General features: G+C 39.5%; 1 protein-coding gene and 1 long non-coding RNA gene across 4 annotated transcripts in view; one reads left to right on the top strand and one right to left on the bottom strand.

Moving 5' to 3' along the window:
* Positions 1-8,785, bottom strand: part of LOC128902878 (uncharacterized) — a 9,829-nt gene extending 1,044 nt beyond the window's left edge. Inside the window, exons 1-4 of the long non-coding RNA XR_008463902.1 lie at positions 8,673-8,785; positions 7,385-7,575; positions 7,159-7,247; positions 316-390 (exon numbers count right to left, since the gene is read on the bottom strand). This is a non-coding gene — a long non-coding RNA (uncharacterized LOC128902878). The remainder of the gene's footprint in view (positions 1-315; positions 391-7,158; positions 7,248-7,384; positions 7,576-8,672) is intronic.
* Positions 8,786-30,731: 21,946 nt separating this feature from the next.
* On the top strand, positions 30,732-116,939 carry LOC128902322 (transducin-like enhancer protein 1). 3 transcript variants are annotated; one of them, XM_054185108.1, is made up of 20 exons: positions 30,732-32,122; positions 32,837-32,937; positions 34,608-34,671; positions 34,765-34,809; positions 53,683-53,745; positions 54,679-54,783; positions 74,329-74,533; positions 75,283-75,299; positions 83,520-83,636; positions 86,744-86,797; positions 88,344-88,496; positions 89,326-89,470; positions 90,186-90,376; positions 91,836-91,912; positions 100,352-100,601; positions 102,360-102,607; positions 104,571-104,718; positions 105,104-105,254; positions 105,681-105,757; positions 105,894-116,938. In XM_054185108.1, the coding sequence occupies exons 1-20, from the start codon at positions 32,099-32,101 to the stop codon at positions 105,999-106,001; spliced, it is 2,343 nt and encodes a 780-aa protein (XP_054041083.1). In that variant the 5' UTR covers positions 30,732-32,098; the 3' UTR covers positions 106,002-116,938. The 3 variants fall into 3 exon arrangements, with proteins under 3 accessions (XP_054041083.1, XP_054041081.1, XP_054041082.1); XM_054185106.1 differs by having other exon boundaries at positions 31,161-32,122; positions 54,679-54,753; positions 105,894-116,937; XM_054185107.1 differs by lacking the exon at positions 86,744-86,797 and having other exon boundaries at positions 31,161-32,122; positions 105,894-116,939.
* The last annotated feature ends 27,240 nt before the right edge of the window (positions 116,940-144,179 follow it).

Genomic DNA, 144,179 nt, shown 5'->3' on the forward strand with positions numbered 1-144,179 from the left:
TTTTGGTGTCAATCTATTAATTAAAAAAAAAAAAAAAAAGAAGAAAAAAGAAAAAAGGGAAAAAGTCCAAATTCAAGATAGAAAAAAAGGAAGGCCAGGTAATTCTTTATCCGGATTAGTATTTTTTTAGTGAGTAAATGTGCATCAGCCAAGACACACATGGGATTAAGGGTTACTGTAGTGGGCCCAGAACGTCCTTCCTTTCTGATGAAACTTGGAGGCGGGGATGTAGGAATTATGAGCAGTATAACTGAATAGCTTGTATGAATATATGTGTGTGTGTATATATATATATATATATATGTATACACGCACCTATGTAAGGTTTGGGGAGAATCCATATAGGCTCAAACTCGAGAAAGGAGTCAGGTAATCTTCATGTGCCATGACCTATAACAGAAGTACATTTTATGGTTTCAAAAGACAAACATTTGCTATTTCTCCAATACAAACACGTGCTACTGAGTGCAAGAAAACTGTTTTATAAGCACAACACTGTGATGGGTTGACCCTGGCCAGCAGCCAAGCACCCACACCGCTGCTCACTCACTCCCTGCTGCCTAGCAGGACTGGGGAGACATCAGGAGGAGCAAAAGCAAGAAAACTGATGGGTTGAGAAAAAGTACAGTTTAGTAAATGAAGGAAAGATAAAAAACAAGTGATGCAAAGATAATCAATCACCACTTCCCACAAGCGGACTGATGCTCAGACAGTTTCTGAGCAACAACCACCCTGGAAAACATAAAAACCCCAAACAACGCTTTCTTCTGCAACACCAGCTTTATGACTAAGCATGAGGTTCCATGGTATGGAAAATCCCTTTGGACAATTTGGGTCAGCTGTCCCAGCTGTGTCCATTTCTAATTTCTTGCCCACTCACTGTGAGGTTGGACGGAGTGGGAAAATGAGAAAGTCTTGCCACTGTGCAGGAACTATTTAGTAATAGACAAAACATCGGTGTGCTATCAACACTGTTGTAGTCACAAATCCAAAATACGGGACCATACCGTCTGCTAACAAGAAAGTTAACTCCATCCCAGCCAGACACAGTACAAACATTGAAACAATTAAATACCAGAATATATAACACATTCAAATAATTTCTCTCTATTAGAAGTGTATCCAGTTGCATTGCTTTTATCAGCAAACATTACTATGTGTCGTATGATACACTTCACTCAAAAGAACTCTGGTTTTCTTTCGTGCATTCCAGTTTCTCCATAGCTTCAGTCTCAGAAAAAACTTATCAGAAATACTGCTTTGCGATACACAAGCCTTTTTTCATTCTGGTTGAAGGATTTCTGACAATTACCTAAACTGTAATGAATAAAAGAATGTACTACATTAAGTGCTGTGTCTGTCTTTCCCTGGTCTGCTTCAGAAACACATTAAGACAGTAACTTTGTCCTCATTTGGAGAGGAAACAGACCTCATTATTCACCTCTTTGTAAAATTCCTGTTCCTGGCAGTCAGATAGCTGACCTTCCTATCTAAGCAAGGTGTTAAAATGGTTAACAGATTTGTTGAAAGTGACTGGTAACAGAGAGCCTATGCTTAACATAATCCTCTTCAGAAAGCTATTTGCTGTTCTAGCCATAGTAATCAAGGCTGTTGTGTGAAATCAGGTTCTTGATTATCTTTAAGGCATTATCACAGGTCCAATAACAAAATGAATTTTATTGGACGCTTCATGTCTCCCCCCCTCCAACCTAAAACATGCATGTTTTCTTTTTCTACATTGACTTAACTATTTAGAAATCACAGACGTTGTGGGCGATTATGTTTTCAGTTTGGGAAAGACATAATTAAAGACTGACTGTACTTCTTAAATCACTGTGCTTGATTCCCTAACCAGCTGTTTCAAACTTCTTCTTTTAGGAGTATTCCTACTGAAACCAAGAAGCTTTCATAGGCAAGAATCTGGAAGACCAGGTTTTACTAGGTGAATAGTGTTTACATGCACAGTACTAAGATCTATTAGCAATGCTTCAAAGAGCTACTGGCCAAAACAGACTAATTTTTACAAACATCTATGAAATAAAGACTACTATGCTATTTACTGCCGAGAAGCAGTGCGATCAAGCTGGTTTACTCAAGCTAAATTTAATGATATGGCGGTGAAACTTATACCATCCCCAGCCAGACTATTATGAAAAAAGGCTGGTATAGCATGTTTGGTATGAAAACCCAAAGAAATTTAATAGTAAATCTGAGGAATATCTTTCATGTCTTCCTCAAGAAAAGTGATGAAAAGGCTTGTGGAGAATAGTATAATTTCTGGTGCTGGGAAAAAAATTCCCACAAGAATTTTAAAGTTTTCACTTTGAAATGAGAAATACAAGTTATGTAAAAATTTATGAACTAAAAATCTGAAGAAAAAAGATTCAGATCTGAACCGTTAAAACTTTCAAATTAGACTCAATTTCTCTGGTTCTCCATCCACACGTTTATGTATACCGTGTTTACAATGCTTTCTCGTTGAACGGTCATTTTGAACCCAAAATCAGAATATTTTCTGAGGAAATCTGTGGCCAAGTTTCTATGAAAAATCTTCAGATTCAAGATGAAAATGATACAGTGAGGAGGAACAATTACCTATTTTAATGCAAATCCAATTTTTTTCATCAGAGATTTGCAATGGACATTTCATCAATGGCATGATAAAGGCTGCTGCATTTCACCTGCACCTGCTTGCAACAAGTGAGCATAGATTATAAAAGTTCTTCAGAGTTTAGTAAAATTCATACAGCTGTAAGCATATCTTATTATACTGCAAACCCCATAAACAAAACTTTTGTCTTGTAAGCAGTTTCTGGGATTCAACAATTTAGTCATACACATAGTTTGCACAAGACACACAGAACCTCCATGTAAACTAATACAGCGTATTTTAAAAGTACATAAAAAAAATGACATTTAATTTGAAAACAATCTCTGTAAGTATACGATGCACAGTTAAGTAATGAAGTAAATCGTAGAGCTCTTCAAGGCAGATTCATTAGAAAAACTGATGGACATAACTGGCTGAATGCCTCTGTTTCCAAAACATTACAAGCTACAGACTTCTGTAACTAGTCACTAATTCTATAAACAAGAGTCTATTTTAGACTGACCATGTCAAATGCTGGTTCGCTTTAATCTGTAGAAAATATCATAGCTGAGGTTAAGGATTTGTTTTGCAGTTACCATTTTGAGAAAAAAAAAAAAGTTATTCAGAAAGCAACAAGAATTAATGATTTCCCTATGACCCCGAATGTATATTCTGGCATCTTAAGCTTTTCCTTGCCTTTGCTCACATTCTACCAAAGGAAAAAAAACAGTCTGGAAAAGTTATTTCATTTTATTTGCTGCTTCTCAAAAATCGGAGAGGTAAAGCAATATTGGGAATAAATTAATTTTTCCTGAAGTATACACATGCATTTAGTGACTCTCATGTAGTCCTAGACAACTAGGAAACTAGCAGAAACACTCGTACCTGCTGTCTCCCTTTTATATGTGGATGGGAAAGAATTCAAACAACTTCCAGTAGGAAGAATTCCTTGCACATTTTCCTGCAAACTTCCATCACTCTGTATGGGGTGGTATTGTGATCTAATTCATCATCCGGTCATACCTTCACCATCTCTTGGCGCTATAATCCAAACTTTAAATGACTGTGATACTTCTTCTGATTCCTGAGTGAAGGCAATTATGTGTAAATCAGTCGTCTAAGTAATCCATAGATATTGCAGTGTTTTAAAATCCAGTTCTTGTCCCATTATTCGAATGCAATAACTTCCCTGCTGTTATTTTAAACATTGTAAATAATTTCAGGTCTTTTATAGTAATTGGAAACTTATGCAATTTTGTGGCTTAATATTGCATATGTAAATATAGGTTAATTGAAATTGCCAACTAATAAATGCTCCTAATATAATATTCATAAATCCAGGATATTTCATACAAACATTTGGTTGCATATGAGACATCTGAATTAAATTTTGCTTTGAATTAAATAAAAAATAAAGGTGCTTTCATTTTATTGCATTAGGCTTAAAATGTACTAGACATTGGAAAAGTGAATGAATTTGCACAGCAAGATTAAGGCAACTATGAATATCAGAACATGCATAATAATTTTGCTCTTCTTCGCGCTTATTAACAAATTATATTATAGAAAAAATATCTCTGAGTAAGAAACTGCAATTGTTGGTAGTTAGAGGCAAAACACAACTAAGTTTTTCCTGTCAACTTTCCTAAAAATGTCTCTATTTCAGTTGAAAGTTATGTCCTCAGCTTGCTTGTGGTATATTCTGCTTACAACTTCTAAAAGGCAACAGGTGTGACAAGGGACTAGTAAATTTGCTAGTAAAAATAAGATTTTTTTTTTTGAATAAGAATAAAACCTCATGAAAATGCAAGCTCGCTGCGCTCTTTTTTTTATACTGCATGCTTTGTAAGAAACACTGCTGCACAGCAAACACCAGGAAGCATTACCACTAGGCTAAAAAAGTCACCAGCACTCTAAACACGAAATGTGCACTACCACTTCAGGCAGCCTTTTCACCATGGCCTGCAGGCTGTGTCGGGGGTAACTGCCTGTGCCCTTCTCTGCACTGACAGCCCCAGCTGACAGACCTCAGGCAGATTTCTCCAGAAGTACTAGCTGAAATATCCGGCCTAATAAGACATTGACCAGTCTGCTGAAATGGTGAATTTGAAGGGGGGGATTAAAAAAAAAAGAGAAGTATAAAGTGTAGTAATATTTTTGTCAATAGGGTGCTAACTGTAAAGCAGAATGACAGCTGTGACATAGCCTTGCGTGCTGTTCCCCTACGGTTTCTCACACCACAGCAGACTGCTAATGTATAAAAGGGTGATGGCGTTTGTACAGTATTAATGTAATTATGAAAAAAAATGAAAATTATCTGCTACTGATCACAGATGTGTGTGAACCAAGGGCTCTTGGTTTTATTAAAAATATCGATTTCCTGTGAATGGGTTGCAGTATTTGGTGGGCAGGTACTTTTGGGGAACCAGCCTTTGGTGCCTGCACTTGGGATGTGCAATGTGGTTCTCTGTGAGTTTTGCAATGGCACAATACTACTTCTGTCCATACACCATCTCCTGTCCGTGGCATTTGACAACGCGGCAGAGAAGTTGTATGCAATTTCTGTTTTCACCAAGACACTTTCCATGTCCGAATTCTCTGAATTAGAAGTGTTGCTGGCTCTCAGGCCACAGAGAAAATTAGCCTCACATCTGCACAGACATGAGGGTTGTGTCTGTGTATACAAACCTTTTTCATGTCCGTCTTCCCAAATAACCTGACCTTTTTCTTAATGCACATGGCTTTGAGATGTCAGCAATCTGCCAAAAGCTGAAGACTTGGCGAAGGCAACTTTGGTTAGCAAATTGGTCAGCATGTGTTTCCAATATGTATGCTCGTGGCTTAATTAGGTTTAATTAACAAGTGTTTATGCCTGTTGCAGGGGACAATGGCTATCTAGCGAAGTCTTATTTATTGGCAACATATGGCATTCTAGTGAATGATTGCCAAAATAACTGTCGTGAAGCATTTAAAAGAACTTGTTCAGTTCAGAATCTTGGAATATTAAAAATGTTTTTCAGATGTCTGTGCAGTCCAGGAGGTGCCTTTTAGATCAGTTCATTGAAAATGGACCTGGTGCTCCTTTCAGCACCTTATGACCTAAGGGGATGGGAGGTAGGAAGAAACTGTCATAGTATGAAGTGAATTAAGCAAAAATTTGCACATAAAACAAGAGAGATGCCAGAAAGCATAACTAATAGTATTATTTAAAAAGATTACTAAAATTCCTTCTGTATATCCTAACACTGTTATGCATGCCCTAGACTTTACAGTGATAACCAAAGAAGTAGGATCTCCACTTCAAATGACCCTGAAACTTAGCATTAACTTTAAGTAACTTGTAAAGTAGGTCACAATTAAAAATGCATACTGCTCATGGACTCTATACAACCACAGATACTAACTCTAGTTAAAAAGATCTGCTGCTAAAATTTAACTAAGAAGAAAAATAGGCACATCCCACAAAATAACAGACACTGGTCCAGGCAAATACAGATTTTGTAGTATAATGCTTTTTAATGGGATTGACCAGCAAAAGCACCAAATTCAGAACAATAGTTTGCCATTAAAGTTAATCTTCTGATCCAGGGTCGATGCTGACTGCATTTTTTTCTGGATTTCAGCTAGGAGCTTGTTGGCAGTTTAACTGCCTCAGAATAAAAATCTTTATTATTTCATGGAATTATCTTGAATTTTGCCTGAGACAATGGGAGTGTTAGCCTTCATCAAAGCTCTTTTTTTTTTATTACATCTTTGCATTCTTGCTCTCAGGCCTGTACTTGCAAACCAGCAACGGGAAAAGAGTCACACCAGTTCTAGCACCCCTGTGGCATAAAGTGGCACGCAAACTGAATTTACAGGCTTCTGAGGAGGTTGCCTTATGAACAGAAATTTCCAGGAGCAGTTCTTCATTCTGGCTTAGTCTTCTCACCGTCAGCCATGTCCTTGATATTACTGAGAGGAATCTACACCATGCCCTTCCCCACCAGTCGCAGAAAGAGAGATACACCTCTTGTCCGTAGGCAGCTGCCACAGCTCCTCTCTCCCTGGGTCCCCAAAGTATGTGGTTTGTCGCTGTGGCTTTCAGGCACCGGCAGATTTTTGCATGCAATCCACAGGGTTAGGATCTTTGCCCACCCATGCGCTGCACAGCTAAATTTACTCGTGCTCCTTTTCACAAACTTCTGCAAGCTTCAGCTTAGCCACAGCTTAAGTAAGAGGCCAGGGTCTTTTCCCCTTGAAGATTAAAACTTCCATATATCCTGTTTTTCTAAGGCCACGTTGGCAGTTTTGCACCTCAGCAGAAGGTATCATACTTCCGAGCTTACTCTTAAGAGGTTTAGAGGGAATCTGACCACATCCTCATGTGCACACCCAGGTTTCAAAAACTGCGGTTAAAATGTTGTACAATGAAAATAACTGGTAGCTTATTTCATGCTGGTTGTGCTTCAAACTCTATCACCAAGGTTATTCTTAGCTCTAATTTGAACAGGATTTAATGTGATGGTATTAAATGAAACTGTATCTTCAGATTATATTTTACTATCAATTCACTCTCCTATACTTACAGATATTTCTTGTTTGTCCTCTCGAACAGTTCTTTCAGAGTTGCTCCTTGACTTTGCTTCACAAATAAAGAGTTTTGCATTCATCTTTCCTAGAAATAAATAATAAGTCTTCAAGGAGTTCTTTAACAGAAAAATCTTTGCCCTTCATTAAGACAATGCCATTTTACACATAAAAAGATGCAAGTGGCATAAACACTTGTTGGAATTTAAGAAACCAGATACTTACAAAGATGGTCTTTTGTTGTAAGAGGGAGGAGGATGATTATTGCTCTTCTGCCAGGTTAGCAGTCAGATTCCCTTCCCAGCTGTACTCATTCAGTTGCCTATTATTTTTTCCTCACAGATCAATGTCGGAGTTCCCATGTGTTTTGTACTTACTGCATTGGGCAGCTCCTGTATAGAAAGAGCAGCCTTTACCTGTGGAGTTTAAAAAAGATCCTGGAGTATAAAATAGTAACATGTATGATGAAGCACTTGAGATAACCAGTAAGTATCCCTAGGAGGCACTTAACATTTTGTGGGGGGAAAAAAAGTGCTATATTCTTCAACTTTAATCTCTTTCCTTTCTTTTTACAGAGCATAATATGTGACAATCCTAAACTAGATGAACCTAGTACTAGGGTCTACTTCAAAGTGAATACTTATTTTTTCTGTACCATCTTTAGATTGTTTTTCTACTTTACAGATAATCCCACTAAAACTAGAGCAGCTATTTAAAAATAATAGCTTCATTCAACACAAGGAAGGGTAATGAAACTGACTCAGTATATTTAATTATAGTCTACCATACTGTTATGCCATTGCCAAGAGTTAAACATTATCAAACACTGAAATGTATTTACAAGTGACAAATAAGATACCTCTATTTTAAGGGACTGCATGATTCAGGGGTGTGGCAATAGGACACACGCACCACCAGTTTAAAGATCGTTGGTTCAAGTGTGGACAAAGACAACCACGGGATCAGAAATCCAATGTGATTACTTCTGTGAAAGTATTTTATCAGTATATCATTTAAAAAGAGATCTGACAAAATCTCTAAATCGTTGAAATTTAGCCAAGACTGGCTAAAAACAGATGGCATTTCAGTTTCTTATTCTGAGAAAAGACTGTAAAATACTCAGAGGGGGTAAAAGCTCACAAAACTGATTTTTATAATGTTGGCAATATGCTTTAGAGACGAGAAGGGAGGAACTATTTTCCTCTAATTGAAATGCCATTAATCATACACAGTATGTAGGACAGAGTTGATTTTAAAACTATCACAGTCCTTCAGTGCCTTAGGAGCTAACAATTCATGTGAAGTTTACATATTCAGGGCAAATGCAGCCCTAACACAAACCCACAAAAGCCAGTGACATTATACCTCTTACATGATGTTTGATTTTAGTATGTACTTGCTTGTTTTAATCAGTAGGCCTGCTGCTTGATTGATACTACAGTCATAAAAAAGTAAACAAGCACATTAAGAAAGTTAGAGGATATTTTTTGCGGGAGAGTATTTTTGTCATAACCTTTGTAATTGAGCATCCACAGTTATTATCACTGAAATACTGGAAGACGTGAGGCACCATTTTGTACCCAGAAAATGTGGACATTAGACTAGTTTCGTCACCAAAGTTTTACCTGGAGGGTCAGAACAAAATGCATTTTCAAAATAACAGTTTACTAGTAACGTGGTAGACAGGAACAGTTCAGCAGTTTTTTTACGACAGTTCGTTTGTTTGGTCAGATGCTATGGGAACGAGAAAAGTCCTCTGAAATATATTCTTATTGGTGGAAGGAATGCTTCTTCTGAGGAATGCTGTTATGCTTATGAAATAGCATTTCATGAGAAGATGCAGAAATACTTTGAGAGGTTGATCTGTAACGAGGATGTTTTTTAATCCACTCCAAAGAAGGCAAGGTAAAATAATATACGTATAAAAATTAGACTTGAAAGCAACATTATAGCAACATGAAAGTGGAAATTCTGGTTGTCCAAAAAGTCAAGAAGCTCCAAGCCAGGTTTCTCATTGTACGCATGATAGTGTCCCTCATCACTTCTGCAGTTCATGGACGTTTTCATTATTTATAATTGCCTAACATACACACTGAGTGAATTCTCATAACTTAATGGTTGACAAGGAAAAGAATGTGTTCCTGCCTACCCTACAACTTGCTGAACAATGTGTCACACAGGCCTTTTAAGTACGCTGGAGCAAAGATGGAAACAAGGAAAGTATCCTCACATAAGAATCGCTTTGAATTCTTCAGGCTGAACCCTTTGCTGTGGGAGTACTCTGGCGGCTGGTGCTCAACTGAAACAGGGTGCTATGCTGGGAAAAAGGCAGTGAAATTCACCTTTCTCTCTCCCCTCTATTCCTCCAATGCACTTGAGAGACTCTGCCTGGCCCAGCTGTCAAAAGAAACGGCTAATGCCCTGGGCTGTGGGTGTTGGTACTCTACGTATCCTGCCACAGTCCCAGGCCTAAGCGATGGACTGAGATTGAAATGAAGACATTGTCTGTCCTGAAATTTCCCTACATCCTAGTTCAGGCAGCTCTGTTTTCTATCCAGTGCTCTTATGGGACCTCGTCTTTCACATGCATGGTACCAGTAGCCTGAACGTGTAACACAAAATTGCGCATTCACTGTGGACTTCGAAGGATAAGTGCCTAAAAACAAGGGTTGTCAAAAGTCCTAAATCCCCACATGGACCCAGGGCCTCAGCACATGACTTGAACATATCCCTACCCAAGTCAACAGAGGATCAAGCTGCACTACAAATAAGGCTTCAGTTTTACTTGAAATGGGAGGAAAGTGCAACGAAAAAATATTGGAACAATTTTTTAACCCAGAAGGCTCCTTAAATCATTCTCCTTCCTACATTCTTCAAAATCCCTGATTGTGGCCTTCATCTTAACACCCAGCAAAACATTGCACAGAACCAAGATTAGCCTTGTCATAGTGAAAAATAACCATCTGGCAGTCCTGGTACAGTGTAACAGTGTACTACTTTGAAAAGAAACAGCTCATTTTAATTATGAACAATTAGTCTCATATGTAATACTGTTACTGTGTTTAAAAAGAACTTTGTTGTCACTTTCCCTAGGAGGATCAATGACATTTTTCTATAATAAAGTGGGTGGTGACAAAATTGGAGGGGTGTGTGCAATGAAATTCAAATTTTGTCCCTCTGTTCAAAAGTCTCCTTGCCTGCAGAAAATCATAAAAAATATCTAGTATCTGCCAGAAATTCAGTCCCAGGTGTCAGCTTTCTGCCTCAGAGCAGTATTTCCATTTGCCACTCCACTTCTGAACATGTCACGCAGCACAGCAAGCACTGCTGCTGACATGACCCTGATAGGCTGACATGCAAACAGAAATGAAAATTATGATGTTCAGTCTCACGCTCATTGCCTGAATGCCCTCATAATGATGCTATTCAGAAGGAGTGTTTACTATTGAAAGTGGGTGTTTGCTCTGTGTGTCTTGCATAAGACTACCGTCACATTTTCTGTAATGTAAAGTGACTTTCAAAAGTTGTTTTAAACACTGTAGAAGCAGGATTAAAATTGGGAAACTACTTCCCTTCTATACGCTGACTCAAATCATAGCTAAACAAAAGAAAAAACTCCTTAACAGTCTTAAACTAGTTCTTGTAGGCCAAAAGATGCAAGAGCACACCTGTGCAGATAAAAAGGAGTGATAAAAATAATAATTGAGGGTATTATTCATCAGATAGTATTGTACTCATCAGATGTTTGACTGTATAGGCCTTGAACTTCTGACACAGCATCTGCTACAGTAAAAGCTGGTGTTAAAAAGCAATGACCTTAAGACGGGCAGAGCTTTAATCTCCATGCAGTAGCTGACCAACTTTGTAAAATCAGCAAAAGGCAAAGCCAGAACAGACATAAGAGTAATTCAGAAGCTCTTTTTGTCTCCTACTTCTTTTCCATCAAGAAAAAATTCTAGTCCTCCATAAAGTTTTATAAACATAATCCACTAATTAGATGATGATTACACACTGGTACATTTTGCCACTGGATTTCATAATATTGGTTCATCCAGACATTAACTGTGCTGTCAATTCAATTAAAGAGCTTACCCAGTATTTATTCGTTATACTCATTTCTGAATTGTCCATGACAGCAGGATGCAGAACTTTGGCATGCACTTCTTTTGTGCATTTCATGGAAAGACACTTAAGGAGAGCCCACCTTTCTCTTTTCCTGCATTGCATCCTTCATGATGATTCAGTCTGCAAAGAAGGTATATCGGATTTTGTTTATCTGTTGAAGAGAAGGGGTGAATGTAGAGTCTAATTTCAGATTGTGAGAATCGGAGGCAGGAAGTGTCTTGTTTTTCCTTTGTGTTGTCTGTATCACAAAGGGATCCCAAGCCTCGCCTGGGGTCGCTATCATAAGGAGACATTAATGATTTTCTGTGAAAGGCACATAGAAGCACAATCATATGAGTATAGATTTTGCAGCATAAAATGTCTTTCTTACATGTAAGAACACATTTTTTTTCAGCATTAAACAATTTCTATTTTCAGAAAACAAGAGAAACCAATAGTCCAGGAACATAGTAATGCCTATAAAATTTTCCACAACCTCTGTGAATAAAATATGAATAATTCCAGTATGAATTAATATAGGCAATTGCAAACCCTTGAAAAATGGGTTCTGTGTAATGGAAATGGCAAATGTGATACTCTAGTAATTACCTCCAAACAGAAGCCAAAATTGAGTTGCAATATTTAAAAGAAAAATATTTAAAAGAATATAATTACTAAAAAGTATTTAAGGTAAAAACAAGGCTTATAAGGAATTTTTTAGTTATTAAATTTGTATTCTAAATTGAATCATCTTCCAGTCTCAAAGAATTTCTTTGTAAGTAAATTGAACTTACTTTGAGGATCAATCAAAACTCAATTGTAATATAGCACAATGAAGTCCCATGCTATAGAAGTGATACACAGAACTGAAAGATGCGTGTGGGCTTTTTGTTTTCCTCTCCTCTCCTCTCTTTTCCTCCCCTCTCCTCTCCTCTCCTCCCCTCTCTTCTCCTCTCCCATTCCGTCTTTGGGGTAAGTCTCAGCACAGCTGTTTTCGTGGTGGAGAGCACAGGCAGAGAATAAATGTGCCCTTATTCTTTTGTTCTGGCGGTCTGTTTACTAGCCTGCCAGACAGTCAGACTTTAGGGAAATGTCATTAGCCACCTGCTTTTACACACTCCAGCATAAATATCTATATCTGTATTTTTCAGAAGTAAAAGGTAACATAGATAAAAAGAATATAAGCAGAGACGTGTTATTATTAATAAAAGGCTTTGAACAGTAAGAAAGTTAACTCACTTTCTATGAAGGCAGTTTTTTTAAAAAAACCCAGTGTTTACTCATAGAAGTGGATTACTAGAAATGAGAGACAGGTAATTGTTTCTTTCAGTGGTAAACATGAATTACTATTTTGTCTCCAAAGGAGTTTCACACGCCCTCTAAAAGCTGAATGGCATCTAAGGTGAAATCCAAGATTGGGAAGATAGAAAAGTTGGTTGTTGATTTTAAGCTTAGTGGAGAAGACAAAGAGACAACGGAGCCATGTGTTGGCATCAGACATGCACAACGCAGGAACATTAGTCATGTAAACAAGGGAAACTGAGAGGATTAATAAGATAAATTATACGCTAGTTATCACTACCTGAAAATCTGAAAGAAAATATTCTATTTAAACAGCACATTACACGTTCCACAAACAAAGGATAAAAGGTGATAGTCTAGCTAATAAAACAGATTCTTACAGCTAAGTTACAGGTTAAAAAGGAATGGAGTCCTTGCTCCTGGTTTTGCAGTGGCATACATCTGCCTGCTTGCCTACTGACAGGCATTTCTCTTTTAAGTGAAATATAATCACTTCCCTTGCACTAACCAAGAATTTACGCCAGAATTTTTAGGCACAAAACCTCTGTAGAAGCTATTTTGCAATTTAAACTCACCATGGTATGATTTATTAATTGTTGAAGTCATTGAGACAGGCTATCAGAAATTTGTGCTTGCTTTCTTATCAGTCAAACTAGTGCTGATATATAATATGGAATGTGTTAATGTAAGTCCATAATCTGTACAATTAAAGTTTAATATTTTAAATCTAAATAGCTTATCTGCCAGTGTTTGAAAACTACTTTACATGGACTGTACCTGCTTTAACCTATTGAAGGCCTGATTCCTCATCACTTAGTACAATATTTTGTCATTAACTGTGCCAGACATGGGATTAATCCATACAGGAAAATGGATAGGTTTTCTTTCCATGGAGATGTCTACAAAAGGAGGCTCTAAGAGAAGAAATTCCACTGGAAGCCTTTTGCAGAGATTTTATTAACCATTGACCAAGAGCAATTGGTAGTGAATGGAAAAGATTTTGTTATCACCTCTTTTTGTGTGTTTTAGGAAGCATTTTGTGGAATATTTTGGCACAAAGTGTGCAACACACTTTTGTTTCAAGGGAAAGATGCACCGTGGATGAAGGAATCTTAGCCACAAAATGGAAATTCTGTTATTCACCTAGCTTGAACTTCTGCATAGCGTTTTGCCCCACCCAGTAGTAATCCTGGACTACCTGTCTGCCTGGTATCCACTCAGAGGCAGACATGTTCTCACAGAAGTTTTTTATTTTGCAGAATCAGCATTTTCAGATGAAATACTGTTCCGCTGGAAGTTTTCTGGTGAGCTCTAAAGGCAGTAGCTCTAATCTCACAGATCTACCACAAGAAACCAAGGCTATTTGTCTGCCAGCCATGTGCCTGAGCACAGGCTCTGTGGCTTTACACTGCTCCTAAATATTCCCCAGAAGCATGAGCAGTTTCTCAATTATTTTTTATTTTGATGTTGGACCAGAAATTTTCCTGTTGCATTTCTACTTTTTGAGGCCTGCCCACACAGTCTGTCTTTGGGACTTGCCTGCCCTCTCCGCACAAACCCTTCTAAAGTCCTTTTAAGTGGGTGCTTCCATCTAACAGGCAAGGCCTACAAAAGTGGAAGACATGTGCCTCACCTTGCCTAGCCAGCAGCCAAGTATCTATGGATTTCAGGAATGCATTTTGTATTGCATAGCCCCCTTTCCTGGCATCCACTGCTTTGAAATTCTTACAGGAGTCTGTCTCCCAGGGGGCTGAGACAGGGAAGAGAGTCCTGCAGACTGGGATCTGCAGAAGTAGGATCCTTCATAGGAGCACCCAGATGTTGCTTTAGGTTCTTTGTGGGTGAATAGTTTTACAGCATTTTTTTACGGTCTTCTGGAATCCTATACACATTAGTTCTTTACAGGCAAAATCAACTGTTACAGAAAGAGACCTAACACTGTGGTAAAGTCCCTTCTCCAGTGACTAGAGAGTCTATCAGTACAACAGAAGATGCATTTGGTCACATATTGGAACAAATTGATATTTTCCACTTGCCAAAGTTATAAAACTCACCTTTAAATTTATGAGTCAGACTGAATAAAGCATGCTACAAAAGCAACATGGTGTGTTATCTCATAAATAACTTTCTTTAGTCTTTCTTTTCTAGCTTCTTAATGCTTCACTCCTCTCATAATAAGAAAAAAAAAAAGGCTTTTTTTCAAGCTTAAAGCAAGTGGGTTTTCTTTTCAACTGGAAACCTTGAACAGTGGTAAAAAATCCTTCAAGGAGATATGGAAGATATGGAAGTAACCTCTGCTTTCAAACAAAATATTTATTTCCAGAAAACTTAGCCCATGAAAGGGTATATATCTTTCAACAGTTATTGCCCTTCTTGGGCTGCTGCACACTAAACACCGTGACTTTTCAGTGCTAGTAAGTCCTTCTTGGGTACTTCTACATATTGATGTATAGCAATGATACTTGCAAGCAACGAACAGCAGATGACTCAAGGGAACATCAAAATTTCTGAAAAGTTTACTAGATCATTTTAATAAAAAATTATTTTCCTTTAGGAAAAGCAATATTTTTAAATATAAGTTTTAAATTGTAACTGCTTTTAACCCCATAATGTGCAAATCAGCTGATATAGTGGGATAATGAGGTTACATTACAAGATCCAGAAATTGCATGTCTCTTCTTTCAAGCAATTTGGATGCACCTGCATTTCTATAACAAGCCATTGGTTTTTTATATAACAAGAACTAAAACAGTTGATTTCTGAAGGACAGGGAAGGAAATTTAAGGTAATCACAATAACACGGGAGAAAGTGCAGTCAAGGTCATTGAATACTGAAAGCTGTGCCAACTTGTTGATCGATCTACTAATTCCAGCTGAGAGTACTATGAAAATGTAGGTCTCAGTCCTGAGGAAATATCATCCGTGATTGACAGAGAGGTATTTTTTCCCATTAGGAGTCAGACTTCCTTGGTGACAGACCAGCTCTTTGCTTTTCCGCACTATGCTGGATTTCAGATGTGAGAATCTAAATGAAGAAGGACAGCTGGTAAAGGTTCGAAACAATGTCTTGGTAGATAGAGAATTGTAGAACTGAAGGATAATTGTGTTTGACTTCTACCACGAAACATCAACTCACAGCCATTAGGTTTCCTTCTTATTTAAGCAAGGCTTATCAGTTCCCACTAATCTTGATTCACAGGTTTGGGAAACTTGAGTCAATGCTTGTAAAATGGACAATATGGAAAAAAATATTCCAAAAATTTCCTTTGGTAAATAATGCAGGGCCTGAACAACAGCATAAAGATAATCATACTCATATTAAATGAGCTTTATTATTTCAAACATACATATAAACAGGTAGGAACACCTGTGACACCCTTTATGAGAAAGTTCAACATATTTTTGATGTAAAACTAACGTCGATCGATTTTTTCATACTTCCCGTAATTTTTATCATTTAAGTATACTTAGAAGAGTGCTTTTTAGTATACATAAACCAAACCATGCACTCTATAGTAATATCTGCTTATATTCCCCAAATTGCTATGACTTCCCACAAAAGATTGTCTTAAAGTTCTTTTTGGCTAAAGACTGTGAGAAACTGCACCAGAAAGAAAACATGGCTTAAGACCACACATATTCAATGTAGGATGGGCTTGCTAGCATGAAATCTGCTGATGTGGCTCCTTCCCTTTGCAGTTACTGCAGCTCTATACATCTAGACGTATAAGAGCGCAAAGCTGACATCCATGATTCCTGGAGTTCTTTCTTCCTTTATTGGCTTTGTTGATGTATCTCCGGGTACATCGTCTGCCTTATACTATTTCTTCAGTTGCATCTTGTTCCTATTGTGAATTTTTCTCTCAACTGTCAAAGCAAATATTTGATGAAAACAAACAAATAAAAACCAAAAGGAAAAGAAGTGAGGTATCTTTGTCATCATACCTGTCTATGCACCCAAAATTTTTCAGTAAGTAGAGGGAAATTGTGGCAGTACAGAAGGACCTGCACAGGACCTTTCCACACCAGAAAGCACTATTATGCAGCTATCAAGTCCAAGTATCTGATAATAGCACCCTCTGTGACACAAGGAGAAGGGAACCACAGGAATTGTTCCTCGAAAAGGAAAGGAGATGCTACTCTGTTTTGAAAAAGCAAGCTTCTCCTCTTGCTATTGTACCTACTGGCTACCCTGATATCCTATGGAAAGGTAAGACAGGGTCCAGGATGGCTGCTGTTGCTTCTCTGTCATGTTGGCACATTATCACGCTGGGTTGGTGTCATTATAGTACTTTGAATTAATCAGTAAAGTAGGGTTGCTATTCCTGTATGTCAGCAACGAAAAACGTCACACAAAAAATTCAATGTTTTGACTTGTTTTTTCCAGTGGAGGCCTGAATGTGATCTTTGGAAATTACTTTAATACATTATTTAATACATTTTAAACATTAGCACCCAGTCACATTTCTTCAGTTGTTCAAGGTTGTTTTGCGGTTAATCCAGCCAGTACACCATTGCAATGGGTTGAACTACCCCACCCTTACTCCACAAAGTAAGTCACTGTACTGCAAAACTGCATCCCATCACAAAAGCTTTCTTCCTTGCAGAGAAGCTCCAAGGACAAGTTTCCACCAAACTACCCAGTGCATTGTTGATAATGAGCTCTAAATGAGGTATCACGGACAGTGGAAGTGATCTATTCGTGACTGCTAATTCCAAAGCAGGTTCTGAACTGTGCCTCTTTACTGTATTTTACCATGCTTCCTATTCCGTTTTAAATCTTCTTTTCCACAGCTGCCATGAGCATAGACCCATATATTTTGAAGCAGAATCTTAAACATTGTTTGTGAAGGACAGTTTGGGCACATGAATCTTTGTTTCTGCCCCTTAAAACTCACCTCTGATGACATGAAAGAATAAAATAAACAGTTCTTACAAAGATGACAAAATAATCAGATGATAGACAAAATTAAAACCTAAGCGCTTTGCAAAATACTCCAAAGCAGTTATTAAGAAATACTTTAAAAGAAGTACTTACTCTTTTAGCTGACATTTTTAACATATTCTAGTTGCCAAAGGTATAGCCCTAAATTTAAACTCTATGCGATTTCTTTTTGGTAAAAAGAAAAATCAAAAGGGATAAACTCAATCTTGGTTATGTGATTGCCTCCCTTCAATAACCTTCAACACCTACAGATGTTGTAACTGGAACTGTTGTACTTCATTTCCAAACTACAGACTTCTTCCTTTTGAACTAAAAGGAGAGGTCCTTTAGCAGTGAGCTGTAGCTGAACCTGTAAGTCCTTACTGAACTAAGAACAATCACTAGACACTTAACCAGCCCTATCATAAGCGACCGAAACGCCTCAGTCCTTCAGATACCCATAGATAAAAGGTTTGGTTTACAACAAGCAGGGAAATGACTGGGCCCAACCTACTTGCAACAAAATGATTAATAACTCCACTTGACTAAATCCTTTTTCTTAAATACCTCTGGCACATGGATATTCAGCAGATTTAAGTAAAAGAGAAGTTTTAAGTGGTACCACAACAACAGACTCTTTGATCTAGTCTTTCAAAAACAAAATTTTGAATTAGAATATTTTTAATATAATGAAAAAAAAAGAACTAATTTTTTTCTTGCTTCACAGAAACATTCTCATTTCCCTTTAAAGTAAATGGGTTAGACATAAAGCCAAACATTTTTTCGAATCTGGAATTACAAGACTGGATGAAACAGGGTTTCATAATTGCAGCTGTTTTTATCCTGAAACCTGGGGGTGTTACTTGGCATGTTAAAAAAAAAACCAAAACAACAAAGCAAAACAAAAAACACCAAAAAAACCCTAACCATCTAGTGGTGATTTTGTGGGGCCAAATCAACATGACTATATACATCAAGTGCTGCAGGAATCTCTGAATTGACTAGCTCTAGTGCTCTTTCATAAAACCAGTGGAAGTTGCTGGATTCCCCTAATGAACGGCTGACTCTTTCATTTTGTTGTACAGCAGCTGGAGAGCAGCACGTAGCTTTTGAGAATGTTCCGTTGTAGTGTGCTGCAGCCTTGCAAGACACCTCATTTTCCCCTCTCACCAACAGGCAGCAGGAGTAATGCAAATGGAAAATGATGGTATGTGTGGAACAGAAAAAGTGTCACCTCAGGAAAAGCATCACGTAGTCCAAAAACAGTATCTGAGAGATTCAAATTAACAGAGGAAATATAGACATATCACCATCCCATATGAGGTCTAATATGCCATTCTTCACTATACTGAAATCTCAGTTTGGTACTGAGTATAGCAGTGAGCAAAGTCACCTTGCTCTTGCCTACTGGACCCAGTGTGAACAATATGTAAGCTAGCTACATGGTCTCACAGTTTACCCTTTGTATGCAGATGAAAGGTATGTCTATTCTCATGCTCTCCTTTAACCAGACTCAAGGATGAAGGTAAGTTCACAGCATTTTTTGCTTCCTATCTATAAATGTAAAACACCATGTCAGCCTCCATCTAACAAGGTGTTAGATGGGGTCTAAAGGTCATCTAAAGGTCCAAGGCTACGTATCAGCTAGAATATCCTCTCCACCGGTACACAATCAAATACTTTTTATAATTTCTTCTATTCTGCATAAATTGACCACAAATCCCAGTGGCTTTCCATCTCCACCATCACGAAGCATCTTTTGATTAGTCTTGTATTTGCTCGTGTAAATATACGAGTGTGTGTCAGCGTGCACACATGTGCATATGGAGGGAAAGAAAAAGTTGAACAACACATTCTCGTATTTTAAAATGTGAATGTTAAATCCCATCTGAGTGAAGCATATTGCCCCAGAAAAGGACAGACTGGCTTGAAGAGAAAGTGCAACTATGAAACAAAATAGTCTAAAGCACAACTTTGGATCAGTTAATATAGTAGCACTTTTACAGACAAGTTTGCATTTAACAAAACCAGATTCTTTGCTGAAAAGGGAGGAGTATACCTTATCTTATTTTTGTATAAAAGTTCAGAAATAAAATAAAGAAGAAACAGGAACTCTTAGACTGCAAGAAGAATGTTTCACAATTTTTTATCATATGTTAAAAAGTTACAGTCTTTTCGACTCTAAATTACAGAATTATTTTAAGGAGCTTTTTTTCTTCCTAAACTATCAACAGATATTTATGATTTCACTGAAATTATTCTCCAAGTACTGATTTGGTGATAAAAGCTACATTAATATGTCTGTTTTCACAGATACACACATTCGAAAACAGATGATCTAAATGAAGGTGGTATTCCTTCAGGCTGGCTGTTTGCATTTATCAACATCACTCCAATACTTCCAGTGTGTTTTAACACTTTCTCAGGTGCCAGTTGCAGTTTGCCATTTATACTGAGGAACAGAAGGTATAAAATGGTGAAAGCAGACTACAACAGCATTCCCTGGCATCTGACGCTCTAACAGGGACATTTTTAAGCATTCTGTATTCATTTTGAATCATCATTTTGAACAGAGAAAGGGGGGGAAAAAAAGTGAGGTTACTTTGGTTTGACTTTCAATTAATCATGGCATGAGCTGAAAGTTTTACACCTCTGGACCAGGCTGTCTCTTCCAAACCCTTCGGGTTCACTGAATGCCGTGCTGGGAATTGAACAGATCAGGTGCTACCTCATGCGGTTGTATATGTATACGTGTATGTATACATATATGTATATTACCAATATATTTGTCTGTATGCATAAATAACTTCCCAATTTACTGAAGAACATAGCTGTTTTTTAAAAACAATCAAAAAACACAAAATTACACCCTGTATTGTGCAACCTTTTGTATCATATCTACCATTTCGTATGTACCGCAAATAGTGGCCTAAGTAGTGCCTGTGAGTCTCCTTTTCTTCTTAGACAATGTAAGAGAAAGACAGGAATAACATTTATACATCTCTGCTATTATTTTGTCTGTACAGGATGCTTACAAAATTGTGCTTTTACAGAAAATCTGGGAAAGCATAACACTTTTTCATTCAAGCAACACTTTAAAAGTGATGCATCTTATTCACGAGAGGACAACCAGTAGTCACTCACTAGATAGAAAACAGAGTTCAGTCAGAGGCTTAAGGCAATACAATCTATCTTATATAAAAGAATAATCTTTCTGTCTTGGGCCAGATGCTTGTAGTCTAGCTTCTTCGTAATAGTCTTCCACTCATTAAGAAAATATCTAACTAGGCCCAAGACTTCATGTAATTTCTCAAATGTTTTCAATGAAAAAAATAATAATCCAGCAAAGCAAATATCTGAAGTAGCACTTAAAAATAAATTAAACTTTATTTTCCACTCTGTCATGCTTTTCAAATACTTATTATCCAGATAAATGTGTTATTCGCTTTTACCGGAGATTTACTGCGGAGTTTCAAATTCTTGCAACGATATAACAATGTTCCAAGGGACCTACAATATAATAAGCTGACTGATTTGAAGACTTCTATTTTTAAAGTTCCACTACATTCCCATTAGAAGCTAAAAATTCTGTGGAATAAAAAAAATAATAATAAATAGTAAGTGATAGAAGGCTATCTAGAGAAAGACGTGGTTTTTTTCTGAACTCAACAGCTGCTGATAAAATATTTTCCAATACTGTATTGCAGATAAACTATATACTAGCAGTTCTCTGTGCAAGTAAGTAACAAGTCCCAGATGTCCTTTGCAGGCAAAAGAAGAAGGCATTCATGCAGGGCAGCAAAATTATGAAAGACCTTAAGAGAGAGTGGACAAAGAGGGACAAATATTCCCTGCAGTAAAATTCTGCAAACTACACCCATTTCTGCAGTTGCACAGGTTTCTTCTGAAGAAAGCTATGCTTGGTGATTAGGTTAAGATAGCTGATTAGGGATGGTTGCTTTTATCTCCCCTTCCATATCCCAAGCAGGAAAACTCTCAGTGTATCTTAGGCCATTCAGTGTATTTTACTAGACAGTGTACTAGACAGGTACCTGGGATAAAATCCTACCCAGCTGAAGTGAATGGGACCTGTTGAATGCATAGGGCAAGATACCTCCGTAGCTGGTATTCCTATAGCTAGCCCTGTACCTCATGCATTGAGAGTCTTTCATGTTTTATGACCCAGGAGACAGGGATGCACATCAGCGTGATTTATGATATTAAAGAAGGTAAGGTGATGAGTGGGGCAGAGAAAAGGAGACCAGGTTTCTGGCCATGCTGCAATTGGCAGCCCATATTCAAGGGAAGCCCCTAGAAGACAACCATCCCGGTGCTATAGCCTTTCCTCAGTACATGACCTGTTTCCCTCCTACGGCTTTCTGCGAGGTGTCTCACAGCTTGGGATAGAAGTAAGTCAGGAAATATGCTCCCCATTCCTATTGTTTTCAAACACAGGGGCAAAATATGCCAGGCTTTGTTGAGCAATTTGCTTGTGGGAGTTTTGCTCAATTGAGGATTCAGAAGTTGTCTTGTGGTTTGGCTGGCGAGTTCGGAGAGAACCAACCAATATTGAAAAATTATTTAAAAACATGTGTGACCTTGTCTGCACCATCTGGCCAGTTCAGTGGGAGCCCTGTGTGAACCGCTTAAAGAAAACTGGTTTGGAACACGGCCTTTTCTCTTTCCATAGTATCTCAGCCTATGATAGACCTAAAGTTGAACAATGACCTGTGATTTGCTTTTTCTCTCCACATTTATTTGCGCTTTTTTGTCAATGATAGTACAAGAAAAGAAACTGTACAACCATCTAATTCAAACTGGAGTATGCAATTTCAAAACAAAAATGTCTGCTTACTTAAGTGGCAAATTGTGATAGATGTTCAGATGTCTATCTACATTCAGACATACCACAATTTATAAGAAATGCAGGCAACACCAAGCTCCTAAGAAAACCATGTAAATAAAGACGAAATGGATGAAAGTTCACGAGATTAATTAACTAATGAAATATCTCTACTCTTTTAGAGGAGTCACATTGAAGTAACTGCCCTTCACTGCAGGTAGTACATTTCTCTCGAAAATTAAATGCCATATTTTGAATTGTTCTGCAAGACTACAGAATTTGCCATGCAAAATGCATGTAGAAAATATCTCTAAATGCTTACCCACCTCTTCCTTTTGTTAGACAAATATTCCCCAACTTTGTTGAGCTAGAAGCAAAATTGGGGGAAGCGGGGTGGGGAGTGGAGAGAAAAGAAAAAGTAAAGTATTGTCGGTATGTTGTGAAGCAATAGAATGTTTTCAGAAAAGGTGCCTGACTTCAAAGGACCTCATTATTAATAGTCTATACAACCAGTGGCTTTCTACAAATCCCCAAATACTGTTCTTGTCTTTCAAGGGCACCTCACTTGCAGATGTGAAGAGCACTGGTAGAAGTGCTCTTGTATTGAACCACCTTCAGAAGACTAATCATATATCTCTTTCCTTTAAGTGAAAGATCTTAATTCAAAAGCAAAATACTGATACTTAACTGTTATCTGTCCATATGGGCAAGATAAGAATATTTAATCCAATGTATAATTATGCCACATGGTGTATATGCACATCTGTATGCCTTGTGCTGCTTACTCCCTGCTTTTCATGGTTTGCGTTGGTGAGATTTGCTAACTCTTTTGTTGCAAAACTAATTAAGATATGATGATTTCACTTATGTGATACAGTCTGTTCCCAAAGTACAACCTACTGCCAGTTTTAGGGCCTAGACATTCTCCTGGGTTATGCTCTGGGGTCACGTAACATTGAGATTTTCTCCTGCATGGATGCTACTTAACTCAGACAGTTGAGCACCTGAGTATGCAGAAGTACATTAACAGGCAGTAAAGCTACAGCAGAAAATGTGAGAGGCTGGATAGGAAATAGCTTACTACCAACTGTTGAATTTATAATGGTAAATTATGGGTATGCGCATACTTCTCTGCTTTTGAGCTCAGAGCTCAGGTGTTTAGATGGCAAATAATTCTTGTGCAAACCAAAAAAAAAAGGGAAGGGAAGGGAAGGGAAGGGAAGGGAAGGGAAGGGAAGGGAAGGGAAGGGAAGGGAAGGGAAGGGAAGGGAAGGGAAGGGAAGGGAAGCAAAAACCCAAACTACGATGCAACCATCCCAAGAAATTCAGTGTACAACATCCTATCTGTACTGTACTCATTAGGCCTCTGTTTTCACCAAAAATGTCATTTCCATGACTTTGGATGCTCTCTCTGCAACAACCAGTATTAATCTTAATTCTTCATTGTGCTTTCCAATTGCTAAATATTCAGATATTTGGATTACTGGTACATGGATTACTCTACTGTCTGTGTAATCACATCATATGGTTTTCTGCAGTAGAAGGTTTATTGGTATTTTAGAGGCAGTAATATGTAAGTGGAATTGCATGCGGTGGATCTATTTTTCCTTTTCTTTATACCAATTTTTTAGTGGGTGATGCCACTGATTACAAGCGCACCCATGTATCAGAAAAGATCAACAGTTCCAAGACGTGTCTTTTTGATGGGATGCTTCATTTGAGCATTCACCTGAGGGCTGAGTAGATGATCCATACTAGTGATAGTTCTACACGTATGTCAAACTATGGAATTTACGATTTCATATTTTGGAGGATGGATATACTCTATTACTAATCACAGTTGTCATTACATATTAACCCTCCAGGATATAAACTGAGACACCTTCACTGAAAGAAGTGGAAGGGTAGTAAGTTCAGAATGAGAAGAAAAACAGAGAAGTGGACAGTGATGGATGACTGAGACATTTAATTTTTTTCTTTTTATACTGTGAGCAACTGTAACTATTTACAATCTTGCCTGAAATTCAGTGGTGTTTTTCTAAGGGAATTTCCACTTCTGTTAAGAATTGCATCACATTGGTACTGAAATGTTCCGTCCCTGTGTAATTCCTTTCCCTCTCCCCAGGTTTCCTTCCCATCACTATCCCTGTCCAGCAACTTCTTTATCATAATCTCTCCACTTCCCATTGGGTCCTAAAAGACATATTGCTAATTTCATTCCCTCAAGAAGATGGGAGCCCAGAGCTTTTATGGCATGGGGAAAGTTGGAAACAGACCTTGTGCCTCTGTGCCACCAGTGCTGGAAGAGCGTCCCTGCAGATGTTGCAGCTGCAGCATGCCAGCGCATTACAGCATCCGCATTATGAAGAGACAGCAGGACAGCACAATCTGCTCTCATCTAGACTCCACCAGACTGAAATCTGAGGTCTGGAGTAGAAGGTTGGTATGAAAGCAGCTCATATGGGGTTTATAACTTCAGTGTAGGCAAGAACTCAAATTCTGAAGAATTGAGAGGCAGAAGTACTAGAGACTTCAGCCAACTTTCAGTTGGGCCTAATTCCTATTGGCTGACAGTCATGATTTTGCACACAATATTTCTGTATCACATCTGTACTTAAAAGATTCCTCAAGGCTGTTGCCTGCATACACAGAGAACAGATACGAGGGTAAAGGACAGGGCTTCATGTACCTTTGCAGCAGCAAGCAGCTGTTGTTCCTAACCCTGAACTGCCAGTGCACTCGGAACCATCTCTCCCTCTCACATAATCCCTTTCTTTCCAAGATGAAACTTTCTTTACTCGTTTCATCAAATGTTGTGGAAGCAACATTTCCACCAAACCATTTGTCTCAATGCTATTTCCTCTGTGGTTTTAAGTCTAAGGATCTTTGGTGATCTTTAGACTCTTTCTAAGATGTTACTGACAGCTTAGGAAAAAAAAATATTAAAAATTCTATTAGCGTCAAAAGACAATATACAGGGAACGAAAATGGCTGGAAATGTTTTAGGATTTTGCAAGTCAAGGAAAAATAGTCTACCATGACTGAAGTGAAATGTTTAACTGTACTTCTGTGACACCCTTCCCTTTTAGGTAACTCCCAAAAAAGGCGATAAAACATGGTTTTCTACACTTGTGTAGCCTCATTGGTAAAAACACGTGTTTTGCGCATGTGTGTCACACACAGCCTACGCATCCCGCATGCGCGGCCCTGATCTGGTGAAGTCTGACACAGAGATATCCTTTTTCATGCAAGTATTGCCATCAACATCAAAGGGAATATTTCCAGGAGTAAACTTGGTCATGTGTTGTGACTACCAGGATCAGGGAGCTGGTATGAGCACGTGTCCCCATTTACTGTACCAAATAGACACACATTGCTCCTTTTGCTGTCGCCTCCCACGGCGGAGGCCTCATTCTGCAGCAGACCAAAGTGCGATATACTGGCAGGTGGTCTCTATCAGAAAGGTCACCGACATTGTCAAGCATCTTTTGAAAGGTGACATTGCACCTAGAAGGTTATCGGGCCAGAGCCATGAAGTCCACAACAATTTCTCTGACAATATTGTAAACAGGTAATATGTCTGACCCCTTTTGAGACTGAACAAAACACAGGAGATTAAAGTTCTTCTGCACCTCTTTCACCCCTCCATCATCCATGTATACACTTCCCCTAAGCTTTGTCTTGAAGTACCCTGGAGAAGTAGCGAAGTTGTGAAAGAGCTACTTTAATTATAAGTACCACAGTAATGAATTCAAGTACACTCATTTATCATAAAGGGCTTCCCCATCTGTCTCTAAAGTATGCTCAAAAATGCTGTGTATTTGATAACATGAAGGTTGAGAATTTAACACATTTTAGTTTTAAGCACTCCATTTTGGTTAGCTTTCCGTAAGACTGTACAACTGCATTTTGACTGAAAGAGCAGATTGGGGTGTGTGAGTGCGTGTGTGTGTGTGTGTAGGGGGTGTGTGCATGCACGCACGCCTGCGTGTGTGTGGTCTCTTCCTAATTTATTTGCACTTCAACCCACTGGGATCAAGCGGCAATCCCTGTAGGCAAAAGAAGATTAGGGAAAGCGACTGACTGTTTTTTCCCAGACACAGAAGGGAAAGCGACTTCTCAAGTACCGCAAGTTTTTCTGGCCACTGTACAAATTGTTCCTGAGTATGGAGAGTTTCCAAAAGACCTAATTAGCAACTCGCTGCAAACATTTCTTTGCATTAGCTAATGATCCGGCTACACTTGTAAGCAAACAGTACCAACATATCTAATCAATGCAGAAAAACCAACAGAATGCCTATTAAACATCTGGATGCAATTTTCTAGTTAGACTTCGAACAAAACGAAAACATATGCAGGTTTCTTTGATCTACGCCTCAACAAAGAAATTGTCGATAAAAAAACACACTGGCCAGTCAATGTGTCATTTTCATAAAGCCTGGTCATTTCTCTTCAAATGTTCCCAGTTTAATTTTGTTGGTTTCCTGCAATCTCTAATTTTACCATATTGTGTGAAACCACAAGGGATTCTTTGGATCTGATTTTATTTGAGGTTTTACTGCTGCACGATCTGCTACTGATGTTTTTTTGAATTCAAGTCGGGGAATTCTTAAGGATGAAAGAATGGAGGAAGGGAATACAGACATGATGGTAAAATGACCTAGTGCAACTTTTTGAACATTCTTGCCTACAAGGAAAGCTACTAATTAAAAAGAAATCAAATTACAAAGAGGTTATGCAATGGCTATTAGCCAAAAGATAGCGAATAATTAGAAATGTAATTGCTTTACCCTGCTCACATCATTTGCACTTCATAAATAAATATTTTAAAAGTGATATTGTTTTGCATGCCCCCATAATAATTATCATTCTTGCAGCTGTACAGGCTCACTACTATACCACATGCACTGTACGACACAGATACACTACTTTTTCCTCTAGTCCACCTGTGCTCTCCTGCCATTAAAAAAACACAACAAAACCAGAACAGCCTCCTCCCCCCCCCCCCCCCGCACATACTTTTTAAACATACTGCTCGTTTCTCTGTCAGTTGAAAATCCAATGATCTCTCAATCTACAACTTGGAAAGCATAAAATCTATTGACTTCTATAATTGCATCCTCCACTGATTTGCTCTCACTACATAGGTAGTAGAACAGCCGGATAAATCACAAATTTGCTAAATTGTTTCCCGCCCACCTGCAGCAAACTCCCAGTGATTAACATCATCAACATTTTTATTATATGTGCCAGCTTGTGGGAAGTTAAAAAATATTGCTTGTAAATAGTACTGTTAACAGTAAAGGAAAAAATATAAACAGTATGGTAAACAGAACATCATACAATACGTCATTTCCCAAAAGAACAGATGCTACATCTGAAACCCTTTCAGAACATTCAAGCTACATTTTGGACCCGATACTGCTTTTTTTCAACTCAAGGCTCCAACTGCTTCCAGTGAGATTTCAGTACACAGTCAATGCAGGATTAGACCCTTTGCTAGTACATTAAAATGCTTACAGTGAAAAACAATTGATTTCAAACAGCAGGGTTGAATGGATGGTTAAACAGAATGGTTTGGAGGGGTGTAATAGTGAAGGCAACCTTTTTACTGTGTTTTTAAAACATGAGACAAAGCTTTAATTTTTAATTTTTAATCCAGTTTGAGAATTGAGTAAAGTATGTACAGTACTGTAGCTTAGCTATCTAGTAGAAAATACTACCTTGAGTTGAACACAGCTCTTTACAACACGCTTAGCCCTATTTTGGCCTGTATTTCAGTGGTGTAAATGGTGAGCGTTGCCATGGAATGAGGATGTTCAGCTTGCTGGGATTAATCCAGATTTATACCCATCTGACAAAAAGGAATTTTTTTATGCTCTAACCAGCCAACGATGATGCATTATAAATCAGTTAAATATCAGATCATGCCGGTTATTGTTCATACTACGTCATGTCAGTGGCTCTCATTTGGAAAAAAAAAATATATAAAAATCATCACATTTGATTCTAGTGCTGCTTTTACAGCTCTTCTGTCTCGATTATAATGGAGAAGATTCAAAATGCCCTTAAGTGTCTGATTCCAGAACCTAAGTAGGTTAAAAGCACTTGTTTAAAAAAAAATCAGGAAAACTGAGATTTTCTGTTTCTGTTAAAACATGCCTTGGACATTTTAATGATGACAAATAAAGGTTACAAGACATTTCAACTTTCATGTAGGCAAGCAATTAAAAAAAAAAGCTTTTGTTTATGTTCCAAAACATAGTGTTGTTTTAATGTCATATCTGTTAATATCTCATTAACAACTTGTGCCAGCAGGTTAAGCAAAGTACAACCAAAGTTAGGTAAGTGTTACGTTATTACAGACTCCATAGCTACTAGGTACACACACACAAAGTATATAATGATAGCTTGCACTTTTATGGCATCTTTCATCTGAAGATCTAAGTACTTTATAAGCATTAATTAATTAAGCTTTCTAATGACATGAACAGAACAGTGAGTTGGCTTCTCCAAGCCTACAAGGGAAGAGCTGGGAACAGAATGCAAGATTTTTAGTTTTACTTATGCACGCGGAACACCAGACAAGTTTACATTCCTGTCCTGGGAACCATAGTCTATCAAAGGTCACTATCAAGGGTATTTTGCCTCATGTCCTAAAGAACGTTAATAGTCCTCACATTTATTTATGCATTCACAAAAATGTATGCAGTTATATATATAAAAATATGAACACACACACATATGTATAGGTACAGACACCTACAGACACCGTTACATGGGCACGTGCACACAGACACGCGCACTGAGACACACATGCCTCCGTTTTCAGTCTCAAAAATCTGTAGTCCTGGAATGAACTCCAAACTTCACTACAGAAGACTGAGGAAGTTTCATTTTCTTTTCCTTTGGTTGTTCCTTGGTATTCCTTCTTGGTATTCTTTGGTATTCCGGGAATAATGTAGTATGGAAATTAGCACTTTGGATGAGTAAAGCTGCATCTTGATAATTGCAACATATCAAATTCCATATCAAATTTTAAACATAGACTGCTCTTTCTTCAGGATACAAGATGAAGTGTAGTACACTTCTAAGGAAGTGTAAACATTAATGTGGAATTCTAAGAAGGGGTGTATTACAAAATTACCTTTACTCTGTGATACAACATTTTAAGGCCTCTCTTTAGGTAGCATAGAAGTATACTAAGCATAAACACCCCTTAAGGCATTAAGTCCGAAGGTACCAGCATTTCACACTTTACCGTGCAGTTCTGCTATGAGCAAGGTGGTTGTTAATAGGGGACAGGTTTTGAAGTTTACCTCCCGCTGCGAGCTGTGTCACCATTTGTCCCCTCAGCACTCACACACCCCGAGCCTACGGAATTTGTTTGACCCTCACCTACCTCCAATGGGCCTACAGATGGATATAGCCACATACGTGTTGCATTTACCACAGCAAACTTCTGGGCAGCTTTCCTCTAGCGGACCCCTGTTGTGAAAAAGCCGATTTTCCCCAAAGGGCGGACCAGAGGGTCACCCTGGCCAACGTGGCCGTTGGTGTAGTCGAGTGACGCAAACAAGCCTGAGCTTTTGCCCTTCTTTGCGGTATTTCCGCTGCAGCTGAGCGCACCGTCGCCAGGTGCTACCGCGGGCACCGGTCCCCTCACACACACAAAGGGGGGATGGGGGAAAGACGCCTGCCCGCGCTACGAAGCCGACCCTGGGGACGGGACAGGCTCAGCCTCTCCCCCTGGGCCGGGCCACGGCCTCGCTGCGGGGCTGGGGGGAGGGACTGGCCTCCCTCACACCGCGCTGCCCCCGGCCGCGAACCGGCGGGCCTCTGCGCGCCCGGCACCTCCTCCGCCACGCTCCCCGCCACTGGCGGGGAAACCGCCCCTCTCCGCGGAGCCCCGGCGGAAGGAAACCTGCGGACGGCGCACGACCCCCGCTCCACACCCCTCCGCGCCGCGGAGGACGCCGCCGGCCCCCGCAGGCGGGCGAGAGCGCGCACGCGCCGCGCGCGGGGCTCGCCGGCAGCCCCGCCTCCGCCGCCGCCCCGCCCCCCCCGCGTCCGCCGGACCCACGTTACTTTGATTGACAGCTCAGCCCTCCCCGCTCTCCTTCCCGCCGACCTTCCCCTCCTCCCCGCCGCTCCGCGCGCCGGCCGCCCTCCTATTGGCCGGCTCGCGGCGCTCCCGCCGCTCCGCCAGAAACGGTTCCCAGCGAAAGGCTGCGGGGCGGCGGGGCTGCGGCGGCCGCCATTGGCCCGCCGGGCCGGGGCGCGTCACGGACCCACGTTGGTGCCGGCGCCGGCGATTGGGCGGCGACGGGGGGGAGTGGGGAGGGGGCGCTTTCCCCCGCGCGGCGGGGTGGGCGGGGCCGGGCGGCTGGTTAGCTGGCGGAGTGTGAAACCGCGTGCTAATGTAAGCGGGGCGGGCGCGCGAGTGCGGCGCGTCCCGGCTCGGCCCGTCCCGATCGCGCCCGGCCCCGGCCCCTCAGGAGCGGCGCGGGGAAGGAAAGGGAAAGGAGACCGGCGGCGCTTCCAGCCGCTCGCCCCAGGGTGCGGGGTTTTGTTTGTTTGTTGTTTTGTTCCCCCCCCCCCCCCCCCCCAGTGGGGAGAACTTTACCCCTGGTCGGCGCGGAGCGGTGGGGCGGCGAAGGAGGATGCGGATGAGGATGCTGCTGCTGCTGAGGAGGATGATGATGGTGATGCTGCTGCCGCCGCGATGTTCCGCGCTCGGGGGGCCCTGGTGAGACGCGCCCGCCCGGAGAAGGAGGCTGCAGCGGTGCCGTGGCACGAAGGAGCTTCCCGTCTGATTTAGCCTCGATACGGACGCTTTTATCGTTTTTTTTTTTATCTTTTTATTTTTCCTTTTTTTTTTTTTTCTCCATTCACCCCCCGACGGGGCCGATCGGGCCAGCGGGCGTTTTTGAGGAGTTTTGTTCTTCTTTTGTCCCGGGGAACCTCTCCGCAACGAACGGGGGAGTCTCTGCCGCCTGTGTGGTTCCCCCACCCCCGCCCCGCTCTGCCCTCCGGCCTTCCGTGCTTGTGCTACCGGAGCTGCTCCCACTGGGGCCGGCGGTGCAGAGCCCCCCCCGCCCCCTTCCTCCTCCTCCTCCCGCCTTCCTCCCGTCTTCTCCATCGCTCCGATGACCTGGCCCCTCCGCCGACGCCTAGGAGCAGCGCGGCCCTCCACGGAGACTTTCTCGCTCCCCGCCGGCTTGCGACGGTCCCGCCGCTGACGGACAGACGGACACCGCGTCCCACTTCCTCCGGCTGGATTTTTCTTCCCCCCCTCCCCGCTCTTGGCAAAAAGAGGCAAGAAGTAGGGAGAGAAGTCACCGCCGCTGTCTGGGGCTTTCCGGCCTTACAGTCACATCGGCAACTTGCGAGCCCGAGAAAGGGGGAATCGTTCGCTCCCGCAGAGCGGCGGAGCGGCCGCAGCCACCCCCACCACCCCCCCGACACCCCGGTCCCGTCGGGTCCCGTCCCGCCGGAGGATCGCGGAGCGGCGGTGACCGTCCGGAGCGCGACCCCTCCGCCCCACCCCGGGCACCCCCCAGCGCTCCCCGGAACAGCAGCAACAAAGGACGCGGCGGACGGAGGATGTCCCCGCGGCGGGGGCACTGAGCGCCGCCTCGCCCCGCGGCCGCCGGCTGTCGCCGCTCCTGCCCTCGCGGCTCTCCGGGGCGTGAAGCCGGGGCAGGGCGGGGGGTGGCTCGCCGGGAGAACCGCGCTGCGAGGGAGCCCCGCCGCGGCCGGAGCCATGTTCCCCCAGAGCCGGCACCCCGTAAGTACGGCCGGGGCCGCCCCCCGGCGGGGTGGGGGCGCGGGGGCCGCCCGGGGAGCGGGGCGGGGGCTGCGGGTGCTGGCCCGGGCGGTGGCACCCCCGGATCCCCCCCCACGCCTGGCTTGAAGCGGGGGAGGGCGGGTGCCTTCCTAAGTTTGTCCCCTCCTGGGAGGAGCGGCAGGGCCGGGCATGGAAGGGGGGACACACAGACGGACGCGCCCCCTCCTCCCGACCCCCTTTTGTTTCGCCATCAACTTCTGTGCCTTGGGAACGACGGCAGGGGGTCGCCGTCGGGCCGGGCAGAGCCCCCCTCCCCGCCGAGCGCGGCGCCCGGGCCGGGACCGGCCGTGCCCCCGGCGGCGGGGGTCGGCGGGGAGGAGCCGGCACGCCCCGCTTTTGGGTAGACGGCGGCGGCAAGGAGCGGGTGGGTCGGGGCCGGAGCGGCTCTCCGAGCGCCGTCGGCCTCGCCCCCCCGGCAGATGAGGGACGGGAAGGTGGGTAACAAGTGCGCGGCGCTCCGGGGTCGGGGCGGGCCGGGCTCTCCCTTCTTTCCCTTCCCTATCCCTGCTTCCCTCCATCCCTCCGGCCCGCCGCGGCGGGCAGCGCCGCCACTAGCCCCATCCCTTCCCCCCACCCACCCCATCCCTCCCCCCGGGGCCGCCGCGCCGTGTCTGAACGTGCCTCTCTCTCCCGTGCCGGCTGCCGCCGCGCCAGACCCCGCACCAGGCTGCGGGCCAGCCTTTCAAATTCACCATCCCGGAGTCGCTGGACCGCATCAAGGAGGAGTTCCAGTTCCTCCAGGCGCAGTACCACAGGTGAGCGCCGGCGGGACACCACGGGGTCCGGGGGTCGTTGCCCCGACGCCGGCGGGGTGCGGAAGGGGACGCGGCGGGGGAAGGGGGGGTACTGCACTGAACGGGCGCGTCCAGGCGGTGGCGTGCGGCGTCGCGGCTGAGCCTCGCCGCGGGACCCGGCACCGGCGTCGCGGAGAGTCCCGATCCGGTCCCCGTCGGTGGCGGGACGGGACGGGGGTGTCCGGAGGACGGAGGGGCTTGGGAGGAGACACTCTCGCGCTGTGCGGGTTCTCCTCCCGATGGGCGGCCCCGGCACCCGCGAAAGGGTGTTCGCGTCGGAACTGGAGCGGTTCGGTGCATGTATGCATTAAAATTTAAAAAAAAAAAAACCAAAACCAAAAGTATTTGTTAGGGATCCTTCTGTGGAAGACTTTTTAAAGTATATCGGGAGAAGACCTGCGCTAATTCTGTGTCACAGAGCATTAAGGAGGTTAATTCTCATGTTTGCTCATTTGCGTGTGGTGTTAATGCAAAGATTAATAAAATGCTAACGTGCGGTGCTTAAAGAGCCGAGAAGGACTGTTAAAGCACACAAGTACTGGAGTGCTAACACAAAGTTGACGTGACCCTGCTGGAGCCGTGGCATGCGTTTCTGATTGCCGGGCTGTCCTTCAGGCGTTCTGGTTGGGTTTGCGCTCGCTGCTGAGGTCCCTGCAGAGATTTAGAGTACGGGCTCTTGCATACACAGGGCGTTAAGGGGCACTTACTCTTCTTAATTTTGTCCTTGCGTGCACCTGCAAGACCTGGATAGGAATAAAATCTTTACAGGTTTCACAGTTAGAAACTGCTTGGTTTTGATGAGGTTTCCTCTTTCTTACCTATGACACTGTGGTCATAGCCTTATCTAAAATCATTAACTTGTTTAAGCCATTTATTACTTTATTAATGCCGTGTAAACTATAAACATTCGATAACAGAGCTGTAAGTGAAAAATGCTGGCTTACACACTAACTGTTCCTTTGGATGCTTACTGGTGTCATTAAAAAAAATCAAATCAGTATGCTAGAGAACAAAGGGAATGTTGAGGCATTTGCCCTCAGTGAAACTAGTCAGAATTACAGTGTTGTTAGTGATGAGATATGCAAGTACCAAATGCAACTGCTTTTAATTTATGAAAACAAAACCAGAAAACTTTCTAGGAAATGATAATCAAAAGTTACTGATTTTCAAGCTGTGGGCAAGATAACGTTAGAGAGTACTTAAGGTTAAGAATTATAGACATATTCAAGTTGTAATTGTAAACATGAGTGGTGTTACTTGGCAGTAATTTACTAAATGCCCTATACAAAGAAATATCTCTAGTTTACTACTGAGAAGTAATTTGGGAGAAATTCAGCTCCTGGTATAGCTTGAAAGTTGCAGCACTTAGTAGCAGCTCTTCATCAAAGCGTGAAGATTGGATATGTTTGGGTTCTGGAGACAGTCTGGGTCTCGTACGGCGCCCATGAAATACCTTTTAAATTTCCAGTTCAGCCTTTGTATTTAAAGTATGAATTAAGTCTTTCTGTGTTTGTGTGTTAGTTTACGAGTTTTTTTTTTTAATTAGCTGCTTCTGTGAAAATACAAGTAAAGTGGGTGGATGTCAAAACGAATGACATAACTGTTACATTAAAGTGTGATCTATTTTGTAGCCTTAAATTGGAATGTGAGAAACTGGCAAGCGAAAAGACAGAAATGCAGAGGCACTATGTGATGGTAAGTATATTAGGTTTTTCTCTATTTCAGTAAATACCTCCTAATGCAACGTAAGCCAGCATAAGAAAATAACGTGTGCTCCTTTATTTGCAGTATTATGAAATGTCGTATGGATTAAACATTGAAATGCACAAACAGGTAAGACATTTTGTTTTCTAAACCACAAAATCTGCACTGTGTCTAGTGCATTTAAATGTAGCTGTTCTGTTTATGTTTAGATGACTGTATCATGTGTCTGAATCAATAGGCTGATTTGTAGCTGTGATTCTAAACCTTTGCCTACCTGCTGTCAAATGAGGTATAGATTAGGTTGAACGACAAGGCTTCCTTGGTATTGGTCCTGAAAGATACTGGCAAAAATAGGAAAGGTCTCTTGTATCTGTGGTTTCAAAGATACAATTTGGTGCTTTACGTGGTTTTCTTTTGTTGGTGGTAGAGCCTTGTTATGTAGAACTGGTCTTATGCATCGGTAGCATATTTGTAGCAGTAGTTGCTCAAATCCTTGCCATTTAAAGGTATGAAAAGATTAGTGACTTGGAAAGCTCTAGTTATGACTATGAGTTTGCAAGTTCCCATAAAATTCACACTTATGGCCACTATAATGGTGAATAAAAAGAGTATTGAACTGGAACAAGACACTAAGGACCTCATAAGAGAAGAAAAGCTAAATGATTGCTCAGCCCAGAGGACCCTCAATTGAGTAGTCATTGTCTGCCAAATAAAGCATTAATGGCAGGGTGTAAGTATTCTGTAGATATGCTGACATTCACTTTTTCATCAAGATGCTGGTACAATAAGTCTTTCAGAAATCGATGGCCTCTTAAAAAAAATTATCATTAGATGAAGTTGCACAGTTGGACACATTTCAAAGTGCAACAATACAATTCTTTCGTGATGTGTATGTGCTATTTCATCTAAAACTCTTGTTTCATTAAATTAAAGAGCATGGCTGACCGGCTAGGGCACAGCGAAGAAATTGATTAGTTCAGGCTTCGGATCTTCAGTATATTCAAAGACTTTCATTAAGCAAGTGAATTGCAGAGTTGAATTTTGCTTTTGTAACTCTGAACTCTTTGATTTTTGTCTTGTTTTCCCCTAAAAATAACTATATTTGATAAGGTGGTATTATAATTCTGTGGTAACTTTCTGTCTGCAAGGCTAGGTAGGTATTCTCTTGGTTTTTAGAGGTACACTTGTTTGAATCCAAAATGCCGGTAAAAGAAGAATATTATGACAATCTCTTTTTTTTTTTTTTTTTTTTAAAATAATGCACTGAATATGTAGACAGAACAACTGAAGTAGTGTTTTGCTAGGTTCTGCACTGTAGCTGTGATAGTTGTCTTGCATTTTAGAAGGTCAGTTTTTCTGTGAGGTGACTTTTTCTGGGCTTTGTGATTTGGAGATTTCTTTCTTTCTGGGATTATTTTTTTCCTAAACAAGTTTTTGGCACTCTGTAACCTGTGAGGAAGCCAACATCTGTATAGGAACCTCATTTGGTGTGAAGTGGATGTTGTTTTCAGAACATCTTTGAAGAGAACCTGTGACTTCAGTAAATGTACTAGGAATTAAGTTTAGATAAAATCAATTAAGCCCACAAGATTAAAGAGTGTCAGAACTGAGGTTTCCACTTTGACCTTAACATCTGTGTATTGCAAGGGTTTAATGTTCTGTATGTATGGCAACTATAATTACATAGCCAGTAGGCAGTGATACTTTGGAAGCTTTTAAGATTTATGACGGAGCATTATACATACATACGTTGGTTTTATCTGGGGAGGGTAGAGCACACTTCCTCTGTGTATGCTGTTAAGAAAAGAGTAAGCTTTTTGAAGGCATAAGTACATTTCAGTGGATATGAGTCTCAGATACTATGCTTTTATGTGTTAAGTAATTCTAATTTCTGATAAAAGTAACACCTTCTTGTTAAAGACTCTTGATTTAGATGCCTGTAATGAGGATGCCAAATGGTGTTACAGTTCAGTATGTAGGTGGTCTTAGTTTTTTTTTGTTTCCTGTAATGTACCAATGACATTCTTCTGAATTTCCACCTCTAACGATAAGTTCTGAGGAGGCTTTTGGCAGATAGTAATCATAATTCTTATTAAAACTGGTGACGTCTAGCCCCAAGGGTGTAGCCAGGCTCAAATTGATGCTTTTTGCTGGCTGATCACCAGCGTGGCCTAAGTGCTCATTATGTTGTAGAGAGGGCCTTTGGAGCTCTCATTACGTTTGACAGGAATTCTCTCTAGGGGGAAACTGGGCATTAGCTAGACTCCTGACAGGCTGAAATTATTCCTGCTTTATGGCTTATAACCAAATGCTAGCAAGGCATCATCAGGGGACACGAAAAATTGTCATTTCTGACAACATCTTTGTTACTGAAAAATGCAGTGATGGGGAAACTTTCCGCTGAACAAGCTTTAATGTTTTTAAGGCCTGCCTCCTGTGTGGATACTGCACTCGCTCTGTGTGAAGCCCTTCAGAGTGCTTGGCTGCTGATTGGAGAAAAAAAAAAAAAAAAGACACTGCAGCAGTGTTTCTTTATGCAGTGCGGTGCATAACTCACTGTTAAGGTAGAGTCACTTCCATAAAACAAAATAGTTGCAGTTTGCCTGCGTGTGAAAGGGTTGATTTCTTGTACTGATACAGTTGCATCAGCAGTTCTCTCTTTTGGTAATCTATTACAATTTGACTAAAAAAAAGTTAGTCAGGACTTGAATGTTCCTATAAACAGACTTAATTGAGGTGAACTTTCCATACACAAACAGCTGTACTGCAGACCTTTCCACTTGAATATGTTGCATTTGTGTCTAGAAATGGCCATTTTAAAGCTTCCTTCACAACTTTAGCTTTGGCACTTTTCAGTGTTTAATTGCGTAATTGTGTGCTTAAATCCAGGAACTGCTGCTACATTTCAACCTGCTGGCTGAACAGTGGTCAAGAAGTAATCTTTCTAGCATATTTGTGGCTAGCTTGTGGTTTCTTGTTTCTTTTTTTTTGTGTGTGAATTTTTTTTAAAAAATTTCAAAGGTTAGCTCTTAAGAGGATGTTGTATGTGGACTCTCATACTGTTTTCAGAGATAATTTTAAGGTGAATAGTTACTGACTAAGTTTGCAAACCTGAAACAGAAATAAGCACCTGAGGATTTGTTTAGGATAGATGCACTCGATTCAGATATCGTTATCATATGTGTCAAGAAGACAGAATGAATAAGGGCGTTTTGTGTGGTCTTAAGTTTCTATTCTGTGTTTATACTGTCCAAGTCAGACTTTTCCCACTGTGACATCCGTCGCTGGCAAAGCAGATGCATCAGCTGTTAGTGCCAAGATGTAGAGTTGGTTGGGTGTTAAAAATCACACTGTACTTAAAGGGTTGCTGGCCTTTGCTATTAGGGCAGTGCCTCTTTATTTTCACCAGCTCTTGTCTGTCATCTTCTGTCATAAGTCAGAAGATAAGGCTTCCTGTGCGTTTAATGCCTAGATTGTTTAGGTGCAAGATTAGCCCTTGTTCAGTGGCAGGCAGCCAAAGAAAGAAAAATTCATCACCGCTGAACCAACTGACAGACTATATAAACTACTACAACATGTGGGTTTCTGCTGTCCTAACGGTGACAGCTAGGTTTCCTTTTCTTTGGGTGGATTATTGTGATCTCTGTGACCTGCCTGGAGGCAGATCTGTCATTTGGTACCTTCCCTCATGCAGAAAAGTATGCAAACTCCCAAACTGCATTATGTTAACCAATTGTACAAGAACTAAATGTCTGTTTTAGCCTAGACTGTATTGGGGAATCATTTCTAATGCTCTACGGCAAAGGACAGAATCTTCTACTGATATCTCATTAGAACATCAGTCTTCAGGTGTGGGTTAAATAGAAGAGAATTAAGGAGCTTAGTCAGCTCTCTACAGCTCCTGAGTAGGATGGCTGTGCTATTGAAAGGGATTTAAAGGTAAATTAATTTTTTTCTTTTTTCCTGCTTGCATTTTAATTATTGCAATGAAAAAGTTCATGAGTCCTTAAGGTTGTCGCGGTGTGCAGTGAACGTTTCAAGAGCATTTTACAGTTGTCACTGCCACATGAGACATGCAAAACCTGTTTTTATTTAAAAGAGAAAATGGTAAAGGTTGATGGGGATGTAATCTTTTACACTCAAAAAAATTGCACTTATTCTACAGCTATAGGGTTTCTAAATGAGTACAGTTGTCTCACCAGTGCAGCCATTTCAACCACAACTAGAGTTGCCAGTTTGAATGGAGAGGAAAGATGCGTAATGACCTCAACTTTCTTGACCTGAACTACATTCAAGCTCAAGACCAGTGTTATTGTTAAGAAATTATCGGACAGATTCAGGGCACTATGTGAAATGTGTCTCTATGCAGCTTTTAGATAACCATATTGTCAGATACCATCTATTATGTCAACTCCATATACAGCTTAATCCTAAAGTATGTCATAGTGTAAACACTGTACGTATGTTAAATACTGCCTAATCATCTCACATTTTAGACTTTGTCTACCAGATTTCAGGTTCCTCGCAGAACCGTGGAGGGAGAGAGGAAATGCGTGCCTACCAGCTATGTTGTTAAGTTTCTCTTTCATTGCTGGAATTAAGTTGCCAAAATCTGTTGATGTACTTCATGGATTCTCTCAAGTGGACAAAAAAAAGCTTCCTGGTATTTTTGGGGGCAGGGAGAAGAGTAAGAGGGAAGATGCTTTGTGAACGTGCAGTACACCTTCTGTCACAACAGAAAAGCTTAACTCTTCCTCCTCTTGCTAGTTATACCAAATCAAGCTGAGCATTTGAATTGCCTTTCCTCCCACCCTACTACAGCACTTAAGTGTTTGTAGCAAAGCAGTAGGATTGCATTGTGTCTCTCGTGCAAAATGGAAGATAGGATCTTCTAGGTTTGATAGTAGATCACCATCGGCATACAGTAAAAGCCTTTAAAAACAACTTTAGGTTAACTGGCACTTATCAGAAGAGAGCACGGTACTGTTATTTTAAAATGATAACAGCTTTGAGTAGAACTGATGAGGTTATCTTTCCACTTGAACTAAGATTTAGGGATATCTACTGGCAGTTATGTCAGACACTACTGTTTTCGTCTTTTGCATAACACTTCTTAGTTAGACTCTGGATGTAGCTATTTGAGCAATAGTAGTTGCTCACGTAGTTCCTTTCAGAAGGGGGGAAAAACAGCAGCTGATGGAGAATTCCTGATTTTTCAGCATGTGTTTGTCAGAACAGCTAGTTTAACGGATCAGTCCTTATGATGACTGGTAGCCATGGCTTTTGAAGTACTTGCAAGTTGTTCTCATGTTCAACCTGAACTTGGCAACCTGTGCTTTTGCATATATCAAATTTCCATCTGACGTATTTTATGGAGGTAATCTTCTGTGATATCCCTGGGCAAGACTTTACAATATTCAACCCACCCTCATTGTGAAGAGTTGTTTCCTTCACTAACTGGGGCTTTGCGTCTCTGCACTGGTGGCCATCACCTGCCTTTTGCTTGTTTTGCTGTGCACCTCTGAGAAGAGTCAGGCTTAGTCTTCTCCATAACCACCTATTTGTCAGCAAAGAGATCTCCTCTCCCACTAATCCTCCTCTTCTTGAAACAAACTTCCTGGTACATCGTGTGCTCTGGTTCCCTGGTCATCTGACTGGTGTCACTCAGTGACTTGCTCCAGTTTAGCAACAGCTTCCTTCCTGCCAAACAAGGGGAACAAAAAGGGGAACAATTTACTTTAATCATCCAGCTGGTTACAGTCATACTGTTGTATCCTAACATGAGGTGTGGCCTTCATCAACACAAGCGTGTGGGGCTGATGTGTATTTAACTTGTCCTCCAGGACACTAGTGCCCTCTTCTGCAAAAACTGCTGTCTAGTGTGTTTCTACCCTGGCTGTGCTGTTGTAGGGAGGAGATTGTCCCAGGTGCATGACAAAACTTAACCTTCGTTTGCTTTGAACCTGGTTTCCACTGTCTTTATTTGATGGGCCCTCCAGACAAGTGGTTGATGCCTAGCAGCTTTTTTCAATGCACTCAAAATATAATGTCTCTCTTGTAACCCGTCTGTGTTGACTTCTTTTCAGGTTGGGCAGTCCCAGTCTATGCAGCTGTGTAGCTTTCTTTGACCATCTTCCTTGCTTTTCCCTCAACCTTTTTAATTTTTAACTTAGGCTGTTGAAATGAGGGGAATAGAACTACACGCAGTTCTCAGGGTGCTGGTGAACCAAAGATTTTTATTATAACATAATTCTGTTTTCTGGATATTTTTTTTTTTCTTTACTAAAGTTCCCGATATTGGTTTTCTTTTTTGGCTGCCATGAAATGCTGAACTGCTGGAGTCACCTTTCACATTTGAGTTCTTGCTCATGAATGATGATTGTAAGCTCAGGAGCCATCACTTTACGTTGAGGCTAGGGATGTCCACTCCCAGTGTGTGTGAATTTTGTTTATATACAATTCTTTTCATTGCCCACTTAGACCTGTAAGGTCTCCTTGCAGTTCCTCAGCCATTGCTTTTGCTTTGAGTGAAATCTCTTCTGGAGCAAGCTTTCTTACTCACTGCTTACTGTCTTTTCCAGGCTGCACTGCTGAAAAGATATTCATAAAACAGATTGCAGTAAAGGCCCCTGTGAAACTCCACCAGTGACCTGTTTATGGCATAGTGCTGGAGATGATTGAAGAGTAGATTAAAGCCTGCTGAAATTGAGTTTATTCTTAACTGAACTCTAGTTTAAATCTGACTAGGTTTAAAAATCAATTATTTCCTGAGCTTGTCTCTTTTAAAAGAAGACCTAGTGATGCACTTTTTTTTTTTTTTGGTACTTAAAAAACCAGCCTGCCCTGCTTCCCTGTCAAGATGTAAACAAATGGAAACCAGTTGAATTCCCTACCTTGGAACCATAATCACAGTAGGTTTAAGTGAAATTGGAATAAAAAAGGATTTATAGCTTTTTTTTTTTTTCATAAGGTAGTAGTATTTTAAGTTTGTAAGTGTTGAGGACTATTTTAGTTGTTAGCAAGCCTAGTTGTTACAAAATGTACTTTCAAGTATGGGCAAAGCAGTTCAGGAAATTAATCAATGTGGTAGGTTTCACTGAACTTTTTATAATGATATTAGTATTCTGTGTCTAATGATAAATTGCACAGTGTTAAAGAAGACTAGTATCTAACTGGGGATTGGCTGAATTGCTCTCACCTTTTCTTTATGTTCTTCAGACATGTGAACAAAATAGCGCAGATGATTAAATTACAAATTAAAGTTCTTTGAAGGGTGTTGGGTTAGCTTAGTGTCAGGGCTGCTTATCTGAAAGTATCTTACTTCTCAGGTGATCTGAAGAGCTAACTAGCCTTTTTGGCTACGTGATAACAAAGCAGAAAACTGAGGTTGATTTGTGTTTTGGTGTAGGGTGGGTTGTTTGTTTTTGTTTTTTTGTTTGCCCCCCTCCCCCAGCAGCATGGGTGTTCTTTTTTTCCTGTTCAGTCTTTTTTTTTTTTATTCCTCTTGAAGCTTTTTGATGTTTGTGTAAACAGTCAGTCAAAGCAACTTACTTGTAAGGTGACCAGTCAGTGTATTGACAAGAACAGACACAATAGAAAACTGCATTAGGAGGCAAGCCGTTGGGATTTGCAGTAAATATATTACAGAACACAAGTGAATTGCCGATACTGCTTGTTTAGCAGTTTGCAAGGGCAATGGGAGTATGGATTTTTGAATTAGAAAGGAAGGACTGTTCTTTCTCTGCGCTGGAACATCTAGTTGATGGCTGAGGATAAAATTGATTTAGAGAACGAAGCACTGCTGCCTTTATTTGTGCCATTTTAAAGGTTTCTATGGATTATCAAGCAAAAACAAAAAGATAGCTTTCAGTTTTGGAGATGGGGAGCAAGAATAGCTATGCTTGTTCGGCTACATCTGGATTAGGTATTAAGTCTATGAGGAAACCTGCTTTTGTTAGGTCAAGAAAAGGAAAGGACATCTGAAACAGTGTGGGTTTTATGATCTGTGGAAATCTGCCTCTTTATGAAATTGTTTTAAAGTGTTCTAAACCCCCCAAATTGCTGTGGTCTCTGCTTCATGGTATGATGAGCTCAGTGTTTTTAAATGTAGAAGTTTGAATTAAATCCCTGGGGCTAGGGGATGAAAACCCCTCATTTTCTTAGGGGGTTTGGGGGGGATGACCAAACTAATAGAAAGATCATTCTTTTGCAGTGTTGCCACAAAAGTTTCTGTTTACAACAAAGTCTTTTGTTTGTTTGGTGTGTATTTTTTTTTCTTAAAAAAAAAAAAAGCTGAACCATTTATTGGTGTTCTTCATGTGTGAGTTTGGGTGTAAGGTCATTCTGATTTTCTATTTTTGTACCTGGTTATAAGGCTTCCAGCTGTTACTTTGCAGACAGCTAGCTGTCTGTGGCCTCCAATGATGGATGTAAATTGCCAGTTAAGCAAACACAGAATCTTTAATTAACAAGACCTATGGGAAGCTCTTAGGTTGTTTCTTTAAACTGAAATGTGAACAGTAGAATCATGGCACTAGAAAGGACCTAGTGCCTGCCTGTGTCCTAGCAGGGTCGGCTCTGCCAGTGTCATTCCTGATAGGATGCTTGTCTATCTGTTCGCAAAGACTTAACAGTAGTGGCAACTCACAGGCTCTCTAGGTAGCAGAGTGCTTTTATGTCCTTGCTGTTGAAGTGCTTCTTCAGTTACGACTCAGTCTTTTCTGTTGCGGCTTCAGCTCTTTATTATGCATTTTCTTCACGGTGGACAGGGAGAGCAGATCATTCCCCTGCCTTCCAGAAGTATTTTTTATACCTCTACAGTCTCATGTTCATTCTCTGAATGTTGTTGCCCAGCTGAAGTACAGTGCCCGAAATAAGCATAGTACTCCAGGGGAGGAAATGCCGTGCTGAGTAGCATAGAAGGTTTACTTCGCATATGGCTTACTGTGGTGGCAGCCTTTTTTGCAACAGCATGCTATTGACTTATGTTCAACTTCTGATCCGCTGTGACCGAGAGATTCCTTCCTGGCCCATTATTTCCTTTTCCTTTATGTTTCTGTCTAGGCGTGCTATGGTCCTTTATCCCTATTTATCCCTATCCTTCCTTTTCCTTTGTAGTCCATTTTTCCATTCACTGCAAAGTGAGTTCTGAAGCTATTCTCTGGCATATTCTGTCTTTCTCAGCTTGAAGCTCTCAGCAAATTAAGGATTAGGGCAAATGAAGAGATCTTCATGCTTGTTAGTAGGAAATACTGCGAAATACTGGGCCTATCATGCCTGCGAACCTTAATTTGCAGAAGAGAAGGATGTATTCAAACATAGTTTAATCATCAAGCAGTTTTCTGTTTGTTCCTGTGAAGTTTTAGCTTTGCTGTTCTGTTTGTGTTGCTCCTAAGAGTGTCATGAGGGTCAAATTCTGCCTTTCTTAACCATGATTACTTTACCTCTTTGAACACTGTGTAATTCTGATGTTGTTTACTGCTGAAAAATACCTCTGAGTTGTTATTTATATCCCTGTTTCACATAGATGTTCAGGGGTAAGAGGCTTTTTAGTGCCCCAAACTTAAGGAACAGTAATTAAGCAGGAGTGTCTTTGCTCCTTCATATTTTGTTTTCTGTCTGTTAGGCACTGTCCGTTCATAGTTTCCTATTCACTTGGCATTTGCGGGTTCTGCAAGGTGTCCACTAGCTACTCGGTCTTCACTAATGTGCTCTTTTTATTTCATCAGGCCTAGTCAATTTGAAGATGTTTTACTTGGAACGCTTTGATCTGTTCCTTTCCTGTTTAAGCTGCAGTGTTGACCTTGTATAACTAGTAATTTATATTAATTATGTGGTTGGTAATGGTTCTTGTATAGTTAACAAAGATGCAAAAAAAGTACAGACTTTTTGGCCTTCTTGGTGTCCCCTGACTATATCTTTCCTTTTCTAATTGAGAGGATCAAACCATTTTTTTTGTTCTCTGACTATTCTAACCTGTAGAGCACTAGCTTTTGCTTTAGCTGTTGCTTACTAGTGGCACATAGTTACAAAAATACATGTTTGTGCTATGTTCATACTGCCTCACCCGACCTAGTTTCTTGTTTGTATGAAGGTCAGGTAAGAATTTGGAATTCAGTCTTACGGCACAATTCCATCCCTGCACTTTTTCCTCAGTCCCTTCTTCCATTCTCAGGTGTATTAACTGTCATCCATGTCCTTAATACTGTTTCATAAAGAAAAATCTCAGCTCTTCGTAATGCCATCTTATCTCCCCTCTCAGTAACAGGATGTATAAAGCTGATCTTCCAAGATGGCATGTGCTTTCCTGAAGCCTTACTGTTTTTTTCATTCTTCCTTCCTGTCCCGATGATTGTAAACTCTGTAATGATTATCACTCTCAACCAAATGAGTTTCTAGCCAGACGGTTTCAATCAGTTCTTCTCTATTAAAATGTAATCTTGATGGCATCTTTACTAGTTCTTTCTTTTCTGTGAGCAACAGAATATAAATAAAAAATAATAAAATGGAGAAGAAACTTACTGACGTGTTCCCAAGGTTTTGCTGAAAGATTTACATACCTTTTTCCCATGTAGTGAAAATCTCCATTAGTTTCACCTTCCTTCCAAATCCTGTGTGGTGGATAATTCTGCTAGTTGCTAACGAAAGAGTTGTCAATCTTCTTGTTATTCATTGGTGAATCACTTGATGGCACCTGAAGCATTGATATGAACCCCTTTTGAAGGCCTTAAATTTTATCTCTGACTTCACATATTTTTGAAACTGAACTGTGAATATACGAAGTATTGCAACATGGTGAAATTACATTTAAAATACGAAAATGCATGTGACTTACGTGGTCAGTTTAATTTGGTAGCTATTTCTAAATTCCTGGTGGATGTAGCATGTTGAATTTTTTCCCTATATTTCAGGCCCATGTCTTGATGTCCTGTTTGTTGTCAGGTGGCATGCTTATGGCTCTAGTCAAGTCCAGATTATAGTAGTATATTCTTACTTGAATGGTGATAAGGACTGAGTCCTGACTGGGAGTTTTGTTATTGACTTGCAGGCTGTAAACATACATGCTTAGTTTCAGGAACGTTATGCTCTAATTTTTAGAAGCTGTATGATTCTAGGTACTTCTGCAGCCAAGGAAGAGCTCTGACTTTCTATTGCTATCCCAGTAAAGTGGCTCAGTGTGGCAAGTGCTGTAAGGATGTATGCAGAAATTCAGATGTGGCTTATGGAAGTGACAGCAAAATAGAAGTTAGTTTTCAAATAATGCCCTAAGCTAAAAGAAAAGCCAAAAGGGCTCTTTTCTGATAGGGGTGTAGCAGTTACCAATATACTGCTTTTCTGTGTCTCCTTTCTGTTTCTCTTCTTTTTGCCTCCCCCTTGCTCTTGTATCTAGTGTTGCTCAGTTGTCCAGAGTAAATTAGATTCTTGATGTCCTTAAGGGTAATAATGCAAAGTCCTCTGGGAAGAGGAGCTCATCCAATAGCGTACTGTTCCCCCCCAAAACCTCTGCTGCCAACTCTGTTCTCCTCATACTTCGGGCTGCTCTGCTACCTGATGGATGCCTCCTGTGAGCCTGTTTAACTCATGGATGTAGTGGTCTGCTAAACTGGCCCTTTTCCTCCTCGTGCAGTAATATTTCTGCTTGACTAGTCAGTTGAGATGTTGGGCAAGTCCAAATGTCTCCAGCATGGTTTGAAGAAAGTGTGGCCTTGGAAGCAAAGGTAGCAAGACCTTCTCTTCTGGATGGGAGTCAGCATCTCATGGAATCTAAATGAAAGTGGGAACTGCATGTGCTGGAAAACAACTTGAAAGTAAAATAAAGCTGTGTGCTCACTTAAAGATTTAAATAATTCTGTGTGTATTGAAAGTTAGCTTAGGCATGGAAACTAAGCTGTGGAACTAAAATTTGGATAAACACACCTTTTGTAGCTGTGAGTGCTTGAGCAAGATGGGCTAAGGTTGGATTAAAGGAGAAATGTGATAACTGTCCTGTTTAGTCAAGTTTAAGAAGAGTCTTGACATGGTGGAGATGTGGGAAAGGAGCACTTTAACGTCCTGACAACAGCTTCTTTGTTGCCAGTTGGCTTTGGTTCAACAGGATTTACAGCTGCAAATGGGATGGGCAGTTGTGTACAGTGGTTCATTGAGAGCTACACAGCAGCGTCTCTCTATTATTATAGAAAGCATTGAAATTAGACATCTGAAATATATCCAGTCACTTCACTTTACAGTTGAATGAAGTCCAAACCTGTAGTAGATGTTTGGCAAGTGTAGCTGTTGACTTGTGCATCATAGGTAACTTATGTTTAAATTATCATGACCTCTCTGTAATTTAAACTGACATCTAAGAGGATTCAGATAAATGTAGCTGAGGTACTGAATTAAAAAAAAATTATGCTAATTTTACTTTGGGAACTATCTAGTGTTCTGTGGCTTTATCATTTTGAGTTTTTATTCTGTTAATATTTCTGTTACTTCTTTCTCTCCCCACTCCCACTTGCAATATGGTGATGTTTTGGTTTTTTTTACTAGCTAAAGATTTTTCATGCCAGTCTTCTGGGGTTTTAATATCATCATCTTGTGGGTGGCTGATCTCGCAATTAAAATGAGTAGCACAAATGTGGGGCAGAGGGAAAGCTGTATTTGTTAATGATATGTCATGTTAAACTGACAGCTTACGCCCAAAATACAGAGATTGTTCCTGTCGCTGAAATGAGCGCTACCCATTGCCGCTTGTCAGATTGAATTTCAAGTATCTGTTGAGAATAAACCTTCCCACCCCCTCCTATTGGTGAGAATATTAGTAATGACAGTGTTTATAATTTAAAATAGAGTTTGAAGGCCAGCTTCCACAGTTTGTTGCAGGGTGGTTAATACGGCGGTAAAGGGGAGATGAATGTGGCTACTAGTGCGAGTCTATTACTCAGGAGGCCTGTAAATTTGATTGGCTGCTGCAGTTCTAGCAGAATCATTCGATTTGAGAGCAATAGAAAGATAAGATATCCAATTACCCAAATGATTTGCAGGGTTAGCCAACGTTGTCATGGAGATGCGAGTTGGAACAAATTAAATTTTAAGCAATAAAATAATCTTAAAGCACGTCTGGGAACAAGAAAATTTGGCAGTGGCACTTACCTGAATTGAATCTTAGCTTGACACGCTGTTGTTTGACATTGATATACTATGGGGGCCTAAACTTTTAAATGGCATGTTGCCTTTATTTTTTTTTCCTTTTGCAGCCATTGCCAAAACAGATTGTGTAGTGTATTAGTTCTAAATAAAATGGCATTAAATAATATATGCATATCTCAGTGCTCAACATGGATTCAATAACTCATGAACAGCAAAGTTCACAGAATGCTAGCCTTAATCACTTGAAGCTTTTGAATATTTGAGATTTAATTATGCCTCCAACATCCCCTCAGCCCCTGAATTTTCAGTAACAAATTTTTGGAAGTGCTCGAGTCTTTCTGCAGCAAAGTTCTAACAAAGCATGCAGAGAGCTAAGCACAGTGAAATGTTTCTTTTATGTAATTGCTCTGTGAATATGTGTGCTTTTTGTTGTCTTCAAATATCTCAATCACAAAAAGAATTAAGGCTACATTGTTTAAGTCTACTGCTTGCTTCAGCGATTCTGCTAGAAAAATCCAAATGCTAAATGGGCACTAAACTTTAGCTCAAGACTAAAATATACACATGCAGCTTCTTACCCACGAACTTTTGAAATGTAGTATTTAACTGGTTTCTGGCTTGCAACAGGGATTAAAAAAATGGTCAAGCATGTCCCATAAAGAGGGCTTTTATCCACATGTCTGTTAGACAGATGGAGATGAAAATTGGTCTGAGGTCAAGCCATTTGCAGCATTCTCATAGCCTTCGATTTTCTTCTCATCCCCACCACCGATAATCTCAAATGATTCAGTAATGACCCAAAGTGCAACATTGACCTTTACTCCCTAGTGGATTACTGTGTTACATGCTGTAAATGGCAGGAAGTCCATTTTGTTCTTCCAGGAGTTCAGTGTTGTACTTGGCTTTCTACGTGTTGAAAGCGTAAGTGGAGGCAGAGTAGTTCAGAATTACCTTCTAAAGCTTTTGTGAATGTGATTTGACAGTATATTCTTCTCTGTGCATTAAAGGCTGATTCTCTGATTTTTGCTTTTAAGGAATGGATTAGGACATGCTTTTTTTGGTTACCATCAGAACTTTGCGTTTTCTTGCTTTGCTTTTGTTTTTGCGTGTTGTTACTAATCTGTATTCTTTCCAATTTAATGACAAATGTGATTCTCAAAATTGTGTTGAAATAGCAAAAGTAAATAAAAATTTCATTAATGAGAATATATAAGCCTCTCCTTAAGAAGTGTCGATAGAGTGCTTTCAAATACTGTGATATAGAAAATGTAGTATAAAATACTGTGATATACTGTGTAGTTTGCAAGAAAGAATAACAAGTTTCTGACATACAGTGGACATTTTTAGTTGACAATTTTTTTGAGAGGTAGCTTTGAGGAGTCTCAGCACTAATAATAGAGCAGTTGTCACAATACAACTGATCGTTAAAAATAACATGTTGTAACATTTAATTTTTGCTTTAGATCACCATTTATGTTATAGCTACAGTCACTACTGGGAAATGTATGGTAGGCAAGGATTGGAGCAAACCCAGAATTATTATTGTTGCAACCTCTGAAGCTGAAAGGTGATTAACTAATTCGCCTCAGAGGAAGGTTGCATTTTTCACTCAGAAGTGAGAATGGTGGCTTCAGTAGGCTGAGGCTTCCAGCATTAGTGATAAAATACACATGGGTGTTAGGTGTGGTGAGAAATACAGTTCAGAGTTTGGATACTTGTATTATACTTCCTTCTTTTCATTCCAGTGCAAAAATCTGTAGCCGTTTAAGAAATCATGTTGATTTAAGTATGATATCTTACACGGTGCTTTGGAAAGTACAGGCTGTCGAAATGCAAAATGATCTGGAACAGACAACTGTAGAGGAAAACACTTGAATACTTTTTTTTTTAACAATGCGGAAGGAAAAAAAAAATACATATATAAAAGCTTTTTCTTAACTGCTTAGTAAAATGACCTATTTAAATGGGTATTATATTTAGTATCCAGTCTGGCTGCTTTGTTCTTTGTCATTATGTTAAGAATTCACTTTAGCAAGAGACAAACTTAAGTACAAACACTTGAGTTTGGCAATGGTTAGGTCAAAACATTTAAGTCCTTAATTAGATGGAGCAGAGGCAAAAAAAATACATGAGTGAAGAAAAAAAAAATCTGTCGGCTCAACTTAATTTTACAAAATGCAGCTGAATTCCTTGATGTTAATTTTTAATGATACTTCAGAAAGGAGGGTAGCACTTCAGTCAGGGGTCTGACAAGCTTGTCATTTGCAAATAAATCAAAAGACAATCATTACAACAGCAAGAACCAGTCAATGATGTAGTTTTGTCATTCTTTGATGGTCCCCACACTCAAGTCCTCTATTAAAAATGAATGTATTCAAGAGGCTCTGCATTAAGAACACAAACAATTAAGGGCACTTCAGATGCTTTGCTAAGAGCTGCCACAGAGCTAGGAGGGCTTCTACAGTCTGCTTTACCAAGGAGCCAAAGAACATGGGCAATTAGTTATGTTTGTCTATGCTTGAGCAGCTTTCTGCAAAATTCTCTTTGTTTACTTACTCTTCTGACTGCCCTACATGTCTCAAGATCAGCAGTTGGATAATAGCTATGTCGTATTGGGAGGCCTCTAGAAGTAGCTGGTAAGTATCTTACTTTTAAGACTTTTGGATGCATAAGCTCCAAATCTGGAATATATATAGTTTACTCTAATGCCACCGATTACTGATGGGACTCCTTCAAAAATATTTTTTGCTGTCAAGAATGAATATATGCACACAGGTGCATATATATTCAAAGATAATTCACCTTGAAAGGTGAATGTACATTGCCTTTTGAACAGCTAGACTTATATTTAAAGTAATGAAAGTTCCTTTTACTCAGTTCTGAAAACAGTTCCTCATAGGCAAGATTAGGTGAATCGTGCATTAAAACCTAACTTTGACAAGTTAGGTCTAGGACTAGAGAATAAAAATATTTTTTTAATATGTTTATGAGTAGGAATAGTTTTTACTCAACATTTCAGGGAAGCAAAGGGGACATGTATGAGATCTGGATAAACAATTTTAAGTACTTTATTTAAATGTTTGTGGGAAATAGCCCTAGTAAGGCAAACTGCCTTTTAAATGTAAGCAGGCTTCTGTTATGAAGTGTAGAATAGGCTTTTCAGTTTCCTTTCAATGTAAATCTCTCCTAACTGGCACCTGTAACAGCAGCAAGAAATCTCAAAATAAACTTCTTTATGGCATGTACAGTAAGTTTACCTAGCACTGTGGATGAATATTAAGGATGCTGTTCCTATATAATCATCGATGATGCCCTGCTTTGGTAAAACAAACTCAGAAGGCTACATTTTTTTTTTTCCCCAGCTCTGTTATTACATCAGGTATGATAAGAAATAAGGCAATGATTTTTAAGTAAGATTGACAGGGAAAGGCAAAAAGTTCATTATGTATGCTCCCTTTTTTTTAGAAAAGAAATAAAAATTTTAAAAAAATCTATTTGCACGATGTTGCGTTTTCTTGTCTTATTCTGTACCGTTCTGTATGCTATATAATTACAGTGAAGCCCAGATATTTGGGACCTGTGCAGGAAAACCCAGTAGCATGGACGACTTGGATGTTTTATAGACTCTACTCAAAATAGGTTTTGTTTTTTTTTTTACAGCTACAGTAAGGATACTTGGCTCCATATTACAGAATAGGGAGACTTCGTGTAGGCCATACAGGCCAAAGAACTCTTCATTAGGAACCAAATGAGTTTCTTCTTGTTTCACTCTTTTCTTTCCCCTTTTACCACCTCCTATGATTCATCCTGTTTCTGTTCTGACAATAAAGGTATTCCCATTGGTCTAGGGCAATTAAATTATTGGACCCTAAATATCTTAGCTACACATCAGCCAATGAAGACTGCCACGTAACAGACTTTCTTTCCGTAGCTGACATACCTTGCTTTGTGGAGACACATCCTGGGTATGTGGAGAAATGCCCTTTTAGTACATAAATTCTCACAATCATGTGGGTTGGTTTTTTTTTTTTGTAAATTAACAGACACTGAAATTACCAACAGATTTGGTAATAGTTAAGTCTGATAACTGATAATAGTGAAGTTGGTGACGTCCTTGTATTACCTTTGCTGGTGTTTGTACTGAAGGCCATGTACAGAATAATGATAGAGATTTTATGGTCATGGCTCAAACAAGACGGAAACAGACTGCTGTGGTACTATGTGAAATGGCAGCTGTTTCTGTTGAGAACAGAAATGTGTTCCCCTTGTTGGAGGAGGAGAAAGGTTCGCTGTAAAGCAACTGTTCCTTCACTGCCTGTGTTTAAAGGGAACCTTTTTGTCCTAGGAAGAAACCATCCCCAAACTGCTTTGGACACTCCTGTCTCCACAAAACTTTAACGTGGAAGTGCCAAATGCCAGGCTTTGGTCAGGTGGCATAGTTCAGTTTAGGTCAGAGGCATGGTGTTTTACAAGTCACAGTGCTATCAGCTATTTTCCCTGAGTGTCAAAGGTGAGGAAAGAGGTGTTAAAGCTTGCCAGCTGTTTTTAGATCCTAAATCTACTGTCTTTGCTAAGACACACAAGCCGGGTGTGTCTTTTGTCTCCTAATTACTGCTTGACTGATGTGTGAGGATCAGCACATGGCAGTGTCTTCCTGAGAAACTCTGATGGAAAGGCTTGGCAGATGAGTTAGCAATGTTTTCTGGCTTCTTTGAAAGAGTTTATCTTTGGTGATGTTTATGCATGTCATCTCGTGGAAAGTCTTAACGATTTCCAGCAGGGATGTCTTGTTTCTTGTGTCTTAACCCCAAGAAATATCTACATCGCTTAACGATACAAAAGAGACTGACAAGAGCTGTTCAGAGTGGCTTGTGTATAGGCTGTGTGCACCTCTGTATCCTGATTTTGGTTTTGTGCAGCTGTGCTACAGGAGATGTTTTTAAGGAAAACTGTAGGAGTTGTGCAAGTACATTGAAGACTTGAGGGTTAATTATAATGGTGGTTCTCAATGGTGGGCAGATGTATAGGTCTGAAAAGTGGTAAGCACAGGTAAGACTGAGTGATGAGAGAAAAAGATCCCTATACCCTACCAGAAAGCCTGTGTTCAGGTTGACGTGATGAAAGTGGGAGATACAAAAGCGGGAGATGCATAATGCTGTCAAAAACTGGGACGCAAACACTTCGTCCTGCTGTCGTCTCTGCTGCTTTCAGTGAAGGATTGTTCTGTTCTCTGCTGGTTCCTAGCCTTATTGTTCTCCTGTTACTCATGGTTTCACTAATTTGTTGTTGTTGACTATCACGTTTTCTGATCTGATTCTTTTTCTGCATTATTTTAATTATCTCTCAATATGGATGTTTTAGAAGTCTGTACCTTTTGTCTCCATTCTGCCTCGCTTCTGTTTTGGTATTTCTTTTGTACTCCTGATGGTGTGTTTCTGTCAACAAAACTAATTTTACCTTTTAATAAGCAGATAAAATTGATCATGAAAGAAACATTTTTCTTCCATGCCTGTCACCGTCATGTTATGCTGCTTGATAATTTGAGTAATAATAAATCTACCTTTTAAAAGGCTTTATCTTGGATTTAATGGATTTCAAAAATGCTTTACTTGTTAATGAGCTATGTACAAGGACCAGATTTGTGCCTGAATGTGTATACAGATTAGGTGCTTTAGACATGGCAGATGTCCTAGAGTAGCTGACTAAATCTCTGTCTCTCTAAATATTAACTATTTTGATTTGCCGTAATATGAAGATGTGGATTTTTTTTGTGTTACTTATTCACTGTGGGAACTTAATATAATCCTGTAAACTAGTTGATATATGGCAACAAAAGTAAAACACAGTTTTAATCAAAATGCTTTTCTTCTATAGACAGAAATCGCCAAGAGATTGAATACAATTTGTGCACAAGTCATCCCATTTTTGTCTCAGGAAGTAAGTAAAACTGTTCAGCTGTTAAAGTGCAATTATGTTGCTTTTCTGTTTGCAAATTAGCTAGTTTTAAGATGTTAATTTTATCACAATACACAAGTGTAAGGAACATCTGTTATAGCTGAAGTGTGCAAACCCCCTGCTAATTCGGTCTAACAAATCTGAGTTCAAACTAGTGACAATGGCTCAGCCTCATTCATTGCCTGAGGAGAGTGGGAGTCTGTAAAATATTACCAATGCAACAAAATGCCTTCATTTCTAATCATGGTGACTGCTTGTTCGATATTCAGTTGTCAAATGTGAATGTAGTGAAATAAGCATGCTTATCTTGTCTATCTACGCAATTTGTATGAAATGTTAATGTAAAAGGTGAGTTGTTAGCTCAGATGCAAAACACTGTTTAAGGTTAAAAGCCTGCATCTGGTCTGAATGACTGTGATGGTAGCATATTGTGGGCAACTGCTGTTACATTTTGAAGCCTGTTATTTTGGATGTGCCTTTTCAAACTCTACAGTTTACAAGGAATGTTTGTACTTCTTGTTGAGTTCAGTGAAGCACTTCTTTTCCCTGTTCAAAATTTCAGTAGGCTTTGCGGTGTGGCCACGCAATATATAACTGTTAAAATTGACACTAATGTGAAGTTGACATTATAGTCCTGTCAACTCAATTAGAAACTGATTATTCATTTGCCAGAAAATTAATATTGAAGTGGCATGGGGGAAGAGGTGAGCTGTCTGTCTTCAGGGCTCTTGTTTGCTTTTGAACGGGTGAGAAATAGGGCACTGCTACCTTTTACCTTCATCAGATATCTTGCACTAGGTAGCCTAGTCTTCTGCAAGCAAACCAGTTATTCGGGTGTTTGTGATCCTAGTTTGATTTCGGTGTTGTCAATACCTTAACACAAATTCCTCCCCATACCCCTTCTTCTTTTAATAGCATCAGCAGCAAGTGGCCCAAGCTGTAGAACGTGCCAAACAAGTGACCATGGCTGAACTGAATGCCATCATCGGGGTACGTGGCCTTCCAGGTCTACCTCCTACAGTGTGTATAACTTGCTTTCATATCTTACTGCTTTGCTATTTTTAAAATAAGCTTAATGTTTTGATATCTAACGCTGTTTTGCTGCCCAGTGTTGCTGAAGTGTTTGCCTTGCATCACACAGATTTCAGCAGGGATAAAGTTAATAGTTTATTTTGTCAGAACATAATTTTGTGCAGCAATGTTGTGAGTAACAAATGTTTTCCTGCAAGAAATATAATTATTAGGAGAGTTGGTTGTTTGTTTGTAGGTATTATATGTCAGTTGATCTAGTTACCTTTGCCTCATGCTTTTTGTGACACTTGAGTTCTTGGAGCCTGTACAACTATTCATTCTTCTTTCTTTTTCCTTTTTTGTGAATCTTTCATGATTTTTAAATTAAGAAGCTATTGAAAGGAAACTTCACTGGCTTTTGAAGTAGTATTAATTGTCTGACACAGTGTTCTATTAGCCTTTCACCAAGTTTGTGCTTCTAAATATGCTGAAATAAGTTAATGCTACTTGCTTGTGACTGGTTGTCAATCACAAGTCATTTACTTTGTACTAATGAACTTTCTGAACCATACATTCCTTCCACTGCATGAGTTCATTTCCCCCGCCACTAAGTCTAGAATATTTCTCATGTTTTCTGCCCTTCCAGACTAAGTGAAAGAAGTAGCCGAAACAAGAAGCCGTCCTTTCTGATTTTATTCATATGTGAGCGCCTTGAGCGGATTCAAATTACTCATTTATCAATTTATGTTAATTGCTTGTGAGAAGATGCCCTGCTGGTCTTTAGAGTTCCCTCAGACACTTTGTAATGATAATTAGACATGCTGCTGTACGGATTAACAGTGCCATAGTCCAATGACGTCTACAGACAATGGAACCAGTTAATCCATCTGTGCTTAAAATTACATCCCAACTGGAGATGGAAAAAAAAAATAGGAGTGAGGGAGGATTAAAAGAATGAGCCTCAGCTTGAAAACTCTCCTTTCATCAGTTTCTCAATTGCAGATCTGCAGTCGGTTTGCCTGTGGTAAGCTATTGGCAGTCAATTAGGTGAAATAAACTGGGAGGGTGACCTTCATTTCCTTTTAATAGCTTTTCCTCCCTGAAATGGGGAGCTTCAGTGGATTTTCAGCTTAAATTTTATTCAAGCTGCTTTATTACACTTGACAGATTAGCTTTGCATAAACATACCCCCCCCTTCAAATCTGAGCTGTTTTTTCCCTTCGTATCAAATTTTGACTGTTACTTAGTTGATTTGCTAATCACATCTTAGAAACCCACACAATTACATCTGTATTTGTCACAATCTCCTCTGTGCTTTGCTTGTGTAATGAATTACTTTATGAATACCTGATCTGATCTTTGAAATACAGCACATGTACATTTGTGGTATTTGATTAGCGAAGATTAGAGAACTGTACTTTCTTGCATTTTTTTAAAATTAATCACTTCTTTAGGATGAAAATGGAATGGAAAACCCTTTTTAATGAACTAGTTTTAAAGAATATTTTATGCAGTAGATGGAAATATATATTAAAATATATTTAAAAACATTCTTGCTGGACTTAGGATAGTGCTACTTAGCCAAACTAAACTTTGTGAGCTCAAGCATGTTAGTCTTTTCAAAGCAATAGGATCTACCACATTCCATTAAGAATTTTTTTGGGGGGCAGGGAAGGAGCTCTTTGGAAGCAGGAACAGAAGCCTTTACCTTCTTCCTTTTAAGTTACCTAAGATTCACCAGAAGAGATACTTTCCTCTGTCTTCTGAAAGACTTCTCAATGATGCCATATGAATCCAAAGCTGTGAATGAGGAAATGAACACGTTGGGCACAAAATTTCTTTGACCATGTAAATGCTTGCATATACATAATGCTAAAATTAGATGCATGTCACAGTGACTTTTTACAGTCTTATGTGATCAATAATTACCTTGTGCCGCACAATAAGTTTCATGCTCTGACATATGCTTGATTTTTGAAAGGCACGGTGTGCATCCTGGAAAATGTGAATAGCATAAAATTGGGTTGACAATTCAGTGGACCTTTGCTCTCCCTCGCTGAGCACGCAGTGTGTCAAGCCCTCTCCCCAGAGGGGAGGGGGCATCAGAAGCCTGTCTGTTCCTACAAGCGGCAGCTGCAGTGGCAGCCAGCGCGGCCCAGTTTGATAGCAGCTGTCAGTATTGTTCAGGGACCGGACTTTGTGTAAAGAGCAATGGAAGGGCCATGCTGTTCAAGTGCAGCGTCTTTCAAGATAAGAAAAGAAATAGTAATTTAACGGTTTAGACATCTATTATGAGCATGAAAGATCATGAAACTTCTTTTCAGAATGCAAATAGGCTGGAGCGATCTGTAACAGCAGAAGATGCAATCACGTAGCCTCTGGCCTCATACTATCAAGGATACTTAGGTACAATAAATTTTGAGGATGGGAGGAAAGTTTAATTTTACTACCTGATGTTCACTTGTGTAGTTTCACTTAATTAGATAAAATTGGCACCTTTGTCAGGGTTTGACTTCTTTCCCCTCCTCCCTTTCTCTCTTTACGTGCCTTTGTTTCTTGACACTAGGTGATTCAAGAGTTTCCCAATTGGCTTGCCTGCGTTAGAGCAATTCCGGTTGCTGCGGGGCCATATGTGAGTTCTGGAAGGGAACAAAGCCTTTAGTTAGTGGGAACAACTCTTTGAAATACAAGATGATTTTGAACCACCTTTATTTTATACTTCTATTCCCAGTTGAAAAAGTGGAAGCCTGTTAGAGGACAGACTGTGAGGACAGGGACTTGTAGTCTCATGGGACTGAGATTTTTCAAAGAATTTACCAACAAAGTCAAAAGCCAGGCTTTGGAATCACTGCATCTTAAGCACGTATAAAAGAGAATGAGTGAATTGACACATTTTAAAGAAAGTAATATAGTTGGACTCAGTGAGTTTGTAAGCAGTGCTAATCCCCGGTGTTGATTAAAAATTCTTACTTCAGGAAAGAACTGTAGATATTTGGTTATTAACAGTCATATCTCTGGCCTTATACTTCTCCTGCATGTTCTTGAAAGCTTTAACTTCCAGACATAGGGTAGCAACCAGCCGTAGTTAAACAACTTCCTTGGCAATTTTTTTCAATGATATTATTCAATATTTTTTTTTATATTAAAGTTGAATTAAGTAGTGATTTTGCTAGATAAGTAGTAAACAATACAGCAACCTTTAACTTAAAAGGTAAATGCACCTGTTAACTCCTTGGCACTACGGCAGCTGCAGGTAGTGTCCACACTTGGTGTTAAGGGAGAATCCAGATCATGGTATGAAAGAATTAGGTAGATTACCATGAAGAGATTTTTTTAAAATCTTTTTTTTTGATTTTCCAGCCAGATCATATCACTCAAAGGTACTCAAAGCTCATTCTAGGAAGTATAAGGGACAGTTAAATTGGTCTATGTAGATGTAAACAATGCAAAATATGTTAGATTTACTTTCAAAATAATAAACTAGGTAGTTCTATGAGCAGAATATGCAAATATCTGATTGGGAAATAGAAGCAGCAAACTGGGATCTTTTTTAGGATTGCATTTTAGTTGCACGATATCAGTGTACCGCTGAGTAACCAGGTATGTCTTATTTTGCCTTTTGAGGTGGGTTGCTAATGGTGCTATGAAATACCTATCTTTTGGATTGACAGTTCTCTTGAGACAGATTGAGTTGTAGCCCTCCGAGAGGCCTCTCCACTGTTGCATGAGGTGATTGGCTAAAGGATTAGCAAGATGTGGGATTATTTTTTCTCTCTTGCCTGTGGTTGCCAGCTATCTCTGGGATTGTAGTGTGTGAAGCTTAAGAGGATGAGGTTAACCTCTTGAGGGTTTATTCTTATGAGTGTGTAGTTAATCCTTAGAAAGCCTATAAATAACCAGGCTGTATGTTTCATTATAAAATAGAAATACAGACTAGAGCAGAAATGAATGCAGAACTTAGTGCAAGGGAAGAGCTAAGCAGCTGTAGCATTACTTTAGATCCTCCTCAGCCATGATCTGCATTATGTGCTGAGGGTGGGAAAATTGCCTAGTTCTTTTAAATTAAATAAAATGAGATCTAGTGAGCACAAGACACTTTTAACATTAACTAACTAAACCCAAGTCTAAATTACTAAATTCTGACAATGGGAACTCTGTTGTGTGGCAACATCCTGGGTTATTCTCCATATTTTCCTTTTTTAAAAAAAACATAGAAACCTAAATTACATGCTAGGATTCTGTCACGGTAGGTGCTTTTAGAATACAAAGGTTCCAGACTTGTAAACTAAATTTAAAATAGGTAGCAAAGGAAGATGATATTTTTCTTCATGACAGTTAGTATTCTCAAAATACCAGCCCTCAAACAACGGTCAGATTTTTATTGTTAGTGCCACTAAGTTTGAGGAAAAGTAAGAAAGCATTATTGATGTATATTGGTAGTTTGTTCCTACTCAAAACAGAAAACCTGGGAGATGGTGTGTAAAACGTGAACGATGAGATGCTGTTGGTTTCCATTTGACACCCACCCTCACACACACTCCCTGCTCTCTGGACTGATGAGGAAACGGAGGACCTAGGAGCAGCAATATAGAGGAGGGTAATGCCTAAACGTGACAGTAGTCATTCAAGAGAGGAGCCAAATGACTCTAGAAGTCAAATGTGATTGAGCTGCAGACCAGGCCTCCCTTAGCTTGCAGGATTTCGCGTGTGGGTGGATAGAAAAAGCTGCATCTTGGATCTCGTCCAAAAATAAAAACAAAAGATCTTTAGGTGGCTCTTTCATCTAGATCTAAGTTACAAGTCAAAGGTGAGACCAAGTATATGGTTACAAATTTGTGAAGCTAAACAGCTTTCAAGGAAGTAGTGAAAGGGAGATGGCTGGAAAAAAATGCAGTTGGCTAGATCTCAAACCTGAAGCTGCATGGCTGCAACTGTGAATACAGAGAGAAGGTAGATGCTGATGAGATGAGCATGTGAGGGTACCAACAGTGAGTTGGTACTGCTTGCTAGATTACTGCCCGCTGAGCAGAGGTTGGGGATATGGGATGTACATGTTGAATGGTGTGGAGCTGTTAAGTTGGCCTGTTTTGCAGCAGATCAAAGGTGCGGGGGGGCACTGGTAAGATCAGAAAAACCTGTGTATGTGGCAATAGCAAACAGAAGACCAGAAAATTCAATGGAGAATGTGGTTTCAGGAAGGGTTAGGTAGGTAGAAGCTAGAAGAAATTATTCCTTCTTTCTATGAACTTGACTCCAAATGGTTCTGTTAAACAGGTTGCTTTGGAAGGAGTAGTTTTGGTGGAATGGAAAAGACTAAAGTTGGGTCAAAATGCTGGCGGAATGCAGTTCAAGGCAAGGATTTACAGAAAGTGTGTTCAGTGAGTTTTAATAAAGACAATATGGAAGGGCTACTGGAAAGACAAAATGAGGGTTAGGGATGGGTTGGCTTTTGAAAGTGGTTGAGGCAGAGGAGTGTCAATATGTATATAAAATTCATTGGCACAGAAGGGTAGGCTATTTAATCCCAGAGGAAAGGATTGCTTCTTCTAGAGAGTGATTCAGAGCCACCTCTCTTGATTGAAGCATATGCAGGCAGAATAGCTTTCCATGTTTGAAGATAGTTTTTGTGACTGTTACCCACTTTTTCCCTAAGTTAGCAAGGAAGTAAAAGGAGACAGACTGAAGACATGAGCGTACATCTCTTACAAATGTCTGCTTTGCAATCATACTTGGTAAGACAAGTTGAAGAACTGGAGCAGGTGAAGAGTCAGCAAGTAGGCCGAGATAAAGATGTGATGTGAGCTTTGGTGCTTTTCTTTAATGAAGTCTGAGATGTGGTAGGTTTGGAGGAAGAAGGAGTTGGATGGGAAGAATAAATCAGTTGGCCCAGGCAAGAGAGGACTCAGCTGGGACTGCACATGAGGTGAAATTAAGCAAAGCATGGTCCTGGAGTTGTCCTGCAACATGAGTAGGAATACAGAAGGGTGTTTGGAGTTCACATGTTGAATGATGCAGACCTGTGAATTGGACTACTTTGCAGTAGGAGAAAGAGGTGCAACGAATGAAGCATACGGATCCGAAAGGAACTAAGGTCTAGTTTTGAGAAGCAAACACTGATGCACTGAGGTGAACTGACAGTGTGCTGATGGGAGAAGGGGTTAGTTCTTGGTGTGGACTGCACAGGTAAAACATACCTGTAATTGGGTGACTGTGACAAAGATGGAGTGAGTGGGAGTAGGGCAGTGCAGAGATAGGTGCAGAGGGGGCTGGAGGAGATTTGTGTGGATGCAAGTACTGTAAATATTAAGTCTTTCTACCCCATTGTTACTGTCTTCATGTTCCACAAGATTTAAACTTCTGGAGACTAAAAGAGCCTGGAAGGAAAATAAATATTTTTTAAGATAATCATATGTCAGTAATAAGACCCCCTAGAGTAATATCTTTTAAGTCATTCCCAAATTGGTTCATGTTTGAACTGGTTGGTTTTGGCTGCTGTGGCAGCAGGAACATGCTTTTGAAGTGTTGTTGGATGGTAGCATCATGCTAACAGTAGCTTAAAAAGGCAAACACGTAGATTTGAGGTTAGAAGGTGAGTAATAGCAGGAATTTATGGTTGCCCCATAAAAAAAAATGTGTTGGCAGTTTCTGCAAACCAGAAGCAATGTGTGCTGACAGCTTCATTCTAGAGACTTAAGGCTTGCCTCTGACTCTTCAGAGAAAGCAATATGTACTTGTCTAAAGAAAAGCTTTGTTCGCAAACTGACTTACACAGACAGTGATCAGAAGAATGTAACTGGTTTCAAAAAAACAGACTTTGTCTTGTCTGGACCAAAAGAATTTAAGGTCATCTTCTGTGGTTTTGAATTTGTTACTTTCCTTTAGAGTCTGGGAAGTCCTTTGGTGAAGACATATTTTCCTGCACAAGGATCATTTTTTCCATTTTTACTCTGACTCTAGCCCTCCACTCCCTCCTGCCCTGTGGCATCTGTCCTTTAAAACGCTTCTGTGGTTCTTCCATTGTTGCAGGGTCTTTCTTTCCTCCAATACAACTTCAGCTTTGCTGTTTGTCCCTTATTTCTTCAGAATTTCACCTAAGGGGGGAAAAAAATCCCACCAACATTATTTAACCTAAGGGGCAATAAAACCCCCAAACATTGTTAATACAAGGACCCTTAAGAACTTGCTCTTCTGACTTGTTTCTATTTCCTTTTTTTTGCTATAAGCTGTTTGAGATAGGAACTGTTCTTAAGCCAGTCCTGTAAATATGTATTTTTAGAAGAATAGCTATAAATGAAAAAGCTATATATACAAACACACAGAAGAACTTTTATATTTTTATATAAAAGTATAAACAAACAATATATATCTATTTGTAATATATACAGACCAGTTTGTAGAATATATAAAAATATTTAATATATAGTATATGTAGTATGTAACGATATATTAAGATAAATATATCTTAGTGTATATATGATATATAAAATGTTGTATATGTGTATATACATATAAGGTTATGCTAGCAAAAGGGCTTCTTTAGTTCATGGGCTGCTTGCCAGCATAGCTGCTGATACAAGTACTAGCCACGCTTCAATGGGTCTGTACTTGGTACAAGCTATGAAGTTTTAGGTTGACTTACAGTGCCTAAAAGCATGGAGGAGGGAAGAAAACCCTTCTTTTCAGCTGGCAAAGGACCTTACGTGAATGCAACTACACCAGCGGAGTGCTAATGCACCTTGGGGAGAAGATGTCGCTGAACTGGAAGAATTCCATCTGCTGGCAATATCCTGCGTCCTCGCTGCAGGGCTCTGCCGGCGTGGGACGATCCACAGAGGTTCCACAGTGTAGGCTGCTAGTGCAGATCTAATCTTGTGAAAGTGCCAGTCATGCTGGCAGTACTATGTAATTATTCCCTCTATGTTAATGGGATGTTAAAAATCTTGACATTTAACAATTATCACTAAACTTTTATTAAATAGTTAATTGCTGATCACTTCACAGATAAACAGCTGATGTGCGCATTCACTGGGTGTGGTGACAAATCATTTGGGTGGAGTCACCCACATCTGTCACTACTGTTTACAAGAGCGATCTCTTTTTTTGAAGAGCCCTGAAGTGTAATATCTCTTTATAGTTCTAATTCTGGTGCCTGGGCATGCCTGCCAAAATGCCAGAAGAAAGGGCAGAGAGACGTAGCTGTTTAAAGTGAAACAGAAAGGCACAGCAAAGATTAGAGTTGCTAATCAGCATAGTGTTAAAATAGAGTGCTGCTTTCTCTCTTGCCGTCTCTATGTCTGTGATCTGTAATGGTGATGTGGGAACTAATCAATGGTTAATAAGCTACCTTTGGGAATTACATTTGCGATTTGCATTATGTTGGGAAGCACTGAGGACCTGTATCTGAGTTCTGTAGCTGTGAAGCTAACTACAGTATTAAAATAGAAAAATGGGATGTTCAGGTTCAACAGAAATAGGGTGTGTGTACTTGTAGGTAAGTTGGGATTACCTATGCAATTCGAATTGATAGCAACCCAAGCCCTTCTTATGTTGAGAGACTTCATTTTCCTCATTTAACAAAAAACATTCCTCATGCTAAAGAATATACTTAGTATTTATATGTCTTATATAAGGATTTCAAGGAGCTCTCAAAAAAACCCAAACCCTTCCTTTTGTAGTGATGAAAAATTGAATTTAGAGTTTTGCTTGGTAGATGCAGGCTTCAGTGTAACTGCTTCGAACCTTGTTGGCTATCTTAATTGCGTTCTGTGGGCTTTTTGGAGGCGACCCATGTATGCCAGTGGTTTGCTGGTCCCATGTTAGAATCTGTGTTCTTTTCATGTGTTGTAATTTTTCTGTAGAATCTTTTTTTTCTCTTGAACTACATCACCAATCAATAAATACTTATTTTTGTTTCAGAGAAGTTAGTGTGGCAGCTACATGACTGCAACTAGTTTTTATTTTCTTTCTTTAAATAGAGAAGAACTTTTAGCCTTATAGAGCAAATGTATGGGGAATTATGCATCTAAGTGTTTATGCTAACTTTCCTTACTTTAGCAAGATTAAAGAATGCAGTTTAATCTCTGAAGCAAGGAGAAAAAAACAAACCAGACTCTAGTGCTGGCCAGGCTTAGTATTCTATAGCAGAACTTTGTAGCATAAATGTGTGGAAGAAATACATTCTACAGTGAAACAGGTATTCATCAGTCTAAAAGTGTAGTGAGAGCACCAGATCATGAAGTGGTCTTTTCAATCTTCATAACCCAGGTGAAATCAGCATTGCTTTTTCTATTTTGAGTTTTCTGAAGAACAAGCACTGGCTGGCTGGACAGTCCCAAAGAGTGGCTGTCTATGGAGTTAAATCCAGCTGGCAGCCGGTCACAAGTGGTGTCCCTCAGGGCTCTGTGTTGGGACCATTTCTGTTTAACATCTTCATTGATGACCTTGATAAGGACATAGAGTGTATCATCAGCAAGTTTGCAGATGACACGAAGCTAAGCGGGAGTGTTGATCTACATGAGGATGGGGAGGCTCTACAGAGAGACTTTGATAGATTGGACCGATGGGCCAATGCCAATGGAATGTGCTTCAACAAGGCCAAGTGCCGGGTCCTGCACTTGGGCCACAACAACTCCATGCATCGCTACAGGCTTGGGGAAGTGTGGCTGGAGAGCTGCCTGGCAGAAAAGGACCCGGAGGTTCTAATTGACAAGCAGCTGAACATGAGCCAGCAGTGTGCCCAGGTGGCCAAGAGGGCCAATGGCATCCTGGCTTGTATTAGAAATAGTGTGACCAGCAGAAGGAGGGAGGTGATTGTCCCCCTGTACTCAGCACTGGTGAGGCCACACCTTGAGTACTGTGTCCAGTTCTGGGCACCTCAATACGAGAGAGATATCGAGGTGCTGGAGCGAGTGCAGAGGAGGGCAACGAAGCTGGTGAAGGGCCTGGAGAATAAATCTTGTGAGGAGCGATTGAAGGAGCTGGGACTGTTTCGTTTGAGGAAGAGGAGGCTGAGGGGAGACCTCATCACTCTCTACAACTACTTGAAAGGCCATTGCAGAGAGATTTGTGCTGGTCTCTTCTCACAGGTAATTAGCGATAGAACAAGAGGGAATGGGTTCAAGCTGCAACAGGGTAGGTTTAGACATTAGGAAAAAAATTCTTCACAGAAAGAGTGGTCAGACACTGGAATAGGCTGCCCAGGGAGGTGGTGGAGTCACCATCCCTGAATGTGTTTAAGACTCGTTTAGATGTGGTGTTGGGGGATATGGTGTAGGGGAGAGCTTTGTAGAGTGGAGATGATGGTGGGACTTGATGATCCCAAGGGTCTTTTCCAACTTAAATGATTCTATGATTCTGTGAAAGAGGACACAAGGTACCTAAAGGAGGATTCCATAATACAGGACTGAAAATGAATTCTGAGAAGGACGGAAATAACACAGGGAGGAAGGAATCAAGGGACCAAGTAGAAAAAGGAGTTAGGAAAACAGACTCCAATTGAGAACCATAAACTTCACGTTGTTTTGCAGTAGCTTTATGGAGTACTTTGGGCATGCTGAGGGTCTTATATCTGATTGTTTTGTTTTTTTTAAAAATAATAGATAAAGGTGGCAGAAGGGCTTAGTTTGTTAGTGTGCTTATAATCACTGTATCAGCAAAGCAGTGAATTAAAACTTCTCAACCTTATTTCAATTAACTTAGGGATGAAGTTAATTTGTGAGAAAAGGACTGCTTGAGAACAGTGTGTCATGAGGGGGAAGCTGCCTTTATACCAGTATAGCATCAGTTTACTGGCTTATGTGAGGCAACTTATATGACCCCTTACTGCTTAAAAAAAGTTGATGTGCAATTGAGACATATTAGTGTGGTTTGTGGTGTTTGAACAAGTGGAAACCGGAACTGTGAAAAACTTTGGGGAGCCTTCTGTTCAGAAATGTAACATTAGCTTAAAGCATGTTTCCATAGTAGGAGACAATAACAAATAACAAACTGAAGATATTTTTTTTTTGTTTTCTTTCTGAATTTGATATTTACTTTCTGTCATCAATTCTTTATACATTAAAAAGTTTGGTTTTTTTTTTTTTTTGTAGGACTGGAAAATAAATGGTAAGACCCAAAGACGCTATCTTATGTATCTTCTGTAATAAAGCATACGAAAGGAACAGGATTTTTCCCATGAGACAGCTGGGTCTTTTGTCATGCCACTGACACACAAATTTTATATGTATGAAATATATGGCTTTGGATAGCTTTTGCCAATACTGTCCTTCTGTGGACTTAAATCTCTAGTACAATGACATTTCTCATGCTTTATAGATGGAAGAGGCTTGCTGAGGACACTGTTTCTTTGTTCTGAAGGGACATTCTATTCCTGCACCCAAGGCACTGTGTCTTGTTCACATAATGGATAGTTTTCAAATAACTTCTACAAAACTACAAAGGCTCCATTCTCGGCTCACTAGCTAGAGATGCAGTGGTGGGCACTTTCAAGTTTGTTTGCTGTGGTATAGTGTAACTTCCTATCTGTCAGAATAAAATCTGCACATTTAGAAGAAGAGGAAGTAAGGAAACCAAATGAACCAAAATAAACACAGATGTCTCAAAGGAATGAGGTAGAAAATTAAGCAATAATAGTAGTAGCTGACTCATTTTTCTAAAACTTGTTTAAAAAAGGGAGAAAGAAGCGAGCAATGAGAACTGAAGAAACATAGAATGCCTCAGGTTAGATGGGACCCCTAAAGGTCATCTGGTCCATCCCCACTGCTTAAGCAGGACCACTTATAGCCAGTTGTGCAAGACTAAATCCATATGGTTTTTGAGTATCTTCAAGGACGGAGACTCCACAACCTCCCTCGGCAGCTTGTGCCAGTGCTCAGTCACCATCACAATAAAACAAAGTGTCTCCTTATGTTCAAGAGGCCTCCATTGTTTCAGTTCATGCTCATTGCATCTTGCCATGTTATTGGGCACCACTGTAAAGAGCCTGGCTCTATCTTCTTACAAACCTTATGAGGAACGACTGAGGGAGCTGGGGTTGTTTAGCCTGGAGAAGAGGAGGCTGAGGGGAGACCTCATCACCCTATACAACTACCTGAAAGGAGGTTGTAGAGAGATGGGGGCTGACCTCTTCTCCCTGGTGACAAGTGATAGGACGAGAGGAAGCGGGTTCAGGTTATGTCAGGGGAGGTTTAGATTGGATATTAGGAAACATTTTTTCACTGAAAGGGTTATTAAGCATTGGAATAGGTTGCCCAGGGAGGTGGTGGATTCACCATCCCTGGAGGTGTTTAAAAAAAGGGTAGATGGGGCACTTAGGGATATGGTTTAGAAGTGGCTTTTGTCAGGGTAGGTTAAAGGTTGGACTTGATGATCTTAAAGGTCCCTTCCAACCTCAGCAATTCTATGATTCTTTGCACCCTCCCTTCAGCTATTTGTATACCTTGATAAGATCCCTCCTGAGCCTTCTCTAGGCTACACAGTCCCACCTCTCTCAGCCTGTCCTCATTTGTGAGATTCTCCAGGCCTTTAATCATCTTTGTGGCCCTTCATTGGATGCTCTCCATTATGTCCATGTCTCTCTTGTACTGGGAAGCCCAGAACGGGACACAATATTCCAGGTGTGGCCTCAACGGTGATGAGTAGAGGGGAAGGATCACCTCCCTTGACCTGCTAGCAATACTTTGTTGAATGCAGCCCAGGATGCTACTCACCTGCTTTGCCACCAGGGCACATTGCTGGTTCATGTTCAAGCTGATGTCTGCCAGGACTCCCAGGTCCTTTTCTACATAACTGCCTTCCATCTGGACGGCCCCCAGCATATTTTGTTGTGTGAGATTGTTCCTCCCCAGGTGCAGGACTTTGCAATTCCCCTTGCTGAACTTTGTGAGATTCCTGCCAGCCTATTTTTCCAGCCTCTTGAGGTCCCTGTGAATGGTAGTATAGGCATGTGGTGTATGAGCGACTCCTCCCAGTTCTGTGTCATCAGCAAAAGAAAGCAAACACAGAGCTTAGTTCTGCAGATTGCTGGTACAGTATTGAAGATCAGGGTTAAACAGATCAGAAGGAAGTGTCTTGCAGGGACTGCTAACACGCTTTGTGATTAGTTAGTGTAATGTTGATACTGGCAAGGAGAAAGAAACATCCAACAGCAATGAGTAGGAAATACAGCTTCTGCTGCTGAAGCAAAGTTAGAAAAGCAGTAGTAGTAGCAGAGCAGTAAGTTGAGTAGTAGTAGAGTAGTAAACAATCCATATTGGGTAGCTCATGTATCAGTCCCTTCACTTATCATAGAATCATAGAATGCTTTGTATTGGAGGTGATCAAGTCCACTCCCTCTGCCGTGGGCAGGGACATCTCTCACTAGATCAAGTTGTGCAAAGCCCTGTCCAGCCTGACCTTGAACACTTCAAATGATGGGGCACCCACAACTTCTCTGGGCAACCTGTTCTGGTGTCTCACCACCCTCATTGTAGGAAGTTTCTTCCTTATGTCCAATCTAAACCTACCCTTTTCAGTTTAAAACTGTTGCCCATTGTCCTGTCACTACAGGGCCTGGTAAAAAGTCTCTCTCCATCTTTCTTATAGGCCCACTTTATGTATTGAAAGGCTGCAATAAGGTCTCCCTGGAGCATTCTCTTCTCCAGGCTGAAAAAACACGACTTTTTCAGCCTTTCTTCATAGGAGAGGTGTTCCAGCACTCTGATAATTTTTGTTGCCCTCCTCTGGACGTGCTTCAACAGGTCCATGTCTTTCTTGTACTGGGCACTCCAGAGCTGCACGCAGTACTCCAGGTGGGGTCTCATGACAGCAGAGTAGAGGGGGAGGATCTCCTCCCACACCCTGCTGGCCACTCTTCTTTTGATGCAACCCAGGAAATTATTTGCCTTCTGGGCTGCAAGTGCACATTACTGACGCTTGTCCAATTTTTTATGCACAAGTATCCACAGGCCTTTTCCACAGGCCCGCTCTCAATCACTTCATCTCCCAGCCTGTATTGATACTGGGAGTTGCCCCAGCCCAGGTGCAGGACCTTACACTTGGCCTTCTTGAACCTCATGAGGTTCACACAGGCCCACTTCTCGAGCTTGTCCATGTCCCTCTAGATGGCATCCTGTCCCTGAAGTGAATCAGCCGCAACACTCAGGAAACTTGCTGAGGGTGCACTCAATCCCACTGTCTGTGTCATTGATGAAGATACTGAATAGTGTTGGTCCCATTATGGACCCTTGAGGGACACCACTAGTTACTGGTTTCCACTGGGATGTTGAGCCATTGACCCTTTTTAGATTGAGTCTCATTGACTCTTTGGATGTGGTCATTCAGCTAGTTCCTCATTCATCTAACAAGCCTTCCATCAAACCCATCTCTCCACTTGAGTGGCAAGAATGTTGTGAGGGACCATATCAAAGGCCTTCCAGAAGTCTAGGTGGATGACTTCTGTAGCTCTTCCCTTGTCCACTGACATTGTAGAAGAATGTGGATATATTCTTAAGGGATGTTGTTTGTCATCCTGCATTATGTTCTTCCCTGTAGCTGAAACACTCTTTTGAAAGTACCTACAGAAATGTAAATGCAAATTTGAATTAATGGCTTTGACTGTATAATGAGTTTACCCCTGCTAGATTTGACTGTCGGTAGCATGGGTTGTGTGTGCAGGGGTTTGGATTTTTTTAGAATGAGGGAGAAGACTGGATCTGACAGGAGCATAACCTTGAGTTTTTTCCTTTTTTTGGAAGATAACATTTGCAATGTCGGTTTTAAGAGTCTTTCTAAACAGCAAGGGAGAAGGTTATTGCTTGTTCAACTAGCTGTATGTGCTCAGACAGTGGCCCTCATACGTTCATTGGCCTTAGACATTTGATACAGGCTCTCACTTCTTTCTGCTACTTAAGCAAGTAAATAAAAAACCTGAAGACTTCCCTTTGGGAAAGGAGAGATTATGGCAATGAAATCGAACACAGTAATACATGTTTTTCTCTCATGTCTTTCTGCCTGCTTGAGTTTAGCAAAATCACTTTTCTTCAGGTTTACAGAAGTTGACATGAAATAGTGCCCTTTACATTTTAGGTCTCTAAATGGCTTTTGTGCTTGCCAAATACTTTTTCAAAACTCCTCTGTGGAGCTTGGGGTAATCTGTTGATAGTATTACTGGTGCTAGTGCTGATAAGATTTTTTTGAACTTTTTCTACTCTCAGGTGTTTATTTAGAAGGGCACAAAAGATGACAGCTGTTGTAGTTTGTGACCAGGTATAACCTTTTTTCCACTGTTAATTTACAATTACATCTGAACGCTTAATTCAGTGCTTTTCAAAGATACTGAATAGTACTTCACACATCTGTTTAAGAACAGAAGAATGCGCTGTTCAAAGCTAGGAATTCAAAACTAGATTTTTAAGTAAGCCATAGGTGTTTGTGACCTCAACAGAGCTACTTTAAGGTGGGAAGTGGAGATTGTAGGACCTCGTGCTCTATCTTGATAAGCAAGGAACCTAAAGGAGACATGTCATTGTTTATGTATAGTAAGTCTTTGTGAAACAGATTTCCTAACTCTGTCTTTGGAAGTCTCTGGCAGATATTGAAGATTAATTCCAAATTTTAAGTCTTAGTTAAAGAGCTCTTTATAGCTGGAACTTGCCTATGGTGTTGGAGGGGAAACACTGTCCTGCCTTTAAAATTGTTAAAATTGCCTTAAAAAGCAAGTGCTGTGCTTTTCATATGTTGATTTTTGGGTCTTTGTGGTCTGGTTAGGGGTACACTAGAGAAAAAACATTGAGGCATTAAAACCTGCATCTAGATGGTAGAGTAATCTGAATTTGCCATTTCTTTTCTCCTTTTGCAAATAGGAAGAACTTCTGTTTTTGCAAAATGGTGGGTGAACTACGGATGCTTCTAAAATCGATGTGATGGCTAATTATCTCAGTGCAGTCACTTACGTATGCATCGTTGCACTCTTCTCTACCTTCCCACTTCCCTCTGAAAGTGGCCACAGCCCTTGCTCTGCAAGTAATGATAATAATTGGTAGTAAGACAGACCTGTTACTCATCCTTCTTTGAGCACGTTTCTTATGGCAGGTGTCTAGTTTTTAATTAAGCGCTAATGAACATGCCTAGTAGACCATGATACCGCTGCCAGCTTTTTCAGTTTTATATCTCACTGCCGCTAACCTCTTAAAAGGCATTAGTGTCTTTGAAGTGACGGGAAAGCGATTATATGCATAACATAATTGTTTCTAGGATCTGCTATGGCAAATGTCTAGTTACTAAATACATCTGGTGAGCGCTGCTGTTATCTATCTCATTGGTCTTCAGTTTTTTCCTTTGTGTGCAACGCATATTCCCTTTTCCCATTCTAAAAAGAGAATACAATATACTTCTAACAATTCAAGTTTTTTAAATAAAAAGAGCATGAACTTCTGGAAAGGATCACTTTTACATGTTAGGGAAAACTTTAAACCTATTACGAATAGGTAATATATAAACAATAAATCAATATACTTCAGTCTTAAATAGCAGTGAGCCTCAGATAGTAAACATTAAACCACAATATACCTTTCTTGGCGTAAAAGACCACAATCAGGTTTTCAGTCTTAAATCTGTTTAAAGTAGTTGCATACCTGAGTGTCTTTGGGTACCATTTTCCTTTGCTACCCTCAGTAACTATTTTGCAAAGTTGCTAAGGTGTTATGCAGAGTGATGATTTTCCACTTACAGCTCTCGTATTCCGTTGCACACCTTACACTGGGCTTTACTGCCTGCCCTTGGTATGTAGTCCCATCAGAAACAGGACATAGCTTTTCTTCTCACATGCTTTCAGCCTCAGAACCTGTTAGAGGGAATTAATCTGTTCCTCATTTCTGGGACTACCCTGTGTGTAGGCTGCAAAGCAGAGCCAGGGAAATTGTAGGTAACGTGTCCCTAACAGTTTGATTTCTAAGGACATTAGGCTATGCTTCCTGAAATTATATGGGTTAACTTGTTTGCTAATTAAACCAAGCAAGAGAGGCATGAATAAAGGGAATCTTGGTAGGCTTCCTGAAGGGATAGGGACAAGAATGGAAACAGTTTAACTTAATTTCCCTGTTTTGACCTTCTCATGCCCACACTGCAAAAAAAGCTAATTTGAGCTCACTGTTGGAGAAGGGAGCAGGTTTTTCTCCATGAAACCAATTTGGAAGGGATAAATTACTTTTTGTTCTTAGCCAATTGCACACCACAACTAGGTAATACAACGTAGTAGTGCAGCTGGGGACAAGTAAGACCAATGCAGTACAGTACTGCTGATGCATCTTGTCTTATGGCTAGAGTGCAGGTGACTGACCTGGCTTAAGTGGTCAATGAGAAAGGGAACAACTTAGATACTATCTCTCTGAGAAAGCCTGCCAAAACATCAGGTTATCTCCTGATTTGGTGAAACATGCGGGAAACTACTAGTCATTATACAAGTCTGTGAGAAGAGAGATGTCCTCTTGTTCTGGCTGGAACAAAAAGAACCCAACAAAACAAAACGAACAAAAACCAACAAAAAAAACGCAAACAAAACCCCCGCAGACTTTACAGTGGTCTTTATTGACACTTCTTCAGTTAAATGAACTTTCACTAGTAATAGCTGCTTGATTTTGTAGAAGGTGGTCTTCTGCTTTAACTACTTCAAATAAAAATAATACTTCTCTCAAAATGTTAGTTTTTGACTTGTAAACACATTAAAAGAGAAGAATAAGAACTACCTCTCTCTTATCTTACTTTTTAAACATACTGAAAAGTTGTCAAGAATAGGGATCAGATGTACATTTTATAGTGAAGACTAGCAAGGCTTTTTATGCAGCATGTGAAAAGAAATTCCTGATGTATGGTGAGAGAAACATTTGGTAAACTTGTGGCTTTATAAAATTGACTAAAGAGATTGCAGTAAATTTTAAGATTTGTCTTGTATATAAAAAATAAGTAAATGATGGCTGCTTTACAGTTGGGACAGCATAAAAGTGAAAGATTAGCAGGCCCAGTTCAGAGTTCTTCAGCATCAGTCACTTGTGTCCACGTAAATTTATAAACAGCTCAAGGCATGTCTTGGGATGGGCTTATGAGAAATAAAAGTGTAGGCGTGCAGTAGTTATCTAAATAGTAATCAATTAAGTCATTAATATGCCAGTAGACATTATGCAGGTATTGTTGACAGTTTGTCTTGAAGAGTCTTGGGACCCGTGGAAGCAGATAAAATATTTCTGCATTACTTTGAGTTATTTTGGAGTAACTAGTAAAATATTGGGAGCTTGAGTCTAGGTATGATTTCAGTAGCTGTCAGCAGTACTGTAACAATTTTGCCTGCTCTTACATGACCACTGGCATTCACCAGGTCAGATTCTTACGTCTAGCTGAGCTCATCCTGTTCAGGCATTTGCTTATCTGTCTTCTCTTTGATCCCATGAATTGGGTGGTACTTGAGCTTTTTTCATGGTGTCTGCCTTCAGAAGAGGGATGGTGCAGCCTGGCCAAGGTGGAGAGGTTTGTTCTGTCTTCTGTTCATATGCCCAGGCATAAGGAAGCAGGAAAGAGGCAGAAAATCTGTTTACCTATAGCAGACTAAAGGGGAGCTATGACTAAGCTAAAGAAAGATGGTTTTGAAGCTTTATTTTCTAAATAAATCTGTGCTGAGCATTTTTGACAAATTAACTGGTTAGCTGAACTTGGAAAGTATTAATAAAACCATAACAGCTTTAACTAGAAAATATCTTAATATCTAAACTATGGGGAAGTCATTAGATTATAAAGACTCTGTTTCTAAAACTGCTTACAGGTTATTTTGCCAGATTGGTTATAGGGTTGTATGTCCACTCATTATGATATTGATCTTGCAAGCTGCTTTTGAAACAGATGGAGATATTTTAATTCATTAATATCATGTTTCTTGTTGGGAATTCCATGGCCTTATTGACGCTATCTGGAATACCTGGATTTTAAGCCCAAAATTGGTTCCTAAACACAGTGTTGTTTCATGATTATTTTTTTTTTCCAAAAGCTTGGCTAGAATAAAATAGTTAACTACACTAAATATGAAATTGAGCGGTGTCTTTTAGGATTTTTTAAATATTCAAAATAGAAACCTACTTACTGTTTACAAGTTGGGGGAATGGGGTTGGGGAAGTTTAAATCAATCTTGCCAGTGAAACTTGTTTTTTTCCCAGAGCAGCGATACTCCTTTAGGTAGAAAGGGAAAGGTATGCGGGCTTCTGCCGCTGCTGTTTGTCACCAGTGACACTGTGGTGGGCAGTAACTGCCCAAAACAACCTACAGTAATTGAATATATTCCTCGGGCTGCACAAGAAGTATCCAGATAGCCTTTTTTTGTTTTATGGGACATGATTAGAGCTGTCCATGGACAGCATGACATAATGCAATATGTATAGTGTGGTGGGACAAAGAGGAGAGGGTAGATTTAAAGTAAAGGAACAAATGAAAAAATCCACTGTTGATTCTCAAAAATTAACCAAACTTCTCCCCTCTCCTTCCCAAACTATGTGCTATGCATTGTTCTTCTGGGGATGATGATACCGCTGGGAACAGCAGCAGCAGTTGCAGGCTCAACATCTCTCCCATGGCCATGGACCTCCAGTGCCTCTAACACCACATCCATCAGGACTTCAGCCTCCAGGAATCCCTCCACTGGGAAGCAGTGCTGGCCTTCTTGCCCTGTCTAGTGCTTTGGGTGGGCAGTCTCACTTGGCAATAAAAGATGACAAGAAGCATCACGATGCAGAACACCACAGAGGTGAGAGGCATGGCAGGCCTGATTAGGACATTGTCAGATTTGCACATTGCTGCAAACTGTGTGCATCTCTAAAGAATTCAAGTTATATAGAATGAGAAAAAACTGTTAGCAAACTTAAAAATGTCTGCATATATACCACTGAAGCAAAATTCAGCTTGGAATTTTGTCAGTATTTGAAATGGGGATCGCTAGGTGTCACCTGCTCTATAGTTCGCAGGGCATTTTGACATCCTGGCAAATGCTTAGTTGTAATACCAGTGGCCTGCACCATATTGTGGAAAACTGTTAAACTGCATAATGGGTAATTTTTTTCAAAGAAAGTAATGTTGTTAAATGGGTGGGTGGGAAGGTAGAGGGAATGAGAAGTTAAATTTTGAAGTGAATGTGTTCAAACAAAAGATATAGATAATTGCATCTGTTACTTTAGTTTCATAGGCTTAAATTCTAGTACACAATTAAATATTGGGCAAAATTGCACTTGACTAATTTTTGAAAAGAAAATAATTTATTCTGTCATGAAATAAAACTAGGCTTTGTGTACGGTTAAACTGTAAATCATGTTTACAAAATACTGTAATTTTCAGGAAATCACTGTATTAGGAATGTGCAATGACTTATATAAATAAAAGCCATTTTAAAACTGTTCACGGCTTGTGTTCTAATTTTTTTTTCCCCCCTTTTTTATTTCTGTTCTTGCCTCTGTGTCTGAACGGGCATGTCTGTGCATTTCTTGGTTACTGCGGGAACAGACAGAGAGCCAGGCACAGTAAGTACCAACATTCCTGCTAATCTTTCCACTTCTACATAATGTAATGATCAGACCTTGCAGTGTTTGTCTGTTTTGTCTTCCCTTTAGTCAGTCTCATACAGGCATATGTGTTTTCTGTTATGATATCTCTTGGTTTATGCAGAACGCCAAGTCATTTGTTTGGAGAATGGTATGAATCGGTGTGTTTCTGAGCAGAATGATTTGGGGGAAGCTTGAATTTTAGTTTGCTTATTAGGGGTGGGGGAGAAGCTGCAAATCAAACAGAACGTTGACTGCCACTTAACGTATAACATTATTAATCAGAGCTAAGATTTTTCCTGTAGGATTTTCAGGAATCAGAGTTGCAGAACAGGTGAGAAATTTAAAATTCATGTGTCACGATGCTGTTTGGCCCTAGGAGTTTCTTTAACTGCATATGTTTAAGCCCTACACATGTCTTTACTGCTTAATTTGTGCTTCAGTTATAACTTCCATAGAAATACTTTTTTTCCCTTTAGAGATGAGCTGTAATAGAATTGGTCTAAGACAATCTTACCCAAAAACCAGTGAAAGAACTATGTTGTTACAGCTTTTTATACTGTTGTGTTTTGAGTGATATTGCTGTATTAATCTGTTGCTAATGGGTATGTGCAACTTTCATGTCATTTCAAGTAACAATGCTAATTCTGCTTGTTGATGCCATAGGTGAATTTGAGCTCTATTTTGTTTCTTTTTCTCAATTAGAAAAGACAAGAGCTAGGAAAAGTTATTTGACAGGTATCTATATGCTACTAAAGTTCTGATTTTTATTGCCGCTTTTAAATTTTTTTAATACTAGGCCTTGACAATTATTTATTGGAAACTATCTGCATATCCTTTGTGGCAATCTTTTTTGTTTCTAGATTACTAAGTACGAAGCATTCATTTCAGCTTGCTTAACTTGTGTGATGTTATTAATGACAGTGTAAATGTGGAAATAATTTTAAGCTGTGTTTTTCTGATGTCTCAGACTTATTAAGGAGATACTTCTTTGAGTGGGACATATTTCTTCGGGTGATGTTAGTCAAGGGCAGGATTCTCAACAATATTTCTTAAGACCTAAGGAAGGAGGTTTGTGTGTCTGTGTCTGTTTGCACACACGTGCACATGTGGGAGTGATAGCTTTGTGTTTTGCTTTGGTTGTTAAGTTTTCTGTCCGAGCTCTCCTACCATCCTCCCCCTACCCTGTCCATCGTGTACTTTGCTAAAGGGTTTTTGAGTTTAAAATCAGATGCTTCACAGTGTTTTGAAATTTGAACTCTGAACTCATCTTGTAGCTGAGAATAGTTCTTGCCTATGGAAGGAGAACAGTCAAAAATTAAACGTGGCTTTTGTGTTGTGGGAGATTTGCAATTTCACTTGCTTAGTTTACTCTATATATCAATTTTATTTAATTAAAGTACATAAAATTGTTGCTGCAGTTACTTCTGTCTCCATATGTGTTACTCATGATTGCTTGGTTATTATCTGTAGTAGGCTTTTTTTATGCTCGGTTTACCACTAAGTAACCTTTAAACAATCTGAGGCTTTATTTCATAAAAGAACGTTGCCATATGGACATGTTAAGTTAAGGTTACTACACTGTGGTGGCCGCAGTTTCTTTTAGGTCCCAGTGGAGCATAATACTTCATAATTATATTAACATCTAATAGCTGGATACAGGTGAACTTGTACTTAAAATTGTTTAAATACAGTGTTGCATTAGAATCTTGGCTTAACAGTAAATGATATCTTCAGTGAAAGAATCATAATTCAAGTGACAGCGAAGTTCAAATTTGTGGCTAAAATGATCAGCTGGGAATGATTTGCTCTTTGAACTTCTTTAATTCTCTTGAATCTTTAATGAATTTCTTTTTAATATAAAATTTATTTTTAAGGATAAAATTGGTCACAAGTACACAAAGCATGCCAGCAGGTCTGTTTAATTATTACATATGGTTCCAACTTATTGCTCTTGTTTTGCAAATTACTTTATAGCATCTGGGTCACCAAGATAAGATCAATTTGATTTTCAGAGTAACATATTAAGTCTAATGGTGCTGACAGAAATCCTCTCAAAGGCTTGCTTTCATTATCCAAGATACCAAAACCTATGCTGTCCGTTAGTTACCTAAATTAACCATGATATTTGGTATTACTGTGCGGTTCTACAGTACGATTTCCATCAAATATGTCTAGTGTGACCTTCCAGTATCATCAGTAGAAGCTGACCGCTTTAAATGTGCAAGTTTGAAAGATCACAATATAGTGCTTGCCTATTAGGTTTTAAATTGAGGGTTTTTTTACATAACTGAGTTAAAGCATATTGTGGCATATTATTTCAGCATATTAATTTTTAAATACGATGTGGTTTTATTTTTTTTAAGTCTTGTTTGGCAAATAAGGAGCTTTTATGTGTTGTTTGTTTAGAAATACTTAATAATGCAGTGATATTCATGCATTTATAAAGGAATATAAAGATGTAGTGATTTCATTATTCTTGATTGTGATCAGTCTCCATTTTACCTACTTTTGCTATATCTAAATGGCAGGGGCTACATTTTTGTTTTAATATTACTTAAGGTTTTGGGAAGTAAAATGAAAGGAAGTTCTTGGTAAATGCATGTTTGTGAAATACATAACATTTAAGTTAGTAGTGATAGCATACTTCATACATGAACTGCTAAAATTACGGGCTTGAAATTAAATTGTAGGACTACACGGTTAACGGCAGGTGGGTTTTGGCTGATGTTAGCTCTAACCTTTCAAAACTGGGTCATGTTATTGTGGGAACGCAGGCACCCCTACTATTCTGACACAGTCTGGCTGCAGGTAATGAAGCCAGGCAAAGTAAGCGAGTTTTGCAGATGAAGCTTAATAAAGTTTTGGGAGACATCAGTATGAAAGAACTTTGATGTCCACAGTTTTTTCTCGAGGGAACATACTGGCAACATTTTTCAAACTAACCTTAGGTGTTAGTTTATCAGTTGTCTTCACACTGTTGTAGTATCCTGCTTAGACGGCATAGAAATGCAAATGTTCTGAAGCACTCTATTGTATCAGTAATAATTTGTAGACAGTGAAATCTGACTTCATTATGTGCTTGGGATTTACATTAAAGTTGGTGTTTATCTTTTGTCCTCATGAAGAACATTGAGCTTAGTTTTCTAAGACTTAAGAAGTATTCATAAATTTTGCAAGAATATTTTGCCTTCGTTGTTAAGCATAAATGTTGCTATTGTTTTGTAAAGTAAATGCTCTTTTCTTACAGCAGAAAAATATTTTGTGCCCTTAGCTCTCTGTCCTGTTCTTCCCCTCCCAGTCTTGGAGGAAGGGGGCATGCACAATTGAATGGTACTTTGTGGTTGATATTATATGCAAGTGTTTTGTGTTTTAATTCTTGTCAATGGGGGAGGTAAATCATGAAAGGAGTTATATGAATATCAATGTAGCACATGTATGCTTCTTGGCCTTTGTGAAGAAAGTATACTTTTCCATTATATTGCTTATAATCTAAAAACTGTAATTTATTTAATCAGTTATGTCTTATATTTTTATTGGCTCTGTCAACTTAAGTCAAATCTTACGGTCTTTGTGGATGCAAACCACAAATTAGCTTTAGCAGGAGTGGCTCCCACAGAATAGCTGTGGGATGCTGCATTTCAGTTTAATTTGTAGCTGAGACAAAGCAGCATCAAGACAAAGCAGGACAAGAGGATTTGGGTGGTCTGGCATAAATTTTATGGATACCCTGATTCTGACAAATATTAGCTGGAAAATACTGAAATCAAGTGATTAAAATCCATTTAGGTTTCTGGATTTCCTTGTGCCTAATACTAGTATAAATATAACTTAAAATGATGGGCAAAAAGAGGGTGGGGTCAGTAGCTTTCCATCACCAGTAACTTAAAACAAAACCTACTGACTTTACAAGTCAACTTTTGATTTGTTGACATTTGTGTTTGCAAGAAGCATATTCAACAAATGGAAGTTAATGATTCCTGAGTTGAATAACTTTTGAGTGCCATCTTCTTGTGCCGTGCCGGGGGATGGTTCAGCCCCTAGTCCCTCTTCCAAGGTCCGCTATATTCCTGTCAGTGAGTCCTGACTGTGAGCACTGGGATTGATGAGTAACTGATGGTTTGGTTGTAGGTGTTAGACTTGCTTCTGTTTTGCCTACTCAGCATTTGTTCCTGTCTATCTAGGGGTATCTGTAGATAGCACTTGCACGTGGTGCAGCAGCAGCACAGGGACGGTGTGGTGCTTAAATAAACACAGCAGCCCTGCTTGGTGACTGGGGCAAGCGCGAGTTGTCAGCTGCAATAACGGGCTGTAATCGCAGGTGGGTGCAGTTGGTTGGGATGTACAGCAAGCCAGAGAACGGCCAAGCACGCGTCAAGTGTGTGTGTTCGGGGAAAAGGGGAGTGGGAGGGATAAGGAGCCCAGCACTAGAGAAGATCTTAATTGGGACCAGGTGTAGTTGAACCATGAGCACAGATGTGATGTAAATACTGTTATTTGATTGCTGTAATGATTAGCATAAAGTTAATTGTCAGTTCTGTATGTTCTTGTGAGTTGTCAGAGCTGTATTGTAACTGGGGCTAAATGAGATGCTGTGGGCTCTCAGCCTGTACCTCTGGCATGCATACTTGTGGTTTGGAAGGAGTTCCTATGGGGAACGGCATGGCAGTTGAAGAAGTGCATTTGAATAATGTGCGTTATATTCCTAATAGGGAATCTGTCTTCTCTTGAGTAGGTTTTCGTTTCACATTTGCTGGTGGTGGTTTCGGTGTTTAACTTTTGCTGGCAGCAAAGTTGCTTTAGGATCCCGAGTTGCCTGTTATACAGCCCTTATACAGTCTGGTAGCTTTTACAGGATGTAGTGCTACATTAGGCTTTTCTTCTTTCGGGACTTATTTGAAGAAAAGGGAAATATGTGAGTAAATTCTGAATTATCTGAAGAAAAATAAACCATTTACATGAAAATGATTTTGTTCTGATCTGAGATTCATGATTTACAGATGTTGCATTGGTAATCCCTAATAAATTGAACTGCTAGTATGAAAGCAAGGATTATCCTCAATTATGCGTCTCTTAAAATTAAGACAAAACAATATCCTTTTGCCATTTTGTTGTACAAACTGATTATTACTGAAAATCAATCCCGAATGAAAATTTCTGTAGCATGATTAAAAAATTATATAAGTAAAATAAAAATGCTTGTCCCGCTTTTGAAAACAAGTCAGATGTTAGTAGGCCTGGTAGAAGAGCTAAACAGATTATTTTTTTAAAAGAGAAGGTAAAGAGAACTCTATCATTGTGAAGCTGTTGCTGCTGTCCCCTAGCTGCCCTACGCTTGATAGTATACATATAGCAAATACAAACTCTACCAGAGCTGAAATGAGGAAAGGTGGCTTTTAGTAGGCTGTCCTCACTATTCTCTCAACCATAAGTCGGTAACAGCCGTCAATAGCCCAAAGCTTACATGGTGATCTCTTTCCCAGTTCTTGTTTGTATTTTCATTTATTTCCTTTGTTACTTTAGTGTTCTGGATATACCGTATGCACTGCTTAAATCAGATGTATGTTTCATATTTTTGAATGAAATCTTGCACGATTGGTGTTTTGAATTATGGTAGTAGGTTACAGTAGGAAGCTATTTTTTGCATCAGAAGTTACACTTACCGGATTTTAGTCCCAATTGCTAGAACTTCTTCCTTGTACTCCTAAGGGAAACAAAACAGTAACTTTTTAATTATTGAGTTTACTGGTAAATTTTGCCAGAGTAACAACACGATCTTACTTGCAACTGACAGTATAGCTATTGTGAAATAAGCTGCTCTACAGCAGCTTCTAGTGCGGATGCTGTGATTTTGGAGAACAGTGCTTTAAATGAATGTGATAAGTTAGAGAAAGGCAGTGTAAATGTGACCATAGGGGAGACATTTTGCAGAATAGGCTTGTGAGGACTGTAAATTATTGTTACATGTTTATGTGAGTAGTAAGCCTTCAGTCTTCTGAGGAAAAATCAAATCTAATCATCTTTGTTTGTCATTTAGGAGACACTGGGAGCTAGGTATACCTAGGAGTTCGTAGGTATGTTTCACAGTATTGAAATTCTACAAGACAAAGCGTACAGAATATTGTCAGCATTGTCTAGGTAGACTTTACATTAAACCAGAAGAAAATACCAGCCGCTATACATATTTGATGCCAAAATTTGCAAGCTGTTCTCTACACTTCTGTGTAGTAACTTCAAATAGCAGCGATGCTAAATTTTTTCCAGCTGCTGCCCTGCTGCCACCTTTCCATTATTCACACTTAATTTTGGCAATATAAAATGAGATTTTATATTTGCCTTCATTATTTTATTCTAAGCTCTTCAGAAGTAAAATAGATTTTTTTTTAATGATTTTTGTTACGGGAAGTACCTCTTAACTAAAAGACTTTCCTCCTTTACAAAAGACATTTGCAGTACTTTAGTCTGTAGTCAAGTTTGAATTGACAGCTTGCTTCTTAAGATGCTTCTGCTGCTACAGAAGTGATGGATTTGATATTAAAATGTTGAAGATGGGTTTTAATGTTTTTTCAATCTAGTGAATCCCTGAGTTTGTGTGCATCTGGGAGGAGATGAGGGGTTAAATTCAGACTGTATTTGTCAAGGCAATTAGTTCAGTGATCCAACAAGCCCACCTTTTAGCTGCAAAACATTGCGGTAAAGACATTATTTTGAGCTTCTTTATACTGAATTTCATTACACCCTCCTATATGCTTTATGTAAGCCCCTTGGCATTTGTTTAGCTTGAATAGTCATGAATAAAAGAGCTTAGAGTTGGCTTTAAAGTGCAGCTTCTGAAGTAGGAAAAAGAGGATTCAGATTGCCTTATGTACCCTGTTTTGTTTTCCTTCTCCTTGGGACTAAGCATTAATGTCTGAGCAAAACTACCGTGATGTCCTCAGATTTTAAAGGGGTAGCCAATAGCTAGTGCACAGTTCACTGGCTATTAGTATATGTTTATGACATTTTAAGAGTAAATACCTCTGGCTCTTGGTTAGATGTAAGTATTTCGTTTGAGGGCTTCCACTTACATCACAGTATATATGTCGGTGTTAGGCTTTAACTTGCGAGAGATACATGTATGTGTGTAAATACGTATTTACTTATATATTTATGTGAGCATATATTTATTTATGTAAGCATGTACTTGGCTTTTAGGAACTAGGCTTACCAGGTCTTTGTGAAAGGAGATTTTTTCTCAACTCATTCAGTATTGTTCACAGCATTAACACATCACTGAACAAATTGCCCTCTTGCATATGCTAATCCTGCACTTAAAAGAACTCATTGTAACTCGTTTTAATGCTTTAGCTGGAACGGAGATGGAGATGGGAATCGCAGGCATGTCAAATTGTCATGTGACTGAAAAATGTCTAAAATGCCTTTCTCTTTGGGTCAACAGTTTGTACTTAGCATAACTTGGCATGAATGAAATCAGTCCATGTAGTTTGAGGAAAAGATTAGTCTTCGCGTTTGTCTTTTGTGTGTGTGTGTGTTGGCCTCAGTTTTTCAGACCAAGTCTGATTAAACAACACTTTAGCCTTAATTTCACACTAGTAGTGAATGTTATGCTGGAAGTAAAAATATTTGATCTTTGTTTGCAATACATTTGTTGAAGGCATGCAATTGGAATTTACAGAAGCTAACAAATGAGTACTGCATAACCGTATTTGGTAAATATTTGTTATTTTAAGAGTTAAAGGCAAATTGCCATATATCTATCCATGCCTGCAGATGTAGACATACCAAAGTCTTATCTATTTATGATGGTCTAGAAATAAGCAGTCAGGTTATATTTAGTAAGTCCCCTATATTATATAGGATTTGTACATTTAAAAAAAAAGAAAACTGTTACCTGCTTATGAATAAACAGCAAGCCTGCCTCTCCTAAACAATAAATTTAGCCGAATTAAGTAGTTAAATAGGTGGTGATTGACAAGTGAACTAAACTTTTGATAAGTTGAACAATGAAAAGCCAGGCTTCTTAGAATGCATGAAGCTGTACATGTTTGTCTGGAGGACTTTGAGTTGAATTAAATGGAATTAAAGACTATGTAGGTATCACATTTCTAAAGCATTGATCACATCCAATTTAAGTTTTTAACCATATATGAAGGAATCTTGAAAGGAATTTTTGACTGACCTTGGTTTTTGTCTTCACAGAGTAATTCTCTGTTGGTCCCGGACAGTCTGCGAAACACAGATAAACGCAGGAATGGCCCTGAATATACCAATGACATCAAAAAGAGAAAGGTGGATGATAAGGATTCCAGCCACTATGTAAGCAAATCTGTGTCTAAGAAATGATTAATTTATTTGCACATACCGTGCTTGTATGACGAGTAAAAGAGCTGTGAAGAACAAGGCTATGTTTCCTATGGCTGATGTAGTGCATGAATATATGTGCCAAGGAGATCATTATTCATATTGTGGGAAGAGCAGTGACTCAATAGTTTGGGCTATTTTCAAGTAATACTCCTCAACAGGGAATAATGAGCCAGGAGTAGCTGTCTGGGAATCACAAAGTATTCTGGGACATTTCTCAGAGTTTGAGCAAGAGATCCTTTCTGGACTGCTGTAAGACCTGCAGATTGGTTTGAAATGGAGGATTTTGTTGATTTTTCTGATACTAGCTATTACCACTTTGAGTAATAATTACCATTGCAAATAGCATTTGTTATGAAGCTGCACCAGTTTACTAAGGTTTGCTTTCCGTTGATATGGCAGTTTCAGCAGAAAGCAAATTGAAATATAAGTCGTTCACAGTTTGTGTTCTGCATTTTTGACTAGCTTGCTTGTCAGTTGGTTTCGAAGAGGCACTTGAGTACAGCAGTGTGGTGTACCTGAACCACAAGAGGTTCACATAGGCTTTCAAGTCTAAATGCTCAGGCAAATCACAGGATGATACTTGAACAGGCTTTAGAGACTAGGACTGGTGTGAAAGAGTCCTGAAAAGCAGAACTTAAATCTAGTAGAAGATTTCTATTCTTTGACATAACCATAATGTGGCAAATTGTCTGGTTTATATTAATCCAATCACTAATTACTTCCTGGTTACTGAAACCCAAGAGAAAATCAGGTGTCACTTTATTTCCTCAGCATTTGGTAGGGTAGTTTCTCTCTACTTGGACCCAGAGTATCTCTGAGCATCTATTGGATATCCCTGGAGCTACTGGCAGTAGATGGGGTTACTTTCCCCTTTCTGCACATAGTGGTGGTGTATTACTGTTACGGTTTTGCAAGTTGTATTTCCACCACTTTCTAATAATCTTGTCTTGATTACAAAAGGGTTTGGCAAACTTCCCCATGTTAGGCATTTTTCATTTTAAATATTTGAAGAGTAAGCGTCCTTAAGCTACATTTGATATTTAAAAAAAAAAAAAAAGGAAGAAAAATCTTAACCTGCTTGTTTCTCTTGTATTTTCTACTGGAAAGAAATGGAAGGTATATTATTGCACTGTAGAAGCAGTTTGTTTTAATCCACATTTTAAATGTGTGGTTCTGTTTGTTTGAAGTGGATTTAATAGATAAAGGCAGCATCAAAATAAAGAATTGAGCAAAACAAGCATATTTGAAAGTTCCAGATTTACTCTAATCTGGAAGAAGATCTTTCTTTTTAAAGGCTCCCTGATTCTGCAAACACAGAGCTGCTGATTTTGAGCTTATTTTAGATGAGGCCCTTGCAGGGATAAGGAAGTACTGCTTTTTGTCAGAAGGGAGATAAATGAGTTGTAGGAATTGTTGCTTTTGGAAATAAGATGCAAAATGCAACTTTATTTTTCCTTCTTTTTAACTTCTGATTAATTTTCATGTTAGGACCTGTATAGCTTCAACCTGTGTGTTTGTTAGTGAGGAGAATCTTCTGATATATATTATTAGTGTGTGTGTATATATATACATTCTGATATATATTAACAGTATCAATAGGAGGTGCCTTTTGTAGTCACAGTAGATTTCAGTTTCCCAAGATGACAAAGTCAGTGGAGTGCACTTAATCATTGCTTGGCAGCTAATTTTGCCCTCCTCAGGGGCGGTAGTGCTGGTGAACAAGTGTCCCACCTCCTGTGCTCCCACATGCTCAAATGTGTTCTAACCTATTCTTGCCTTCAGGGTGCTTCATACTTTTCAAGAGGTGGCAGATAACCAGGGCTGAAGCTTTCCTGTTCCTTCTCCTTTTGCACCCTTTGGTTGGACAGCTTCCTGAGAGGCAAATAGAGCCACCATTCTGTCTTCAGTGACACTCTTGGGTCCCTGCTGTCTTTGTGGTATTTCTTGCAGCAATATTCAGTAGAAAGGAACGGTTGAAACTATCTGTGGGGTTTTTTTTAAGTTTCTTTGTTTGGTTGTTTTTAAAAACATTTATGGCCTGGAGTGAGAGGAAGGAACTGGTGTATGCCAGTGTAAGTGTGATAGCCCAGACGTTTTGAAAGCAGGAGATGGGGGACAGTTTGAGCAATCTTGTATGTCTGACTTGTTTGCCTAGAAAGTTTTTGCCTAAAAGTATTATTATTGAAAATGTCAAACTTGCCCACATGAAAATTTTAAGTTTTGTCATTCACTTGATATTTTGTTCATGTTTTATGTTTTTGTTTTGTTTTTGAGTCAAGACTCAGCTTCTGGTTGAACCACCATGGTGCACGGTGGAAATCACTAGACTACTGTTTATCATAGGATGTGTCTACTGGGGTATCCCAGCCTATTTTGGAGATAGGGATCAGGAGGCACTTGAGTAAGAGCTATCATGAGACACTAGAGCAGCTCAGGTGAACACAGATTTAAGTAAAACAGCCAAAATGCAGCTTGACATGGCACAATAAAACATTTCAGTTTGAGAATGTCAAAGTATTTGGGATTTTTTATGCAGAAATGTTGAAAAGCCATGGCATTTCTGAAACTTTTTCTTCCCCAGAATTTTCCATTTCAAAATTTTCCTTTCTGGAAGGAAACTTCCTTTGAGTAAGTTGCTTCATGAAACAAATTGCAAAAAACTCGAGTTTTCTGAGACCTGTTGTTTTTTTAGATATGCACAAGCAGCAATTTTCATAAGATTAACATGTAAGATCAGCATATGAACAGAACGAGTTTCTCTTGCAGGAGTAGTGATAACACTGTTTATGATGGTAATAAGGAGGGATTTTGGACCATCCTGCACTGATGGTGAGACCACCACCTTTCAACTAGTTCTACCCAATTTGGATTTTATTATTGAAGCAGAAATAAGGTGTTGTGTTCCTGTTTTCATTGTTTACCCTAGTACTAATAAGTAATGAAAGGCTGTTTGCTTTTTGTTTAGGAAAAACAAAAAATGTCTGAGTAGATGCGTAGTGTTTCTCTGGGCTTTTAATGTACTAATTGAAATGAACACTATATTTATTTATTTTTAATAGGACAGTGATGGGGACAAGAGTGACGATAACTTGGTTGTAGATGTATCGAATGAGGTAACTTTTTTCATTTTTGTAGTCTTGACGTTTGCCCAAAGGTTAAAGGAAAAGTGCGTTTAGATGCTAGAAGAAAAAGAATCCTCTGTGTGGATATGTTAAAATATTCACAACTTCTCCTTTTTGTTAGTACCACAGTTACTGTGTCTTCCTCTGAGCTTTCTCTGGTTGCCCTCTTGCCTTTTTCTTCTACTGCTTTGTCCACGTCTGTTCTCTCCGCAGTTACGTTCTGATGCTACACAGCTGCTCTGTAGTGGAGAGAGTTGTGGTGAGATGCAGGTGGAGGGCTGAGGTTTTCAAACTACGGTCTTCAGATGAAAAAGGAAGACAATACCTAACCTTGTATTTAATAGTAGGCATATTATTAAAAGCATTTTTGGAACCTTAAAAATTACTAGTATTGTAATGTCCCATGTTAAAGATAGCATTTTCCAGAAATGTTTGGGTTTTAGAATGAAGTCAGCTAAAGTCAGAGTGAAGTCAGTCAGTTCACAAAATTTTTCAGAGATTATAGCCACTTTTTTTCTCCAGGGCAGAGATTTGTCAGTGGCATCAAGGTAAAGGGACAGGCCTTCCCTTTCCTTCATCTTTTATTTCATACAATAATTAAGAGAATTAAGAATCCTGAATATGGTAGCGAGATTATTCTGCTTTGTGACAAGCATAGGGAGAGAAGCTGACAGAGAAGAAATGTCTTCAGCAGCTCCAAGTGCCCAAATAATGTCAGCCAAGTAGAAAAATGGATATCCGACTAGGAATTATAGTAATCCTTTCAAGAAGCCCTACTTATAATGAAACTGCTCGATAATCAATCAGTAGACTTAGTGCCCTCTTGTGAGGACTACTTCCTCCCTGCTGCTATTCGCATGAGCCAAAGGAATGTGGAGAACCTGCAGAGCTCTGATGGCATTGTAGCTTGCTGGGCTGGCTATTTCAGGTTAAAGTAAATGCAGAGAGGGCCTCTGGAAGAGCGAAAGATAATCACTCAAGAGGTGATTTGAGTTCTTCCTGTAGATTTAAGTAGTGAGGCAACTGCAGATAGTATTTAGAAATAAGTGACGTATTATTGCATATAAAGCGTGCGTCTCTATCTCTTCTTATGAAGATAGGGATGAGCAAGGTTTGTATGGCCTAAAAGAGATTATTGAAATGTTTGTTGCCACTAGCAGCGTGTGGAGAACGTACATGGAAAAAACAGTGCAAACTTACTGCAGTTGCTGTTGGTCTTTCTTGCTGTTACCACGTGTTGTGTGCGCTTGCTGTAGCTTGTACTTAGGTAGACTTAGATTGCAAGCTCTATGCTTGGAAACAGTTTATGATTACGTGTAATGTAAGATAAAACCATATCACTTATGATATGAACTTACTTAAGTTTCTAAACTGATGAAGGGATTTCGGCTTTTATTCTATAGAAATAACAAAATGTCTTGTCATTTAAACCTGCTGCTTAAATTCTTCTAGTTTTTTTCCCATAGACTCCTTACTGGTGTTTGTGTACCAACCCATGACACAGTTCTGCGCTGTTCTTCCCTTCCCGTTATTTTAGGATCCTTCCTCCCCAAGGGCAAGTCCCACTCATTCACCACGTGAAAATGGTATAGATAAAACCCGCCTGCTGAAGAAAGACGCCTCGAGCAGTCCAGCATCTACGGCCTCTTCAGGAAGTTCCACTTCCCTCAAATCCAAAGAAATGAGTCTGGTGGGTAGCAATCTGTTGTCCAGATAAATGCTCTTCTTTCTTGCAAAGTCTAACTCTCCATTTTCCTGCAACTACTGGTGGCAGAATGTACATGGCTTTAAACATTTGAAGCTGAAACAGACTGTTTTTCCAGACCTTTATGGTATTATTCAGCTTTCATCCTCAGCTGTGTTTTCTGCTTCGTTTTGTTTTCTTGTATTTCCTGCATTTCTGTCAAATGAGTTGCAAATTTATTCCAAGGTACAAGAGTTGCTTAAACATTGTTTATTTTTTACTTGAGCAACAGATTATGGTTTAACACAGTCTGTATACAGTCACTAAGGCCTTCTCCAGGCATTTGTTAAACTCTTCTAAATAAGCTGTAACTCTTTGAAAACTTTTCCTCCACTATCAGTAATAATGGGATCAGATTCTTTTTAGCTTTTATGTCACAACTTTTTGATCAGCTGTGGTGGTACATTGTTTTTGTACTTAGATTTGCTGTGTCCAACAATAATTGCGATAGTAATGAATTCAAGCTAAAATAATTTGGTGATGGATACTGTGTTGTCCTGAAAAAAAATTCGCTCAGGCATTTATTTTTTTTTCACTCCAATGGAAGAAGGAAAAATAACTTTCCACGTTTGTTTTCTTATTTTAATTTTGGCAGCAATCAAAAAGGTCAGCACTTCTCTCTCACAAGTTAATGTTGTCAGCATTGCGTGGATTTATGAAAATTGGCTGAGGGACTAGGTAGTAGGTGCCCAGCATCCCAGCTGCTGTTGTGATAAATTGTGTAATATGGCCTGGATTAAAAATAATACTCATTTAATTTGTTTAATGATACCAGCATGAAAAAGCCAGCACGCCTGTTCTGAAATCCAGCACACCAACTCCTCGAAGTGATGTGCCAACCCCAGGCACTAGTGCAACTCCAGGACTTCGTCCAGGCCTTGGCAAGCCTCCAACAATGGACCCTCTGGTTAACCAAGCCGGTAATGCATTACCTCACGTGTTTTTATGGTTCCAATATTAATCTTTTTTTATGTATGTAGTTCTCTGTGAATGTTAACTAAATGTATTGCTTTGTTCTTGATATCAAGAGAGTGCTTGATGAGAAGCAGATGTTTGTATTATCAAGAGTTTGAATATCTTTCTATCTCTTATCCTTCTTTGTTTACTTTTGTCTTTATCTTTTTTTTGCAAATAATCCAGAGACTGAATGCAATATAAAAAGACTTCTCAGAAGTTTCTGGTACTTACTCTGAAAGCAATCTCTTCTCCAGCTCTTTGTCTGAGTCTACTAATATTTGCTGCAGTGTAAATCTTGACAAATGCAGGGGAAAGTTTACTTTTGCTATTCAGGCTGGTACAGCACAGTTGCCTCAGACATGAGCTGTGTAAACCATGTCTGTCAGCTTTACTGCTTAATTTGGCAAAGGAGAGATTAATGTAAACAGGAAATATTACAGAAATGGAAATAGGTAATGCTAGAAGAGATTGTTAGAAGTAATCAGCAGTTCAGACTTCAGTATATCTTATTTACACTGAATGAAAAGACGTGGTGGTAGTGATAAATTATGGCAGCATTTCTTGGTGTCGTATGCGTGTGAGAGGGGAAGGTTAGGTATTGTAGGGGAAAAAAGGGCTGTTTTCTTCCCTGTATGCAGGAATATATAAATAAACCAACTTGATGTCATTGTTTTGTAGCTGCAGGTTTGCGGACACCGTTGGCAGTACCAGGACCGTACCCTGCTCCGTTTGGAATGGTACCTCATGCTGGCATGAATGGAGAGTTAACCAGTCCAGGGGCAGCCTATGCCAGTCTGCACAATATGTCACCCCAGATGAGCGCTGCTGCTGCTGCAGCTGCCGTGGTCGCCTATGGAAGATCTCCTATGGTAGGCCATACGTTGCATGCAGTCTCAGTCGTGCGAGTTGTGGTTCACTGAAAAGAGCTACATGCTTCATTTAGCACTGTTGAATTCCCAAGTTATAACAGCGCCAGAGGCTTGACAGCTCCACTGTGTGTTTCACTTTGCTGCGTGGCTGGAGAAACAAATTTGCACCTTGAAAACAAAGAATCTCGGTGTACTTATGTGTGTTTCCTTTTTTCTTCACCTTCATCAGTGCTTTCACTGATTAGTAAATGCCAAAAAACTATTTTATGCTTTAAATGGAAAGGTAGTTTTGGTAGCTACGAAGCATTTCATTGGTGCTGTGGACATCTGCTTTTCTCTTGCTCGACCAGATTTGTGTTCCATTCGGACATACCAAAATAATCTTGAAGCATGTAGAAATCTTTTTATTTATGTCTCTGTCCTTGTGTTTTGGTTTTTTTTGTGGAAATCAACGTGAGAAGTTGGAGCTCTGTGGTAAGGTGTATTAAGAAGAGTTGCTGTTGTGGATGTAGTAAGTAAATGGAGCATATTAGTTATAGCTGCTGTCGAGCAGAATATCCTAGGGGCCTGATTCTGCAAACGTGAACTTGATGGCATTTTTATGCACAGACTGACTCACCTACTTGTGAATTTGCAAGACTGGACTTAACCTTGTTAAGACCTATTATAGATATAGCTATATTATAGATATGGCTACTTTTTTCAAGCTGGTAAACAGGACTTTTATGTGACAACGTGGAAATTCTAAATAGCATATGTGCTCCTTAAAGCAATAAGAATTTTAACTCAGGTGTAGTGTTCAGAAGAAAAACTAAGACTGCTTAATCCAGAATGTCTGTTGGGATTATTTGATTTACATTTTTATTCAGGATATAAAAGTTTAGTGGAATTGCAGTAGGTAATGCAGTAAGTATGCAGTAAGAGAGCATAGTATATTTAAGCTGTAGACAAATTTGTCTGCACCCTGCCGCGTAGCTCCATGAGAGCTCTCTCAGCTGATGTGCCCACACAGTGCCGCGTGAAGCCATGCAGGGATTCTAGCTGGGGCCTGAAGCTGCTTTCCAGCAGCGCGCTGTGCCTGCGTGGGTACATGCTGGCTGTCGCAGAGCTAAAGCGCGCTGGCGTGGCTACATGCCGACACACCGCGGACTGTAATTACAGGGCCAGCTCTGTGCTAACACCAGGGTATTTGTGTTACACTCAGTGGTGTGAATGCATGATATACGTTATTTGTTTTCTATGCACATACAGATACTTCTAGCAGAAGCATGCCTAGGGAAAGCATCTTGTCGTGTCCCCCGCACCCCACCCCTCCCCGCCTCTGAAAGGACATGCACTTATCTAATACTGTGGGTAAAAGCCACATTTTGGTTAAAAGCGTAATATCGTGGGGGTGAAGAAAAGTGGCTTGCCAAATGAGAAGTTGCAAGTGTGAGATTAATTCATTTTTCATTGTCAGGTTGGGTTTGATCCTCCTCCTCACATGAGAGTACCTGGAATCCCTCCAAATCTAGCAGGGATTCCTGGGGGAAAACCGTAAGTAACTTTTAACATTTTGGTAACATATGCAATATCTAAAGAGAGTAAAGTTATCTTGTGTCAGGGAACAAGAATTCCAAAGGGGGTAGTGCCTGGTTGTTCCTAAGAGATTGCTATAGACTTCTCCTGTTAAGAGATGCAGCATATAAATTCTCAAATGGTGGGTGTCATATCCCAAAACAGGTGTGTATACACCTATTTCCAAGGAAAAGGCTACTGAAGGTATATTTTAAGGCTTTTTGTTTCCTCCTTTCTAGCTAAGGGGACTACAAACTGGTAGACAGTGATAAAATGTGTAAGATAAAAACATATTGAAACTAAACTTTGTAGTATACTGAGCATAAATGTGTAGTACAAACTTGCAGACTCGTTTTCTGGTACTTGTTTTATCAGGCCTAAGAGTCTGCAACTCTTGATCACAGTGGGTATCTGAAGTAGTTACTTTAGCAATTGATGCACACCTTGCATAATGGAGCAAGCTCTTTAAAATCTTTGTGTAAATGTGCAGCTGCAGAACACAAGGATAAACAGTTGCATGCAGCAGGTGGTGCGTAGGTGTAGGATAACTTCCGTAACAGGTATTTTTTACTTAAAAGTTCCAACTATCGCTGAAGAGGTGGTTAAATAAAAAACGTCTGTGATGCTGTGGCTTATTGATGTTACAATAAAATACATTCACCAAAAAAGCATATATCAAATTTTTCGGTAATTTGGCTTTGATAGTTGTTGAGACTGGGCTTATCCCTGTGCAGTTGAATAATGTGATTATTTTTTTAAGTATTTCTGGACCACTAGTCTATGCAATACAAACAGAACATAGACTGCAAATTTGACTAATATGTTTTCCTGGAGAGAGTGGGGCAGAGAGAATTATAACAGAGCTTTCAACACACTGTTAGAACCTGTTCTTTGTCCCTTCACGCTTGGCATTCAGTCCTGTCTTCTCTTTCAACAGAAAGCTGCAGTTAGAGTAGTGTCTATCTAGGTGCTTACATCATTTTGAAACTCACTGAAGCACTTTGCACTTAGGAAGTGCTGGGTACATACCATCTTCTTTAACAATGTATCATGGTTTAATTTTTCCTTTTGCAGCTTCAGAAAAATTCAGAAGCTTACTTTTAGGATACTGCATAAGACACACTGTGGTGAAAGCTATACACACACGTATTTCTGTTTGCCTTCATTTTGAACTCCTGTTAATAGCTAGTGATATCTTGCAAAGTCATTCACGCACACATCCTTAAAAGTACAGCAGATACAGGCAAAAAAGTGTGTATTTTCTTCTACTCTTTTTCCATAACAGTAGGAAAGCAGCAGACTTAGATTAGGAAAGCCGTCCTGAATGTGTTTTCCTTGTTATCCACCATGCTTCTGAGAACAGACTTAGCTATCTGTTGGCAGTGTGCGAAACCTGTTAAATCTTGGATTTACTTAAAGAAAAGTTGGTGGTACGTTGACAATATCACTGAAGTGAGGGCTCAGTGAGTTGGTGTTATGTATCAGATGGTGGTGTATTTAAATTTAGTACAGTAAGGAACAGGCTTTGTTCTCAAAACATTCTTTTATTAAGGGTCAGACTCATTCTTGCTGACTTTAGTAGAATTTGGCATACTTTTATAAAATATTTTTGGAGAGCCCATAATCCAGTGGCTGTAAGTTTTTACTTTTAAACAAGTATATTCATAAGCTTTCAATGACTTATTCCATTAGTGATTCCTGGCAATATTTTCTATTATAAGCTATGAAAACCTATTTTTGTTCAGTCAGAAATTTTCTGTGGCTGAGTTCTCGTTTTTGCACTATTCAAGGCACAAAAGCAGTGCATGTATGCTGCTATACTTTGTATCCTGGTATTTCATAGCTAAATTACAGTCTCTGTGGTTTTCTTTTTTTAAATCTTTTTATTTAGTGTTTTCATCACTTCATTCACACTGCTTCGTAGATTACCTAGTTTGGTACATACTCCCTGCACTCCACTTCGTTTGATGTGTTCTGTAATGTTTTTTTGTGGTCGTGTTACTTGGACTGAGTCAGTCATTTCCTCTGAAGTAACTTCTTTGCTTATTGCTTTTGTGAGGCAGAGCTAAAATTCCATAAACTGATCTGTGTCTTTGCATTGATAGCTTTAGAATGATCTTTTGTTTTAATCTTGATTTGCTGCAGCTCGGTAGATGCCATCAGTTACCTGCAGCATCTTTGAGTATCATCTACGTTAGGCAAGTCTCCTATATTTTGTTTTCTGTACAAAGTATATGGGTTATATGGTCATGCAAACTAGTGGAGTACTCCTGGTTTGTTTTCAAAACCTGCCTTTTCCTAGAGTGCAATTAAGGTGCCACATTGAATTAGTTTTATGATATGGTGCAGTTTTAGTTTGAGTCTTGTTGCAAGTGGTACACAGAATTTTCAAATTGAACTATTGAATCCCCCATCATACGTGTATGCTCACCACTGCACATTTTTGTCAATGGTTATATTGAGACTGTTTTTTTTTACCCTGCCCTGCTTCCAAGAGAAAATTAAGTTCCTTTCTTTCCAAAGGAATGACATGTCTGATAGCACCTAGTTTTCTTTAACCCCTGTGTATTCTGAGATCTGTTAGTGACCAGCTTGTTAGAAAAAATAGCAGCCTATTAAGAACCCACTCCTACTTGTCTGTGTTTATCAAGGGACTGTTGTCTGGAAAGCTTGTCTTTTGCTTGCCTTGTTTTGTGACTTCATTAAATGTAAGTCTTTACTACCATCTTTTTATATTCCTGAATGTGAATCCTTTAGTTTTCCTCTTTGCAGAATCTAACCTTGTTAGCAGTGGTACAGATGTACTTGGGAAATTAGGTAGCAATCTAGAAAGTCAAAGTGACTTCAGCAATTTCTTAATTATATAAATGAGCTAGTTTTTGCATTTGGTAGCAGGTTGTTCTGTTTGGGTTTTTTTTGTTTTTTTTTTTTTTTTTAATAATTTCCTATGAGGCATTTCAGCCTAGGTTTTTCATATTACTTTGATATTTTGGGGTACACATATTAGTTGATCTCATATGGTCTCATATTAGTTGTTTTCTCTCTTCAGCTGTTTGTAGTTCAGTAATTAATTTTATTGACAAGGACTTGGTATCTATATATGCGTATGAATGTGCATAAAATAAGTTGTCATATTCTTGGTTTCAAAGTTGATTCCCATCAGTAGATTATTCTTTTCGTAGAAGCTCTTCTGGTTTGGGGTTGGTTTTTTTTCAGGAGGGTGGGGTGGTGTTTTTTATCATCTAATCAACAATTATGTTTGTTTTAAGTTGTGGGTGGAAAATCAGTACTAGTTTTGGACATGAACATGTGGTGTCTGAATCTGGCACCCTGTTGTTTTGATACATTTAACTACGCCCTGGACCGTAAGTTCTTGGTGTGTTGCTGTGATCATGTTTTGTGCTTTGCATAGCCTTTCTGTCAAAGTACTTATTTAACTTTTAGTCTTCTATAGCTGCTAATTTAATGTTCTTGGGGATTTCTCCTAGATGTGAACCATATCTCCTGGTAGCTGGATTGTGCACTGCACACAGGTTTTCAAGCTCAGTGATAAGATTTATGTACACAGTATTGCCTCCCTGGTTTCTAAAATTGTGAAGTAATGGTAGCATTGGGGACAAATACATTTCTCAGTATTTTTTTTCAAGTGTGGTTTTAATTGAAGCACGAGGTCTTATACACAGACACCAGAAAGAGCTTAAAATATGCTTCTCATTTTAGTAGGAAAGGGAAATTTCATGTGGTGAATGTTAACTCTTTCAGCTTCTAGTTATAAGCAAACTTTTCTTTGTGTTTTGAATATACTGTTCTGGAATTGCTCAAGGCAAAGATTAGAAAGATTTCACTTCTTCACACTCGTTCAGTGAGTGTACAATGAGGAATATTTACAATGAGGAATATTTTAAAGGAAGGGTAATTTTACCATATTCTAGAAAAACAAGTTGCCTCTGTGTCCCCCCCTCCCCGCCCCATGTACTTTGGATAGAATTATTCGATGACAATGTATGAAGTTAAAGATTCTGTTATTTCTATACAAATACCTTTATCCTTATTTCTTGGCATTTTTTCCTATATAATGAAACACCATACTCAGATATTCACTGTTTGTTGTGATAACTGCAACTGAAAATAAGCTGGAGTACAAAGAAGCGCTGAAAGTAAAATGCAGTCATCAGTAGAAGGAACTGTCTGCTTTTGTGTTTTGCAGTTGGGGTATTTTTGTGCTAGTTAAGGAATTCTGTTTGATTTGGAGGGATGATGTGGAAGCTTTTATTTTTTTCATTTATTTTTAAGGCATGGTACTTTAAGTAAGCAGGAATTGCATGCATTATGTCAATCTGAATACTTAGAGTAGCTGGCAGTTAGGTAGTTTAGTTGATTTGCCATGTTCTTGAGCAGTGAATTAATGTGGAAGCCTGTTTTGTTAAGTATTTTCTTGAAGAGGAAAAACCTATTCTGAACTCTCCTCAGCATGTCAGATGATACTTACTTACATTAGATACTTATTCAGAAGTCGGAGGGACATAATGACTGGGTTTAAACTGAGAAACTAGGTTGTATTAGTGTCACCTACTATGTTGTAATGCATAGGAGCTCTGCAGGTTCTCAGTGCTGCTTTGACACAGATGAGGAGTCTTTGGATCACAATACTATTTCTGTTATTGAGAAAGAATATAATCATAAGTGACAGTATACTGTTTCTCAGAACTCTCTCCTAAATAAAAGGCATGTAAGTTTGTCTTGTAACTGTTCTTTTCATGATACACAATTAAGTACAAGCATATATCTACATATTAATTGATACATACTCAGCTTGTTTCAGATTAAATTGTTGTTGCATTGTATAAGAACTTTCTCTTTGTTCGCTGTGGTTGTTAGCCCAACACGAGAAAGGGCTATCATAATGTTAACAGTCATTTGACCAAAGATGGATAGTCGTGGAACCTCATCATTTCATAGAGGCAGAATGCTGTGAGTGAGACAGAAATCTGTGACTGTCATGAAGCTGAACAGCTGTTCCTGGCATACGCTGCCAGCTCTAAAAGATCATCGTAACAGGACAAAAAGGCACATTACATTTTTTGCAGTGCTATGGAATTCAGATCTCAACAGCAATTTGTTGAGGAGACATATGGATGGGCAAAGAGTGCCGGTCAAGAAAAGCCTTGAGATTTAGAGAACTCAAGAATTTACTGAATTTTACTAAATATTTACTCTTTTAAGGCTGGACAATCAAAATGCTTGTCAGTTTTGAGAATTCAAGCCGGTGAATATATCCCATGCATTAAAAGTTGAATAATTTCTTAATTGTATGTAAGTACACCTACAGCTTTGTAGGTGTAGCGCTGGAAGTACGGCCCTCCCCAGAAGTAGCAGAGTATGCCCTCTGCCATGGTGTCTTGATGCAGAGGTAGCCAAGGACAACAGCAACTGAGCTGCAGGACTGTGTTCTTCTGCAGGCAGAAGCCTTCCTTGTCTAGGGAGTGTCAGTCTTGCAAATGATGCAAGCTTTTTCAAGGTAAAAGGTCTGTGTAATGAAAAGTTATGCCATAATACCTCGTAGACACAAGTTACTAGACCACATAAATATGCCGACAGTGGTGATGTTAGCATGACATGCCGCACATCTTCAAGCAAACAGGAACATTTACTTTTCTGTGTGCTTGTCTTGGCAGGGGCAGAGGGATTTGGCAATGTGTAGCCATTTCTTTACACAGGGGATTGCTGATAACTTGCACTATAGAAAAAGCTGTCTTGGCTTGTGAGAAACTATCACTGCTCTGTTTGTTAGGCCATCAAACTCAGTCATCCTGAGTCCCAACCAGTCTTGGAAGCAAATGATGATAAAAAAGAGACACTACTCTTACAATCTATGTAACTGCACTTTAAACACGGGCATACTAGTAAAATTCTACATGATTAAAAGTACGCTGGGTAAGTCTCTGGTGTCTCAGAAGAGAAGAGTCATCGTAATTCTACAGTATGCTTGAAGCACTTGAAAAATGTTCCTATTGTCTTCCTCCCACCCATCTCAGCAAGAACTGAGAAGCTGTGTGTATGCACAGAAGCATTTCAAAACGCCAATTATTTAGGTATTTTGAATTGAACAGAACATTTACACTGTAACCTTCCATTAAAAAAAAAAAAAAGAGTCATGTACAAGTGGATTATTCATTTTAAACATGCTGGAAAAAATTTCTTAATACTTGCTTAATTGTTTTTCTTCTGTTCATGATAAAAGCAAGGGCAGGCTGAGACTTCAAAGTTGTGCAGTTCTGGTACTCGAATTGCTAACAAATATTCTGCAACTGGCTTTGATCTGAAGCCCAGGATGGGGCCCAGCTTTTCGGTCTCTTAAGTTCTCAGCCTCTTAAGCGCTAGGACTCTTTAGTTGGATTCTGCACCTGAACCTATTCAGTTTTTCAGCCTCCAGCAGTCTTATTGCCACTCCTCCTTCCTCTCCCATCCTGTGTCTTATCTGTTCAGTGAATAACTACTTTGGGAAAGTCCTGTCTCTACTTTTCTTCACAGAAACGATACAGATTTCTTCATACAAAACTTCTTCATCCAAAAAAAGAGAAGGGGTCCCATGGGAAGAACTACATTTGATATACTGTGCATCTTGTATGCATTCAAAGAAGTGAACTTTGCACTTCTTTCTTATCCTGCATTTCCCATTCCTGACTTTTCCATGATAAAAAGTATTTGTCATCTTTTGCACTTGCTCATCCTCCATTTCTGTATATTCTCGGAGCAGGCTTTCAACTCTCATGTCCAACCATGAAACATGAATGAGGTACAGGAATTGCATGCATGTACACTATCAATTTCTTCTTTGTTTAATAGCAGTTACTGTTAACCAGTTTTCACCTTTCGCTTCTGAGAAAACTGGTATTGCATGGGGTGACTGTTTCCACTGTTACCCTCTGTATGAAAGAACTATAGAGTTCTTTCACCTTTCCACTTCTCACTCTGTTTTAAAGGATTATCTTCTGCTCTGCTCCTGGGCATATTCAGTTGCTTTGTGATGTCTGTTATGGATCCAGGCATCTTGCTTGTTTCTTCTTTTCAAACTGTGCAATACTTGGAAACATGCAATAAAATACTTTGAAAATACTAGCTCAGAGCTCAGAACAGAAGATTAAATTGAATTATCTATTGTTGGGTCCCTGGAAGAGGGATGCAATACTACAGCTACAGTGACTGAAGATTTCTAAGGAAGAAGGTACATTTGGAAAAGAAAGGGCAATTATGAGCACAATAATATATTTGAAAAAAATAAAGTTATCACTAGGGAGAGAATAGCTTATTAGTTAAAAAAAAAAAAAAAAGGATACTCATATCACTTTTTAAACACATTGGCCTCTTGAAGAATGCTGTTAATGTAACAGCAGCATCAAAACCCGGAGCTATGGATGTGCTTGAAACAGAAGAAGTAAAAAGGGAGCTCACCAGTGTAATAAAGAGCAGCCTTTTGCAGTAGTATTTTAATTATTATTTAAAACACACAAACAAATAAAACCCCCTGCACCTGAAGTCTTTATTAGCTGCTATTTGTGCCATGGTCCTTGAGTAGAGCTGACTTTAAACATCACAGTGAACACGAAATGATTTTGTGTTCTTTCCCCAAGGAGGAGTGTTTTTATTCAGTGCTGGGACTCACTTCTTCAGCCCTCAGTTTCCATATACTTGAAATCGTGCACTGAATAAAAATACAAGGTGTTACAGAAGCGCCAAACTACTTGGGAAACTGAGCCTTTCAGCTTTCCAAAATACTTATCCAAGAAAACATAATTACGAGAAGATGGTATCAGCTTTCTGATGAAAGGTCTGTGCAACCACTCTGCATGTTTCTATTTTCTGTTTAAAGCACTAGTTACCAGCTGGAAAGAGAGGTGTGTGAGCACAGCTGGTGCTGATGTTAAAGATGAAGTGCAGAAACGGAGCAAAAGTTGAACTTTGGCTAGTGCTACTGCAAGGCAACAGGTGCAATCCTCATGGAAGAAGTCCGGAAGAGTAGTGCCTGGTGAGGGATTGCTGCTGCTGCTGCCGCAGGATTGGTGGTGCTGAGACTGGGAACTGCAGGCTAGAAACCAGGGGCTGAAAGACCTTTTGAATATCCAGATGGCTGAGGGGTAGAAGCCATGACCTTGGACTGTAGAGTTAAGGGTACAATTTAAGTGCTTCCCCACTGCACAAATACTTTAGATGAGGCAAGCTGAAAATACTTATTGTGAATCCTCATCTCCCTCTGAGGTTTCATATGCCTGTATTATTTGGTATTGTAGCTCTGATTTTCATAAGAAAAAGATTGGCAAAAAGTCAGGTTTAAAAATACTGTGTTTTTCTTGCATTATAGCCCTGTATTTGGCTGATTATGTTTTTTTTTTCTTCTCTCCTCTTTCCCTTCCCCAAAAGAGCCTACTCCTTTCACGTTACTGCAGATGGCCAGATGCAGCCGGTTCCTTTCCCTCCTGATGCCCTCATCGGTCCAGGAATCCCCCGCCATGCCCGTCAGATCAACACTCTGAACCACGGGGAAGTTGTGTGTGCAGTTACCATCAGCAACCCCACGAGACACGTGTACACGGGTGGGAAGGGGTGCGTCAAAGTCTGGGACATCAGCCAGCCTGGCAACAAGAGCCCTGTCTCTCAGCTGGACTGCCTGGTGAGTGAACAGGAACTTGTTCACAAGGGTAGCTTCTCCTTGGAGACTCAATAAGGAAATAGCTGTCCTAGTCTGGATTTTGTTCATATTACAAGGAAATAGCAGGCAGTTCTGTTTCCTGCTTTACGTATTTAGCTGTCTTTTTTTAAACATGTAACAGGTGGAGTTACAGAGAAGAGTGCTGGTTTATTTAGGGATAAATATCATCACTAAGAGTCAAATAACAGACCAGATAAGATTTCTGAGTAGAGCGTGACCTGTTTTGTTTTTTTTTTTTTTCTTTTTTTTTTTCTTCTAGTCATGCTGATGATTTTTGTGCATGAGTTTAAAAGGAATGTAGCCTGGCTTATGCAGGGCAACACAGAACCTTCCTAGGTGTTTTACTCACACCAGGAGCGACAACCTCTTTTTTTGTAAGAGGATAGTAACCACATAATGAAATAATATAACAAAGTACCAAGGTCACTTTAAGTCTTGCTATGATTTTGTTGGTGATCCACAAGTTACACATTTTGGTTGATTGTTTACACATCTGCAGGCTGCAAAAGGGAGTCAGTATGGTAGTATGAGTAGCTGAAAGCTAACTCAAAAAAGTTAACAGCTCAATAAAACACGCTTCTCATATCGGAAGCAGCACAGGCATTGGTGAAATGTTAACTGAGAAGACATTGTCGTAAAGCACAGTAATATATATTCTGAATGAAAATAATCCTAGCTTCAGTGTTGATCCAGTTAAACGTGGTGGGTTTTTTGTTTTGGTTTGGTTTTTTTAGCCTTTACCCTATATTTACTGCTACCCTTGTGTTAGTTGTCTAGTAGTAAAAGTATAGTTGAATATGTATTCCGTTCTGTGACAGGTATGTCTTTGGATGCACAGTCCTAGCTGCCTTCATTTTAGCTATGGAGCAGTAATGGCTGACTAACTAAGCCAACATTTCCACCGCAGTACTTACTGCTCTTTTGCTGTGAATAAAAAAAAAATAGTAGTAGTAGTAGGAATGCTGTTATGTTTTATCTTGTAGATCCTAACCCTCCATTTCCTAAAGAACTGTTACCGTGTTAACTTGGCAGCTGTTACGCAGAAATGGACATCCAATACACTTAAGGAGTCAAGCTTGTAATAAGTGAAAGTCAAAATGTTTTCTACTTCTAAATCCCCTGTAGTACCTCTCTATCAGCAATAGTAGCACAAATGTGAAACTGATAGTAAAAGTACAAGAAGAATCACGTTGAACAACAAAGGATCAGCATAAATCCAGGACCAGTATGGGAATACCTAATATTTTAACTTTAAAATTGTGAATGCAAGATAGTATTTGAAAGAAAACCCCAAAACCTGAAAGGCACGAGACTTGAACTGCATTTTCATATGGAGCTGCCTGAATGCCAAATGAAAGGTCATTTGCTTTAATATTTCTATTGTTTGTGACCTCAGCTGATGGAATGCATTTGCAGAAACGCAAGCTTACTTTTGGCTCTGTTTTTGTGTAATGAGACAGAAGACTTGCCATTCATCAGGCGTAAAACAGAGTAGACTGTGGCAACAGGAGTCTGCAGTTTAATTTCTGCAGCTGCAGTCTCTGGTTAGTGATTGGAAGTAGGCGTTTGAAACCTTTTAGGATCTGCTGGTTCCTCTTCGGTACTTTGGTAACAGAAAAAATAGCCTACTGTTTAAAACTTGGATGCAGTCAGAATCATATTAGTGGTCATTATTGGCAGGCATGTATTAACATAACTGAGGTGATTTGTGTTGTACAGAACAGAGATAACTACATCCGCTCTTGTAAATTGCTGCCTGATGGATGCACCCTAATAGTTGGCGGGGAAGCCAGCACATTATCCATATGGGACCTGGCAGCTCCAACTCCTCGTATAAAAGCAGAGCTGACATCCTCAGCCCCTGCCTGCTACGCTCTGGCTATCAGCCCTGATTCCAAGGTGTGCTTTTCCTGCTGCAGTGACGGTAACATCGCAGTGTGGGATCTGCACAATCAGACATTGGTCAGGTGAGTCATTACTTGTTTACAGAGAACTTTAATGGAAGTTACTCTTTGGACAGCTACATAAATATTTATCTCCCTGAATAGTGGTTGGTGACGGCAAAGTAAATAGTATTTCTTACCTAAAGAATGCAGTTTGCACCCGAGTTGGGCATAAACTAGTTTTGGTACCTTCAGCCTAGTCTTGGAAGATGCTCTTTCAGGGCCTAAAGGTTGGTCCATAACCTACTGAAGTCAGAGTAAAAGTTCCTGTTGGTTTTGGTTAGTTGCGATTTGTCTGCAGGTTTCTGCAAGCAGCATTTCTGCTGGTTTGTGGTTGATGTAGACTGAACATGCCTTTTAGGGAACTCTTTTGAGATTTGTTCTTTTCCTTTGTCGTAAGTCCTGTTAAGTAATAAAGAGAATTTTCAGTTCTTATTTAGTGATGATAAGTAATAAAATTAATCTTACAAAAACGGTTGGAAGTGTGGATCCCCTCATTTCTTTAGGGAAGCATAAAAGACTGATGTTTGGTTATTTACCAGAGAAAGGTATTTGAGTTTTCTGGGGGAATTTGATCTCTAAAACTTTTGGAATGGTTTGCAAAGAGTTTAATAAATGGATTACCATGTAAATTACTTTTCAAATCTTTGGTTAATGAATATGTAAGTAGAAGATTAAAGTGCCTGGCAGGTCAATATTCAGCATCAGTGCTGTGACAGAAAGAAAAATAGGGCTGTGTGTGAAATGGCTCTTAGCAACTAGCTGTGTGGTTTATGACAAGATAAATTTTGGTTTGTGCTTACCAAAGTAACGGCTTACAATAGTATGAGAAGAGAGAGCCTAAATTGGGAAAGGCAGTGGTATTTTAAAAGTTCCAAACACAAACACCGAATAATCTGCTTAGTCTGCTGCGTTTCAATTAAATTTCCTGTGTATCAGTAATTAGCCTAAACTTACATGCAGAGGGTCATATTAATGTGCATGCAAATTTTACTTTTTGTTGAACTTGTAGGTCAACAAAGAAGATTTTAGTTCTATAAAATCTTTGGTTTGCTTTATGCCTGCTCAGTCTCTGTAAAGGTGCCCTCTCTCCATCTATGACTGTCTTGCCTTTTGAATGTTTGCTGTAGGTGTTCCCACTACTTGCTGGCTGATCTTGCTAATTGATAACATGTGGAATTTTGGGACGAGAGCTACAAAACAAAATGTGCCGCGTGACCTTTCTGTGGCAGCTCTTAGTGATTCATACCCTTCATTCCCAAGCTAGTTGTCTTCCCCCCCGCCCCTCCATCCTCCACCTTTCACATTGAGGCACAGGACTTTCCTAAAGCTAATTGCTGATGAAAAATGCAGGAGCCTCAGAAGGCTTTTGCCAAAGGATTAAGGAAGACTTGCACTGACCTTCTGGTTGCTGAAAGCTGAGAATTACTAATGAGAAGATTTTAAAACAAACTGCACCATGTAGATATTTGTGATCTCCTGCCACAGACAACACAACTTTGCTGACTCAGCAATGCTCGTGTCTAACTATCCGGATCTCTATCTGAATCCCTTCCTATTAATATCTCTGCTTATTATTTATCATCTTGACTTGCCGCCAAACAAAAATACAGAAGCTGTTTTCTGAAAATGGGGGATTTTTCTTCCCTTAGCACTTGTTTTAAACTGAGTTGTCCTTAGTGCTTTTAAGTACAGTTACTGTACTTCACTGTTCTCACAAGCTTTTTTTTTTTTGCTTTTCAAAACCTGATAGGAAGTATTTGAGTTTGTTCAGCTAGCCATGATACAATTCATTCCTCTAGCACCTGGAAATTGTTTTTGTAATACTGTTGTATTTCATGCTCATTAAGAGGGAAGGGCTGATTTTTGCCCATCAGCAGACACAGAAGAGATGACATGCACATACAGAGTCCAAAACTAACACCACAACAGTGTTTACCTTGAGCTCTGGCAGGAAATCATTATTCAATCTGGTTTGTTTTATCAGGCAATTCCAGGGCCACACAGACGGAGCCAGCTGTATTGACATTTCTAATGATGGTACCAAACTCTGGACAGGAGGTTTGGATAACACTGTCAGATCCTGGGACTTGAGAGAGGGGAGACAGCTACAACAGCACGACTTCACATCACAGGTAACTGGATTTTCCTACAGCTTGGAGGGGGTGTGTGTGTGTGGTGGGGTGGAATCATTTAGGATGAAAGCTGCGATTGAGCCCAGTGCAACTGGCATATTGTTCCTTTCTTCCTTTTGGCTGCTCACAACACGGTATTTTGGAGCTTTCACATATTTAGCTTCCAGAACAAAATGATAGCCTGACACTGCTCTCTTTTCCTATTTTTCTAAGTGAGTAAGTAGGAACAGCGGTTATTTAGTCACTTGAATTTTGAACAGCAGTCTTTCTGTTGACTTTTATTTGGCCCTTCTCCCTCTCACAATTTATTTAGCCACTGTAGGAAAAAATAAAAAAGTGTACCTGTAGGATAAAATAAAAAGTGTAAATGTGGTTTAATTTTCAGATATTTTCCCTTGGTTATTGTCCTACTGGTGAATGGCTAGCTGTGGGAATGGAGAGCAGCAATGTAGAAGTGCTACATGTAAATAAACCAGACAAATATCAACTGCACCTTCATGAGAGTTGCGTATTGTCACTCAAGTTTGCATACTGTGGTAAGTTGCCCTGAAGACAGAATTGAAGGTTCTAATCCGTGCTTTGCTGATTAGTTATTACATAGTCATTTAATAATCAAAACTTATTTAGTATCTCAGTTTCTTAAGTTATGAATAAATATCTCTGCTCTATGAATTCAAACATACTTATCTACAAACAACCATCCGTTTGTCTAAAGGCTGCTGCGAGGGCTGATTTGTGTGTAACAAGCTATTTCTACTTACAGAGTCTAGGGATTTCCTAGTATGCAAAAGCATAAGCGTTCACAGGGATTGTAAGCAAAAGTAGTATGTTGAAAGTGAAAAGTGGTGAAAGCTTTTATAATGGCAATCAGTTAACAGATTTCATAGAAGTGAGTTGAAAACCCATAATCTGTCAGATGTCTGTTTCATATGTTATCATAGTCATTCTGTTTTATGTTTTAGGTAAATGGTTCGTGAGTACTGGGAAAGATAACCTTCTTAATGCATGGAGAACTCCTTATGGAGCCAGTATCTTCCAGGTGAGGATGATAATGTTTTTAAAGAAAAAAACTAGAACACCCAGAGTCCCAAGAGTGGACTCAGATATCTTCACCTGTGTGATGAGGTAACAGACTATTTTTTTAACGATGTAATATATTTCTATTTTTCTTCTAGTCCAAAGAATCTTCGTCAGTGCTTAGCTGTGACATCTCTGTGGATGATAAGTACATAGTCACTGGCTCTGGAGACAAAAAGGCTACAGTCTATGAAGTTATCTACTGAAAAATATGATGGGGATATAACTTTTAGAAGTTGAACTGGGCCAAAATTGTTCTTAATTGTAGAAGTAGAAAGGTTTTGCCTTTTAAAAAGGAACAAAAGTATTGAGGTTCCAGACCTTGCCATGAAACTACTCCGATTTTTCAAAATAGAAGGCAACATCCAGCAACTAAATATTGGCTACGTGGACCAAATGGAACACAGAGGCAAGATGGACAAATGTAGCCTAGGTTTTTGACATAGTTTTTAAAAGCCGAGTCTACTGAAGAATGTTGGAGCCTTTTATTTTTTTCTTTCTTTGTGACCTCATGCAAATTGTTCTTATTGCCTGAATACGGGGGATAAATACCTTTCTGTTCCTTGCAGTTCAAGTTGCATTCTGTCCTGTGTAGAGCAGTGGTGTCTCAGATGAACTTGTTTGCTGGTTTTGCATCTTGTGATATGTTTTTGTATTTTTGTTGAAGGTCAAACATTTGTAAAAATTGTAAATATATTTAGTTTATTACAGTAAAGGCTTTAGTACCAACAACCAGTCTCCCCCCCCCCCCCCTTCCCCCCCCCTGCCCGCCCTGCTTATTTAAAATTAAAAACCTTTTGGGGATATAAGTACCTTTTTAGAAGCAAAAGCAAACACTATGTATAGTTTGAAAATGGTGTCTTATTCTTTATAACTCTTCCTAGATTCCTTTATCATACTTCAAAGTAGTTGTTTTGACGTATTAGGGTATCAAGTCCAGTAGATACTGTCTTGTGCTACAGAAAACTTAAAAGGCAATTTTGTACTAATTATAGTGTAAATATAAAAATTGAACATTTCATAAAGTTGTGCAGTTTATTTTAAGTTTATTCTGATGTCCCATGTATATGTTCTTTGGCAGATACAATAATATGTGCCTGATCATAAGTCATTGGGTCATTTCTCTAGAAGAAGAGGTGACTTCCCTCTCCTTTCTCCCCCAGCTGAACAGAATTCATGTGTGACCACATTTCAACTAAGTACATCAGAGCCTTTATTCATTAACTGAGGATACCTATGATTAAACAGAGCTAGATAAGTTGCATCCTTTGTATTTAACAGAGAAGTGGTAGTTAATGACCATTTCCTTTTTAATGTCTTGTCTATACGTAGATACTCAGGTAAATTTAATTAAATCACCAAAAGTGTGAGTTTTACAGGGGATCACTTAAACAATGTTAAATACTTGCAGGGCTGCAAGTGAAGTGAATTAACCTAAACTAAGTTTCTTAACTTCTTGTGAGAATATTGACAAAGGAGTATTTTGATTTTTAACTAATCCACTGTACAAATTAATTAGAATTAATTTTCCTGAGTGTCCCGTCTTACGGAGGCCTATAGGCTCTATGTATTCATACTGAGCAATCTTCGAGTCTTTTCCACTGTCACAACAGTGTGTGACATATGTGAAGAGCCATGCTAAGCAGCCAGTTACCAAAGCTATGCATCTTCAAGTTTTCTTCGTGTACTCAAGAGAAATGGATGAGGAGAGAATGTGTACATTTTATTCTACCTATGTTTTTTCAGATTAACGAGTTCTACCACTGTGTGCTAGGCAAACCTAGCTGTTGCACCAGTGAGGGCCATTCGTTTCCTACATTCTGTAATTTAATTAGAATTTCTGTTGCTAATGGAGACTACAGATGAACAGAAGAATATCTTTGAACAAATAATTCAGATTACACAAACTGGCAGACAGGTTAAGACTCATCTGTGAAGAGCCGCTTTCTGATTTTGCTAGCATTTGACCATGACCTATATCCCTGCTCTTTCAAAGGCACATAACTAGGAAGGAACAAGTTTGACTGACAGATGCATTGACTGGATAGGGAATTTCTCATCTGGGGGAAAGTTTTCTCTCAATTTCCAGTCTGAAGAGACATCAGTTTTCTTTTCAATTTACACGACCATTCTACTGAAACCATTTTATAGCATCTCTAATTGTAATGGCCTTAATACTTAATAATTAACTTTGCATTAGGAATGTAAAATGTTAACCATTCAGGATAATCTGGTTTCCTAGACATTTAAAATCAGTGTTCTATCCATATGCATCTATACCTTTGTCTGTTGCTGTGTTGTGAATATTTATCTGTATTATGAAAATGGCAGACCAGTATAGGTGGTCGTCATATTCCTTTCACAGAGTGAGGCAAAAAGCAGAATCTTCAGGCTTTTCAAAGAAGCAATTATATTTTTTACATTGAAATACTGTGAAGTGCTATGCCATTTTAAAAAGGGAAAGTTTTTTTTAAAAAAGATTATTTACTAGGTTACTTGAATTTTACTAACCCTGCTGACATATTGAAGTTTTTCCAAACGTCTGACTCTGCCAATGGATCATTTGTTTAGCAGCACTGGCAAATTTGCTGTAATCAGGAACATTTGGATTTCTTCCAAACTACTGTCACCTTGGCTTTTACTTTATAGGTGTTCTTTTGCCTTTCTTAAAAGTTGATATCAGAGGAACCAATAATGCAAGTATTCTAACACATTCATGTAACTTTAAAAAAAAATACACACGCGTATAATGGATCTGCTTTAAGTTGTAACATCGCGGTTGTTGGTAAGACCACATTCTTGGCAATCAGGAGATTCAAAATCATACTGTTGGGAAAATCATGAAATACCTTCTCTTTTCTTCTTAGCTTCTAGAATGCCCAGTGAGTCAGAGCAGTTATGGAACTGGACGTTATTTATGCATATGAATGAATTTAATAATATTTGTACCATATGTTTCTCGGTTGTAATTAAGAAATTACTTCCTTTTTTCCCCAGTCAGATCTACTTTAAGCATTGGGTCTGAATACTTGGGGACGCATCATACAATAGTTCTCTCAATTTTTTGTTCCAGCTTTCACTTAGAGTTTATGAAACTTTTTTTTTTTCATTTGTCAAACAGCAAAGCTCATTCCACCAACAGATCTAATTTTTAATGAAAAGATACATTTGGTGAAATCTGGGCATGTCTGTCTACACTATTACCTACAAGAGTTAAAACTTGCAGAACATAAAACTTGTGTAAATTCTTATAGCCCTTTGTAAAGCAGTGGGTGGAAAAAATTGTGTATTGAATGAAGAAACACAGTAGGCCAGACCAGCAGAAACAAGAAAAGGCATTGGGAAAAGCACATGGAAAAAAGAGGTACAGCAGTACTATGGTGTAGGTAATTAATATTTTTTTTTTGTCAATTTAATTACATTCCTAAAAGATTGCTTTGATTAGCCCCTTTCTGGGACAGTCTTTGTTTGCTGGGTGGCCCTCAGTATTTAGAGATGTCTGAATGCCACTCTGGCAAACACTAGTGCCAGATAGATGCAGGGAGTCCTTACCAATGACATATCGGATGTCAGTGCAAACAATAACTGACGAAGGAGGAGATTTGTGGTAATATCAATTCAACTGAACAAAATTCTTTGCCAGCTCTATGGCAGGCATGTACAGTATATTTTGTACATGTGCACTAGCCATAACCTTTTATAAATCAATTGTGCAGCAAATCACGATATTATTCCACACAATGCATTTGTCAGTATGTCAGGGTACCTCCTTTTGACTACAGCTCCAAGCAAAGATAGTTCTGTATCAACCCACAAAGCACTGGTCCTTGAGAGAGAATTTTCATCTGCATTAATTCTTTTAAACTCGTTTGGCATTTCAGAAGCTTTTGTTCCTTTAAAGGGAAGAGGGAGCCCCAAAGGAATATGAAGTTCGTAGACTGTTAAAATAATAGTGTCATTTTGTAATACAAGTATCAAAGTAGAATGTGTCATCTAGTCACGTGCATGCTTTTGTGTATAAACAATTGACCATAATTTTTCTGTCGCACCTTTCCATTGGTGATGCAGGTAGAATTTTCAGAAGCATCTAAGTTACTTAAAGCCAGATTGACAAACCGATTTTTTTTGGTGTATTTTTGTTGGGGGGGAGGGACAGGGCGGGGGGAATGTCCCAGTTAGGAGCCTGTGGGATCATGTAATCTAGTTAGAGTAGTCCTTCATATTTTCTATTCTATTTGTGCAATTTTGAGTTGATGGGGAAGTTCCACCATTCTAGTGATTAAGAAAGGTGGATTTTTAATGTTTTCAGGCTAAGGAAGAGTACTGAATTCAGATTTCGCACTACTGATAAAGCGTTTAACCCTTAAGCCACTCCACTGGAGAAGCTGGACTGGCTCCAACTGTACTGTCTCTTTGAAGGATTTTGGTTTTTTTCCTACCACAACTGCACGGAAAGAATGTGAGAATGTAGGTCCATACAAGATGAGTCATGGTGTCCTACCAGAGAAGTCTTTTATCACAGAGTGGGAAGGATGAAGCAGCTCAGCGTAGGACCTGATGAACACCAGAATGAAAGAAAGAGTTCGTGGCAGAGAGTACATGGAGGGATGACAGAGAATGGGAATCTACACATATACACGTTTTAGTGGTAGTCTAACCTGTATTCTACAAAATTCACCTAGAATGAGATTCCAGTATGCAATTTCACTGACTACTGTTTCTCCATAAAATCGTTCAGGTGTTTCTTCATAGTAATTCAAAGACACCTGAGCTATGTATTGGAACTGGAAGCAGGCATTTCTTTGACATCCGTAAGTAGTCATCTAATCCTAAGAGGAAAGAGAGTGAAATCACAGCCAGTTCTCAACATTTCACATTACCTAATATTTCTGTAGCTCAAGATCAGCTTTCCAGCAATTGATAATCCCATTTTCAGCAACATGCTCCCCGATGTCCCATTGCAGCTTAAGTGCTTAGTGCAGCGTGGTAGATTTTGCTAGGGAAACCAGACATGTAGGAACTGGGTGCTTTAAAAATCCGCCCTGTGGGTTTAGCTTACTGACATTTCTGAGAATTTTACTCAGAATTTCTGTTCAACTATGTAGGAGAGCTCAAACACTCACTTAAACATTTTCTAAACCAGCAACAACTGCTTTGAACACACTTAAGCACATGGGTGTGGGTTTGGTTTTGTGTTGATTTATTTCATTTTTTTTTTCTTACATAACTTTAAAAAACCCTATAAATTGAATACAATAAGAAAACATGAAGGGAAACAAGAATGAATGAAGAACTGTTTTTAGAGGCCAGAATATTGTTAAAGATACTATAATCTCAAAACAAAAGAACCCATTGCTTCTATGATACATTAATTCTTGAGAGAGCTAGATTTATGTTTCCTTGGAGCCAAAGTGCTATACTTAGAAAACTCAATACCAAAAAATTGGTGGTGTGGGGACCGATGTTAGTTATAATTTTAAAAACTGAGCAGAGTTTTGGTTTGGATTTGTTTTTTTCCCCCGTATTCCTTATTTTCAGGAACCACAGTTCACTCCTAGACACTGGATAAGCTGTGCCCTTTCTGACTCATGCATTACTAAGATTTGTGTTGCTAACAAGTCTGTTGGTCATATGTAAACTACAGGAGAATCTGCATAGATAATGTCAGCCAGTGTATGTTGTAATAATTTCCCTTCCTAAAGCAAGTACCCAGAGATAAGATAGCATCATTGTTCCGTACTCTTATTGTTTGTGGAATTGCTGGTCCGTGTAGTTGGCTCACCACAGAAGAATTCTGTGGTGGCTTCTGAGGTAAGACTTACATTTTGAGATCTTTCCTCTCCTAAAATTTCACACGCAATTTTGCCCGCAGTAAGGTTATGTTGATTCATAGAAGCGATGCTGCAAGGAGCACTAGACAGTTGCCACTGTGTAGAGCTTGGCAAGGATTGCCTTTGCTATGCTCTTGGTACAAAGGCGTAGTATCTCTTGAACCTCGTTTCTCTCTCTGTTTTCTGACAAGAATGATTTAGAGGCGAAGATAATGCAGTTTGCAGATTTAAGTAATCAAACATACTGTTATTATTAACCCTTCTGTATGCTCTGTCGTTAACATAGAAAGTAGAGATGATAGCTTGTAACTGTAAATAATGCTGGGTTTTCTTCAAGGACTGATTTTAATAGCAGTTTAAAAAAGTAAACAAGCAGAATGAAAGGGTGATAAATGGAAGTTATAGAATGGTTTGGGTTGGAAGGCACCTTAAGATCATCTAGTTCCAAGCCCCCTGCCGTGGGCAGGGACACCTCCCACTAGACCAGGCTGCCCAAAGCCCCATCCAGCCTGGCCTTGAACACTTCCAGGGATGGGGCCTCCACAACTTCCCTGGGCAACCTGTTCCAGTGCCTCACCACCCACACAGTAAAGAATTCCGTCCTAATATGTAATCTAAATCTCCCCTCTTCCAGTTTAAAACCGTTACCCCTCATCCTATTGCTACATTCCCTGATAAAAGAGTCCCTCTCCACTTTCCTTGTAGGCCCCCTTCAGGTACTGGAAGGCCACTATAATGTCTCCCCGGAGTCTTCTCTTCTCCAGGCTGAACAACCCCAACTCTCTCAGCCTGTCCTCGTAGGAGAGGTGCTCTAGCCCTTCTGTCATCTTTGTGGCCCTCTTCTGGACCTGCTTCAACAGGTCCATGTCCTTCTTCTGTTGGGGGCTCCAGAGCTGGACACAGTACTCCAAGTGGGGTCTCACAAGAGCAGAGTAGAGGGGGAGAATCACCTCCCTTGACCTGCTGGCCACGGTTCTTTTCATGCAGCCCAGGATGTGGTTGGCCTTCAGGGCTATGGGCACACATTGCTGGCTCATGTTGAGCTTCTCATCCACCAACACCTCCAAGTCTTTCTCAGGGCAGCTCTCAATTCATTCTCTGCCCAGCCTATATTTGTGCTTGGGATTGTCCTGACCCACATGCAGGACCTTGCACTTGGCACTTGTTAACCCATAGTTAACCCATAGCGTTGGGAAACTTAGAAATCACTTGGTTTTTTCCTGGTAGTGAGCCTAATTTGTTTAAAATAAAATCCATCTGTTCATTTCACAGTGTTTGTCCCACTTCCTTACAGCAATCCACAGTGGATTACTCCATTACTTTAAAAATTGGCTGCAATTATGATAAGATAATAACTTTTATTTTGTGGTTTGCTGTAGCAAGATGTTTTGGAGCGCAATGAAGCTTCCTTGCCTTTATTCTTAAAAAATAATCCTGATATTGTTATTTTTTTGCAATTGGACCTGAGTATTTTCTTAATTAGGTTTCAAGTAAATGTATAATCTGATGGCTTTGCAAATTCAAAATATTTTTTTGATTGTTGATGAATCAGCCAAACACTGCTGTTAAGTATATAAATGACCTTAATGTCAGTTTGGTATTTGCTTAGCATGCCATGATGCAACAAAACTTTGGAGTTCAGTGATTCAACTTTTGTGGCCGTATTAAATTTACTTCCTGGAATAAGTTTCCTTTTTATACAGGGACCAGTCTACTACTGTGTTCCCCTCTGTTTTCTCCTGAATATATATTAGTCCTCTAGAGATGTTTTAATGCATTATACATACATAATGCTTCTACTTTCCTCTGTCTTTCTGATTGTTCATGATGTGAGATGTGTATTTCTGACAGCATTTGAGTGAATATTCGCTAAACTATGATATAATTGAGTTTTTGAATGTGTACTTCAAGAAGTTTATAGACTTGTGTAGAGAAATCATTAATTTTTATTTGTTAAATTCAAGATCCTCAAGTCCTGATACTCTTGTGTTTTTATCAGTGAATCTGTTTAAGGAAGTACTTCTGGTTTTTGAATGGTTTTCATAGCGTTTTTTATTTGTTTATGTAGACACTCTTCTTTGTTGAGTGCAAGTTATTGACCTGGTACTCTATTTATAATTCTGCCTGGTTCTTCAGTATTTTATCTAGCTGTAACTTATTAAAAACCACAAATATGAAATGGGGATATTAATGACAAGTGGTTTAAATGTGAGAATTTCAAAATGCATGTTAGAATATTTCAACACTTTGTTCACTGTAATTTTACAGTTTTGCCATTACTTAGGTAATTAAAAAAAAATCCTTAGGGTTAAATTATAGTAAAATTTTATACATCTCAGTACTAATTTTGTCTCCCAGTGGACAGCAATAATTTAGATGCGATTGTTTTTACTCTACCTAATTTAATCTTATGGGGGGGGGAGGGGAGAATACTAACCTTGCAAATTTTGCTAATTATAATAATTTCATTAATATTGTTGGTTGTTTTTAATAATCTCCATGCCTTCAGAAACTTGTTCTTCTATATTTTGAAGAAAAACATACAGATATACAGGGTTCTGTAATAGAATGTGTTTACAGTATTTATCCCCTGGGTTTGCTGTAATAGTAAGGGGAAGTACAGTGACAGATATAACTTGCAATAGTTGCTAGTGTTATGTGCCTTTGAATAGTTTTCTTTAATTCTTTAATTTTTTTTTTTATATCTTAGGTGAGGGTTAACAGCTTTAAATCAGTTTCATTTCTATTAAAGTGGATATGGTGATACATTCTTAGAGCTTTACTAGTTTTACTAACTTTAAATAATTTTAAATCTGTAAGGAAAATGGTTGTATGGATGGTATTGAACTGATTGTAGACTGTTGAATTTATCTTTTTAGGTTTCAAGCACTGTTAGAGTAGAGGGAGAACTTACCGGTGATATTTGGCTTTTTTTTATACTTTCATTTTGTACTGTATATGATCAGTATGACTTTCTTACCACAATAGGTGTGCTTACTGTAGTGGCTTTTTTAAATGTTCCCATAGTTTGCACTGTGTGATTCATTTGAATTTAGCTTACAAATCAATCCCTTTCTGTAGGCATCTGCTTTGTACCTTGACAAGTATGAAAATAATCAAAAATATCACTGTATTTGACAGTGAGACTGTATATTTCTCTGTTTCTGAGTGTGAATAGCATTTAGCAAGGCTTGTCTAGTTAAAAGGCAGTTAAACTAGTAATCGTACATGATCTGTGTTTAACTGTCATTTGTAGAAAAAGTGCTACAAAGTGATATGTGGGGATAACAAATTCAGAAGGAAAAGAATATGAAATTCAGATAGCAGCTTGAATGATTTGCTGTTAGCATGGGGCCCAATAACACTACAAAGCTATAAACTCTGTCTTTCTAGATTGCCCAGTTAGGTGGCAGAGATGCAATTTGTCTTTTCTGAAGCCGCCTGCTGCTTGCTAGCTCCATCTCCTGTCACACCCTATTAGCTCCCCAAGAAAATTGGTGGGAAATTGCCTGCAGATTGTAGGAAATTGCATCTCCAGGCCCTGGAAAAAATGTAGGATAGCACAACACTGATCCTCCCAGAGCAGCTATTAATACAGCAAAAGCTGACCTTTGGCATGGTGTGAAACGACTTTGCTATTTGCTGAATAAAGACTGTATTATGTGTGGTTGAAGGAGGGTACAAATTATTATCCTAGCTATGCTTCTAGCCAGCCTGCTCCAAGAAGCTTAAGCATTAGTGGTAGGTTTTGCTGCCCCCAACTCCTTCCTACTGGAAGATGATGGGAGATGAGATGTTGGAGCCTTATCCAGAAATTTCATTGTACAGACAGATAAAAGCCACCATGTATTTAAATGAGGTTAGTACAGATTAAATTGAAAGGTTTAGTGACAAAACTGGAAGATAATTTACGAAGCTAATCTGAAAAAAAAAAAGGGGGTAATTGCCTCTGCTCTGTGTAGCCTTGGTCAGAGTGGGAACAACTCTTTGACTGTTTCATTCTAAGTGTATATCCATAACAAACGTTTGATTTTAGGGCAGTTAGAGTGAAATGGACTGATTTATACTGTAATTGCTGAGTGTAAAAGTCACAAGGCACACATTAGTTCTGATAGATTTTAGCATTAAATTCCTTGCCGCTAGGAAACTTACCCCTGCCTTGTTTAAACAAATTGCCATGTGTTCTTCATGGTGCGATATGCAATGAGTTTCATCCTCTGTCATTTCTACTAGAGCTACCTTTCTAATCTTGTACTTTACCTCAGTTTTACAGGGCCTTTCAATAAAAGAGTCGAGTTTTCCATGAATCCTGAGAGAGGGGATATATAGAATTAGTTTGCAACATAAAAAATAAATGCCAACATTTTCTTTGGGCTTGCAATTGCACTTAGTTGGTTCAAAGCCTCCTGAGGAAGATGTGTCTGTGAATCAGAATGATGTATTGATCAGAACTGAGCATGGGGAGGGCAGCAGCAGGGAAAAAAGTCATTTTGCAATCAAGAGCGTCGCTGTTTTCAAACTCAGCTGAGATATGTTGGTAACTGGCGGCTGCCCAGGGATCTGAGTGAAATCAATATGTTCATTTCCTATTGTATTAGTGTCCACTGATGTAAATGAGCTGACAAGGCTTACTAACACTCACACAACTGATTAGAGAAAATTAGTGGCCTGCCTTATGGAGCTGAGGCAGGGGAGCTGAGCGTAGGGTAGCATGACAAAACAGGTACTGCTCGTAGTTCAAAGCACAGCTGAAGGGATTAAGAGCACTTCACGCTACAGGGCTCTCTGGGCCCCTGTTTTGAATTCTTATGATCATGCATGCACATGTATGTCGATCTGAAATGCTAATTTGTTGAGGCATTGTCTTTCTAAATTAGTTATAGCACCTTTTATGGAAGTTATGCAATTTAGTGCTGTGTGTCTTTCCTTGTAAAACACAAATACAGGAACAGAAGAGCTATGGTGCTTGAGCTTTTATTCTGTATTTACAATAGCTGTTCATCTTCCAAGGTATTACATACTAACTGCATTCTCAAAATAAACCTTGACATTTAGTAACAAATGTGGGTTTTTTGTATAGTGCAATACCTATACTGGAATGAGCAAAGAACATTTAGAGGACACACAAAATCTGCCCTGTGTAGAGGATAGAGAAAGACTGCCCTGGCTAATCACTGAATTTGCCTTCTTGTGTAACAAACAAACTAAATCGAGTGATATAGTATCCAGAAATTCATTTCTCCTGGCTGATGGGATTATGAACGCTGTTACCTGCGTGCCTCCTCTGTGTTTAATGAGGCCAAGCCCATTATACTACACAGAGCAAGAAGGTAACAAATCATTCTTGTATGAAAAGCAGAAGCTTCTTGTCGTAAATTCAAAGTCGCAAGCTCTTGCTTTTTTATGGAAAGAACAAAAATTCAGACGACTGGGCTGTGAGGGATTTGGAGTGCACCAAGTGCTGCTCCGGATAGTTGGATGGTTTAAGAGAGGGTTGGTGGGGAAAAAACAATTCAGACAAACCAGTTCTCAGCCAGAACTTAATGACTGGAAAAGATGTGCAAGCCATAAGTGGTGCCCTTCATCCTGTAACAGCTTATTAACTCCAGCAAAAGACAGGACACTAAGCTGTGCTTGCTTTTTTTTTCCCTGTAATTAGTTCAAAGAGAGTTTGTTGTCTATCTAAGCTCTGGTCAGTCTGAGTTTGGTCAGGCCATCTTCTTCATATTGCATAAATACAACCAGTAACACGTCAGAAAAACAAAATCTGAGTTCTTTGATCAGCCTCACTTGACTTTTTTTATTATTTTTTAAATGATGCCTTCCTGTGTAACGCTTCTCACTTGCCACACTAGGAAAACGCAGCTTTTTTTGCCCATCTTTGTTCAAATTTCCAATATTCCAAATGTCATAAAATGGTTCTAATTTACTGCAGTATCCTGTTGAATGTCAAATGTTTTGCTGGTGTCATTTTTCCTAGCCCCAGCAAAAAATTTTTAACTATGAATAGTTCATTGTACCCAGAATCATGTTCATGGTCATTCATTGAAACAATTCACAATTTATTTTTTTTTTCAAGTTCTCCATCAATGGCTTCCATTGGGTGTTTAATTTTTATGAAATAGTTGATCTGAGCATTCCTGGGTGCTGCCAAAATATCCTTTCTTCTGCACCGTACCTTTCTGATACTCCAGCTGTGAGTAAACCAACTAGTCCCCACCGTTTGCCCTTAAGAGCCCAACACTGTGAGACAAAATCCAATAGTGCTTGGTCCAGTTAGCCAAATAAATAGCTTATTTTATTATGAAATATCCCTAAGGTGTTTTTTTTTATATATTTTAACAAAGATCTAGCTTTCTACTTATAAAAAGGCACTAAGCAGGACTATAGCATAACCTTCTTAGGGCTTCTGGTGCTGGGACGGGGTGGGAGGCAGACTGAAATAGGGAGGTGAGGGAAATGAAGAACAAAACCTCCCTTTTGACCATGTTTTTCTCATTAGGACTCAGCCATGAGGTGGGAGAGGCTGGTGAAACACGTGGCCCCAAGGAGAGGGCCGGCAAGGGCTTGGAGGGGCCCAGGTTCCATGTTCTGGAGGGGCTGAGGTGCCCTGTGATGTCGGGGGGTGGGAGCGGTGGTGGTGGTTGAGCAATGGTGTGCGCGCAAGGTGGTGGGGTATAGCATGGTCTCCAGCTTGGCCAGCCAGCCCCAGTGCTGCGAGGGGAGGGGGCTGGGGCTGGGGTGCTGGGCAAGGAACTGAGTGATGGGGAGCTGAGGGAGGACGTTTGGCATTTGGGGCCTGCTGGGAGAGGAGTCACTAGGGGGAATTTGGGGGAGGAGGCTGTGGGCAGTGGGAAATTGAGTCAAAGATGCAGTGTAAATAAATCTCTTACGGATGAGGATGAGCTAAAAAATTAATTGAATAAATAATTTATGGCCCCATCACTAAGTGTTGTTTGGGGTACGGGCTTGTCCAAGATTATCCAGGGGCAAGTGAAGAAAAAGACCTGGAAGAAAGGGGTTTCTGGGGTGGCATCAAGTGTTTGGCTTGTTGTGGCTGCGTCCTCTTGTGGAGTGTCCAATAAATTAACATCAAACTTATCTTCCTCGCCTCCCTGCAGCGAGCTGCTCTGCAGCAGATTTGAAGTACCTGAGGGGAAGGAATTGCACACCCTGGCACTGCTGCCTCTCTCCAGCCTGGACGAAGAACTGCTTTATCTGTGGCTTGTTTACTGGAAAGGAAGGTGACTGTGGATTGGATTGGAAAGGAACATAATTTTTCTGCCAGCAGGGAAGACTTTTCCATTTACAGAGGAAATGGAGATACGTTAGAAATAGCACACTCGAGCAGCAATGAAGATGTAACACCAGAAAGGTAAGCCAAGACTTTATACTTGATTGAAGAGATCTGGGTGGAATATTACATTTGTGTCATCAAACCAAGTACAGCAAAGCCAGGACACGCTGTTGGTTTTTCTGTTTTGTTCTTAGTACCCTCAGGAAAGAAGGCAGTGGAAGAGCAAACATCCAAGCGAATGTTTATCTGCATGTTTGATAAGTTCCTGAGAAACGGTCTTGTCCAACCAGGCGATGGCTAACCATTGTGGTTAAAGTGTAATGTGCTTTTGGCAGAGACTTCAACATTCTGGTTTGAGCCAGCTTGCTTGTAATTGTTCTAATGAAAATAGGCTGTATATAGGTACCACTAGAAGTCCTCTTCTCCGTTCCCAGGAAAACATCTTGTAAGGAATTTTGCCTTCCTGTTCAGGAACACAGTACCTAGAAGAGATTGAAAATTCTCAGTGCGAATATGTTGATGATTAACTCTTGATCAGTTGTGCTGGAGACTTTGGAACCTGGATCTACAGCAGGAAATGGATGAGGTATTTGCTTAGGTGAAGCCTTTGCCTTTTGCAGTATGGGCAACGTATTATGTGACGTTAAGAGCTCCTGTTTCGGAACTAATACAGGCCAGTGTCACAAAGTGCTGAACACTGTATGGCATTTACCTCCAAAAAAAAAAAAAAAAAGAAATCCTTTGGCAATCCTACTGAAAATTCTTTTCTCTCTAATCTTTTCAAACTGGCAAATAATACAGAAAATTGCATCAAATTGTTTAAAATCACTGTTGCTTTTCTAGGGCTAGTACTATAGAAATCCTTAAAAGTGGGTTTTATGTTTGTGTGGGTTCTGTTAATCTCATATATAGTGACAGAATCTTCTTCTGTCAGTAGCAGAATAGTGTTCTGCTGTGTTGCTTTGAAACGTTCCACAATACGTGCTATAGCAAAGTGTCTTCCCCACTACACTACTACTTACTACTTTAAAGTCTGAGGCTTATCATAGCAATTTCCCATGCTTTCATCCAAAGCCTGAAAATATGCCTCAAGCAAGACATTCAATCAAAAGTAAAACATTGCCAGTTATTTGACTGTCTCTCCAGCTCCTTGGGAGGTAGCTTGCTGCTACGCCAATGTGAAGAAACTCATGTTACAAAAGCAAAATGAAAGAAAACAGAAATTAAACAATAAGAACAGTTTCAGCTCTAAGCAATTGTCTGAGTATCCCACAGCAATCAAGTTTTTCCTTCTAGAAGAACTTTAATTTGATCTTACTTTCACTGATACATTTTCTGTTGCAGTTTTGAGCTTTTTAAAGGAAGAATTTCCTTTTTGAATGTCTCTAATCGGAGATGGGGAGGATTTGAAAGGCCTGCCTAACATCTGTAACTCTTCTAATCATTTTTCCCCTTGATTTTTGTTTGTCTTGGGATTGCACACAAGCAAAATATCCATGTCTCTCTTATCCAGTCTGGAGGAACCAGTGCAATGAGTGGGCTGGGCTGCTGAACTATTCTGCATGAATTCGTAAATCAGGACTGACCTCTTTAGAGGAAACTAGTTAGAAATGGTATTAAATAACAATCTGCTGGGCTTTGGCAGCTTAGGAGGCTACAGTGTTTAGTATCTTGTTGTATTGGAAGAAGGATCTGTTTTGTTATTTCTGTTAGCTTTGCAGTGAATGTCATGTTGTGCAATCAATATGTGCTTGATTGCCTGCTGCGGATGGAGGGAGGTCATCTCATAACTACCAATTCAGGCATCCAGCAGGAAATCTATTAGAAAAAAAACCCACCACACAACCAACAACCAACTGGAAAAAAGCCTTTCTCTTACGGTAGTAGACCTACTTGCTCTATTGAGGGGAGCATGACACATGCATATCCACCACAGGTCTCCTCAATTTTACGTCTATGCAAGCCTTTGCTAAAATCTAGTTATTTTTCAACCACTTCTAGTATTTGTCCCATAAAACTACCCCATTTATTTAATCTAGTCATCTAGCTTTTATCTTCTTGTTCTTGCTTCCTAGTCTCTATTCACGACCACTTCAGTAAAACCAAGGAGGAAACATAATCCTTATGTTGCAGTTTATTATAAGGGCTTCTGACCTGCTGCTAGCTCCTTTTCCCACAAACCTGGTTCTTACCAAAGTTACTGATTTAGCTTGGAAAGTCTCAGGCAGTCTGTCATAGGATCACTGAATAAAATTTATGTTGGAAGGGATATCTGCATGTCTTGCACACCATCTACTCAGACAGGCACAGCTTCAAACTTAAGTTGGGTTGCTTAGGACCTGCCAGTTGAGTTTTGCATAACTTAAGAATAGAGATACCATAGGTTTTCTGGACAACACGTTTCAGTGCCTAACTGTTTTCATTTCGACTTTTTTTTAAATTTTATTTTTATTTTTATTTGGTTGGAATAAGGACTGCTGCCTCTTCCCCTTTGGCGTGTAATCCGGAAAGCTGTGCACTGTCCTGACAGGCAGAAATAGTTTGCTGGGGCAGAATGATTTGTGAGATGTTCTTTCTCCCTAAGACTCTTTGAAAAAAGAGAGACTGTATTCCTTCTCTTCATTGTTCCTCTTGTAGTCCTTGTTCAATTTTTATTATGTATTCCTCATCTGCTGGAGTGAGATTAATGATGGCAAGGTGTATCATGAGTGGTGGGAGACAAATGGGATGAAGTAGAAGGAGAGAAGATTAGACGGGCATGAGGAAACAGCAGTGAAGGTGATAACCAGCTGGGATGAGAGAAGCTGGAAAAGACAACCTTATGTAGGGAAAAAAGAAATGGTAATTTTAACTCCTCCGTGGGTATGACTCAGTCTTGAGTGGGCTGTAAAATCCTGTCATGTTTTTTTCCTCTTTCGTTATATGAAGATGGAATTTATACCTTAAAAATACCATTGTGGTTTCCGTCCTTGAGAACTGTTAAAACTCTTCTGTATATAAATCACTCCCTCCCATGCAGCAGCTGAGATGACTTCTCCTTAACTGCAAGCACAGCACTTGCATGCAGCACTGACTTCATGGAGAAGGACTTATTCTTGGGTGAACTGCAAAAGTACTAGAAAGCTGTTACATACTCTTATTGTGTCCAAGTTGTCCTAAAAGCTCTTTCTATAATCTGGGCAGTCAAAGGAACATTTTGTTCACTGGAATGAGCTTGGCTAGCGATTAGTACAAAACGGGGGGTCAAAAAGACAGCAGTGTTAGAGTGACCATCTTCCTCTGAGCACACTTACTGAGGAAAACCTGTGAGGATTCATCTCTACTGTTGGTGCAGTCTGATATGTATGTGTGTCCAGATGCAGTGTGATGGACCAGAGGAGATCCTAAGAGAGCGGCTCTCCTCCTACTCCTTACTCAGCTACTTGCAGCTTCCGCTATGTTAAAAGACTCACTGTGTTCTTGTCCATTTAGACACTGTATACTCCACCATGGCACTGAGATACACAGATTGTATTTGCTACTTACCAATTGTAAGGCAAAGTTCCTGTGAGGCAGAAACACTGTTTTTCTAGTGTAATGAGCATAGATCAAAAACTATGTGTGGATATTGACGGTAAGATAAAATGTGGCCTACCAGATGAAATGCAGCACATAATGTGACTTGTAGACGCAGCTGAACAAATTGCTCCAGAAGCTTCAGGGGTCACTGCAGTGTAAACAGAAAGCAGGGGTGACCTGTGCTGTGTTCTCAAGACATAATAAATACATTCTTCATGCTGCTGCTTACCTTCTGCTGAATCAGGTATTTTAAAACACTGTGGGATTCCTTCTCTGGGCAAAACTTGGAGTCTCAGCTTCCTGTGTTTCAAACAGGATTTCTTTTTGTTATCCTTGAAAAGTTGCATTTAAGTGTGTTTGAAGCTTCAAAGTCTTTGTGTAGTACAGTGTAAAATTGCTTGTAATTTTACACTGTTTTACAGTGTAAAAACTGCTTGTAAAATTCCTGCTTTTGGCAGCTGGCAAATCTGTGTGCCAGTTCCAGGAAGGAAAATTAAAGGGTTTTTAGAGAGATGAGCTTGATCCGGCTGTAAGTTGTACAGATTTTTGTTGAGTTTGGGAAGAGCAGGTACCTTGTGTTGAATGAAGAACTGAGCTACTTCAGTAGCTGTTGAACCTTTCTTTTCCTGCACTCATTACTTCTTATGTGCTGTCTGGGTACTTTTATTTGGGCGTTTCTGTGTTGTTGTTTGTTAATTCTAATATAAAAAAATATAGCTCATCTGTTCCTCCTTTCAGCTGTGTAGGGATGAAAACTGGAACATGCATCTGTCATGAGGAGAGTGGAGGAAGTGTGATGACTTCAAATAAGTTCTTCTGAACTATGCACGTTTTGTACTCCTACGAGCACATGAATAACAGGGGTCTTATGGGCAGGTACTCATTTTGTCTTGTTTTTTTCTTGGTGTAAAGCACTCATTTTTTAGACACTAACTGGTCTGATATACTGACTTGGCTGTCTGTAGATGGTACTTGCTGTGTATATGTTATGATATCAAGAAAAGAAAGAGCAATTGTAGTGGCTATCTTAAGCAAAAGAAAATACAAAATGAGGCTTTCCTTGACTGTCATTTATCACAAAGATTACTATTTGACATCCCAAGTTTGAGCAGGTACCAGCAGGCTTTCAAAAGAGCCATGCAGCCTATCACAGGTTACTGCTGTGCCAAATATGATGTTGCTAGACATATACGTGGGACTGAAGGAAGAAAAATACTCAGCAATCTGCCATAACTTAATCCAGATGGTCAAGTTTATGTTTTCTTTAAAATGCAAACTGTCTCCAGTGAATTCATTAGAACCATATTGTAGCTTTCTTTTCTAGTATAATTTTAGCAGCTAGGTTAAAAAGCCTCTGCCAAACTAATCTCAAGTGCCTGATTCTTTCTTTCTGAAGGATTTAAACTGTTCAGCAAATCTTTGTCTCTCTCTCTCCCCCCTATTCTTTCTCTCCCTTTCTTTCCCTGCTTTTTTTTTGTTTTGTTTTGTGGGTTTTTTTTAATTAAACCAGTGTACAACCCTGTGAATCATTGGCTTAGGGTATGTAGAGATAGCTAATACATTGTTTTTGTCTGGAATTAATCTAGATGTTTGAATACCAGGGAGCTGTAGTTGTAATGGATTCAGCCATGGCATCTGCCTTGTTCTTATCATGTTTGGCGCACTTATTGAGTGAGAAACATTGGTCCTAAATATGTTAGAAGTCTTAGTCTACCCATGTTTCCAGACTGTTTCTTCCTATACCTTTTTGTTGCTTTGAATTTTCTTTTTAATTTGTTTTAAAGATTTGCCAAAAGTACCCAAAAAATCAGGACAGGTGTTCTTATTCAGTTGTTTAATCCAAGTAGGCTAAAGCTGAAGCAATTTTGAGAACCTAAATAAAATGTTTTTATACAAATTAATTCTGATAGAATTAGATCCTTAAAGAAGCACTGGTAACTCATTAATACTACTAGTGATGTAAAAAATAAAAAAAATCCATCTGAGTAAAAACCCAAGAATACACAAACCCATCAGTTCTTTGCACCCAAATGTCTCATGGAAGAACACTAGGTGTTATTTACTGGTCTTTCCTGACAATGACTCCACTGAGAAACCAGGAAATCAAATTTCTAATGGAACAGAACAAGCATATACTGGGGCAATAATAGGATACACATTGACTTATCTGTAAAGGGACGGTATCTATTTTTAAGCTTGGGAAAGAACCAGCTAGAAAAGTGAGTTCCGGGTGCCCCTACCTCATCAGTTTTCTTTTTTTTTAATCACTGTTAAAACAAAACTAGCTTTCATCCCTCTCTTTTATCCCTCCTAAAAGGTGAAGGAGATGAATTCTGTCCATCTACAATGAGAAGAGCTCCTACAGTAGTTAGTTCTCAGTATGTAGGTAGTATCATACTCTTTCCTTCTTTGTTTCTTTTCAGAACTTATTGTCTAAGTTGCTTGCAGTAAATATTATGGCTGTTCCCTGGATGTATGGGAGAAGTACTTTACATGAATAAGTCAACTGATGATGTCTAATGCAGCATGACAAGGAACCAAAGGGAATAGGTTGTACATTTTGTTTCTTCCTGATCTTTGTTTAGTTATAAGGAAGTACTTCTGGAGAGGGGTATGACATTTAAATTGGTCATGTCCTCTGAACTACCCAATTTGAATTAATTAATTCATTGACAAAACATCAAATAAATATACATAAATTGGAAGTCATAGGGTGACGTTTCCATTTGCTTACTTAAGTAGATCAGAAGCTAAAAAAAGCTGTTCAGTGCTGGAAGCAGAGTTGCTTTCACCCTCTCAAAACAAGTGCAGCAGCTGTATCACATGTCCTCTTTGAAGGCGTGTGTCAGTCCAGTTCAGACTCTGGCTATTGGACATTGCTATTTTTTTTTACACTGAATGCCCTTGAATATACCAGGTGCAAAGTTGCGGTGCCCCATATACATCATAATAGTCACGCAGCAGAGCATCATTTCAGGACTGTTCACGGCCCAGTAATGGGACAAAGTCTGGTCTATTTCTATTGCAGAATTGCATTGTGCTGCGGTAGCAACACAGCTGGAAAATAAAGCACGGTAGTACCAGGGATCACAGAAACCTTTTGCCACGTACATTGTACTGCAACAGTGAGTCAAAGATTATGTGCAGATTATGTGTGGGGCAGGAGTACCACAGTAATATCAAAGGTATTAGAAAAGTGATTACGCTTGGTTTTGTTATCACATGAATCAGGTGATTACTAAGCAAAACCACCTCTGTTTTCTGAAATGCTTCGATTTCTGCAGTGAATTTGAACTTAAATATGCAGAGACTAGTGTTTGCACATGAGAGAGACAGTGAGATTAAATCAGCCCTAGTAATATTTGGACAGTGTTTGCTGTATCTGGTACAATGGGCTTGCTTATTTTTCTGAGGTGCTGCTTTCAGTGTTACTGTAGTCTCCAGTGTCCATCAGCACTCCATTAGACTCCACTTGTTGAAACAAACAAACAGAAAGACATCCTATGATAAAGACCCCAGGATCTGCTTGAGAAAGAGTAAATGAAACAAACTGGGAGAAAGATGGAGACGGGCCTAGGCTAAGCATATTTTAACACTACAAGTGCTTCTTTCTGTAAAAAAAAATAAACGTTTGGAAGAGTAGCTTCTCTATAACACAAGGGAACTAGGCACTGATGCAGGCAAGATGTTTCTTCTTCTTTGTGAGGTAACAAAACGCCCAAGTGGAACATGCCAGTGTTGGTCCAAGAGGGTGTTGCAGGACAAGGGGTTGTGTAATGATATGCGTATCCAGCCTGTTTCTGACAAATCTTTTCTTGTGTGAGAAATGGAGCAAGAGTTAGAGGTTAAAATCAAGACACTTAGAAAATTGTCACTTGTCCCAAAATCTCTGCAAGTGAATTTCAGATGTCATGGGATGGAAGGCTCTGAGATACTGAGTAATTAATCTCTGCCAAGAGATGTAGGAGCACAAGACAGACACCTGGTATAGGTTGCTGGAATCGTTACAGTAAGGCACATTCCCAGAAGCATGTGGGATTCAAACTTTGGACACCTGATGTAAAGATGGTTTTTGTAAGCTTGTGAAAACATGCATGGTTTGAAACTTACAGAAATGTTGCCATTGACTTCAGTGAACCTGGAATTTTACCACATTTTCTATGCCATGTTTTTAAAAGCCAGGTCTGCCTGACAAGAGAGCTGTATCCATCATCTCTTCAAAGTGTCGTCAGGGGTCTGTGGCAGACCTGGCTGAAATATTCAGGATTGCACCTCAGAAGTTTATGAAGAGACATGAGAAACTCTGTTCCTTTGTTGGAATTTTTTGGTTTGTCAGAAGAGGAAATGCTTCATGATGATGAATTAGCTGACACGGTTCTCACGTGTTGGACTTGTCAACTTACCCACCTAAACTTTCAGTAGCCCTTTTTGCTGAGGATGCTAGAGTTTCCCAGGTCTCCTGGGACATGAGTCATAAAACAAGATCTTTTCCCACTGGGTGCTACTTCTAATCTCAACAAATCATGCTTTAACCAAAATCTTGTTGGACTCAACTTCCAAAAAGAAGTATCTCCTCCAGTGAAGGATTTTTCTGGCAAAACACAAGGAGTCTTCTGCTAGGAAAGCTGCTACTTTCAGAGAGACTGTCACTAAGGAGAAGCCGAGTAAAGATTACGTTTACTATATGCCAGGGGATGACCCTAGGCAGCATGAATGCTTTTCCCCACTTAATGGTCTCCAGTTTTCTCTCTGGCTCGATAGCCTGCAACTCTTTTGTGAAACAACAGTATAACAAAGACCATGACAGCACAGCTAGCGCTTTTAACTTACAACTGCACCCCATACAACTTCATCCTTCTGCCTTTTTTCTCTCTGCCAAGAAAAAAACTGAATAGCCAGAATTAGTGCTCCTTGAGTACCAGTTCACTTGCCTAGCAATTTTATTCAGAAAACAGATGGTTCAGTATGTGAAAGAGGGCTGGTAGGGACCTCTGTGTGAGGTCTTTGGCAGGGTAATCTCATTCCAAAGATCTAGGTGGCTGGAATTCCCTCCCCCTCCCCTTTAATACAAATCCTTAAGTGTTAAGTCAGGCAGAAAATGAGTCTAGTATACATTTATCTTACTGAATGGCAGTCAACTCCCGACTAATCTTTCAACATATATTTGTTCAATGGATCAACAGATTGTGTAAGCAGCATGACGGACGGGTTTAGAAATGTGTCTGCTTATGTTTGGTTTGTACTGAACCATTGACCATTTTGTTTGTGAATCCATCATAAATTACATCTCCAGGTTACTCAGTACGAGTGAGGAGGGGAAATACTTGTTCTCACTGTGTTGAAAGGCATCTTACACAGCTGTCAGCCTCCAGAAGGGAAGCTGAAGTGCATCAGTACTACTTTAGCTTTGTTTTTCAAAAGCTGGATGCATATGGCTCTGCTTTCACAGTCTTTTGCTAATTGCAACCGTACTTCTCATAGAAGATAACATAAGGCAAAAGGCAAGAACTGTTATTGTCAAATAAATATGTAATAATTTGTGAACAAGGATATGGTAGTGATTGTGTGTGTTACTTTAGCTGTGTTTGACAAAGCCAAAGCTACATAACACCAGAAATATATTCAGTGTTTTTAATAGTGGAAATACATATAAAAATGTCACTGTTACAACCAATGCAAAAATGACCTTATGGGTCGTATTTAATGATATCTGAAAGGAAGCTAGGAAGGTGGCACTCCCATTATTGACAGGAGTGTGGACTGTGTAAACACTTCAATTGACTCTTCCTAATCTGAAAATTGTTTTTAACGTAGTTGTTATGCGCCTGCTGCTGCCTCACGCAGGAGGTGAAGGAACAGGACAAAGTTCCAGGGCCTAGACACTGCTCTTCTGCAAATGGGAAGAGTTTGCTGGGAAGTGGGCGAGGAGCAGGGGATGTGGAGGCGACTAGAGTCCTGATGAATGCCCCTCGACAGTGGCCAGAAAGGCCAGAAAGACGAAATTCAGTGTCCGCCACTTTTGGTAATTGTCTTGGCTTTGAGCTGGTGCCTACCCAGGGAGCATGGGTATGTGCACAAATCTTCCTTCCCCATATGCATCCCTTCACCAGGGTTGGGGAAGGGCTTAAAAAAAATGAAAAAGATGAATAAAGGGTCACCCTTATCATTGCCATCCACCCTCATTTCCAGATAAAAGTTAAAGCTTTGAACGTAATTCTAAACAAGAAAGAGGCTCACCTTGTCCGAGCCATGTATCTGAAGGCAGTGAGCCTCAGGTGTGACTCCCTGCAGCCTACCCCGAGCTTTGTTTAAACAGGTTTGAGCTGCAACTAAATGTCTCTGGAAAAAGAAGGCAGTGAGGAGAGAGCTGGGGAAGAAGAAAGGACACTCGGCAAAGGAATAGGTTTCTTCATGCAGTCAGAAGGAAGAAACTGCAGGAGAGTGATTGCTGTTGGCTACTTGCTGTTTTAGGTGGTTATGTTCTCATGAAGGCAAGTTCTTGGATTCATGTTTTCTGAGGGATTTGTGTTAGCCTTTTTTTAGTCTCTTATGCCTTGAGACTTTTTGATATTGGTAGGAACGGATTGAATTTTTTGTTGTTTGAAAGCTTAAACTTCACTGGAAAGTATGTACTGAACTTTTTTTTTAATTCTTTTTAAAGAAAGCACAGGAAAAAAACCTATTTTTGGCAAACAAAGTGCACGTAATTATGTTTTAATTTCCTCTTTATTTTTTTCCTCCCTTTTGTGGTGGAGAGTAAATTTGTCATTTCTCTATGAAAAAATGCTTCCAACTTTTAGTTCAGCTTGGAAAAATAACTTCTTCCTAACCATCTCTAATAGGATTTGAAGAAACTGGTAAGGTAAAAAAAGTTGAGAATGAGGAAAGCAGCCTTGAGAGTATGAAGAAACTAGGAACAAAAAGTTAAGCCTTTTGATAGAACTGAATTTGGGGGATAGAAAGGAAAATGGAGTTTGTAACTCAGAGAGCAGCATGAATGTCATCCTGTGAGCCTTTTTCCTAACTCTTTTCCTCTAAGAAAAAATCCACCATCTGCCTATGTGAGCATCTATTCAGTATAGTAATCCCTGGAGCATCATTTTGGTAATTTTATTTACTGTGTTTCTTTTATATGGGTCATGATGCTGACTGAAATTTCCCTTCCCTCCTCCTCCTCTGTCTTAAGAAGACGTAGAGGGCTTTAGGAATTGCTTCTAGAATACAGCGTTTTCCAAATATTAGCTCAGGGAATAAGATGGCTGTGAACTCCCATGTTTGCTGGAATAAATAATCCTACACAGTCCTTGTGAATACTTTTATTGTTTTTTCTGTTCTCTTTTTTTTTATAAAGTTGAGTGGGATGGTTTGAGTGCTATCTTATGTGCATTAAAGCCCTTGAATACCCCATTCTTCCTTTTATCTTTTGTTTATTTTCAGCTGTTCCTTTAGACAATATGGAGAGTTCCTTTCTTAGACAAAAAGGACAGCATTATTGCCAGTTTCTCAAAGTTTTGAAAAAAATAAATTACATCATGTAAATCAAAACAAAAACCTCCTCACTCAACAGCTAAAATTACCAATGCACAGATACAAATATTGATAGATATCTTCACTACTTCTTTGAAAGCTGGCGCTTAATATGAAATACTGGATACTCTGGCTATGAAGTTTCAGCATGATTTACTGAATGAATCCATGCATTTGTGTATATATAGAGTAAATATCAAGGTGGGGAGACAGAATTTCTTAGACGCCAAAACTAATAATTTTCTCTGTGTGAATTATCTGTCAGGCTAGTAAATTGAAAATTATAGTACATGAAATATATTAACCCGGTCATTTGCAAAGTAATTCATTTAAAAGTGTATTTTACTTCCATATCAGTATATAACTAAGTAATTTGTTATTTGTTGTTATAATGATTAATCGCAGAAATTTGATTAGAATAGCTGCTGGCCCTCTACTAATATAAAGGGGTTTGCTGGTTGTAACTAAGACTAACTGAAAATCTGAATTTTCGGCAAGAAGTATGTTATCTTCTCCACAGCAAATATATTTTTGTTGTTGAAAATGTACGTCTTTTTATTCTCAGATGCTGCAGTCTTCTGAGTCCTCAGGTTCTTCTTCTCACAAGTCCTGATTGGGCTTCACTGCGGGGAGGGGAACACAACCGCTGTGAGCTATAAATGATGCATCACAGGAGAACTTGGGCTAACTGGGAAGACTCATCTAAACAGGAGAATATAAGCATGAAATATTCAAACTAGAAGCCCCAAGTAATATCATTATGAAGTATATTTTTAAGACTTTTTTTGTCCTTTAAAAGTTTATCTCCTTCTTGCTCCTTTCTTCCTAGTATACTGAGAAATTTCGAGGGGGAAACATGAGTTCTGTTTTGAACTCTGCCATTGCCATGAAAGTCCAACGATTCCAAGTAGATTCTACAAGTCCAGGTAGATCTTAAGAGTGTTTTTCTCTCTATGATTTGAGTGCTGTACCCTGGGTATGCAAATTGGATTTTAATCCTCAGTTCAACTACTTTTAAACCATGTTATATGGCTGAAGCAGCATGAATCAGCTCTTCAAACTGTGCAAAAAGTCTCCGAAAGAATAGGCAACAGAAAGCCTGTACTGTGTCACACAGATCCCTTCTCCAACTTTAGCAAATGCTTAGGTGTTGCTGAGATAGAAGAGTGGTATTGAGGCATGCACACACGTATGTAAAGGTGTTATATAGTGCTGTGGTCCTCTCTGAGATGCCTTTTCAGTATTCTTCAAACATGTCAGAAGTATATGGATTCAAAGCTACTTAAGCATGGTCCTCTCTACATGCTATGTGTTTGCTTCCTACTATAAGTAGCCAAGAATTTCAGCACTTGATATCCACTTCTGCTTCACTGATTTCTCTTTCTTGAAAGCTGTAGTTGAAATTTTGTTTGTTCAAGCCGCAGCCTTCTCACCGGGGTGGTTTGAAATAAACATTTTAAAAAGGTGTTGACTTTTGAAAACTAGGGTCCTGCTGGTTTTGCCACCTTATCTCTAAATTGGCATAAACTACCTTCGCTGTATTCTGTCAAAAGGATGTTTAAATACACTTTTTTTTTTGCCTGCTGCTTAACCTGTCTTTTATTAATGCTAGAGACTGCATGATTAGTAAAAAAAACTTCAATGAGCTGTAGTGAAGGAAAATATGGTACAGCACAGCAGACTAGAGTGACTGGCTAAAAGTCTGTTTGGTAAATCATCTGTAATCACCTGCTGAAGAAATATATTGCAGTTTAAAATGATTATTGGCATTTTCATATGGGAGACCATTTTGGTTAGAGTATTACTTTGGTTTGCGGGTATAAATTGGGAAGGTTTCTAGTGGTTTCAGTAGGAGGATTGAGTTTGAATAGAGTCTCAAACTATGTCACTGGAGTGTCCTAGAATGGAAAAGCAATCCTGGTGAAAAAATGACTGAAAAAAACATTTTAGGAGAAGGCTAATCTGTGGAAATGGATTCCTGTAGGGAGCCTGGTGCCTTGCCTTTTCTCTTTTGCAGCAACAAGAGCTTGACATCCATCACGTGGCATGGAAAGCCTGCTCTTCGGATGCATGGCTGCAAGGTGTTTCTGAAGGTTTGCTGGCAGGCAGGCAGGGAGCATCCTTGTTCAGGATGTTTCCAACCCCAGTTTCAGTGGCCAGGAACTGCTTTCCTGAGCAGCTTCTGGCAGGCTGTTTCACCACGCTGTCTCTCAGTCTTTTCTGTCTGCTAAATGGCATCATGCTTACCATCTTCTGTAGCGTGCTTTGAGATTCACAGCTAAAATGCCATGTAAAAGCTAGGTAGTACTAATCTATGCTGGCAGCTTGTTAAAGTGTCATGGTTTCAGTGATGCATTTGTAACCACTCTAACATAAGATAAATGTGACAAGTGCTAATTCCAAACACCCACGTTACTGAAACTGAGAACAGCTTAGCTAAAGCACTTTGAATTTCCTGAGGACATCTGAGGTCTATAGTTACAGCATCTCAGGCTTCTTTTACCTGAAAAATGAAAAAGTTACATTAAAGATCCAAGACTAAAAGGCAAATGGTTTGTTTAAAAGCGTTTAGGGGAGAAATGCTTATGCATGTGTTCAAGACTTCCAAACACTTCTCATTCTCTGGAGGAAGTAAAGGAAACAGTAGTGTAAAGAATAAGCTGATCTCCCTGTGGGAAAAGAAACAAGCTAATGCCCAAGCACCAAGACCTGTGCATGAGCACAACTTCATTTGTGAGTGTCCCTTGCCATGAGATTTTCCGGATGAGTCTTGTGTCATGGACAGAGAGAAGTGCCCATGTGAGAATGAGGCCAGCTGGAGGGAGGAAGAGAAAGCATTGTTTGACGTGTTGCCAAAATGAAGTAAGTGATGCCCTTTTCTGGCTTGAGGGGGCAATTCTGTACACAACGGTGCTGAACGGTGGCCCCACCAGTGTCCATTGTAAGCTGTGCCATTTGTCAAGATTTGTAAATTCTGATTTAAAAAAAAAAAAGGAAAAAAAAAGAAAGAGAGGGAGAAACTGCATCATTTTCAACAGACTTTTACCTGTGGGTTTTCTGTGTGGAAGATGGGAAAATAGTGAAATGCCTGATGACAAGAAAGTGCAAGATGTCAACCGAGTACTGAAAAATCATCGAGTAACCAAGTACCTTGCTAGTGTTGGTGGCTCCAAGAAGGTGAAAGTGCCCTGTATGGCAGACAGCAGACGGTGTTTGGGGTGGCGGTAATATTGTGCAGCTGCAGAACAAGCACGGGACACTGAGAGGAAAACAAAAGACAAGAGGTGAGTGAGCAGTCTACAAGCCATGCGGCGGGCTCTCAGCTATGCTATGAAGGGTTTGCAGATTACAATATGGTTTGGGCATAACTGCCGGAAAAGAGTGCAGAGAAAACTGTTTCACACAGGAAAAGAAGGAGGCTTGTACTGGGGATGTGTAAGTCACACCATCTGAGGCATGTATTTCTGCAGATCCTGCAGAACCTCCTCAGTGGAACTGTGCGGAAAGTGGGATCCTTTTCCAATGATAAATCTCACCTATTGATATTTTTCATCCCCAAACAATAATAATAATAATAAAACCCCTCACTAGAAGGACAGTGATTATGGTGTCTTTTCTGACACCATTGTCCTATTCTGAAATTGTTTTCCAGAAATTGTTTATCTCTCTGGATATTTAGACATAAAGAAAGGTTTATGGATTCCAGTTCATAAACAGTTCAAAGTTGTCTACCTAGACAAAAACTACAAAGAAGCAGGGAGAGGGATAATGAACTTTTATCCTATTTGCCAAATTTTTCACTTAGCTTTGAAATATAGTTTATGCGATATTTATCTATCTAATCCTTTTCCTTTTTTATTCTTGCTCTTAACACATGACAATATCCTAAAAAGAGTGTTTCTTTTGGTAGAGAACAGTATTTTTCCTTTGCTGTTTTCTTGTTCTTATGAAGAATGTAATGCAGTTATTCTGTATTCTTATAGCAATTTTTCCTGACACTCCAGCTAAATCTTCCTTTGCTTTTTGTTCCTTCATGTGATGTACAGTTTCCTTACTGAGGTTATAATGAGCTTACCTCCATGAATCACTAGAGATCAGCTAGGCTAAACTGTCAACATTGAAGTCTATCCAACAGTGACACTATTCACTGTAACACGGTTTTTAACTGAACATATCGCCTTATACAACCCAAGTGCAATAATAACTACCTTAAAATGACATATATATCAAAATAATTTACTTATTTTTATGGCAGAAAGAATGTATAAATGGTCAGAAGATGATATTCTTCTCTCATGTAGCTATTTTACAAATAAAAATGTTGCAAACTTTTAATATGTTTCTGAAATAACTAGCTATATTGAAACAAAACAAAAAGGTTAGTCCCTTAAAAATACAAGCAAAAATGATTTGGATCAAAAAACCTAAGAAACTCATCTCGATACAGCATAAGGAAGGAAAGGAGGAGTAAAACTCTTCTGCTTACGTTATAGTTACTTTGAAATTGTGTGGTTCATGTGTAACTCCTCATTTCTAATTGTAAAGGGAACCGGAGGAAGAGGAAGTTTTTCCCTTGAATTTGGTACAACAGCAGGAGTCTTCAAGTTAGAGCCTGTATAACTGGAAAATAATCTTTCTGTCCCACTTTTAATGCATTTCTCTGGAAAATAGCTTCTTCAGGGTTAAGACTGTTTGGCAACTAGGTGCTCAAACTTGCTCTTTTGAGATGAAAGACGTACAGCAAGTTGGTATCTTGTTCTTCTGAACTGGGAGATGTCTTACAGAAAGACGTGTACTGTCAAGGGCAGGAGTGAGATGCGGGGGAATTTGAAGCAACAGGCTCCTCAAAGGCCTCACTCTTTTCTTAAACTCCCACTCAGGGCTACCTTTAAAGGCTAGACAAGTACGGAAATTCCCTTAAGAGGACATCTGCAGGGAGATCACAATCTCTTATGAAGATTTCTGATAAACACATTTAAATAAAGTTATTTATAGTTCTTTGGCTATATCTGTACTTTTGAAGTATTTTTACTTTGTACACAAAATATTTTCCTTTCTGCTTCAATGTATACAATGTGGTACTTGTTTGTATAATCCCCTGAGGTTTTATTGTGTAATTGGTTTGCAGTTTTTTCTTAAGCTTAAAGATAAACTTGTTCTATAATATAAGAGAAGTCCCTTCTCTTGTTCTACTATTTCCGAACCTGGGACATGGTCATTAAGCTCAGAGAGAAGCAGTGGAACGTGACCATCCTTGGAAACTCTTCCGTATTGCATCAGAGTTATCAACAAGACAGACGATGGATGACTCTGTGTTTTTCGAGCTGTGGGATTTTAAGTTTTATTACTTCAGCTGTGGACTTTTGCTGCTGACTCTGTGCAAACAGCTTAATCACTTCGTGTGTCTATAAAACGGTTATAATAATTCCTTGTTGCATCAATGTTGTGATGGAAATGAAGCAGTGTTTTGAAGTGTCCCAGTAGTATGGCCATGAGGTCAGGCAGTGAAAGCTAATCCAATTGCATCCTGATTAGTGGACAAAAAGTTATTTAACAGTAGCGTAATGATAGTCCTTGAATTATTACGCACAATATGCCCAGCTGTGTGCAGGGAAAGTGATGTAGCTGTAAGGCTGTGGCTCGACGTGGTTTGTAAGTGAACAGGGGAGAGGCTGGAGGAGGAGGGAGGGAAGCACTGGGGCAGCTTTTCAGGCTGCATGGAGAGGAGAGTGCTGATGAGTCATGTCTAGGCGAGGATGAACTGTGTGCATCTCCCTCCTCAACCTTGGATTTATTTTTATTGTTTTGGGCTTTGCAATAATCTTGATCTCTCTCCTTTTGGCACTGCTTGTACCTCTGAGTAATGCCCATCACAGACATATGGTCATAAACACCAAAATTATCTTATGACTAAATCTAGCTTGTTCTGGATCTTCTCATCGCCCCAGATGGCCACCGCTGGCTATAAGAGTGCTTAGTGCCAGCTGGCAGCTCTCTCATCTCCTCTGGGACGCGCAACGGACAGCAGCAGTGGAGCAGCGGAAAGGCCTTTTGCAGAAAATAGATTGGGAGCAGAGTATATTGCTGGGTATCTCTGTGCCCCATAGTGAGGTGACCCCATCCTTGAGGTGGCTTCTGCCTAAACCAGCAGATGAAGAGGTCCCAGTTCGCCCTTGCTTCAGATGCCTGTTCAGATGCCTTAGCTGCCTTTACCAGTCAGGTAGCCTTTAGAAGAAAGTAAAGAAGATCTCAAGGGTGTTGTCTGACCTTTATGTAAAAATTCATATGTTGAGAACATCAAATGGACCCATGAGAGATTACAGAAAGGTGGTTTGCAGAGAAGGTGCTCTTCCTTTTCCATGGTGCTCCCTTTTTTATGGTGATGATTTGTCTACTTTAATAGACAACAAGATGATAGACCTGGTCCAAAAGTCAAAAGTTCTGGCTTTCTGGAATCAGAATTAGAAATTCCAAAATTTTCCACAGAAAGGCAAAGTAAAGATGTTTGAAAGCACCTGATGACTTTATTTCAGGATGAAATAGAGTGAAGGCACCCGATCTCTAAGTTATTGTCTTGGCCACAGTTCTTGCATACCTTCAGTTCCCACAGAGTCATAAAGCGCTTGTGGTCCTGGCTGGACAGTTCACATGGACCTCTTGATTTGCAGCAAGTGGTAAGGGATGCCCTTGGCTGCTACAGGCAGTGCAGACCGGCCACACAATCTGCAAAATGACTCACTGGTGGTTTTTGTCAGTAGTTGTGAGAATACAGCGAGGCTTGAAGACTGGGACCTCCATGCTCCAGCCCTCCTTCATGGTAGAGCTACCCTAACAAAATGAATTCCTGAGGCCTAAGCTGAACAGCAGGCTTTTTGGATGGATATTGAGAAGGATTCAGATGTGGCTATCAGTTTTAACGAAGCGTCAGGAAAACATACGTCTTTTGCTGTTTTATGGAATTTGTTTATGGAATGGAAAAGTAATCAGGAAATTTCTGAACTAGCTCTACCATACAGCATTTGACTTGTTCAGAAATTATCCCAAACAGTGCAGATATTCCTGAAGAAGAATGTGCATGAATGTGACAAGTGCTAGACATAGAGTGACCAACAGATACATGGCAGGTTACATAAATTAGGCCTGTTCCTGATATGGAAATTGTGAGCAGGATTAGAATTAATTATACTTATTTTAAATGATGATAATGTACCCTTGGGGAGCATTAATGTCGGAGAATTAAACCTCATCACTTATCTCAACTTCGTTTGCCATCCTTATTTATGGTTCTTTACTTCAGGTGAAGTATTAGGAAATAATTCAGGTGGTGAGGTGGGCTTTGCGTTTGGTAGTAGTGCAGGCAGTTCAGCTTTTCTACAGTATGCCACATATGTACTGCAATCCCCTGGTGGAGGTTTGTGAGTGACACAAGGAGGGTTGGGGCTTGCAGTATTGCTGAATCATCTGAAGCACCAAGAACGAATGATACAGTTAAAATTATATTTACAAGTTCCTGAGGGCATTCTAAGAATAGAAAATATTTATAAATAGTTGATCATTCCACCATGAAAGTTAGAGATAGAAAAACTAATAAAAATACACATAGTCCACGTTTCTCCTGCTTCAGAATTGCCTTTGGTAGACATGGCAGACTAGCCACTCTATTTTACAAAAGCCTACTAAGTGTTACATTCAGCTAGCATGTGGTGGCTAAACGAAGCAATAAGAAGGTAAGAGCTGCATTTTCCTGCATGCTGTAATTATAGCATTGCATTTTTCTAGAACGGTATGTTTACGTGGTGATGTATATGTAGGTTATTGTGTCTGTGCTCAGAGAGAACAGTGAAATCAATCCCGCTCTTCTGCTCCTGGTGAAATGCTGTACTTTGAGTCCAAAGGTGAATTGGCTAAGTATGTAAACTGGAGGAGGGTATAATGAAACGAGATCTTTTTCAGCATGGTAGATACATGGATTTCAAAATTTTCCATGCAAACTCAACTGTCAGCAAAGCTGTTCTAATTTATAAGCTCATTTAGGGAAATGGTTTTGAGCTGAGTTTTCACGTATGGATATTAGCACTGAGGTAAGTGTCCCTACCTTACCCACCATACACAAGTGTGAATAACAATTTATATTGTGACATTGTCTCTGCATTATGTGATTCTATAATTCTGTGATATAATGGGGTTTTTGTAAATGGTTGTTGGATTTATAATCTGGTAGATTTTGGGGTAGCAGGCTATAGTTGTCTGAGATGGCAGCTTGCTTTCGTAAGGGCTATCAGTATTTGTGTGTTTACTGCATTTCATACCAGTTTAATCTGAAGAAAGAATCAAGTAGACTGAGGTACAATATACCTTATGGATTTAAAAAAACAAACAAACAAACAACAAAACAAAAAACCCCACAAACAAACATTAAAAACAAGAGCAAGTCTGAGTGATACTGATATCAGTGTTTTTCTGGGTAGAAAAGAAGCCTGAAGAATGATGGAGGAGAAAAGAACACAGCCAGATATCTAATGAGTTCATTCACGCTTCCAGATATTTGTTGTTAAATCCTATAAAGGACATCAGGTGTCATTTTGCTGGAGGCAGCAGAGCTGCCTGAGCATATTCCAATTTTGAGAATCGGGTTTTTAATATTTTTTTTTCACAGACCAAAATGTGAATTATTTTGTACCTGAGGTTATCATTTTGAATGAGCAAGAGGTACAAGAATTACATACCTGTTGCTCATGTTGTAAGAACAGTTATTTTTTAAAATGCACAGTTCTATATATCCTCTATTTACACAAACAATTATTTAATCTGCCAAAAAAATAATAGTAAAGACAAAACCATAGTCAAGTATGCAGTCACGTAGAAAAAAAAAAAAAGCAACCTTCACCCCCTGCCAAACAGTGCATCTATAATACCCACTATGAATAGGCAGTTAACATTGATTGCAAAAGGATATTTTTGGCTTGGCAGGTGTTTTTACCTGTTTACCTCTCTAGTCACCACCATGGCACTCCCATCTTGGATAGCCTGAAGACAAAAGATCTCTTAATACCAAGGTTAACACCTAAAATTCGAGTTTTGACCAGGCCTTGTGACATACTGTTGTTCCGTTTGATCTCTCTTCCCTGTCTCTCATCCCAGGGCAGCTCTCAGCTGTGCAAACTGTCATTGTCTACTGGAGCCAGAGAAGTTTCTGCAGTTTACAACAACAGATAATCTGTTCCTCCTGGCCTTAGCTGTTCCATCGTGCATTCCCTCACTTTTTTTCGTACCCCATACTTGCTCTACCCGCCCAGTATTTCTGCTTCCATCTGGTTCAGAAGAGCTCTTTTTCTGCTTTTGCAATTTAACTTTACGCAGGAAAGGAGTACACATGCATAAGAACTTAGGACCTATTTAAATTGCAGTGAAAAAAAAAGAATATTATATAGGAATTGAATTTGTAACAATTTCTATGACTAGTTTTCTATTTTTTGAGGATAAGTAGAAACTGTCCTTTGTGTAGGGCAAAAGCATATTTCATTTTGAAAGTGGAGCTGTAGATTTTTTTTTGAAAGAACAGGGTTCCCATACTTACCCTCCTAGTGAAGCTCATTATCTCTCCTGCAAAAGACTGGAAGAGAGCTGTAGTACGTTAGATGTGAAGGCATGATAGTTTAAGCCAACTCTTACCCCTCACATCCCTGAGTAGAGCATAATGTACTCTGAATGTATGTGGGCACAAAGTCTTTGTGCACTGAGGACTATTAATAAGGTGGCGGCATTACTTACAGCTGATTCTGTCATTCCTTTTCATTTTCTCTTTCCCACTAACAGGTAGAGGAACCAGTGCTGTTTTTACTGCCTTCTGAATCTAGATTTGTCTTCTGATGTGTGATATAACATTTTACAGGTGAAAAAAGTCATTGTTCTGGGATTTGATGGCTAGTGGACTTAGGAAAACAAATCAGAATATCCTCTAGAGAAAATGCTAAAATTCTTCAGCATAGAACTTGTAACAGGTCTTTACTGCTCATTCAGCATTGAATAATCTTGTTATTTTCCACCCATGTGGATTTTTATCACCCAGTAGAGTAGACTTTGCTGGAACATTGCATATGCTGAATATTGCCTTCTGATACAGCAGTAGCTGTAGAGTAGGAGAAAATGAGGTCTCTAAGCTTAAGGGTAAGATATTGAATGTTTTTTCTCTTCTCTGTAAACTTGGCTATTTAGCAGATGCGTACCCTGTATAGTAACACGCATCAGACCTCCCTGGCCTGAGGAACAGTGAGGATGGTCACAAGAAAAGTGTGCTTGTTTCTATGTGTCTCATTCTGCACAGAGGACTTCCTTAAACATAAGAAAGCGTCGAACCTTGAGCATGTTGTCCAACTGAGCAGTGAACTGATTGTGGGAGCGTGCTTAGTACCCTTCTGATTTAAGGCAGATGGAAGAATCGCCACTTTTACATCTCCAGGATGACCTGTAAATTTCTTCTGGCAATGACTCAAGTGGATGTGTCTGAAAGAATGGACATTTTTCGCACGTAAGAGGCTTTAAGGAAGTCTACTGACGTGGTGGTATCAGCAGGCATGTGTTGTCATTCAGGTCTGTGCCATGCAAACCAGGATTCCCTCGAAAAGTCTGTTCTTAAGAAGCACATCAGAAACCTGTTGATAAAAAGAGCACTGAACTTTCTTATGGTACAAATGGTTGCTGGCTAATTAATTTCAGTTATACTGTGCCAGGTCAACTAGCAGAGAGTTTGGCCCGAAAGAGGTACTATGTTTTACACAAGGTGACTTTTCGCTATGACTCATTACAGGAGCTGTTACTGGAGGGTGGAGAGGACTACTCTTTCTCACTTTCACTGTGATGAACATCCTACATCTTATATGACCAGATTTGCGTAGGACAGAGGTGAAATGTGTTTTCGCTTTTTTTGTTGTTGTTGTTGCCAGAAAGCAAGATGACTCACAAAACAAAATTAGTTTTTGTTAGCGGAATAAGCTGAATATGTGAAACTGTTCCTTCTAATCCCTTTCCAGATATCCTTTGCATTTGATAGATGGCCAGTAATGAGCTGAAAGGAGTCTTTGGTAATTTGTATAAAGGAATAAATAGCTGTAGCTTATCCAGTGATGTTAGTATTTGTAATACTTTATAACATTTAGAGTGGCTGACTACATACGGTATGTACCGTATGAGTTACTTCTAGTCTCAAAACTGAATTTTACATCAAAATCTAAAATGTAAAAGTTCATAGGTTTTTAAAGAAAGGACTGTTAGGTCATGTATTTTAATACATGCTCAGTGGGACACTGGTGTTCTCAACTTCTTCTGTGCTGTTGGTTTTGTACTTAAATGTTCTAGATGTTTACGACGGCAAAAAGCTAAACAATTATACTAGTTGATGTTTTTATAACAGCAGAATAACACTCTTTGCCTGAAGGGATACTACTAACATTTAAACCTGTTCTTAGCCCTAAATGGGTGTGAATTTAAGTTGACTGTAAATAAATGTTAGCGGAATCACGACTACAGAGACAGCTTGATATTATTCTGTAAATTATTGTACGTGTAAGCTGTCTGATGCGGCAGTTTAAAATAGATGCAACATCAAATCATATCCTTAAGAGTTCTCTAAATACCTTAATATTTAAATGACTAAAAATGTACTGTTGATTTTGTTTCTTTACTATGGCAACATCTCTATGTTGATTACAGTTGTTCTAATTGTCGTGCAAATGCAGGAAGATAAGTTTCAAATGGATCTGTGTGGCAGAATAGAAGTTAGATATACTGTGCAATGGTGTACAGAGATGACGGTGGAATTTGTCACTTATCTATAAACAGTCAACACGTTACCCCGCATGAAGGGAAGGTGCTTGCTGCAGAAAATATCTTCTGTGCTGCAAGTGCGTAGCAAAGCTTCTGGTTTTGCTAACTTACAATGCGTCTAGTTTTAGTGCCACTACTATGTGTTAAGTTACAATTTGAGGTAGATACCGGTTCCTGATCCCCCTATGGTCCCTCCTGTTTTAGAATCATAGCCACTGAAGTGTGTTCTGACTGTGCTTTATGCAAACTTATGTTGTATTTGTGTTTTTCCTGCTGTATGGAATAGAAAACAACTGTCAATTTAATTCTGGCAATCAGTTTGATTCTGATCTACATTAGCATGTGGGATAATTTTGCTAATGTTAACACGGTTACCCTGCAGTAGGTGGACAAGAATCCATCCATGCTGTTGCTTTATGGCTCTTGAGAAGATGAGGTGCTTGACAAATGCCTTGCAGCAAACCTTCACTCTCAGAACTGTTATAGTGCTCTAAATGGACAACCTATGCAATGCAGAGCATGCTCTGGAATTTATGAATGGCACTATAAGTTAGGATATAAGAGACTCTGGTTCTTTTCCAGCTATGGTAATGGCTAGGTAAAATACAGACCTTTTCCTCTACACCGTGAACTACAAACACAGCTACATAAATATACACAGTCAAATGTGAAGGACCTAATAAGATTTTGCTTTCCAGAAATATAAATAATTTAATCAGATTAATGACATTGTTCTACCTGAGGGATTCTATAATTAGTAGATTATTGAAACAGCACATAAGTTATCTACCATTAGCACCTGGAGGAATTCCTGTTGTCTTAAACAGTGGAATCAAATGATATGAATATTCCTGTCATGCAATCTGTAAAGATAATAAGCCTCTGGCATTTTGTAAGCTATATAAATCCATGGATTTCACATTAAATATTTAAAGCACAGGAGGTGTTATTTGTTAGAATACTGATAAAGAGAGTTCAGCCATTACAGCTGCCTTCTCCATTTGGTAAATCCCTCTTTGTTTGAGTTGCTTTCAAGCCTTTTTAATTTGTTTTTTCTTGTATATTTTTGCAGTTCCTCTGGAGGTGTTTTTTGGACTTTCTATGATAAACATTCAAAATATTTTTACAGAAGTTTTATCCTTTTGATACAGAGAGAATATTCAAAACAGGGGTATAAACAGATGTGAAGCAGGCAGATCTTTATAGAACACCAAAGAAATCTTGCTTGAAATACTTGGAAAAGCATGCCTTTCTTCTGAATATATTTACAAAGCAGAAGCTTCTTGCCCTAGTGAGTTCTGTTCTAAGAGTTTATTTGGATAATACTGTGGATGGAACTCATCAAGGTCAAATATACATTAGCATATCATAATGACGATGTGTAATTCTTGAAAAATACAGGCCATGGGGAAGACGGCTGATGTCTTAATAGACTGCAGAGTTGAACAGAAGCTTTTAAAGATGATAAAAATACGATGACTATTTGTCTGAGAGTAAGCACTTAACAGTTTCAGTCATCTGGCAATTTAAAGCGAAAAACTTTGTTGGGAAAAGTCTCTGTTTTTAATGGATTGCCCTGTCAGGCTGGAGCTGCAGCCAGGATAACTGATGACCTTTGAAGTCCTTAGAATAAATTATGGTTTGTGTGCAAGAGATGATAATGCAGTTAAAAAAGATTTATGTAATAGTTCTTCAAAGAGCTTGAGGCATTAACATAGGGTCATAAATTAGTAGGATTTACAAGTAAGAAATTACTTTACTGGGAGAGTCCTTTTCATCCCATATGGTTTTGCCTCCAGGCACTTGCTGATGTTTAAGTGAAGAGATACCTGATGAGCCCTCCAGGCAGCTGTGAAATTACAGGGACACCTGTGTTGTTAACAACTCATCCAGCTTTAATAGCAGCCAGGTACTTCCCCTGTAGAGAAGTGAGCTTCTACTTGTAGGACATATATCAAAACCTTGTCACAAAGTATTTTTAGACCTCAGGCTAAATAACAGACTGAAAGCTATTTTTACTCTTCTCAGCTTTAGGGGTGGTCTCAGTAAATGGTTTCTAGCTGTTCTAAAGTATATTAACAACTCCAGATGACTTGTCCCTATCAATGACTAGGTATTTCTTTAGTCTGTGAAAAAATCCCATATTAAGTTTTAACAGTCTCATTTGTGAGATGCTTTATACCTATGTAACAAATGCATTATGAATTATTATAATATCACTACGGAATAATAGGTACTTTTCAGTGGTCGACTGGAAAGATGTAAACCTTCAAGGAAAGAAAAGAAAGGAACTTCAGTAATGGTATCTGAGAAGTGGTGAGAAATATTACATCCATCTCCTCAGCACA

Source organism: Rissa tridactyla, chromosome Z (assembly GCF_028500815.1).
Source record: "Rissa tridactyla isolate bRisTri1 chromosome Z, bRisTri1.patW.cur.20221130, whole genome shotgun sequence".
Classification (NCBI taxonomy): domain Eukaryota; kingdom Metazoa; phylum Chordata; class Aves; order Charadriiformes; family Laridae; genus Rissa; species Rissa tridactyla.

Bases quoted from the DNA above. Each gene is read 5' to 3' on its own strand.
- LOC128902322 (XM_054185108.1), top strand. From the start codon at position 32,099: ATGTTCCCCCAGAGCCGGCACCCC. The intron at 34,672-34,764 runs GTAAGTATATTA...CTTTATTTGCAG, and splicing joins TGCAGAGGCACTATGTGATG to TATTATGAAATGTCGTATGG. The intron at 83,637-86,743 runs GTAAGCAAATCT...TATTTTTAATAG, and splicing joins ATAAGGATTCCAGCCACTAT to GACAGTGATGGGGACAAGAG.